Source organism: Lolium perenne, chromosome 4 (genome assembly GCF_019359855.2).
Source record: "Lolium perenne isolate Kyuss_39 chromosome 4, Kyuss_2.0, whole genome shotgun sequence".
Taxonomy (NCBI): Eukaryota; Viridiplantae; Streptophyta; class Magnoliopsida; order Poales; family Poaceae; genus Lolium; species Lolium perenne.
In genome coordinates this window covers 377,927,124-378,071,302 of record NC_067247.2, presented here as the reverse complement: position 1 = coordinate 378,071,302, position 144,179 = coordinate 377,927,124, and the positions used below count along the sequence as shown (strand labels likewise).

The window sequence follows — 144,179 nt, the reverse complement described above, 5'->3', positions numbered from 1 at the left end:
CTCCCGTTTGGATGCATATGCGTATCTGTCGGAGCCTATGGAGATGACGTTCGGAAGGTTTCACTTTGTTGAATTTGTTGATGACACCGGTACTGCGCCCTGGCACTAGTCAGCTAGCAACACCTTCAGAAGTCACGCATTTCTCCTACTGATCGATTAAACCTTGGTTTCTTACTGGGGGAAACTTGCTGTTGTGCTCATCACGCCTTCCTGTTGGGGTTCCGCAACGTGATTGCCAATTTCCACGGCAGCACCATCAAGGCCACCAAGACTTTGCTGGTTGACGACTACGATTTCGCCCTGGTAATGCCTAGGGGGTACTGCAATCTTCCACCAGAGGCTTTACATGACGAGCCCAAGGAATGTCGTCCCCAGCCGCCACAGCGATTGCTGCCGCGATCACCCCCTGGCACCTTCGGCACCGAACATTCCGCCACCGCGGCCCATGCCGGCGATAGCGTCGGCAGAGGAGGCCACCAAGACTTGTCTGGTTGATGGCTACGATTTCGCCCTGGAAACGCCCAGGGGGTACTGCAATCGTCCACCAGAGGCTTTACATGACGAGCCCAAGCATGGAGCTGAGTTCAAAGGGTTTAGGCACAAATTCGTGATCTTCTCAACCCATATGTACGCTCTCAATGGAACCGGGCATATACCTTAGCGAGTGTATCTTCTTTGTGTCGCACAATATTGTACAATGTCGGGTATTGCTCTCGTAGCGTGGCATTTCCAAGCCACTTATCTTCCGATAACCTAATCTCCAATCCATCCCTAATAAAGAAATACCCATATGGGAACACAAATTTCTTCATCGCCATAAGATCAGCCCACAAGTGTGAGTCTCTAGGTTTTCAAAAACTCTGAGACAACGCACATGAGCCAACATACTTTCTTCTAAGCTTCAGCAAGAAGCTTGAAATCCATTTACCAATGAGGGCCATGTTCTTGACCTCAAGGTCTTGAATCCCAAATCCTACTTGGCCTTTGGAGCGGAAAATCACACTCCACTTAGGCAATCGATATTTCCTCTTCTCGCTATCACCTTGCCAAAAGAATCTTGATCAAAAATAATCCAATCATTTTAAAAATCCTTTTGAAAGTTGGAAGAATGAAATCATATACAATACCATGTTACTTAGTACTAAAATAATGAGAATCAATCTTCCACCCAAGGATAATAGTTTTCATTTCCAGCTAGATAATATAATTTGCAGTCGTTCTTCCACCAGTTTCCATTCAACATTTGTAAGCCTCCGATAATGAATCGGAATACGCAAATACTTAGTAGGAAATTGACCTTGGCGAAGGCCGTGGCAGCGACGAGTAGAAAGCAGGTCTTCATATTGTTGATCAGCGTATATGATTTACTAGATAATAACAAAAAAATCTATCAAAATAAAAGAAATATTTTGTTTCTAAGTTCGCTGGCCGCGCCGTCGCCAAGCGTCCAAAGTCTTAAGTCGCGTATATTCACGCGAGCGCACGCGCTATGAAGGTATCACCCATATACTACTATTATCTAGAAGACAACAAAAACCTGACCTTATAAGCAGCACTTCGTCCCCATGGCTAAGCCGTGTGGGACTAAAGTTGCCTTTCACTTTGGGACTTTTCCACCCACCCACTACACCATCTGGGCTGCCATTAGGATTTTTGGGCCCTTTAGCACAACGCATGCATCAGGGTAGAGGCAGTAACTCCCGGGCTGCCAGAATGCATGCATGAGTTGATTACGTTTCTGACGTTGCTTCGTGATTTCCGCGTTTTTACTATTTTTAATTGAATTAGTGTAAAAGGCACTACTTTCATTACATTCCATGCCGAGGGAAAATAAATATGTGGGCATACCCAAATGCAGAAATAAAACATACGGAACATGCATTTTGATTAACCTCCCAAAGGGCAAAGAAAATTATAAGATACATTTACATGTGCGCTATGTGGCATGCCACCGAGGCCGATATGACTTGGGAGGGTTGTGTGTTCCGGTTCACGGTGCCTCGGAATGCAATTAAGGTCCCGAACTGCCTCCGATTAAGCTCCTACAATAATTGTCGTCTTAAAGTCCCCTCTTCTCCATGCAATTGGTCTAGACGATGGTGGGGTCATCCCGGAAATGCTTAGTCGTCCTCTCCGGTTTCTCTATGTCCTCTCCGGCTTCGCTTCATTGGAAAAGACATGTTGGTGGAGCGGCTTCGCCTCATCGGTGCTATGATGGTGCCCGAGAAGAGGGTTGATGTAGGTGTCTAAGTAGACTTGAACGTCGTCATGCAGCGTTGCTTGACGACGATGGTATATGAACTTGGCAATGAAGATCTTGTAATGTCGGAGGTGTGCATGGGCCCTTCGAGGCTTTATATGTTCATGGTCGTGGAACCCGACTAGATTAGTCAGTTGATGTAGACGTATGGCAACGTGCCCATCTAGCTGGCTTCCTCGTTGGGGAGAAGTCAATGGAGAGTATGCTGATATATATGTCGATGTAGTCACTCAGCCGGCGTGTCGACTTTGTAGGCGCTAAGATCCTAGCGATGAACGGGCCTTGGGGAGTCCATGACGGGGCAATCACTTGATGCTCAACCATTCATACCTAATCAATATTCATATACCTTGATCGGTAATGCCATATGTACGTGTGCATTTCTAGCTTGATCGGTAATGCCTTGATCCATTAATCAATATTCATATACCTTGATCGGTAATGTCATATGTACGTGTGCATTTCTAGCTAGATGAAATGCCATGCTTCTATTCATCTCGAGCTTGCATTGGGTGTGTGGATGCTCATCTAAGTCCCGGGCTCACAATTGCTGGCTGCCCCTGGCATCTTCGGCGGAGACAAGGAGGAGCATCGGGCGGGGTGTCTTGCTCACATCAGCATCAGCGCATAGGAGCCTTGGCATTATAGCATTAGTGTAGCCGGCATGGTCGATGGGGATTGGCTCGGTGAGAGCCAGGTCCCCCGGCCGTGAGTGTGTTGAAGCTGAAGGCAGTAAGACACCAGCGACCAACATCGTAGTTGTAGTCACCAATGGAGGTAGCGCCGAGTTGTATGAAGCGCCGTTGCTCATCACAACTCAGCTCGAGGCGCGCTCATCCTATCTGGCCAAAGTCCTATCCATCGGCTAGCTGGGTGCGGATCGACATGAGGAGATCGATGCGGACATGATTAATGCGAGCCTGGCGCAAGGGCACGGGAGGTGTTGCACTGAAAGTTCGGGACCAATCTATTCTTTAGAGCAAGTACAATAAGGTCTAGTCAGCTGGCTATAAGAATTAAAATAATATATTTGTGTCTAGTTGGAGGAGAGAGAAGAGGAGAGAGAATGTAAGTGGGCTCTTATGCAAGAGCTAGCTCTAGCACGTGCTCCTAGGCAAGGTGTGTGAATGAAAGGTGGGCCATCCATTGAAAAAGTAGCACATTCTTATAACCAACTATTGTACTTGTTGGCTATATGTTAACTATAGATGACATGGCATCTTGCTTATAGCCAATAACCGGCTATACTATTGGAATTGCTCTTAGCCGTTCCGTAAACATGAACCGAAAAGGCTCATATATATTAAACTAATGCATGGGACATGTATGCGTACGGGTGACGCATGTGAAGCCCGCATATGCATGCGGACCCGACGAAAGCTTAATTAATCAAGACGATTAGTAAGGAAGGCGTGAAATTGTTCACGGTCACATTAATCCCATCTCATTCAGAAACAATGTTAATCTTTGATAAATGAAATGTGTTCTTACGTGCATACGCAATGAAATGTCACATATTTTTGTTTTCTAAGTACAAAATCACGTCGAACATCCATAAAACGGAATGGGTCCATCTTTTTAGCTTTGTGGTTTGCACAACCTCTAAACAAGAAAGCTAGTCTATTTACATATGCGTGAACAAAATACAAAACCGTTGATCGATACATCGATCCTTCATTAATTATATTAGGATGGATTAAGTACATGCAATTACTAGTCGGTGGTCAACCTAGTTCTGATCCATTCCCTCAAGTGGCATGTTCCTGCAGCCTACACATACACCATTAGACTACCCACAATGGGAGTATCATAGCTACTCCCTCCGTCCTATAGTGTAAGTCATATTCTCAAAAATTATTTGTCCCATAACCCCACCTCTAAGGCATAATTTTATTTAATGAGGGAGAGAAAGGGGTTGCATGCACCAATGAGGGAGAGAAAGAGAATGCATGCACCAATGAGAGAGAGAAAGAGACTGCATGCACCAATGAGAGAGAGAAATGAGACTCAATCAGCTAGTACCTTGGGCCAAGATATTCAAAAATTGTGACTTATAAACTAGGACGGAGGGAGTAGTATCATGCATCACATGCATGCAAAAAGCTGATGTGTCACATTAATAAATGAAGAAAGAGATGGTAGTAGTATCATAGGTAGATATTGTATCATAGCACGTAGAACTAGAAAAATTAATGTCAAACCAATCTTGTACACACTTTTGCATTGAGATTCTACAAATCACTAAATATCATTAACTTATGATACTACTACATGATACTATGCATTGTGAAGATAGTATCACACACTAGTATCATATGCATACTACTATATGATACTCCCCATTGTGACTAGTCTTAGGTCACCCCGACTATCAGCATCGTGAAACCATGCACCACGAACCAATCAGCCATCTCATCACGTATCCAAATGCCATGCATGGTAACTTGTTGCTAATTAGTACTACTCTGAACAATCATATAAAATTATAATAGTAATATCCGAGAGATCACAAAAAGCCTTCTTATCAATTGGTCTTAGTCTCTTTGGTTTAGCCCTCCCGAACTAAATTTTTACCATGGCGTTGCAATTTTTGGAATTTTGTGGCCATATTAACTTAATGGACCTCTGTGTTGGGACATGCAAAGCAGTGGTAGCCACCTTCACCTGCAGCACAAATAACCGCACGATGCATTTCATCATCACTTTCCGCGCACCATCCCTACCTTCACTATACATCTTGTGTACATCTATGACTTGATCTCCGGATCATCACATACTATCTTTCCATCATGTGGTCTTCTTCGGGACTCAAATCAATGACATATCCACATCTATATTTACATCTCATCGCTATATCATGGTTCAATCTACAAGTTTCCGGCGCCTAGAGGTTGTACACGCGAATTACATCGTCGCCGTGGGTGTTTCATGCTATGATCACGTTTTTACGGTCTCCACATGAGATCTCCATTTTGAGGTGTCTCGTTGCTCTAGATGATGATTCATATCGCCTCCATGGACACTCACGGTATTTCTTACTAGCTTAATAGTATGTGGAGCCGCAAGTCTCTACATGCCGATCTATACCATTGACACGGCCATTAATGGTCCATCCATGCAATCGATAGTTTGTGGCGTCTCGCTGCTTTAGATGACATATATGTTGTTGCCACCTTTTTTGCATCACAACATTCAGGCATGCTAACAGTGGTGCCTCGCAACTCTACATGACATATTTGTTTTATAACACCTTTCGCCGTAACTCATGGCAACACATGACGGTCTACATTTCCGTTGCCACTCGCATCATGCTTGTAGCTATCGTGATGGCGGCGTGTCTCACGACTAATGAGGATCTCCAAAAAAATGTATCATTGTAGCCTGTACAATCAAGAAAATATTCAGTGTAGAAAATGACCACCAGCTTGCATTCGGAAACTGGATCAATAGAAGAAGGCCTAGTATCTTCATTACCAAATAAGGTGATTGTGTCCTCTCAAACAATCTATTTATTTCCAACAAGGATTCAAGTGCTCATTACATTATGTTGAAAGACCATTATCATGACATGTTGTAAAAGTTACTTTTCAATTCAGTTTATAGATAAACTAGTTGAATGTATGTGCATTGCTACAGAATAATTAACATTATATTTGATGAACACTTACGCCCAATGAGATATGCATGTATTTTCAATTGCATCGGGCTTTCCTTACGCTCACGTCTTCCTTCTACTTATTTGGTTTGTGTAACTATCTTGCAACCCGATGTCTTAGCTAGCCTTGCCCATCTTAGAAAACCAAGCATACTTACTCAGTTGCCCATTGATAACAATACCGTTGGTCAAGAATACATTTGACCAAATAAATATTGTAACTATGGCAAATAACTATAGAAACAGAAATATTTTATGCTATATACCAATATATGGCTCACCTGTTTTTCCGATGTATCTTATACAGACAAGATCTCTTTATGTTCTACAATGATAACCATAGCTTTTGGTATTGTACTATTGAGTATAAGAAATTAAGTATTGTGCTATTTATATTCATATGACATAGATAAATATATCTTTATTCTTTTATATTGTTTTTGAAAATGAAAAATATTTTTATTTCAACTTATATGTATCTCGAGAAAAGCACCCGACATCTTATCTATAGGAAGTGAAAACCGATTAGTTATCCCATATTATCTAATATTTACTCAGGAGGCTCTTAAGGTTGACTCTCTCCATCCTGTGATATAAGATGTTACCACAACAAATATACTTATCCTGACGTCGTATGTGTGTGTTGCTATGTAACAAAAGAAAGAATCATATGGGTCCAATGACATGATCTGTTCTGGAAGAAATATATACTCTCCCTCTCTATCTCTATCTCCCCCCTTCCCGCCCGCGCGCTCTCGCTACACCGGTACTCTTTGTCAATCCGGGATAACATGATGCATTTTGGCTTAAGGAATATGCCGTGATTCATATATCATTCTCCTCCAGCGAAGGAGGGTGGTCTAACATATATAGGACCTCTTCATCTTCGTTTCTGCTTCATACATAGCCTGCATGATTCACCTTCATGTAATTTTTTTTGGTTCACCTTGTTTACCCCACCTATTCAATTGTGAACAATGGCCCTACATTATTAAAATACAGTAAAGTTGCATTTGGGATAAGCCAGGCCATGAGATAACTCCACCTTCGTCTGCCCCATCTATCCTACAATCCCATGAATCTCCTTGGGTTATCGTTGCCTCAAAAATAAGAAAAGAGGGGATAATGATCATCAATCATTTGATGTCCCACTTTATATATAAAATATTAGAGAGATTGTGCGACAAATCCATCATGGATCAAACTAATCTATTTAGAGGAAATTCTGTTTACATGGCATTTCCTGCAATTTCTGTTAGCCCTTAGCTTCTTTGTTTCAAAATTTAGACGACAAAGAATAATTGATGAAAAAAATTAGACCCAACATGATAAATGGCGTCAGTCGCATGCTCACACCAGCATTTCAAAATTAAAAGTATCACATCATGTGATGCTATACCATAAACAACCAATCTACTTCTTGAGACACTTTGTTCATTTCCAATTATAGTCCTCAGACCTACTATATGCTGCTTGTTGTAGAAAGGAGATAGAGGTTTGGATTTGCATTCTCAATCTATGCATACTGTAATCCTAAAAAAAATAAAGTTATGAGGACTACTTGCGATAAACTACCAAGAACATTTAACAGGGGCCACACACTTGTTCAACACCAGCTTTGGAACTGTCAGATGAGTATAAAGCAGTGATGGAACATACACTTGATGGGGCACCATCTTGAGGATCTTGCTGACGGGCACAACCGCAGATTGCTGACAGGAACCCGGTGTGTGGATCTGGTTCGTAACATGGGATCCCGCAGGATGCCATAAACGCTTGAACCTTCACGTGAACATGCACGCATGCACACAACCAAGTCTCTCTTTTTTCGAACCATGCAAGAGCCTTGCATGTGATATATTAAGAGAAGGAACGGCCAAAAGAAGGCCAAAATACAACATCAGATTACACATAGAAGGACGACCAGGACGACCGCACTGCTACTACTGATTGAGAGTGTTGGATAAACAACAAAGAAAAGGGGGAAAACAACTCAGGAACAGCAATTACTCTGTAGTAAGGCTAAAACGACTACCGCTCGCCAGCGCCCATTGGTTTGCTTCCTGCCTGTCAACCTGAGATGATCTAAGAATTGCTCCATTGTCTTGATTTTGTTCTCAAAAACTCTTCCGTTTCTTTCTTTCCATATCTTGCCAGTTGCCTATTACCATGGGAGGTCTCCAACAAATCTGAGGTTTCGTTGGACCAGAACCTAATCTATCTATAATAGATTAATTGATTGAGACGTGGATAAATAAGCGAGCCTTTTAAGGAGATAGTTGGGGGGAGAGCGGGGTGCCATTTGTTGTAATTACATGAAGTGTGACACCAGGCATTCACAGGTTTCACCTTAATAATAAAGAAGATACAACGAGCGGACATTATGGCGCCCGCACCATATCCCTCCCGTCTGATGCGATTGGAGGTCCGTGATTTGATGCCTCGACGCCGCCCCTCGCGCGGGATCTCCAACGCAGTAGACGCTGCCTCGTCGCCATGTGGACGCCTCCCTTGTTGTCCCGTGGTGGCCTCCCCGGTGCATGGCCTCGCCTCCCCGCTCCGGTGAGGGAGCCGGCGGCTTGTCGTCCCGCCCCATCGAGCGCCGGCTCCGCCGCCCCCGCCATCGCCGATGAGCACTTCGCCCTCTCCAGGAAGAGCCCTAGGGTAGGCGACGACGTCAACCACCGGGGAGGGCCCAGACCCCTCCAAGATCCCGCTCGTGGACGACGCAGAACCGGGAACCCGGTTGATGGCCTCGGCATCCCAGCCCTTGGCGCTCTGGCAACCATGGTTGCTCCGTCCGCCGCCTGGCCCGAGGACAACGCCGGCAGATCACCACCAAAACAACAACCAGAAGAAATGTTAGTACACGTACCTGAGGAAGGAGAAGAAAGCTTCTCCGAAAACCGAGATGCCAGGGTTGGGAACCCGATCTCTGTCCAGAAGTCTTGGGCGAGTTCGTAGTCCGACCGTCTCCCCCTCCTACGAACCGTAGACCACTCCGGAACCGGCGGGGACTCATCGGAAGAAGTGTCCTCCACATCTTCGACTAAGACCTCAAACCGCGACCCATCTGATAGAGGAGGTGCTAGAGGTGCCGCATCGAGAGCCCCTGGCGGAAGCGTGAGAGGGCAGCGCCGGTCGGTGGGCGCGTCTGTCGCGCCCTTCCTTCTGCATCCCTCCTCAACGGTCATAAGGACTACAGTGTCTAGTTTAGTACTTAATCGCGTGTCTCACGACTAATGATGACCACCAGCTTGCATTCGAAAACTGGATCAATAGGAGAAGGCTTAATATCTTAATTACCAAATAAGGTGATTGTGTCCTGTCAAACACTATTTATTTCCAACAGGGATTCGCGTGCTCATTAGATTGTGTTGAAATACCATTACCTTAACATGTTGTAAAAGTTACTTTTCCAGTTCAGTTTTACTTTCGATACTAGTACTATTTATACCTAGCAGTCCCCGCCTCCATCGGGTATACAATGCATGGGCCCTACACGACCTCATCGCCATTGCCGTACTCCAGCCGATGTGCGTCTGCCTCCGCTCTCATGGGATGGGATCATGTTCGTCATCGTCGCCTTGCTTCTCGTCTTCGTCATGGCTTCGGCATGTGCGGCACGGTAGGCTTCTGGTGGAATGTTGCCGCATGAGAAGGTTGATGAGGAGAGAGGCGAGATCGTAGTTGAGGAGGTTAAATAATACATCCTCAGTCCAGACGAGAGCGACAGATAATTATCATCTTGGGAGAAACCCACAGGTACTTATCAGCTTGGGCGAAGTTGATATGAACTAATCGCCCAGGACGAAGCCCCAACCAGTCCTGATCGGCTTGAGCCAGGCCGAGGATGCATGTCACGAGAAAATCGCGACGCGGCCGACTCATAGGTAGCTAGCTTTGCATTCCAATCCATCTCATAGCTAGCTAGCTAGCTAGCTCCTCACACTTTCGATTGATTGATGCATGTTGGGCACGATTAGGGATCGATCTATCTAGCTGCTATTTTTTTGGCAAAAGAGACCACATGTGAATAGTCAAAAAACGAACGACGACGGCACCTCGGCGAGAACGATGGGGGCGGAAAGTTGACGGAGGTGTGGGCCCTCCCGCCTCGGCCTACGGTGGCAAGCTGTAGTGGCACATGCCACCATCGTTGGTGGCGGTAGGCCTGCATGCATGGCGTAGGTTCGTCGGCCTTCTCTCCATGCCGGCCACTAGGAGAATCTCAGCGCGCGACGAGCCCTCGCCGTCCACTCTGGTGAAGCTAGCTGGCCGCCAGGGCCTCCTTCAAGTTCCAGCCACGCGCGTCGGCGCCTAACGCTGACGCGGTGCGGTCGACACGCAGGCGCAGCTCCTCTGCGAGCACGCCCTGCATCCGGTCCCTGCACACGCCTCCGCCACCCGCGAGCCCGTCGTGGCCGTCGTTGTCCCTCGGTGAGCAGGACTCCTTGGAAACGGTGTTGTCGTCGTACACCCGCTCCGGCCAAATGGCGTCGTCGTCGTAGGCTCGTAGCTCGCCCGCTCCATGCATGCAGGCCTGCGGTCACCAGCACTATGCGGCATGTGCCACTCCAACCTGCCACCGTCAGCCTAGGCAGCAGGGCCCATACCTCCGTCAGTTTATGTGCCGCCGGCGTCCGTCCGTGGCAGCATGTGCCACGTGTCGACTGGACAACCCTGCGGCCACGATGAAGTGGTCCTTTTAGACAATATATATTTAGCAGGTGGTTATTTTTGACAACTCGTTAAGGCACGTAGTCTTTTTTGCCGAAAATTCGCTGCTCCTAGCGCCAGCCAGCTCCGCTTGGGAGTTCTTTTCCTAAATGCCATTTTTCAAACTTGAGATCACTTTTGGCCCTTCCAAAAAAAAAAAAATCTTTGGCCTTTCTTGGTCACACCATGCATGATGGCTAAATTGATATGGAGGTCATGCCAGTTAAGTTGGCTGGACCCGTTTTTAGCCTCAAAAGGGCTAGATCACGTTTTTAAGATTGGCTAATTTGTAAAAGTTTTGGACCCTCTCAGAATGTTTTCGGACCCTCTAAGTAAAAGAAAAAACAAGTAGGTCATGCCATTTGCTATGGTTAGATTCGAATAACTTAGTTATTTTTCGCACGAATATTTCGCAACCTTGCCAACCAAAGTGGCATGACCTCCATTTCAGTTTAGTCATTTGCACGACGTGACTAAAAAGGGCACTAAAAGTATTGAAGTTTTAAAAGAGATAAAAAATGATCTAAAGTTCTGAAAAGGGCTATTTAGGACAAAGAACTCCCTGCTTGGCCCTACTCCACCTCGTTTTCCCTCCACCGCTAGCGTAGCATGCTCCCTCCTTACTTTTTCCCGTATGCGTGTGACAACAACAGAAGCAGCTCAATACTGACACATGTCGTAATTGTCATCTCTTCCGGAAATATGGGAGGTTGTAGACATGGATAATGTGGGCCCGAGCGACGGAGGTTTAACGGCTTCCTGCTGGCACTGTGCGTTCCATCCATGGCAGGCTGAACCTTCTTGTATGTTGGCGTAGTGCACACGAGCTCAGACTGTAACGTTTCATCCGCGAGAGCTTTCGAATGCCTATGGAATTGCCTCGATCTTAAATGTCGTACTTGCATGCGAGGTACAACACGATGTTTGAGAATGACCAATCGTTCAACATGTTTGATCCTGGTTATCGTCTTATCGATAGTCCAAAATCTATACCGTCATTGACACTGTTTCTTCTGGTGGTTTCTAATATTGGCGGTGCAACCTTAAGATCATTTTCTAGACGTATATCTTTTTAGAAACAAAAAATATTATTTAATAAAATTTCCAATCATGGGAAGTTCTGGTAGCTAAATTGATGTGTGTTACGATAAATGTGAAGGAAAACCTAGAAACTGTGTGTGCTACAAAACAAAATTGGTTGCAAAACTATAGAAATGAAAAATGGGCCATAAAAGCCATGACGTAAAAAAACCCGTGCAGGATAACCGCCTAAATTTCAATACGGTGCTTTAGCATTGTGAAAACGGGCGGGGAAATTAAGAAATCTTCGGACAACTCAAAACACTAGCATTTCGTGTAGTATCAATCATTCGGTGACACATAAAATGATGGATCTCTAAACCCTAAACACTAAAAAATAAACCCTAGCCCTAATCCTAAACCCTAAGTGCTAAATCACTAAAAGTACAAGTCTATAAAACATAACCTTTTGAGATCCCCATCGGAATCGCTACGGCTCTCGAAAAACGCCATTGACCTATAAAAAAAATTAGGCGGGAAACCCTATAAAAGTACAGTTGTGTCGGAATTGGGCGGGAAACTGCTAGAACAAAAGTTTGCGTCGGAGAAGTGCCAACACGATAAACGATCGAAATAACCACCAAAATGAAAACAGCGTCCCGACAACGGGTGGGGAACTATGAATTCTTGGGACAAGCAAAATGACACGGGCTCCTTGCATTTCAGACTGAGCCGGGACAAAAGGACTGGACGGAAGCCCTAGTGGCTGTAGCCTCCTCCCCTTAGGCTTCCATCTGATGACCACTTCAGGTTTGTGCCCACTACTTTGAGCGATTCTGGCTATTTGTTGGGGAGAAGGTAGCAGACATAAGATTGCTTCTTTTCTCTAGTTATTTCCTCCTGCAGTATCTTTCCATTTTGATTCACATGCCATAAATGAGTGACTCTTCTCTTCACTTGCGGATCACGGTGACCATTATTACCTTGTCTCCGCCTCTTCTAGCTAGAAGAAAATGCTGCTATACACGCATCACGAGCTCGTATAGCTAGGCTGGCTAGCTGCAAGCCTTCCTAGTTTGTGTAGCCTAGGCGTTGTACCTCCTTGCTGAGTATGTCGCTGCTACTGCCGATGTCGGTGGATATTGTAGAGAACGCATCGCGGCCGGCCGGAAGACGAGGGTGGTGCCATGAGCTCCAATGGCAGCAGCCAGTAGGTCCACGTTGGCGGCCGGGATGACGAGGAGCTCCAGCTCCGTGAGCTGTCGGATGTCACGCGGCACCCAAGAACACCACGAGAAGGTAATCGTATGTCATGGAGAAAAGATTTTGTTTTGCATTGGGCTCTATCGTCGCATCCATGTGTTGGGTTATCGAGTCGTTGCACTCGAGGAGGGAGTGCCACCATGAATCCATCTTGCCACACAGGGAGCAAGAATGATCGATCGCCATGTTTCGCCGATGAGGAACATCACCAGTTGGAATTGAGTGTTCCTCGAAATAGGCTTTCGCCCCGCTATATTAATATAGCAACCAACCGATACAAGATGGAGATCACCGCTGGGGCAAACAGCACACCAAAGCCCAAAAGAAACAAAAGAACAAGAGAAAAGAAAACAAAGTCGACAAAGCCGGATCAACGAAAACGCTGATGTCCGCAACCGCTGCGCCCTCCGGAGAATTCCCACCATGAACTTAGCTCTCTGAAGCACCGCATACCAAAGCAACACCTTCAAGAAGGGATGCGACGATGACGTTGCTGCTGCCCGGATAAAGCCTAGGGTTTCCCCCGGTATGTGGAAGGGTTGTGGGGAGGAGGAACCCCGGCGCCCCTCAAGAAGGAATGGCGGCGCCCATGAGCGTCACCGCGTCGGTGTCAGCCATCCGACAAAGATTTCTCCCGTCCCCCCAGAGAACCACAACCCCGGACACTCCATCGTGCTCCGCCAACCTCGCCACCCACCAGCATGCGCCACCACGGCCTTGCAATCACCAGCGCCGTCTCACCGTGGCCGACAAAACGAGACCAGCAGGCAGGAAGAGAGCCAGCCAAGAACGATAGACAACGGAACATCCACCACGTAGGAGGGACCCACCTCCACCGTCGCCTGCGGTTACCGTCCGGACGCATCAACATGATCACACTAGGCCCAGCTGGCCCGACCGAGCCCGAGGCTCGTAAAGATCCTGTCGCCGCGCTGCAGTATACAGGTTGCCGTCACCGTCGTCGCCACCTCAAGCCGCCTCTTCCACCCACTGGAGATGGCGCAGACCGGCATGGGGCAGGCCCGCCCCTACCCAGATGGGGCCCAAGAGGCCCAGATCTGAGCATGGAGGGCACCGCCGCCAGGCTGCACCACCCCGTAGCCAAGCTGCTGCGTCGTTGCCGCCACCCACCCGGAGCCCCGCCGTCCTGGACCGCGCGCCGCCACCGGAGCCGTTGCCGACCGAAGAGCACCGCCGCCGGCAGGGACCGCCCCGCGCCATCCCTCCAAGCGCGCGGGTAGAAGCAGGACCGCCGCCGCCGGCACCGTGCGGGCTTTGCCCCGCGGCGCACGCCGGCGGCGGCGGGGGAGGAGGACAGGAGGGCCTGGGCGGGAGAGAGCTAGGGTTCGCCCCGTCGCTCGCGGGCCGGGGAGCGACAGGAGCGAAACGTTTTCACACAAGTACCAATTGAGTGTTTAGCTAGGCGCCGAGCGCCGTAAGAATTTGGAGGCCACGTGAATCTTCCAAAGTCCAGTCCTATTTGTCCCCTCCTCCTTTTGGTTAGAACTCAACGCCGTGCTCTCCAGCCACGTCTCGGTCCTTGTTCTAGTATTGACTATCATATGGTAAGCTGATCGATCTTTAACTCCCCTTGCCCAAAAGTCCGTCAAAAGGTTTATTCTTAATGGAATTGAATGGATCACCTCGATGCCCACTGAGATAAAGAACTAACCAGCAGATGAACCATCAATAAAACCTGCTATCGCTGGTGGAGGATTAGCTTTTTTTTCATGCAATAGGTCGCCTCATGAAATCACGGGGAGCCAATTTTCGTTCCAGGCATCCGTGGTCACCCATGTGTCAATCCTGCGAATTATCCCCTGCTGACAGGCAGGCCGTGTGCTTACCTAACCTAGTTGGTGTAGCCTAGGAGTTGTAGCTCCTTGCCCAGTCCGTCATCATCATCATCCTCGCCGCCGTCGGCATGGGTGGACATTGTAGAGGACGCGCCACCGCCGGAAGACATCGGGACCGGCCATGGGAGGGACGAGGCTCCATGAGCTGCCGGCCGTCACTTGGCACCGAGAACACAAACCGGCAGGTACCGTATGGGAACTTGGAGTTCCTGAAGCTAGCTGTTGTGAAATGGGAGAAAGAAATACACGTACCTACAAGCGTGCATACGTGCTCTGAGTTGTACACCTCCCACGTCTGCTTATGGAACGCCTTCACTGGTGGAAAAAAGGGCTTTGGTCGCGGTTGGCAACTGCCATTAGTCGCGGTGGCCCAACCGCGACCAAAGCAGCGCGACTAAAGGCCCCCCCCTTTAGTCGCGGTTCCTTACGAACCGCGACTAAAGGCCCGTCCACGTGGGCCGCAGGCGAGCGCCAGGGCGGAGGACCTTTAGTCGCGGTTCTTCTGGCCAACCGCGACTAAAGGCCTCCGCAGGGTTTAGGGTTTTAGCCCCCCTCCCCCTAAATCTGGTTTCTTTTTAATTTGTATTGTTTTATTTCTTTTGGGTTTTAATTTTGAAGGAGTTTCACATATTCTACGGTACTGTATACATACATGCATATGAATGTACAATTTCAAACAAATTTGAAATTAGAACCAAAAAGAATTCAAGAGGAATATACAATATATATTCAATATCGGATCACCATATACAATATATATTCAATATCGGATGACCATATACAATTTTGAACAAGTTAGTTACAAATTCTGGTGCATATAAAGTTCTACGTCATCGTAATAGTGTTCTCCTCTAGGATCGATGACTTCCCTCGCCAACCATCCAGCTAGTTCCTCTTGAAGTGGTGGAAGCGAGCTTGGACTAAGCGTCTTCCGGAGGTTATTCCTCGGGATGTTGTTCTCACACGTCTGGTCCCGCTCATTGCAGTATCTCCGGATCCTCTCACAAACATAGTATCCACATAGATTGGTCCCCGGTGGCTGAGTATCCCCGATCGTCCGCACTGCCATTTTAAAAGATAGCTCTTTTTGAATTCACCGACCTTGGTATCTACGAACCGTCTCCAAACCCTACGAGGCAAAGAAAATTAAATAAGCAAGAGAGTTATTAATTAGTTACTTGATATTAGGAAATGATGAACGAAATAGGCCGATCGATATAGAGCGCAAATGAATGAAAATAATTACTTTTGCAACATTTTTCTCATGTCGCCCCAAAGCGCCGGATCCATATTCAGAGAGTCGTGGACGAGAACCGAGGAGGTCTGAACTTTAATTACCATAAGAATCCGGTGGAACCTGCGGACACGATACATGCACGATCATGCATAACTCATCGATTAGCCACATACCATGCATGGAGTAAACAAAAGAGAATGTGCTCAAGACAGAAACACTCACCCAAAATGGTAAGGAAATAGAATATCACTTTTCTGTTGCTGTTTTCTAATAAACCGCCACAGTCATCCTCCACGTCGGCGGGGTGGTGTTCTAACACATGTGAATTAACGATGTGTGGGTCAATGAACCCAACATCATGGATGTTCCTTATTCGCATTTCCCGCTTCTTCATTCTCGCATAATAGCGTACACAACAAGATAGTTAGGACGGTGCAGGCAATGAACGAGATGGGGTAGAAATTAATAAATCACTTACGTAACGTAGCAACCGATGATAGATTTGTCGAGGTCGCGCAGATTGAACAGCTGGAACAATTCACTCGAGAGGAATTTGTACCCGAGAATGTTTGAAGTGATGCTCATATCTAACTTCCGCATAGATATAGTCTTTGGCGTTTTTATGTTTTATGTAACCCTTGTACCAATTTAGCAGACCTAGCATTTGTCGAGGTAGATCCCCTTCTGCGCAGCTCGACGAGAGGGCCATTCTTCACATATGTAAATACTACGTCCTTCATTGGCGCCTCATCAAGGCCTAGCAAAGGCACGAAGAGTGATACCTAACTCGGCCGCTTGTTCTCTCGGCACTCGTTACGGTCAATCCATGTCGCCGCAGCTGCTATGATATCGGGGCATCCGGATCGGCGGCTTGCACTATGAGCGGGGCGATCGATTGTTTACTTTGTTCCCGAGCTGGGCAACTTCTTTCCCCCTTTCTAATTTTGACTCGGCCTCGTCCTTCACGGCTTTCTTCTCCGCCAACTCTTTCCTGTTCTTGAACGCGAGTGCTTGCCTACGAAGTTCACGTAAATAGTCGTCAGCAGATTCTTCGCGGCTTGGGACGGTGTGTTCAAAAATGACTTAGCCCACCGCTTTTCCTTGTCGGAATATACGGCTTGGGCTCGCCCTCTATTTTCCTCTTGACGCCGCCTTCCATTTCTCTAAATCAGCAGCCGCGCCCGCCTCGACTGCCTCGGCCCTACTTGCGCAAGGCGGCGTGGGGAGAGGCTTCTGATACCTCCGGTACCTTTGTTTTCTTAGGTACGTAAGGGTCCGGGTTAATAACCCGGGACTGCCGCTTCTTCGCCGGAGGTGGATTGGGGCGGTACCGGTGTACGATCACCCGCCGGACGAGGACTGGGGGGCGGCGGCGTCGGCTGACGTGAATGAGGTGTATTAGGTGAAGCACCACCGCCACCGTCACCGCCACCGCCACCGTCACCGCCACCGCCACCGCCACCGTCACCGCCACCGCCACCACCACCACCGTACGGGGGTGGACTTGTTGGCGCCTCGCATGGAAACTTGATAAACTTCTTCTGCCATAGAATGAACTGGCGCTTGACATCTCCAAGTCTTTTCACCCCTTCAGGTGTAGCAATGTCAATGTCCAGGTTCTCAAACCCTTGGACTATCTCCTCCACCGTCACACGAGCATAGCCATCTTGAATGGGGTTGTTGTGGTGGAGTGCTCCAGTGGTAAAGCACTGCCGATGGCTACCTTCATGGACATGTTCCCGATAGGATAATACAGATGACATGCTTTCATCTCCTTTATATCGTCCACGGGGTAGCGAGGAGGCTCCGGTGCAGTAATTTCGACCACCGGAGGCTCCGGTGCAGTAATTTCTATCGTCGGTGCACCAGCCGGTGAGGCCTCCGTGGAAGCCACGCTGCTTCTTCTCTGCTGGCTTCCGAGATCCATTGGATGATCTTCAGCATGTCGCGCCCGAGCTGCATCTCTTTCGGCGACTAGTACACTCACGGTTTTCTTCATCACCTCCATTTCCCTTACCAACTTCGCCACAACCTCTGCATCCCGATCCATCTTTCTCTTACGGCTTCTGGAGACGTACGGGTCATCGTTCCGGGGGAACCCTATTTTCCACGGAATGGGCCCCATGCCTCGTATACGTCCTCCGTGTTCAGGATTCCCGAGGGCTTTTGTCAGGGCGTCGTTCTCTCTGTTGAACCTGATCCTCCCCTCTTGAGCCTCCCTCATTGCCTCAATAAGCTTTTGGGTGGGTGTAATTATTTTGCCCTGATAAACACACTCCCCTGTCTCCGGGTTCAGCGATCCCCCATGCCCGTACCACCAGCTTTTGGCCCTTGGGTCCCATCCCTCCGTACTGGACGGATTCCTCGCGCCTCGGCTCGTTCTCCATCTTCTCCCACTTAGGCTGCCAAAAGCGATACCCTCCTGGCCCCATTTTATGATTGTACTCCTTCTTGGCCGCATTTTCCTTATTTTTTCGATAGTTCAAGGAACTGCTCCGATTTCTTTTGCTTCACAAATTCTGGCCAATCATGTTGCAGTTTCTCATATTGTCCTATGAAATCCGGAGTCTTGCCCTGGTTGACAAAGTCATGGGCTAGATTTTGCTTGTATTTCCGGAATGCGTTGGCCATCCTAGAAAGAGCGAACTGTTTGACTAGCTTGCGCCTCTCCTTGTTTTCCGCAATCTTGTTACCCTCCTCATCGTATTTGCGGTATTCCGGAGGTAGAACGAAATGTTCCATAAGCTTGTTGAAGCAATCGATTTGGCCTCTCTTATCGACAAAAGTGAAACCAACACGTGCCTTCTTTGGCTCATTCCACTCCCGGCGGGTGATCGAGACGTTGTCTCTAACAACGGCTCCGCATTGGCCGACAAACTTGGTGGCGTTCTTGCTTGGGCTCCAGCTGACCTGCCGGTTTCTTCGTCGACAACATCGATGGTGCATGTTTCTCCTGCTTTCATCGTCTTGGTTGCGCCACGCTTTGACGACGTACTCGATTTTTTCGACGATCCGGCCGAGGGCTAAAATAAGAAAGAGAGTCGCGCGCGTTAGTACACACACATTTATTCAAATCGCTTAGTTGTATCACCGTACGCTCAATATGTATATATATATACCTCGGCGCGTGAGGTGGTTGCTACTTCCAATTGAAGATCGTCGTTTATCGACGTTCCTTCGGCACCATCTTGTCGACCATGCCCTTCATCTTCACCCTCAAGGTTCAGATAAGAAGAGATATCATCTTCTTCTTCTCCGGTCGGCACAAAACGAATATCGCCTTGTAGGATGCCGAACATATGGTCTTCAGCGTCCGGATCATAGTTGTCCGAATCGGGTCAGCTCTATCGTCCGCCATATGTCACTCTGAAAACATGTAGTCAAAACAAATTAATTGTGTATATGCCAGCATTATCACATCTCTTCTACATATAAAGAGAGAGGGCGACGAGGGAGGCGAGAGGGGGACGCGTATTAGCGGTGGCGGTGGCGGTGGCGAAAGGGCGGTGGCGGTGACAAAAATACCCGCGCGTATACGGAGGGGGCGACGAGGCCTCGCCGCCCCCTCCGTATACACGCGGGGTCGGTGGCGAAAGGGCGGTGGCGAACGGGGGGCGGTGGCGGTGGTGTTGTCAAAATTGTCGTTTCCATATGCGTTTCCGGGGTTTCCGATTTTTTTTTCGATTCCGTCAAGATAGGGGGGCGGTGGCGGTGGCGGTGGTGTTAGCTCACATCAAGTTTTACTTTTTTTTGAGACATAATTTTTAAGTCATATTTTAGTTTTTTAAAGTCAAATTTTAGTTTTTTTTTAACACAATCTTTTTTAAGTCACATTTTAGTTTTTTTACACAATCTTTTTTAAGTCACATTTTAATTTTTTTTACACAATCTTTTTAAGTCAATTATAGTTTACAATTTTTATTAACAAAAACAAAAAAACAAAAAAACAAGAGAGGCAGGCGCACGTGGCGCGCCCGCTCTCTCTCGCTCCCGCGCGCGCGCGGTACGGGTGTGGGCGGCGCGGTTAGGGTACGTGGCGGCGCCGTGAAGGGTAATGGCGCGCGGCGGCGGAGGTGTGCGGTGGCGCGCGCGTACGTGTGGTGTGTGGCGGCGTCGCCGGTGTGCGGCGGCGCAGTGAGCTAGGCAGCCCGCGGCGGCGGGAGACGGAGGTCGCGCGCGCGGCCGGCGCGGAGAGACGTCGACGACATACGGGGGCGGGGCGGCGTGGTCTTCGCGGGAGGCGGCGGCGTGCAGGGGCGTCGGCGTCGAGGAGGCGTCGGCGTCGTCGAGGCGCGGCAGAGCGTCACAGAACTGGCGGAGGAAGAAGAACTGGCGCGGCCGTTCGGGCCGCGCGATATTTATAGCGAGAGGGCTTTAGTCGCGGTTGGGGTCACCAACCGCGACTAAAGGGTGGCCTTTAGTCGCGGTTGGTGACCCCAACCGCGACTAAAGCCTTTTTTCGCCCTTTTGTGGTTCCGCGGAAAATGACCTTTAGTCGCGGTTGGTGACCCCAACCGCGACTAAAGGCCTTTTTCAAAATTCTTTTCATTTCAAAATCTTAAAAATACAAATAATATATCAAAAAATTCAGAAAAATAAAACTAATTCATTTCAAAATCTAAAAAATACAAATAATATATAAAAAAATTCAGAAAAATAAAACTAATTCATTTCAAAATCTTAAAAATACAAATAATATATCAAAAAATTCAGAAAAATAAAATTAATTCATTTCAAAATCTTAAAAATACAAATAATATATCAAAAAATTCAGAAAAATAAAACTAATTCATTTCAAAATCTTAAAAATACAAATAATATATCAAAAAATTCAGAAAAATAAAACTAATTCATTTCAAAATCTGAAAAATACAAATAATATATCAAAAAATTCAGAAAAATAAAACTAATTCATTTCTAAATCTTAAAAATACAAATAATATATCAAAAAATTCAGAAAAATAAAACTAATTCATTTCAAAATCTCAAAAATACAAATAATGTATCAAAAAAATCAGAAAAATAAAACTAATTCATTTCAAAATGTTTAAAATACATATAATATATCAAAAAATTCATAAAAAGAAAACTAATTCAATTCAAAATTTTAAAAATACAAATTATCAAAAATTCATAAAAATAAAACTAATTCAATTCAAAAGTTCGTTGGCCCCCTCTTCCCGCCTCTTTCCGCCGACCCCCTCTTCCCTCCTCGTCTTCCCGCCATTTCTTCCCTGTCTTCCCGCCTCTTTCTTCCCGCCAATTGTTTCCCGCCAATTTCTTTCGGCCTCTTTCTTCCCGCCAATTTTTTCCCGCCAATTTCTTCCCGCCACTTTCTCCCCGCCTCTTTCTTCCCGCCTCCTGTCTTCCCGCTCCCATTTTTCCCGCCATTTGTCACTACATATAGGTAGCCCGCTTGGCCGCATTATCACATCTCTACAATCTCTCATCACTCTCTCATGGCTTCCACCGCACCCACTCTAACCTACCGGCAGGTGGAGGAGCTTTGCGCCTCGAACTACCCTTGCCCTCGGGCTACCGCGTCCCTGCCGCCGGAGCCTAAGCGCCGGCGGCGTGCCGGTCCCTCCCGTCCCTCGTGTGCTGCGCGCCGGGCGGCCATCACGAACCACTACTACCTCGACCTCACGCCGGAGCAGCGGATGAATCCCCGCTGGCATCCCGATAACCAGCATACTTGGGACGCCTTCTTCATCAATCGGCGTGAGAGGGCGCTCGCCAGGTATGAGGAGGACGGTCTGCCACCTGGAAACTTACACGATGCCGGACTTCGGCTATGTTGGTAAGGCCTGAATCTGCAGAGCGTCATGGACTACATCATGGCCGGCGATATCCCCCGCTGCGCTACCCTCGATTCGAGCCACGAGCGCCGCCCGACGACAGCGACGACAATGACGACGATGCCGGCAACTTAGAAGGCGACGACTACCAGTACAACGGCGGCGGCTATGAAGACTACGAGTATGCATATTATACGCCTAGGCAGGAGTATGACTAAATCACTCCAAATTTCATGTATGCAGGAGTATGACTTAGTCACTCCAAATTTCTGTATGAAGGAGTATGACTTAGTCACTCCAAATTTCATGTATGCATGCAGAGTATGAATTAGTCACTACTAATTTCATTTATCTTCATTTCTATATCGAGTCAATTGAATCATTCTAAAATGTACACCAAACACATCAAGGTTAATATAATTCACATGATTCATTCAACAAAGTTTGGTACAATAAATTATTACACATCATTTCTTCCCTTGTGTCCCGCTTGCTTACGATTGTGCCGTATCCATGGAGCATCCTCATCATTTAACTTAATGCTTGGGTCGGTGTTCACTTTGAAGGGCGGAATTTCAGCAAACATATTATAATCTTCTGACATGTCTGTCTTGTCCTCCACTCCCACGATGTTTCTTTTCCCTGAAAGAACAATGTGGCGCTTTGAATCATCGCATGATGTACCGATCGTTTTCTTATCTTTCCGTTTCCTCGATTTGCTACTCATGTCCTTCACATAGAAAACCTGAGCGACATCTTTCGCTAGGACGAATGGTTCGTCATGATATCCAAGATTGTTGAATTCCACCATTGTCATTCCGTCTTGCTGGTCCTCCTTTACCCCACCTCCTGTTAGCTTGAACCATTTGCACTGAACAAAGGGACCCTAAAGGAGGGTCCATAGTCAAGTTCCCATATCTCCTCTATGTAACCATAATATGTGACCTTTTGCCCATTCTCGGTTGCTGCATCAAAGCGGACACCACTGCTTTGGTTGGTGCTCTTTTTATCTTGGGCGATCGTGTAAAATGTATTCCCATTTATCTCGTACCCTTGGAAAGTCGTTATAGTCGAAGATGGTGTCTTGGCCAACATGTACAACTGATCTACAACCTTATTGTCACTCATTAAATGTTTTCTCAACCAACTCGAAAGTCTCCATGTGGGCCTTCCTAATCCAGGATTCGGGCTTCCTGTGGTTGTCCGAGCGTAAAATATTCTTGTGTTTCTCAAAGTACGGAGCAACCAAGCTGGAATTGGTCGTAATCGTGTGGTGTGCTTCAGTCGTAGAATGGCCGTCCATACATATCATTGATTTCCTTCCGATCGTGCCTTTTCCACTTAGTCTCCCCTCGTGCCGCGATTGAGGAAGACCAATCGGCTTAAGGTCGGGAACAAAGTCAACACAAAACTCAATTACCTCCTCATTTCCATAGCCCTTGGCGATGCTTCCTTCGGCCTAGCACGGTTACGAACATATTTCTTTAATACTCCCATGAACCTCTCGAAGGGGAACATATTGTGTAGAAATACAGGACCGAGAAACGAAATCTCATCGACTAGGTGAACCCGGAGGAGCGTCATAATAATGAAGAAGGATGGCGGGAACACCAACTCGAAACCGACAAGACATTGGATCACATCGTTCAGAATCGTGGTAGAACTTCCGGATTGATTACCTTCGAGAGATTGCATTGAGGAATGCACATAGCTTCACAATGGGCAATCGAACATTTTCCCGGCAGAGCCCCCTCAAAGCAATCGGAAGCAATTGCGTCATAATCACGTGGCGGTCGTGGAGACTTCAGGTTTTGGAACTTTTTCTCCGCCATGTTTATTATTCCCTTTATATTGGACGAGAATCCCGACGGGACCTTCATACCGCTCGGGCATTCAAAAAAGATGACCTTCTCTTCTTTGGTCGTAGCGTAGGCGGCACGACCTTGAAACCGTTCCCATGCCGGTCATCGTGGTCTTTCAAACTTTGCTGGTCCTGCCGTGCTTCCTTTGTATCATTTGACTTCCCATACACGCCCAAGAAGCTTAGGATGTTCACGCAAATATTCTTCGTAACGTGCATCACGTCGATTGCAGAGCGGACTTCTAGGACTTTCCAATATTCTAGCTCCCCGAATATAGATTTCTTCTTCCACATGGCTACGTGCCCGTCACCTCCTTCGGAACTGATTGTCCGCCAGGACCCTTTCCAAAGATGACTTTCAAACCCTTGACCATATCAAATACCTCAGCACCAGTGTGTTCCGCAGTGCTTCGGCCGGTGATCCGCCTTGCCGTTGTAATGCTTGCCTTTCTTTCTTCTTGGATGACCTTTCGGAAGAAATCGACGATGCCCAAGGTACACGTTCTTCTTACAATTTGGCAAATGTACACTTTCGGTCTCATGTAAGCAAGTGCGTGCATGCATTGTATCCCTTATTTGACAGTCCCGAAAGGTTACTAAGAGCAGGCCAATCGTTGATGGTTACGAAAAGCAACGCTCGTAGGTCAAATTCCTCTTCTTTGTGCTCATCCCACACACGGACACCAGGTCTGCCCCACAGCTGTAAAAGTTCATCAACTAATGGCCTTAGGTACACATCGATGTCGTTGCCGGGTTGCTTCGGACCTTGGATGAGCACTGGCATCATAATGAACTTCCGCTTCATGCACAACCAAGGAGGAAGGTTGTAGATGCATAGAGTCACGGGCCGTGTACTATGGCTGGAGCTCTGCTCGCCAAAAGGATTCATGCCATCCGTACTTAGACCAAATCTTATGTTCCTTGCGTCACTGCAAAATCTTTGAACTCTCTCGTCGATCTTTCTCCATTGCGTTCCATCTGCGGGGTGTCTCAACTCCCCGTCCGACTTACGGTCCTCTTTGTGCCATCGCAACAACTTGGCATGCTCTTTGTTCCCGAACAGACGTTTCAACCGTGGTATTATAGGAGCATACCACATCACCTTGGCGGGAACCCTCTTCCCGGGTTTACGGCCCTCAACATCGTCACCAGGGTCATCGCCTCGATCTTATAACGCAATGCGTTGCATACTGGGCATTCATTCAAATTCTCGTATTCACCGCGGTAGAGGATGCAATCGTTGATGCATGCATGTATCTTCGTAACCTCTAAACCTAGAGGGCAGACAACCTTCTTTGCTTCGTACGTAGTGGCGGGCAACTCGTTATTCTTTGGAAACATATTCTTCAACATTTTCAGCAAGTTTTCAAATGCCGAGTCAGCTACACCTGCTCGTGCCTTCCATCTCGGCAAATCCAAAGTGCAGCCCAGCTTTTTCAGACCATCATCGCATCCGGGTACAGCGCCTTCCGTGATCCTCTAACATGCGATCCAAATTCTCCCTCTCTTTTTCAGTTTCGCAGGGTCTCCGTGCATCAGCAATGGTCCGACCAAGATCATCAACGGGATCATCACGTGCCTCTTCTTCACCTTCCCCTTCACCTTCCCCTTCACCTTCAAGATCCTCCATGAAAGTATCACCGAAATGAGCAAGATAGCTTTCATCGATGAAATCATCCCCTTCTTCATCTTCTTCCATTATAACCCCTCTTTCTCCATGCTTGGTCCAACAATTATAGCTTGGCATGAAACCGTGCCGAAGCAGGTGCATGTGAACATCTCTTGAGGAAGAGTAACCCTTCTGATTCTTACAGTTAACACATGGACAGATAACAAAACCCTCCTGCTTGTTCGCATTAGCCACTACGAGGAAATCTTTCAAACCCGCACTGAACTCGCCGGAGAGTCGGTTACCGTACATCCATTGTCGATTCATCTGCATTATTATAATATAAAATATATAATTAACCATCATGCATTTGTTAAACTAACTAGCTACAAACAATATAAATTAAACAATGAACTACACACACATGCATATTTTATCAATGACACATCAAAGGTTCAAGTTGCTAACCGCGATCGAGGAGGAAAAAATAAATGAGAAAGCTCAAGTGTGGCTCCAACACTTCATATCATGTTTGTTTCATGCTCTTGGGGCATTTCATCAAACACCTTATGTGCATAAGAGGAACCAAAAGCAAACCTAACACCCACTTGTGAAGTTTGTGAAGAGAATGGCTCCAAATGGCTAAGTGTTGGCTGCTGGATGGGTATATATAGGGGAGGGGCTTTAGTCCCGGTTGGCCTGGCCAACCGCGACTAAAGGCCCTCGGGCACCTTTAGTCGCGGTTGGCCTGGCCAACCGCGACTAAAGCCCCCCACGTGCACCGGCTGGCCACCGAGCGCCCTGGGCCCAGGCCTTTGGTCGCGGTTCGCCTCCCGAACCGCGACTAAAGGTCCCATTAGTCGCGGTTCCTATAGCTTCGCGACTTATGGGGCTCACCGGAAGCCTGTTTTTCTACCAGTGCTTGTACAGGTGAGTTTCAGGAACCCGTAACCCACATTCCACAACAGCTCGACAACAGCTTGTAGGTAGCTTACACGTTAGCTTGGACATAGCACTGCACTGAATCACTAAGAATCCCCAAATTTTGGAATGATCCAAGAGCTCATTACACTATTTTTCACTCCCTGGTGAGCGATCAGGTCACCAGCTTTTGGGGCAAGCAGAATTTTTCCCTACTGATGTAAACTGAGAGCCTATGGACACCAAAACGCACTGATTAAGTGATTAATAGGATTCTCAGAGAAATTTGGGATTACCTTTTCTTGTTTTTTGGACAATCAAATCACAAATCAAACAATAACCAATAAAAGTGCAACAGCACAACCCAACTCCATCACAAGTTTAACCAAACAGACGTTACAAGTTCACCATTACAACTTCTCGTCATGAGAATTACAAGAACGACTGGTGTGGAACATTCCAGATTTGGAGTTACAATAAACAGTTGACAACAAATGCAAATTCTGGTTTCGCAAAAAAGAGGAATTTAGCTTTGAATTCTTCCCTCCAGTCATGCATCAGACAGCAGCCCTTCTATGCCAGTAGCCTTGTATGCTCGCAGCCTACTACAACTTGCAACTGAGAAAGATCAAAAATCAGTACAGCAAAGGAATTTAACACAAGTACAGGTGAGTTCAAAGCAAGGAAGATATATGCTACTTCCTCTGTCCTAAAATACGACAAGTTTCAGTAGGCTAAAATAGCCTTTTGGACTGGAGGTAGTAGTTTCTAATAAGTATTCCAAGGATATGTATCCATCATAACAAGAACACATAATGAACTCCCAAGTACAAAACAGTTACAAGCAACACATTATGTCCGATAAGCAAAATAACATAACCAGCCATCCAAATCAATTAAGAGGTAGCCTGGTTGGTCAGCAATGATGTGTAAAGGTACAACCAGCAACGAGATGGAACTGCCATGCCGAGCAATCCAAAGCAAGGAAGACTGTTCAAGAATAAGGAATGCGCCATGAGTATTAGGAAAAGGAACAAACAAAGAAGATATCCGCGACTTCTTATGTATTCTATGATAATCTAAAGACAAGATCGATCAGGGTTAGCATGAAAGGGGTATCAAGAAACAGAACAATCATACACCTAAGCAACAACCCCATTCCAGTATTCAGAAACAGAGCTAGCAAATACAACTAGCGCCGGATCAACTAAGCCACCAACAGCGCATTCCAGTACCAGAAAAGCACCAAAAATTCCTAAAAGAGCAACGGCTCGATGGCAGGACCCAGGGCACTGACTCGACAGCTGAAACAACAAGCCACGGCACAATGAGAGGGGGGGCTGAGGAATCACCTGAGGAAATCTGCAACTTGAGGTACCAGGGTTGCAGTCCATCTGTCCCGCCACACCGTTGTCAACAGAACCAAGATAACAGCAAGAGCAGACGATTGCTGAGCTCAGATTCAGCATGATTTCCATGGTGAGGTGCTCAACAGCTTCTTCCAGATTCTCTGACAAGACCAAAAATACATGGAGATTATCAAAACAAAATAGGGCTTTGAGCATGCGAAATCAAGCGCAAATCATCAGCGCCTCGGACCCATGACGACGCCTGACTCACCCTGATTGTCCAAGGTAGGTCGCACCCAATAGTCAACCAGCTGCAGCCCATCCTTGCTCCCGCATCAGCGGCACAGACTGGGAGGCCAAGCTCCCTGCACATGGCATTTTGCGTCAATGCAGCAATATGCATGGGAAAGAAAAAGCTATCATAATGTAATTAAATACTTATATGCCCTGTAATTGCAACATATGCTGGTAGAACTTAAATACAAACATCTCACATCTCAGCTATTTTAAGATCAGAGCAACAGCATGTGAATATAGCAGTTGTAGAACCCACTTTATATAACAGTGTTATATATAGATCTCGTTAGTTCTTAAGAAACCAACCACATGTCATGGGGAACAATCCCATGCCATTTTATTGATCATACACTCATCGACAACTCACCAATAGCATAAACAAATACAGGACAGCAAGTAAAACCAGTAGCATATCAAGATTCATGTGAACTTGACCAAGAAGTTGATCAAACAATCAATTAGGAGATCAAGGAATTTATTCATGGACAAAGAGCTGCTCTATAGCTCATATATAAACCCAGAAAGCAATAACAACAACTACTACTACACATCCTGCACTTCACATACACTAGCAGATTTTAATTAACCATGTCCTTGTACAGGAAGATCATCAACTACCGCTAATTAAGCATACACCTAACTAAACATTGCTCCCATTTTTCCAGAAGAGATGAATGAAAGCAAAAACTTCAGATTAGCGAAACTAAAAGCAATGGCTGGGTCCAAACTAGCTGGAACCTTTCTCTGCAGCAACGATTACATGGCAGCCAAAAAAATCAAAAAATTATCTGACAGAGGATGCACCTTGCTACTAGAAGTGGTTGTTCTGCGAGTAAGTCGCCCTCCTGAACCCATCGCCGCCCATCCTCGCTAGCAATGCCGCCTTTTCACCGGAGACATACAGATTAGAAAACAAAAGAGGGCTTTGAGCATGGGAAATGAAGTGCAAACAATAAGCGCCACAGACCCACGAGGATGCCCAACTCACCCTGCTTGTCCCAGGTAGGTGTAGTGAACCAGCAGTGCTGCTCCCTTGGCCCAGCGCCAATGACACCTCATTCTTGCTCCTGCGTCAGCGGCACAGACTGGGAAGCCAAGCTCCCTGCACATGGCACTTTGCGTCAATGCAGCAATATGAACCGGAAAGGAAAGCAATCATAATGTAATTAAATACAAGCATCTCACGTCTCAGCTATTTTAAGACGAGAGCAACAGCATGTGAATATAGCAGTTGTAGAACCCACTTTATATAACAGTGTTACATGTATATCCCGTTAGTTGTTAAGAAACCAACCACATGTGATGGGGAACAATCCCCCCATGTCATTTTATTGATCATACACTCATCGAGAACTCACCAATAGCATAAACAAATACAGGACAGCAAGGAAAACCAGTAGCATGTAAAGATTCATGTGAACTTGACCAAGAAGTTGCGCAAAGATTCAATTAGAATACTAAGGAATTTATTCCAGCAATAGGTATGGATAAAGAGATGTCGTATAGCTCAGATATATAAAGACAGGAAGCAATAACAACAACTACACATCCTGCACTTCACATACACTAGCAGATTTTAATTAACCATGTCCTTGTAAAAGAAGATCACCAACTAGCGCTAATTAAGCATACACCTAACTAAACATTGCTCCGTTTTTCCAGAATAGATCAATGAAAGCCCAAGCTTCAGATTAGTGAAACTAAAAGCAATGGTCGGGTTCAAACAAGCTGAAACCTTTCTCTGCAGCTGGAAGCCAAAAAATCAAAATCTGAGAGTGCAGCAGGCTGCACCTTGCTACGAGAAGTCACCCTCGTGAACCCGCCACCACCCATCCTCGGCAGAAATGCCACCTTTCCACCCCACACATACAGAAAGGAATGCAGCATTTGATCATCAGAGAAGAATTACAAACAGAAATGAGCAGTCAAAAAGCGCAAGCTAGTTTCCCAGCCTTGGCGATGACCAACAATTGCATGTAGATTTGGGCAGCCGAAAACAGCAGAATTATTAACTATAATTAAAAGGCAGAGAGATGCACCTATCGGTTGCAGTGGTTGTAATTGTCCATTATGTATGAGTGGAGGAAGTCGTCCTGAATCTGCTTCCCACTATCCAGCTATGAGGCACGCTCCATGTTGAGGACAAGAAATTCTGTGATGACAAGCAAAGATAATGATTAGAAGAGAACATATAGTAGCCATGGAAGCAATAAGTCTGTAAGATAAGAGTGTTATTGTTTATTTAGTCCGGCCAAGAGAAAGAGATGGATGACGAACTTTACGGAGCTACACACAAGGGTGAAGTAAAGCATGTGTATGTGCATTGTACAGGGAGTGGCTTAATTAATGATGAGCTGAATTGGATCCATGCGCGAACCTCCCTCCGCCCCGTAAAATAAGTCTTAAAATTGGGATGTATAGATCCTGATTTGGACAAATCAAAGACATGTTTCATGGGAGAAGAGAACCTTGTGGAGAAATAAGATGTGCAGGATTGGACGAGGTAGAGTGGGAGGTGAAGGGGAGGCTTGTGCTCACCGGCATTCAACATATAGCAGCGCAAGCGCGTCGCGGGCGACGGCGAGGAACTGCGACTCGACGAGGAAGACCTTGGCCTCCGAGTGGCTGAGGAGCACGGACACCATGGCCGCGTCGAGCCGGGTGTTGAGCGTGCACAGGACGCCGCCGGTCATGGGCACGCTGAAGTGCAGCTCGTACATGGCCGGCGTGTTCGCGGCCAGGACCGCCACCACGTCCCGGCGGCCGACGCCGAGGCGCGCGAGCGCGGACGCGCCGGCGAGGCACCGCTCCCGCGTGTCGCGCCACGAGTACTCCCTGCCGCCGTAGACGACGGCCGTGCGCGCGCCGTACACGAGCGCGGCGCGCTCCAGGAAGCTCAGCGGCGTCAGCGGCACGTAGTTTGCTTCGCACCGCACCGATCCCTCCATGGCGACCGATGTCTGTGAGAAATGAGATCTCCGAGGACTGAGCGTGTGCTTGATCTGAGCTCAGTCTTACTATTCGTCAATCATCTACTGTACTAAAAAAAGGTATGCCGGCAATCCATTTCCTGCCCTGATTATTTGATTATTACGTTCATGCATGTGTTCATCTTTTTGGACTAGTGGTGGTATCTATTAGATTTAAACAAACGCACGCTATCAACCAAGTGGAATCTCTTTTCAATTGTATACTTGCAGCTGGCTCTAGCTGGCTTTGTGCCAAACTGCAAGGGCACTGATCGAGACTGAAACTTTGTGTTTTGTATTCTGAACACGGCCAAAATTTCCAAACATTAAAGGCTTTACATGTTTCTAGCCTGACGCATTACCTTAATGGTACCCCGAATACACACGGCCTTAAAACAAACAAAAGGCAAAATAGTAAAAGTCGTGCTACACTGCTCTATTTCTTGTAGCAGCAATACAACTACCATTAACATAACAATTGAAGTTCAAATTTTTCAAAAGGGACGCTTCCAAATGGAGACAGTGCACAAGCGTTGTCATCGTCCGATCATAGATCTTAGGTTTTACCCTAGAGATAATCCCCACTCTCAAAACAATGTCTTCAACAAGAAAATTATAAGGCACAACCAATTAAAATCATACCTTAGATTTTCACACTAAAATGTTAAACTAACAAGTTCTCATGGGTTGTCGCCCCCATTTGCATACTGCTGCTCGAGTCCTGAAACACCAAGCAAATTCCTCATTGCTGCAATGACTTGAATCGCCATTACTAGACCTAAGCTCTCGATTTTCATGACATTCTCCGCCTCTAAATTAACCATGAAACGAAACATGTTCCAAGATTGGAGCATATAGCAGAGCTTCACATCGCTCTCTCCTGAAACCCAACGGTCGGAAAAAAAACATAGGTGCGTCAACCAGATCCCATCTGATCCAGCAAACTCCAGGCATGATGTGCCCAATGGAGTTCGGGCCGGCGGAGCCTTCTGGAACTCAACAATTTGGTCAGATCAAAGAGGACAAGCCTCAAACAGATCTGTATCTAGGTGCAAGAGGAACCATAGGACCGCCGTCATTATTCTGGCGAGACAACGCCCCCATGCAGCCGCTTGTCGGCTGACCCCCTCCGGCGGAAGAGGAGGCAAGCCTACGCATGAACCACGTGCTCACAACGGCCCGCTAGTCTCCACACCTAGCAAGATAGCCATCACGATGCCACATCGAGGCCGACAGTGTGAACCACGCCGCCTCCCCATGCACCTACGAACGACCAGCGGCCACATGGGAGACGGATCTAGGCGGGAGCCTAGGCCTACGACCGTCGTGTCGCCCCAAGCCTGGACGTCCAAGGGAAGTCCCCGCCGCCACGAACAGGGCATCGCCCATCGCCGTGAGTAGGAACTTCATCTCGGGTGGACGCTAGGCCCAAGAAATGTTGTCGCATGCCCGGTATTGCCGCCCAGCCTCCGCGCGCAGATGATCACCAGCGTCGTCCCCAGCTGCCACAATGATCACTGCCGCGATCAACCCCCCCCCCCCCCCGTCGGCGCCTTCGGCGCCGAACATTCCGCCACCGCGGCCTAGGCCGGAAGTACTATCGGCAGAGGAGGCCACCAAGACTTTGCTGGTTGACGGCTATGATTTCGCCCTGGTAACGCCCAGGGGGTACTGCAATCGTCCACCAAAGGCTTTACATGACGAGCCCAAGCATGGAGCGAGTTCAAAGGGTTTAGGCACAAATTCGTGAGCTTCTCAACCCATATGTACACTATCAGTGGAACCGGGCATATACCTTAGCGAGAGTATCGCCTTTGTGTCGCACAATATTGTAGAATGTCGGGTATTGATCTCATAGTGTGGCATTTACAAGCCACTTATCCTCCCATAACCAAATCTCCAATCCATCCCTAATAAAGAAAATCCCATATGGGAATAAGAAATTCTTCATCATCACCGTAAGACCAGCCCACAAGTGTGAGTCTCTAGGTTTCCAAAATCCCTGAGACAACGCACATGAGCCAACATACTTTCTTCTAAGCTTCAGCAAGAAGCTTGAAATCCATTTACCAATGAGGGCCATGTTCTTGACCTCAAGGTCTTGAATCCCAAATCCTACTTGGCCTTTGGGGCAGAAAATCACACTCCACTTAGGCAATCGATATTTCCTCTTCTCGCTATCACTTTGCCAAAAGAATCTTTATCAAAAATAATCCAATCATTTTAAAAATCCTTTTGAAAGTTGGAAGAATGAAATCATATAGAGTACAATGTTACTTAGTACTAAAATAATTGAAAGGACGAGATGTCGCCTAGAGGGGGGGGTGAATAGACGTTTAAAAACTCTTACGGATTTGTCTTGTAAGAATGCGGAATTAAACTAACGTTTAGTTTACAAGAACAAACCCTAAATATTCTAAGCTCAACTAAGTGTAACAATAACAACTAGAGCCAAAAAATATAGGCACAAGATATATGTAGCACAAGTGATAGCAAGATATACGTACTTCAAACACGATGGCTATCACAAGGAAAGAGAGCTCGGGTATAGAAATAACCGAGGCACGCGGAGACAAGGATGTATTCCCGTGTTCCCTTCCTTTGCAAGAAGGTACGTATCTGACGTATCGATAATTTCTTATGTTCCATGCCACATTATTGATGAAATCTACATGTTTTATGCACACTTTATGTCATATTTATGCGTTTTCCGGAACTAACCTATTGACGAGATGCCGAAGGGCCAGTTGCTGTTTTCTGCTGTTTTTGGTTTTAGAAATCCTAGTAAGGAAATATTGTCGGAATTGGACGAAATCAACGCCCAGGGTCCTATTTTGCCCGGAAGCATCCAGAACACCCGAGAGTCGTCAGAGGGGGGCCACAGGCCCACCAGACCATAGGCCGGCGCGGCCTGGGGGTGGCCCGCGCCCCCCTATGGTGTCGTCGCCTCGTTGACCTTCTGACGCCGCCTCTTCGCCTATATAAAGGTCCTCGACCTAAAACCTCGATACGGAAAAGCCACGGTACGAGAAACCATCCAGAGCCGCCGCCATCGCGAAGCCAAGATCTGGGGGACAGGAGTCTCTGTTCCGGCACGCCGCCGGGACGGGGAAGTGCCCCCGGAAGGCTTCTTCATCGACACCACCGCCATCTTCATCAACGCTGCTGTCTCCCATGAGGAGGGAGTAGTTCTCCATCGAGGCTAAGGGCTGTACCGGTAGCTATGTGGTTCATCTCTCTCCTATGTACTTCAATACAATAATCTCATGAGCTGCCTTACATGATTGAGATTCATATGATGATGCTTGTAATCTAGATGTCGTTATGCTAGTCAAGTGAATTTTACCTATGTGATCTCCGGAGACTCCTTGTCCCACGTGTGTAAAGGTGACAGTGTGTGCACCGTGTGGGTCTCTTAGGCTATATTTCACAGAATACTTATTCACTGTTATGAATGGCATAGTGAAGTGCTTATTTATATCCCTTTATGATTGCAATGTGTTTTGTATCACAATTTATCTATGTGCTACTCTAGTGATGTTATTAAAGTAGTTTATTCCTCCTGCACGGTGTAATGGTGACAGTGTGTGCATCCGTGTTAGTACTTGGCGTAGGCTATGATTGTGATCTCTTGTAGATTATGAAGTTAACTATTGCTATGATGGTATTGATGTGATCTATTCCTCCTACATAGTGTGAAGGTGACAGTGTGCATGCTATGTTAGTACTTGGTTTAGTTGTGTTGATCTATCGTGCACTCTAAGGTTATTTAAACATGAACATTGAATATTGTGGAGCTTGTTAACTCCGGCATTGAGGGTTCGTGTAATCCTACGCAATTAGTGGTGTTCATCATCCAACAAAAGAGTGTAGAGTCTAGCATCTATCTATTTATTCTGTTATGTGATCAAAGTTGAGAGTGTCCACTAGTGAAAGTCTAATCCCTAGGCCTTGTTCCTAAATACTGCCATCGCTTGTTTACTGTTTTACTGCGTTACTACTGCTGCGTTACTACTGCTTGTTTACTGTCCTGGGCAAAGCACTTTTCTGGTGCCGTTGCTACTGCTCATATATATATTCGTACCACCTGTATTTCACTATCTCTTCGCCGAACTAGTGCACCTATTAGGTGTGTTGGGGACACAAGAGACTTCTTGCTTTGTGGTTGCAGGGTTGCATGAGAGGGATATCTTTCACCTCTTCCTCCCTGAGTTCGATAAACCTTGGGTGATCCACTTAAGGGAAACTTGCTGCTGTTCTACAAACCTCTGCTCTTGGAGGCCCAACACTGTCTACAGGAAAAGGAGGGGGCGTAGACATCAAGCTATTTTCTGGCGCCGTTGCCGGGGAACGAAGAAAAGCTACACAACAGAGATTTCCTCCCTCGTCAACCACGCGCCAGTCCTGGACAGCATCAAGTATTTTCTGGCGTCGTTGCCGGGGAGGAAAGGTAAAAGGCACTCATACTCCGGTTCCAGGTAACAGTACTTTTCTGGCGCCATTGTGTTTGTGCTCGAAGCTATTTCCTTTAGATCCTGCAATTGCATCTTTTTGTTTCTTGTTTACACTAGTTAGGCATAATGGAAAACAACAAAAATATGAGAGATCTTTATGAACTTTATCTTGAATTAGGACATGATGTGTTTGAAGAGAGAATTAAAAAACCCATGGAACTTTATATGCATGCTAATGAGAATGTTATTAATATGAACACTTTGAACACTATTGTTGCTAATGCTATGGAAAATTCTAAGCTTGGGGAAGCTGGCTTTGATGAGCATGATCTTTTTAGTCCCCCGGGCGTGGAGGAGAAAATTTACTTTGATGATACTTTGCCTCCTATTTATGATGATAATGATAGTAGTCTTTTGGTACCACCTGTTATGGAGGATAAATTTGATTATGATTACAATATACCTCCTATATTTGATGATGAGAATAATAATGATAGCTACTTTGTTGAATTTGCTCCCACTACAACTAATAAAATTGATTATGCTTATGTGGGTAGTAATAATTTTATGCATGAGACTCATGATAAGAATGTTTCATTTGATAGTTATATTGTTGAGTTTGCTCATGATGCTACTGAAAGTTATTATGAGAGAGGAAAATATGGTTGTAGAAATTTTCATGCTACTAAAATGCCTCTCTATGTGCTGAAATTTTTGAAGCTACACTTGTTTTATCTTCCTGATCTTGTCATTTTGCTCTTCATGAATTTATTTGTGTACAAGATTCCTTTTCATAGGAAGCATGTTAGACTTAAATGTGTTTTAGATTTGCCTCTTGATGCTCTCTTTTGCTTCAAATACTATTTCTTGCGAGTGCATCATCAAAACTGCTGAGCCCATCTTAATGGCTATAAAGAAAGAACTTCTTGGGAGATAACTGACATAGGCATCCCAAATGGGCCTGCCGAAGATAGTACCCGGGGTTTACTGAAGGCCCATTACCCGAAGAATAAGAAGATTCGGAAGCCCAAGATATTATTAAGGAAAGCTAGAGTTGTAATAGAAAGTCTTATTTGTAATCTTACGGGATGAGTTAGAAACCTTCCCGGACTTTGTAACTTGTACAGCACGAATCCCTCGGCTCCGCCTCCTATATAAGGGGGAGTCGAGGGACGCAGAGATGATCGAATCATTGTTTACAAACCCTAGTTTTCATAATCGTCGAGTACTTTTCGGCTGAAACCTTCGAGATCTACTTGCCCTCTACTTCCAACTAAACCCTAGCCTACAATCCATAGGCATTGACAAGTTGATACCTTGTCAATTGGCGCCGTCTGTGGGAACTAGAGGCGTAAGGATCTGATCTCGATGGCACGTTCAAGATCTTCGACATCATCAACCGCAAGCAACGCAATGGATCGAGGTAAACAGATCGCTGCTGATTCTGTCGATTTTGTTCCTCACCCACCCTCCCGTTTGGATGCATATGCGTATCTGTCGGAGCCTATGGAGATGACGTTCGGAAGGTTTCACTTTGTTGAATTTGTTGATGACACCGGTACTGCGCCCTGGCACTAGTCAGCTAGCAACACCTTCAGAAGTCACGCATTTCTCCTACTGATCGATTAAACCTTGGTTTCTTACTGGGGGAAACTTGCTGTTGTGCTCATCACGCCTTCCTGTTGGGGTTCCGCAACGTGATTGCCAATTTCCACGGCAGCACCATCAAGGCCACCAAGACTTTGCTGGTTGACGACTACGATTTCGCCCTGGTAATGCCTAGGGGGTACTGCAATCTTCCACCAGAGGCTTTACATGACGAGCCCAAGGAATGTCGTCCCCAGCCGCCACAGCGATTGCTGCCGCGATCACCCCCTGGCACCTTCGGCACCGAACATTCCGCCACCGCGGCCCATGCCGGCGATAGCGTCGGCAGAGGAGGCCACCAAGACTTGTCTGGTTGATGGCTACGATTTCGCCCTGGAAACGCCCAGGGGGTACTGCAATCGTCCACCAGAGGCTTTACATGACGAGCCCAAGCATGGAGCTGAGTTCAAAGGGTTTAGGCACAAATTCGTGATCTTCTCAACCCATATGTACGCTCTCAATGGAACCGGGCATATACCTTAGCGAGTGTATCTTCTTTGTGTCGCACAATATTGTACAATGTCGGGTATTGCTCTCGTAGCGTGGCATTTCCAAGCCACTTATCTTCCGATAACCTAATCTCCAATCCATCCCTAATAAAGAAATACCCATATGGGAACACAAATTTCTTCATCGCCATAAGATCAGCCCACAAGTGTGAGTCTCTAGGTTTTCAAAAACTCTGAGACAACGCACATGAGCCAACATACTTTCTTCTAAGCTTCAGCAAGAAGCTTGAAATCCATTTACCAATGAGGGCCATGTTCTTGACCTCAAGGTCTTGAATCCCAAATCCTACTTGGCCTTTGGAGCGGAAAATCACACTCCACTTAGGCAATCGATATTTCCTCTTCTCGCTATCACCTTGCCAAAAGAATCTTGATCAAAAATAATCCAATCATTTTAAAAATCCTTTTGAAAGTTGGAAGAATGAAATCATATACAATACCATGTTACTTAGTACTAAAATAATGAGAATCAATCTTCCACCCAAGGATAATAGTTTTCATTTCCAGCTAGATAATATAATTTGCAGTCGTTCTTCCACCAGTTTCCATTCAACATTTGTAAGCCTCCGATAATGAATCGGAATACGCAAATACTTAGTAGGAAATTGACCTTGGCGAAGGCCGTGGCAGCGACGAGTAGAAAGCAGGTCTTCATATTGTTGATCAGCGTATATGATTTACTAGATAATAACAAAAAAATCTATCAAAATAAAAGAAATATTTTGTTTCTAAGTTCGCTGGCCGCGCCGTCGCCAAGCGTCCAAAGTCTTAAGTCGCGTATATTCACGCGAGCGCACGCGCTATGAAGGTATCACCCATATACTACTATTATCTAGAAGACAACAAAAACCTGACCTTATAAGCAGCACTTCGTCCCCATGGCTAAGCCGTGTGGGACTAAAGTTGCCTTTCACTTTGGGACTTTTCCACCCACCCACTACACCATCTGGGCTGCCATTAGGATTTTTGGGCCCTTTAGCACAACGCATGCATCAGGGTAGAGGCAGTAACTCCCGGGCTGCCAGAATGCATGCATGAGTTGATTACGTTTCGACGTTGCTTCGTGATTTCCGTTTTTACTATTTTTAATTGAATTAGTGTAAAAGGCACTACTTTCATTACATTCCATGCCGAGGGAAAATAAATATGTGGGCATACCCAAATGCAGAAATAAAACATACGGAACATGCATTTTGATTAACCTCCCAAAGGGCAAAGAAAATTATAAGATACATTTACATGTGCGCTATGTGGCATGCCACCGAGGCCGATATGACTTGGGAGGGTTGTGTGTTCCGGTTCACGGTGCCTCGGAATGCAATTAAGGTCCCGAACTGCCTCCGATTAAGCTCCTACAATAATTGTCGTCTTAAAGTCCCCTCTTCTCCATGCAATTGGTCTAGACGATGGTGGGGTCATCCCGGAAATGCTTAGTCGTCCTCTCCGGTTTCTCTATGTCCTCTCCGGCTTCGCTTCATTGGAAAAGACATGTTGGTGGAGCGGCTTCGCCTCATCGGTGCTATGATGGTGCCCGAGAAGAGGGTTGATGTAGGTGTCTAAGTAGACTTGAACGTCGTCATGCAGCGTTGCTTGACGACGATGGTATATGAACTTGGCAATGAAGATCTTGTAATGTCGGAGGTGTGCATGGGCCCTTCGAGGCTTTATATGTTCATGGTCGTGGAACCCGACTAGATTAGTCAGTTGATGTAGACGTATGGCAACGTGCCCATCTAGCTGGCTTCCTCGTTGGGGAGAAGTCAATGGAGAGTATGCTGATATATATGTCGATGTAGTCACTCAGCCGGCGTGTCGACTTTGTAGGCGCTAAGATCCTAGCGATGAACGGGCCTTGGGGAGTCCATGACGGGGCAATCACTTGATGCTCAACCATTCATACCTAATCAATATTCATATACCTTGATCGGTAATGCCATATGTACGTGTGCATTTCTAGCTTGATCGGTAATGCCTTGATCCATTAATCAATATTCATATACCTTGATCGGTAATGTCATATGTACGTGTGCATTTCTAGCTAGATGAAATGCCATGCTTCTATTCATCTCGAGCTTGCATTGGGTGTGTGGATGCTCATCTAAGTCCCGGGCTCACAATTGCTGGCTGCCCCTGGCATCTTCGGCGGAGACAAGGAGGAGCATCGGGCGGGGTGTCTTGCTCACATCAGCATCAGCGCATAGGAGCCTTGGCATTATAGCATTAGTGTAGCCGGCATGGTCGATGGGGATTGGCTCGGTGAGAGCCAGGTCCCCCGGCCGTGAGTGTGTTGAAGCTGAAGGCAGTAAGACACCAGCGACCAACATCGTAGTTGTAGTCACCAATGGAGGTAGCGCCGAGTTGTATGAAGCGCCGTTGCTCATCACAACTCAGCTCGAGGCGCGCTCATCCTATCTGGCCAAAGTCCTATCCATCGGCTAGCTGGGTGCGGATCGACATGAGGAGATCGATGCGGACATGATTAATGCGAGCCTGGCGCAAGGGCACGGGAGGTGTTGCACTGAAAGTTCGGGACCAATCTATTCTTTAGAGCAAGTACAATAAGGTCTAGTCAGCTGGCTATAAGAATTAAAATAATATATTTGTGTCTAGTTGGAGGAGAGAGAAGAGGAGAGAGAATGTAAGTGGGCTCTTATGCAAGAGCTAGCTCTAGCACGTGCTCCTAGGCAAGGTGTGTGAATGAAAGGTGGGCCATCCATTGAAAAAGTAGCACATTCTTATAACCAACTATTGTACTTGTTGGCTATATGTTAACTATAGATGACATGGCATCTTGCTTATAGCCAATAACCGGCTATACTATTGGAATTGCTCTTAGCCGTTCCGTAAACATGAACCGAAAAGGCTCATATATATTAAACTAATGCATGGGACATGTATGCGTACGGGTGACGCATGTGAAGCCCGCATATGCATGCGGACCCGACGAAAGCTTAATTAATCAAGACGATTAGTAAGGAAGGCGTGAAATTGTTCACGGTCACATTAATCCCATCTCATTCAGAAACAATGTTAATCTTTGATAAATGAAATGTGTTCTTACGTGCATACGCAATGAAATGTCACATATTTTTGTTTTCTAAGTACAAAATCACGTCGAACATCCATAAAACGGAATGGGTCCATCTTTTTAGCTTTGTGGTTTGCACAACCTCTAAACAAGAAAGCTAGTCTATTTACATATGCGTGAACAAAATACAAAACCGTTGATCGATACATCGATCCTTCATTAATTATATTAGGATGGATTAAGTACATGCAATTACTAGTCGGTGGTCAACCTAGTTCTGATCCATTCCCTCAAGTGGCATGTTCCTGCAGCCTACACATACACCATTAGACTACCCACAATGGGAGTATCATAGCTACTCCCTCCGTCCTATAGTGTAAGTCATATTCTCAAAAATTATTTGTCCCATAACCCCACCTCTAAGGCATAATTTTATTTAATGAGGGAGAGAAAGGGGTTGCATGCACCAATGAGGGAGAGAAAGAGAATGCATGCACCAATGAGAGAGAGAAAGAGACTGCATGCACCAATGAGAGAGAGAAATGAGACTCAATCAGCTAGTACCTTGGGCCAAGATATTCAAAAATTGTGACTTATAAACTAGGACGGAGGGAGTAGTATCATGCATCACATGCATGCAAAAAGCTGATGTGTCACATTAATAAATGAAGAAAGAGATGGTAGTAGTATCATAGGTAGATATTGTATCATAGCACGTAGAACTAGAAAAATTAATGTCAAACCAATCTTGTACACACTTTTGCATTGAGATTCTACAAATCACTAAATATCATTAACTTATGATACTACTACATGATACTATGCATTGTGAAGATAGTATCACACACTAGTATCATATGCATACTACTATATGATACTCCCCATTGTGACTAGTCTTAGGTCACCCCGACTATCAGCATCGTGAAACCATGCACCACAAACCAATCAGCCATCTCATCACGTATCCAAATGCCATGCATGGTAACTTGTTGCTAATTAGACTACCCACAATGGGAGTATCATAGGTAGTATCATGCATTCCATGCATGCAAAATGCTGATGTGGCAGTGTAATTAAGGATGAGAGAGAGGGTACTAGTATCATAGGTAGATACTGTATCATAGCACATACTACTAGAAAAATTAATGTTAAGTAAATCTTGTACATATATTTGCATTGAGATTCTACAAAATAATTAATATATAGAGACTATGATACTAGTATATGATACCATGCATTGTGGAGATAGTAACATGTAGTAGTATCATATGCATGATACTTCTATATGATACTATGCATTGTGACTAGTCTTAGTACTACTCTGAACAATCATATAAAATTATAATAGTAATATCCGAGAGATCACAAAAAGCCTTCTTATCAATTGGTCTTAGTCTCTTTGGTTTAGCCCTCCCGAACTAAATTTTTACCATGGCGTTGCAATTTTTGGAATTTTGTGGCCATATTAACTTAATGGACCTCTGTGTTGGGACATGCAAAGCAGTGGTAGCCACCTTCACCTGCAGCACAAATAACCGCACGATGCATTTCATCATCACTTTCCGCGCACCATCCCTACCTTCACTATACATCTTGTGTACATCTATGACTTGATCTCCGGATCATCACATACTATCTTTCCATCATGTGGTCTTCTTCGGGACTCAAATCAATGACATATCCACATCTATATTTACATCTCATCGCTATATCATGGTTCAATCTACAAGTTTCCGGCGCCTAGAGGTTGTACACGCGAATTACATCGTCGCCGTGGGTGTTTCATGCTATGATCTACATGTTTGGTGGTGCCTAGCTCTGCACGTTTTTACGGTCTCCACATGAGATCTCCATTTTGAGGTGTCTCGTTGCTCTAGATGATGATTCATATCGCCTCCATGGACACTCACGGTATTTCTTACTAGCTTAATAGTATGTGGAGCCGCAAGTCTCTACATGCCGATCTATACCATTGACACGGCCATTAATGGTCCATCCATGCAATCGATAGTTTGTGGCGTCTCGCTGCTTTAGATGACATATATGTTGTTGCCACCTTTTTTGCATCACAACATTCAGGCATGCTAACAGTGGTGCCTCGCAACTCTACATGACATATTTGTTTTATAACACCTTTCGCCGTAACTCATGGCAACACATGACGGTCTACATTTCCGTTGCCACTCGCATCATGCTTGTAGCTATCGTGATGGCGGCGTGTCTCACGACTAATGAGGATCTCCAAAAAAATGTATCATTGTAGCCTGTACAATCAAGAAAATATTCAGTGTAGAAAATGACCACCAGCTTGCATTCGGAAACTGGATCAATAGAAGAAGGCCTAGTATCTTCATTACCAAATAAGGTGATTGTGTCCTCTCAAACAATCTATTTATTTCCAACAAGGATTCAAGTGCTCATTACATTATGTTGAAAGACCATTATCATGACATGTTGTAAAAGTTACTTTTCAATTCAGTTTATAGATAAACTAGTTGAATGTATGTGCATTGCTACAGAATAATTAACATTATATTTGATGAACACTTACGCCCAATGAGATATGCATGTATTTTCAATTGCATCGGGCTTTCCTTACGCTCACGTCTTCCTTCTACTTATTTGGTTTGTGTAACTATCTTGCAACCCGATGTCTTAGCTAGCCTTGCCCATCTTAGAAAACCAAGCATACTTACTCAGTTGCCCATTGATAACAATACCGTTGGTCAAGAATACATTTGACCAAATAAATATTGTAACTATGGCAAATAACTATAGAAACAGAAATATTTTATGCTATATACCAATATATGGCTCACCTGTTTTTCCGATGTATCTTATACAGACAAGATCTCTTTATGTTCTACAATGATAACCATAGCTTTTGGTATTGTACTATTGAGTATAAGAAATTAAGTATTGTGCTATTTATATTCATATGACATAGATAAATATATCTTTATTCTTTTATATTGTTTTTGAAAATGAAAAATATTTTTATTTCAACTTATATGTATCTCGAGAAAAGCACCCGACATCTTATCTATAGGAAGTGAAAACCGATTAGTTATCCCATATTATCTAATATTTACTCAGGAGGCTCTTAAGGTTGACTCTCTCCATCCTGTGATATAAGATGTTACCACAACAAATATACTTATCCTGACGTCGTATGTGTGTGTTGCTATGTAACAAAAGAAAGAATCATATGGGTCCAATGACATGATCTGTTCTGGAAGAAATATATACTCTCCCTCTCTATCTCTATCTCCCCCCTTCCCGCCCGCGCGCTCTCGCTACACCGGTACTCTTTGTCAATCCGGGATAACATGATGCATTTTGGCTTAAGGAATATGCCGTGATTCATATATCATTCTCCTCCAGCGAAGGAGGGTGGTCTAACATATATAGGACCTCTTCATCTTCGTTTCTGCTTCATACATAGCCTGCATGATTCACCTTCATGTAATTTTTTTTGGTTCACCTTGTTTACCCCACCTATTCAATTGTGAACAATGGCCCTACATTATTAAAATACAGTAAAGTTGCATTTGGGATAAGCCAGGCCATGAGATAACTCCACCTTCGTCTGCCCCATCTATCCTACAATCCCATGAATCTCCTTGGGTTATCGTTGCCTCAAAAATAAGAAAAGAGGGGATAATGATCATCAATCATTTGATGTCCCACTTTATATATAAAATATTAGAGAGATTGTGCGACAAATCCATCATGGATCAAACTAATCTATTTAGAGGAAATTCTGTTTACATGGCATTTCCTGCAATTTCTGTTAGCCCTTAGCTTCTTTGTTTCAAAATTTAGACGACAAAGAATAATTGATGAAAAAAATTAGACCCAACATGATAAATGGCGTCAGTCGCATGCTCACACCAGCATTTCAAAATTAAAAGTATCACATCATGTGATGCTATACCATAAACAACCAATCTACTTCTTGAGACACTTTGTTCATTTCCAATTATAGTCCTCAGACCTACTATATGCTGCTTGTTGTAGAAAGGATAGAGGTTTGGATTTGCATTCTCAATCTATGCATACTGTAATCCTAAAAAAAATAAAGTTATGAGGACTACTTGCGATAAACTACCAAGAACATTTAACAGGGGCCACACACTTGTTCAACACCAGCTTTGGAACTGTCAGATGAGTATAAAGCAGTGATGGAACATACACTTGATGGGGCACCATCTTGAGGATCTTGCTGACGGGCACAACCGCAGATTGCTGACAGGAACCCGGTGTGTGGATCTGGTTCGTAACATGGGATCCCGCAGGATGCCATAAACGCTTGAACCTTCACGTGAACATGCACGCATGCACACAACCAAGTCTCTCTTTTTTCGAACCATGCAAGAGCCTTGCATGTGATATATTAAGAGAAGGAACGGCCAAAAGAAGGCCAAAATACAACATCAGATTACACATAGAAGGACGACCAGGACGACCGCACTGCTACTACTGATTGAGAGTGTTGGATAAACAACAAAGAAAAGGGGGAAAACAACTCAGGAACAGCAATTACTCTGTAGTAAGGCTAAAACGACTACCGCTCGCCAGCGCCCATTGGTTTGCTTCCTGCCTGTCAACCTGAGATGATCTAAGAATTGCTCCATTGTCTTGATTTTGTTCTCAAAAACTCTTCCGTTTCTTTCTTTCCATATCTTGCCAGTTGCCTATTACCATGGGAGGTCTCCAACAAATCTGAGGTTTCGTTGGACCAGAACCTAATCTATCTATAATAGATTAATTGATTGAGACGTGGATAAATAAGCGAGCCTTTTAAGGAGATAGTTGGGGGGAGAGCGGGGTGCCATTTGTTGTAATTACATGAAGTGTGACACCAGGCATTCACAGGTTTCACCTTAATAATAAAGAAGATACAACGAGCGGACGTTATGGCGCCCGCACCATATCCCTCCCGTCTGATGCGATTGGAGGTCCGTGATTTGATGCCTCGACGCCGCCCCTCGCGCGGGATCTCCAACGCAGTAGACGCTGCCTCGTCGCCATGTGGACGCCTCCCTTGTTGTCCCGTGGTGGCCTCCCCGGTGCATGGCCTCGCCTCCCCGCTCCGGTGAGGGAGCCGGCGGCTTGTCGTCCCGCCCCATCGAGCGCCGGCTCCGCCGCCCCCGCCATCGCCGATGAGCACTTCGCCCTCTCCAGAAGAGCCCTAGGGTAGGCGACGACGTCAACCACCGGGAGGGCCCAGACCCTCCAAGATCCCGCTCGTGGACGACGCAGAACCGGGAACCCGGTTGATGGCCTCGGCATCCCAGCCCTTGGCGCTCGGCAACCATGGTTGCTCCGTCCGCCGCCTGGCCCGAGGACAACGCCGGCAGATCACCACCAAAACAACAACCAGAAGAAATGTTAGTACACGTACCTGAGGAAGGAGAAGAAAGCTTCTCCGAAAACCGAGATGCCAGGGTTGGGAACCCGATCTCCGTCCGTGTCTTGGGCGAGTTCGTAGTCCGACCGTCTCCCCCTCCTACGAACCGTAGACCACTCCGGAACCGGCGGGGACTCATCGGAAGAAGTGTCCTCCACATCTTCGACTAAGACCTCAAACCGCGACCCATCTGATAGAGGAGGTGCTAGAGGTGCCGCATCGAGAGCCCCCTGGCGGAAGCGTGAGAGGGCAGCGCCGGTCGGTGGGCGCGTCTGTCGCGCCCTTCCTTCTGCATCCCTCCTCAACGGTCATAAGGACTACAGTGTCTAGTTTAGTACTTAATCGCGTGTCTCACGACTAATGATGACCACCAGCTTGCATTCGAAAACTGGATCAATAGGAGAAGGCTTAATATCTTAATTACCAAATAAGGTGATTGTGTCCTGTCAAACACTATTTATTTCCAACAGGGATTCGCGTGCTCATTAGATTGTGTTGAAATACCATTACCTTAACATGTTGTAAAAGTTACTTTTCCAGTTCAGTTTTACTTTCGATACTAGTACTATTTATACCTAGCAGTCCCCGCCTCCATCGGGTATACAATGCATGGGCCCTACACGACCTCATCGCCATTGCCGTACTCCAGCCGATGTGCGTCTGCCTCCGCTCTCATGGGATGGGATCATGTTCGTCATCGTCGCCTTGCTTCTCGTCTTCGTCATGGCTTCGGCATGTGCGGCACGGTAGGCTTCTGGTGGAATGTTGCCGCATGAGAAGGTTGATGAGGAGAGAGGCGAGATCGTAGTTGAGGAGGTTAAATAATACATCCTCAGTCCAGACGAGAGCGACAGATAATTATCATCTTGGGAGAAACCCACAGGTACTTATCAGCTTGGGCGAAGTTGATATGAACTAATCGCCCAGGACGAAGCCCCAACCAGTCCTGATCGGCTTGAGCCAGGCCGAGGATGCATGTCACGAGAAAATCGCGACGCGGCCGACTCATAGGTAGCTAGCTTTGCATTCCAATCCATCTCATAGCTAGCTAGCTAGCTAGCTCCTCACACTTTCGATTGATTGATGCATGTTGGGCACGATTAGGGATCGATCTATCTAGCTGCTATTTTTTTGGCAAAAGAGACCACATGTGAATAGTCAAAAAACGAACGACGACGGCACCTCGGCGAGAACGATGGGGGCGGAAAGTTGACGGAGGTGTGGGCCCTCCCGCCTCGGCCTACGGTGGCAAGCTGTAGTGGCACATGCCACCATCGTTGGTGGCGGTAGGCCTGCATGCATGGCGTAGGTTCGTCGGCCTTCTCTCCATGCCGGCCACTAGGAGAATCTCAGCGCGCGACGAGCCCTCGCCGTCCACTCTGGTGAAGCTAGCTGGCCGCCAGGGCCTCCTTCAAGTTCCAGCCACGCGCGTCGGCGCCTAACGCTGACGCGGTGCGGTCGACACGCAGGCGCAGCTCCTCTGCGAGCACGCCCTGCATCCGGTCCCTGCACACGCCTCCGCCACCCGCGAGCCCGTCGTGGCCGTCGTTGTCCCTCGGTGAGCAGGACTCCTTGGAAACGGTGTTGTCGTCGTACACCCGCTCCGGCCAAATGGCGTCGTCGTCGTAGGCTCGTAGCTCGCCCGCTCCATGCATGCAGGCCTGCGGTCACCAGCACTATGCGGCATGTGCCACTCCAACCTGCCACCGTCAGCCTAGGCAGCAGGGCCCATACCTCCGTCAGTTTATGTGCCGCCGGCGTCCGTCCGTGGCAGCATGTGCCACGTGTCGACTGGACAACCCTGCGGCCACGATGAAGTGGTCCTTTTAGACAATATATATTTAGCAGGTGGTTATTTTTGACAACTCGTTAAGGCACGTAGTCTTTTTTGCCGAAAATTCGCTGCTCCTAGCGCCAGCCAGCTCCGCTTGGGAGTTCTTTTCCTAAATGCCATTTTTCAAACTTGAGATCACTTTTGGCCCTTCCAAAAAAAAAAAAATCTTTGGCCTTTCTTGGTCACACCATGCATGATGGCTAAATTGATATGGAGGTCATGCCAGTTAAGTTGGCTGGACCCGTTTTTAGCCTCAAAAGGGCTAGATCACGTTTTTAAGATTGGCTAATTTGTAAAAGTTTTGGACCCTCTCAGAATGTTTTCGGACCCTCTAAGTAAAAGAAAAAACAAGTAGGTCATGCCATTTGCTATGGTTAGATTCGAATAACTTAGTTATTTTTCGCACGAATATTTCGCAACCTTGCCAACCAAAGTGGCATGACCTCCATTTCAGTTTAGTCATTTGCACGACGTGACTAAAAAGGGCACTAAAAGTATTGAAGTTTTAAAAGAGATAAAAAATGATCTAAAGTTCTGAAAAGGGCTATTTAGGACAAAGAACTCCCTGCTTGGCCCTACTCCACCTCGTTTTCCCTCCACCGCTAGCGTAGCATGCTCCCTCCTTACTTTTTCCCGTATGCGTGTGACAACAACAGAAGCAGCTCAATACTGACACATGTCGTAATTGTCATCTCTTCCGGAAATATGGGAGGTTGTAGACATGGATAATGTGGGCCCGAGCGACGGAGGTTTAACGGCTTCCTGCTGGCACTGTGCGTTCCATCCATGGCAGGCTGAACCTTCTTGTATGTTGGCGTAGTGCACACGAGCTCAGACTGTAACGTTTCATCCGCGAGAGCTTTCGAATGCCTATGGAATTGCCTCGATCTTAAATGTCGTACTTGCATGCGAGGTACAACACGATGTTTGAGAATGACCAATCGTTCAACATGTTTGATCCTGGTTATCGTCTTATCGATAGTCCAAAATCTATACCGTCATTGACACTGTTTCTTCTGGTGGTTTCTAATATTGGCGGTGCAACCTTAAGATCATTTTCTAGACGTATATCTTTTTAGAAACAAAAAATATTATTTAATAAAATTTCCAATCATGGGAAGTTCTGGTAGCTAAATTGATGTGTGTTACGATAAATGTGAAGGAAAACCTAGAAACTGTGTGTGCTACAAAACAAAATTGGTTGCAAAACTATAGAAATGAAAAATGGGCCATAAAAGCCATGACGTAAAAAAACCCGTGCAGGATAACCGCCTAAATTTCAATACGGTGCTTTAGCATTGTGAAAACGGGCGGGGAAATTAAGAAATCTTCGGACAACTCAAAACACTAGCATTTCGTGTAGTATCAATCATTCGGTGACACATAAAATGATGGATCTCTAAACCCTAAACACTAAAAAATAAACCCTAGCCCTAATCCTAAACCCTAAGTGCTAAATCACTAAAAGTACAAGTCTATAAAACATAACCTTTTGAGATCCCCATCGGAATCGCTACGGCTCTCGAAAAACGCCATTGACCTATAAAAAAAATTAGGCGGGAAACCCTATAAAAGTACAAACTTGTGTCGGAATTGGGCGGGAAACTGCTAGAACAAAAGTTTGCGTCGGAGAAGTGCCAACACGATAAACGATCGAAATAACCACCAAAATGAAAACAGCGTCCCGACAACGGGTGGGGAACTATGAATTCTTGGGACAAGCAAAATGACACGGGCTCCTTGCATTTCAGACTGAGCCGGGACAAAAGGACTGGACGGAAGCCCTAGTGGCTGTAGCCTCCTCCCCTTAGGCTTCCATCTGATGACCACTTCAGGTTTGTGCCCACTACTTTGAGCGATTCTGGCTATTTGTTGGGGAGAAGGTAGCAGACATAAGATTGCTTCTTTTCTCTAGTTATTTCCTCCTGCAGTATCTTTCCATTTTGATTCACATGCCATAAATGAGTGACTCTTCTCTTCACTTGCGGATCACGGTGACCATTATTACCTTGTCTCCGCCTCTTCTAGCTAGAAGAAAATGCTGCTATACACGCATCACGAGCTCGTATAGCTAGGCTGGCTAGCTGCAAGCCTTCCTAGTTTGTGTAGCCTAGGCGTTGTACCTCCTTGCTGAGTATGTCGCTGCTACTGCCGATGTCGGTGGATATTGTAGAGAACGCATCGCGGCCGGCCGGAAGACGAGGGTGGTGCCATGAGCTCCAATGGCAGCAGCCAGTAGGTCCACGTTGGCGGCCGGGATGACGAGGAGCTCCAGCTCCGTGAGCTATCGGATGTCACGCGGCACCCAAGAACACCACGAGAAGGTAATCGTATGTCATGGAGAAAAGATTTTGTTTTGCATTGGGCTCTATCGTCGCATCCATGTGTTGGGTTATCGAGTCGTTGCACTCGAGGAGGGAGTGCCACCATGAATCCATCTTGCCACACAGGGAGCAAGAATGATCGATCGCCATGTTTCGCCGATGAGGAACATCACCAGTTGGAATTGAGTGTTCCTCGAAATAGGCTTTCGCCCCGCTATATTAATATAGCAACCAACCGATACAAGATGGAGATCACCGCTGGGGCAAACAGCACACCAAAGCCCAAAAGAAACAAAAGAACAAGAGAAAAGAAAACAAAGTCGACAAAGCCGGATCAACGAAAACGCTGATGTCCGCAACCGCTGCGCCCTCCGGAGAATTCCCACCATGAACTTAGCTCTCTGAAGCACCGCATACCAAAGCAACACCTTCAAGAAGGGATGCGACGATGACGTTGCTGCTGCCCGGATAAAGCCTAGGGTTTCCCCCGGTATGTGGAAGGGTTGTGGGGAGGAGGAACCCCGGCGCCCCTCAAGAAGGAATGGCGGCGCCCATGAGCGTCACCGCGTCGGTGTCAGCCATCCGACAAAGATTTCTCCCGTCCCCCGTAGAACCACAACCCCGGACACTCCATCGTGCTCCGCCAACCTCGCCACCCACCGGATGCGCCACCACGGCCTTGCAATCACCAGCGCCGTCTCACCGTGGCCGACAAAACGAGACCAGCAGGCAGGAAGAGAGCCAGCCAAGAACGATAGACAACGGAACATCCACCACGTAGGAGGGACCCACCTCCACCGTCGCCTGCGGTTACCGTCCGGACGCATCAACATGATCACACTAGGCCCAGCTGGCCCGACCGAGCCCGAGGCTCGTAAAGATCCTGTCGCCGCGCTGCAGTATACAGGTTGCCGTCACCGTCGTCGCCACCTCAAGCCGCCTCTTCCACCCACAGGAGATGGCGCAGACCGGCATGGGGCAGGCCCGCCCCTACCCAGATGGGGCCCAAGAGGCCCAGATCTGAGCATGGAGGGCACCGCCGCCAGGCTGCACCACCCCGTAGCCAAGCTGCTGCGTCGTTGCCGCCACCCACCCGGAGCCCCGCCGTCTGGACCGCGCGCCGCCACCGGAGCCGTTGCCGACCGAAGAGCACCGCCGCCGGCAGGACCGCCCGCGCCATCCCTCCAAGCGCGCGGGTAGAAGCAGGACCGCCGCCGCCGGCACCGTGCGGGCTTTGCCCTCATGCGCACGCCGGCGGCGGCGGGGGAGGAGGACAGGAGGGCCTGGGCGGGAGAGAGCTAGGGTTCGCCCCGTCGCTCGCGGGGAGCGACAGGAGCGAAACGTTTTCACACAAGTACCAATTGAGTGTTTAGCTAGGCGCCGAGCGCCGTAAGAATTTGGAGGCCACGTGAATCTTCCAAAGTCCAGTCCTATTTGTCCCCTCCTCCTTTTGGTTAGAACTCAACGCCGTGCTCTCCAGCCACGTCTCGGTCCTTGTTCTAGTATTGACTATCATATGGTAAGCTGATCGATCTTTAACTCCCCTTGCCCAAAAGTCCGTCAAAAGGTTTATTCTTAATGGAATTGAATGGATCACCTCGATGCCCACTGAGATAAAGAACTAACCAGCAGATGAACCATCAATAAAACCTGCTATCGCTGGTGGAGGATTAGCTTTTTTTTCATGCAATAGGTCGCCTCATGAAATCACGGGGAGCCAATTTTCGTTCCAGGCATCCGTGGTCACCCATGTGTCAATCCTGCGAATTATCCCCTGCTGACAGGCAGGCCGTGTGCTTACCTAACCTAGTTGGTGTAGCCTAGGAGTTGTAGCTCCTTGCCCAGTCCGTCATCATCATCATCCTCGCCGCCGTCGGCATGGGTGGACATTGTAGAGGACGCGCCACCGCCGGAAGACATCGGGACCGGCCATGGGAGGGACGAGGCTCCATGAGCTGCCGGCCGTCACTTGGCACCGAGAACACAAACCGGCAGGTACCGTATGGGAACTTGGAGTTCCTGAAGCTAGCTGTTGTGAAATGGGAGAAAGAAATACACGTACCTACAAGCGTGCATACGTGCTCTGAGTTGTACACCTCCCACGTCTGCTTATGGAACGCCTTGTACAGGTGAGTTTCAGGAACCCGTAACCCACATTCCACAACAGCTCGACAACAGCTTGTAGGTAGCTTACACGTTAGCTTGGACATAGCACTGCACTGAATCACTAAGAATCCCCAAATTTTGGAATGATCCAAGAGCTCATTACACTATTTTTCACTCCCTGGTGAGCGATCAGGTCACCAGCTTTTGGGGCAAGCAGAATTTTTCCCTACTGATGTAAACTGAGAGCCTATGGACACCAAAACGCACTGATTAAGTGATTAATAGGATTCTCAGAGAAATTTGGGATTACCTTTTCTTGTTTTTTGGACAATCAAATCACAAATCAAACAATAACCAATAAAAGTGCAACAGCACAACCCAACTCCATCACAAGTTTAACCAAACAGACGTTACAAGTTCACCATTACAACTTCTCGTCATGAGAATTACAAGAACGACTGGTGTGGAACATTCCAGATTTGGAGTTACAATAAACAGTTGACAACAAATGCAAATTCTGGTTTCGCAAAAAAGAGGAATTTAGCTTTGAATTCTTCCCTCCAGTCATGCATCAGACAGCAGCCCTTCTATGCCAGTAGCCTTGTATGCTCGCAGCCTACTACAACTTGCAACTGAGAAAGATCAAAAATCAGTACAGCAAAGGAATTTAACACAAGTACAGGTGAGTTCAAAGCAAGGAAGATATATGCTACTTCCTCTGTCCTAAAATACGACAAGTTTCAGTAGGCTAAAATAGCCTTTTGGACTGGAGGTAGTAGTTTCTAATAAGTATTCCAAGGATATGTATCCATCATAACAAGAACACATAATGAACTCCCAAGTACAAAACAGTTACAAGCAACACATTATGTCCGATAAGCAAAATAACATAACCAGCCATCCAAATCAATTAAGAGGTAGCCTGGTTGGTCAGCAATGATGTGTAAAGGTACAACCAGCAACGAGATGGAACTGCCATGCCGAGCAATCCAAAGCAAGGAAGACTGTTCAAGAATAAGGAATGCGCCATGAGTATTAGGAAAAGGAACAAACAAAGAAGATATCCGCGACTTCTTATGTATTCTATGATAATCTAAAGACAAGATCGATCAGGGTTAGCATGAAAGGGGTATCAAGAAACAGAACAATCATACACCTAAGCAACAACCCCATTCCAGTATTCAGAAACAGAGCTAGCAAATACAACTAGCGCCGGATCAACTAAGCCACCAACAGCGCATTCCAGTACCAGAAAAGCACCAAAAATTCCTAAAAGAGCAACGGCTCGATGGCAGGACCCAGGGCACTGACTCGACAGCTGAAACAACAAGCCACGGCACAATGAGAGGGGGGGCTGAGGAATCACCTGAGGAAATCTGCAACTTGAGGTACCAGGGTTGCAGTCCATCTGTCCCGCCACACCGTTGTCAACAGAACCAAGATAACAGCAAGAGCAGACGATTGCTGAGCTCAGATTCAGCATGATTTCCATGGTGAGGTGCTCAACAGCTTCTTCCAGATTCTCTGACAAGACCAAAAATACATGGAGATTATCAAAACAAAATAGGGCTTTGAGCATGCGAAATCAAGCGCAAATCATCAGCGCCTCGGACCCATGACGACGCCTGACTCACCCTGATTGTCCAAGGTAGGTCGCACCCAATAGTCAACCAGCTGCAGCCCATCCTTGCTCCCGCATCAGCGGCACAGACTGGGAGGCCAAGCTCCCTGCACATGGCATTTTGCGTCAATGCAGCAATATGCATGGGAAAGAAAAAGCTATCATAATGTAATTAAATACTTATATGCCCTGTAATTGCAACATATGCTGGTAGAACTTAAATACAAACATCTCACATCTCAGCTATTTTAAGATCAGAGCAACAGCATGTGAATATAGCAGTTGTAGAACCCACTTTATATAACAGTGTTATATATAGATCTCGTTAGTTCTTAAGAAACCAACCACATGTCATGGGGAACAATCCCATGCCATTTTATTGATCATACACTCATCGACAACTCACCAATAGCATAAACAAATACAGGACAGCAAGTAAAACCAGTAGCATATCAAGATTCATGTGAACTTGACCAAGAAGTTGATCAAACAATCAATTAGGAGATCAAGGAATTTATTCATGGACAAAGAGCTGCTCTATAGCTCATATATAAACCCAGAAAGCAATAACAACAACTACTACTACACATCCTGCACTTCACATACACTAGCAGATTTTAATTAACCATGTCCTTGTACAGGAAGATCATCAACTACCGCTAATTAAGCATACACCTAACTAAACATTGCTCCCATTTTTCCAGAAGAGATGAATGAAAGCAAAAACTTCAGATTAAGCGAAACTAAAAGCAATGGCTGGGTCCAAACTAGCTGGAACCTTTCTCTGCAGCAACGATTACATGGCAGCCAAAAAAATCAAAAAATTATCTGACAGAGGATGCACCTTGCTACTAGAAGTGGTTGTTCTGCGAGTAAGTCGCCCTCCTGAACCCATCGCCGCCCATCCTCGCTAGCAATGCCGCCTTTTCACCGGAGACATACAGATTAGAAAACAAAAGAGGGCTTTGAGCATGGGAAATGAAGTGCAAACAATAAGCGCCACAGACCCACGAGGATGCCCAACTCACCCTGCTTGTCCCAGGTAGGTGTAGTGAACCAGCAGTGCTGCTCCCTTGGCCCAGCGCCAATGACACCTCATTCTTGCTCCTGCGTCAGCGGCACAGACTGGGAAGCCAAGCTCCCTGCACATGGCACTTTGCGTCAATGCAGCAATATGAACCGGAAAGGAAAGCAATCATAATGTAATTAAATACAAGCATCTCACGTCTCAGCTATTTTAAGACGAGAGCAACAGCATGTGAATATAGCAGTTGTAGAACCCACTTTATATAACAGTGTTACATGTATATCCCGTTAGTTGTTAAGAAACCAACCACATGTGATGGGGAACAATCCCCCCATGTCATTTTATTGATCATACACTCATCGAGAACTCACCAATAGCATAAACAAATACAGGACAGCAAGGAAAACCAGTAGCATGTAAAGATTCATGTGAACTTGACCAAGAAGTTGCGCAAAGATTCAATTAGAATACTAAGGAATTTATTCCAGCAATAGGTATGGATAAAGAGATGTCGTATAGCTCAGATATATAAAGACAGGAAGCAATAACAACAACTACACATCCTGCACTTCACATACACTAGCAGATTTTAATTAACCATGTCCTTGTAAAAGAAGATCACCAACTAGCGCTAATTAAGCATACACCTAACTAAACATTGCTCCGTTTTTCCAGAATAGATCAATGAAAGCCCAAGCTTCAGATTAGTGAAACTAAAAGCAATGGTCGGGTTCAAACAAGCTGAAACCTTTCTCTGCAGCTGGAAGCCAAAAAATCAAAATCTGAGAGTGCAGCAGGCTGCACCTTGCTACGAGAAGTCACCCTCGTGAACCCGCCACCACCCATCCTCGGCAGAAATGCCACCTTTCCACCCCACACATACAGAAAGGAATGCAGCATTTGATCATCAGAGAAGAATTACAAACAGAAATGAGCAGTCAAAAAGCGCAAGCTAGTTTCCCAGCCTTGGCGATGACCAACAATTGCATGTAGATTTGGGCAGCCGAAAACAGCAGAATTATTAACTATAATTAAAAGGCAGAGAGATGCACCTATCGGTTGCAGTGGTTGTAATTGTCCATTATGTATGAGTGGAGGAAGTCGTCCTGAATCTGCTTCCCACTATCCAGCTATGAGGCACGCTCCATGTTGAGGACAAGAAATTCTGTGATGACAAGCAAAGATAATGATTAGAAGAGAACATATAGTAGCCATGGAAGCAATAAGTCTGTAAGATAAAGAGTGTTATTGTTTATTTAGTCCGGCCAAGAGAAAGAGATGGATGACGAACTTTACGGAGCTACACACAAGGGTGAAGTAAAGCATGTGTATGTGCATTGTACAGGGAGTGGCTTAATTAATGATGAGCTGAATTGGATCCATGCGCGAACCTCCCTCCGCCCTGTAAAATAAGTCTTAAAATTGGGATGTATAGATCCTGATTTGGACAAATCAAAGACATGTTTCATGGGAGAAGAGAACCTTGTGGAGAAATAAGATGTGCAGGATTGGACGAGGTAGAGTGGGAGGTGAAGGGGAGGCTTGTGCTCACCGGCATTCATCCCCGGCCGCAGTCGGAGCAGAGCAGCAGGTGTGCCTCCTGGTCCTCGTCCTTGTGAGTTGGTAGGAGGCGCGCATGTTGTGGTGGATGAGCAGGAGAGGCGCTCGGATGCGGCAGCTGTGTGAGGTGCAGATCGGAGTGGAAGAGGGCTGGTTTTGGTGGGGAGCAGGAGGTGGGAGATGCGGCCGGTGAAGAGGGCTGCGGTTGGACGACGTTGGCAGCAGCAGCAGGCCACCATGAGGAGGAGGGGGTCCTGGAGGCCGGCGGACGCGGGCGTGGGCTTGAAGGAGGTCGTCCCATTGAGCGGCGGCGCTGGCGAGATCCAGCTCCGCGCGTAGTTGTTGTAGGGCATGGCGGATGCGGTGGTGGCGTAGGGGAGTTGGGGTCGGAGTGGAGGGGAGGGGAGGGGATTTGTGTCCGGCGAGCGGCGATACAGGGGTGCAGCAGCTAGCGGCGGGCGGACGGAGAAGAAGGGGGTCGAGAATGGGGAATGGCGGCGGTAGGGTTTGGGAGGGTCAAGTCCAAAATTACAGTAGATTGGATTTGGATTTGGATTTGAGCGGGGTGGGTGGTTTTTTTTGTTCTTTTTGGAGTTTGGATTGGAAAAGGAGCCGGAGGGAGGCGGATGGCGCGACATTTGGATTTGACCGATGGACTCTGGAGCGAGCACGTGGATGCATTCCAGGCGCGCACCGCACGGGATTTCATTTCATTTCCCCGTCGATCGATGACGCCCTTGGGCCGCGATGTGGTCCCCGACGTGTAGTTGAGGGATATCGGGTCGCACTCGTCGGCGGGCCACCTGATCTCGAAGCCGCGCGGCGCGCTCCTCAGAAGGGCCTCGTACTCCGGCGCGCCCTCGCTGCTATTATCGCCGTCAGTGTCAATCGTGATGAGGAGTGGCATGCTGGCCTTGTCGTCGGCGAGCAGCGCAAGCGCGTCGCGGGCGACGGCGAGGAACTGCGACTCGACGAGGAAGACCTTGGCCTCCGAGTGGCTGAGGAGCACGGACACCATGGCCGCGTCGAGCCGGGTGTTGAGCGTGCACAGGACGCCGCCGGTCATGGGCACGCTGAAGTGCAGCTCGTACATGGCCGGCGTGTTCGCGGCCAGGACCGCCACCACGTCCCGGCGGCCGACGCCGAGGCGCGCGAGCGCGGACGCGCCGGCGAGGCACCGCTCCCGCGTGTCGCGCCACGAGTACTCCCTGCCGCCGTAGACGACGGCCGTGCGCGCGCCGTACACGAGCGCGGCGCGCTCCAGGAAGCTCAGCGGCGTCAGCGGCACGTAGTTTGCTTCGCACCGCACCGATCCATCCATGGCGACCGATGTCTGTGAGGAAATGAGATCTGCCGTGGACTGAGCCTGTGCTTCATCTGAGCTCAGTATTATTCGTCAATCATCTAGTACTAAAAAAAGGTATGCCGGCAATCCATTTCCTGCCCTGATTATTTGATTATTACGTTCATGCATGTGTTCATCTTTTTGGACTAGTGGTGGTGTCTATTATATTTAAACAAACGCACGCTATCCTATCAACCAAGTGGAATCTCTTTTCAATTGTATACTTGCAGCTGGCTCTAGCTGGCTTTGTGGCAAGCTGCAAGGGCACTGATCGAGACTGAAACTTAGCGTTTTCTATTCTGAACACGGCCAAAATTTCCAAACATTAGAGGCTTTACATGTTTCTAGCCTGACGCATTAGTGCATTACCTTAATGGTACTCTGGATACACATAGCCTTAAAACAAACAAAAGGCTAAATAGTAAAAGGTCTGCAAGACTGCTCTATTTCCTGTAGCAGCAATACAACCACCATTAAGATAACACCTAAAGTTTAAATTTTTCAAAAGCGGACGCTTTCAAACGGAAACAGTGCAGAAGCGTTGTCATCGTCCGATCATAGATCTTAGATTTTACCATAGAGACTCCACTCTCGTCTTCAACAAGAAAATTACAAGGCACAACCAATTAAATCAGACCTTACATTTTCACACTAAAAGGTCAGACTAACAACTTATCATGCGTTGTCGTCCCCACTTGCATACTGCTGCTACGATTCCTAAAACACCAAGTAAATTCCTCATTGTTGCAATGACTTGAATCGCCATTATTAGACTTAAGCTCTTTGTTTCCATGACATTCTCCATCTCTAAATTAACCATGAAACGGAACATGTTCCAAGATTGGAGCATATAGCAGAGCTTCACGTCGCTCTCTCCTGAAACCAAACGGTCGGAAAAAAAACATGGGTGTGTCGACCAAATCCCATCCGATCCAGCAAACTCTAGGCATGATGTGTCAAATGGAGTTTGCCGGCGGAGCCTTACAGTCTGGCCAAGCATCAAACAGATCTTCATCTAGGTGCAAGAGGAACCATAGAACCGTCATCATTATTCTGGCGAGACAACACCCCCATGCCGCCGCTTGTCGGCTGACCCCCTCTGGCGGAAGAGGAGGCAAGCCTACGCATGAACCACGTGCTCGCAACGGACCGCTACTCTCCACACCTAGCAAGATGCCCATCGCAATGCCACAGTGAGGCCGGCAGTGTGAACCACCACGCCTCCCCATGCACCTCCGGACAACCGGCGGCCACACGGGAGACGGATCTAGGCGGGAGCCTAGACCTACAACCGTCGCGTCACCCCAAGCCCGAACGTCCAAGGGAAGCCCCCGCAGCCACGAACAGGCATCGCCCATCGCCGTGAGTAGGAACTCCATCTCGGGTGGACGCTAGGCCCAAGGAATGTCGTCGCATGCCCGGTAACGCCGCCTCAGCCTCCGCGCGCAGATGATCACCAGCGCCGTCCCCAGCTACCACGATCACCCCCCCCCCCCCCTCCCCTCGCGCTGGCACCTTCGGCACTGAACATTCCGCCACTGCGGCCCAGGCCGGCGATAGCGTCGGCAGAGGAGGCCACCAAGGCTTTGTTGGTTGATGGCTACGAGTTCTCCCTGGTAACGCCTAGGGGGTAATATGACGAGCCCAAGCATGGAGCGAGTTCAAAGGGTTTAGGCACAAATTCGTGAACTTCTCAACCCATATGTACACTATCAGTGTCGGGTATTGATCTCGTAGCGTGGCATTTCCAACCACTTATCCTCCCATAACCTAATCTCCAATCCATTCCTAATAAAGAAAGACACATATGGGAATAAGAATTTCTTCATCGCCATAAGACCAGCCCACAAGTGTGAGTCTCCAGGTTTCCAAAAAACCTGAAACAACGCACATGAGCCCACATACTTTCTTCTAAGCTTCAGCAAGAAGCTTGAAAGCCATTTACCAATGAGGGCCATGTTCTTGACCTCAAGGTCTTGAATCCCAAATCTTACTTGGTCTTTGGGGCAGCAAATCACACTCCACTTAGCCAATCGATATTTCCTCTTCTCGCTATCACCTTGCCAAAAGAATCTTGATCGAAAATAATCCAATCGTTTTAAAAATCCTTTTGAAAATTGGAAGAATGAAATCATATACAGTACCATGTTACTTAGTACTAAAATAATGAGAATCAATCTTCCACCCAAGGATAATAGTTTCCCTTTCCAGCTAGATAATCTAATTTGCAATCGTTCTTCCACCAGTTTCCATTCAGCGTTTGTAAGTCTCCGTAATGAATTGGAATACGCAAATACTTAGTAGGAAATTGACCTTGGCGCAGCCAAATAATTCAGCATACATGGCGGCATCTTCCTTGAGCTTCGCCAAAACAAAACAACTCATTCTTATGAAAATTAATCTTTAGACATGATAATTACTCGAACGCTGATTGAATTAACTTCAGTTTTCTTGCTTCTTGATTCCATGTTCCATAAGAAGAATTGTATTGTCAGCGTATTTATAAATACTAATTCTCGATCAACCAGATAAGGAATCACATCTTCAATTTGACCATCAGACTTTGCACGTTGAGTCATGACGGTGAGCATATAAGCCACTATATTAAATAGCATTAGTGGTAATGGGTCACCTTGTCAAAGCCTTTTCTTGGTCTGGAAGTATTTGCCATTGTTACGATTGACTTCAATTGAAACACTTCCGCCCGAAATGAAGCTATGTATTAAAGCGCGTCACTCATCAGAAAACCTTTAATTTTGAGAGTCCGCTAAAAGAAAGACCACTTAACTTATCGTAGGTTTTCTCGAAATAAAGTTTCAAGATTATCTCATTCAACCTTTTCTAGTGTAGTTCGTAAGTGTTTCATGCAAGATAACCACCCCATATAGGATGTTCCGTCCTTGCATAAAAGCATTCCGAGAAGGACCAATCACATGGTCGGCAAATAGTTTAGCCTTATCGTGGCAACCTTGATGAAATTTTCAGTTAGGTCGATATTGATGGATCATTTCTGCATCATTAACCTTAGCTAGTAAAATTATTTCACCAAAGTTTAGGCGGAACAATTCTGATTTGTCCGCTGTGAAGGGAGTCGAACAAATCTAGAAGATGTGGCTTGATACCATCCTAGAAATTGTGATAGAATTCAGATGGGAGGCCATTAGGACCTGAAGATTTATTGTGTTTCAAAAACCGCTTTTCTTACTTCTCCCTCGGTATAAGGTGTCGTAAGATATTTTCCTCATCTGAAACCTAGGGAATATTATCGGTTCGAGACACATCCAAAGAGAAGTTGCCTTCGTTGGGTTGCGCCGAACAAAGCTCGATAATAATTAGTAATATACGACTTTATATGCTTATGGCCTTCAATTGTACCTTCATCAAGAAGTAGAGAACGAATAATTTTCTCCATGTGCTTGCCATTGACAGTACTATAGAAGTATCTTGTATTTGAATCTCCTTCATAAATGAATTGGGATTTAGAACATTGAAGGATGAGATGAAATGTGTTCAGCTTATACTCCCCTTTATGAATATAAAAAGTTTTGGTAGTTTAACATATTTAGGAACGGAGGTTCTAATATTTGATAGCCATTGGCTAAAATGTGTCAAATTTCAATGAGCTTAACAAAATGGAAACGATTATAAATTTTACGATTCCAGGGGATGCGGTGTCTACTAGAGATGCTCTTATCAAACTAGGTTATAATTTCTAAACTAAAAAAACAAAAATATCAACTTGAAGTGAGATGGGTAACTTACATACTACATATTGGATAACTTGCACGTTACTTCTGGGCAACTTCAATCTCGTTCCAAGAAACATGTCGAAACATATTATCGTATGATCTAGTTTCAAAGATCTCGTCGCTGCCTGGTTAAAAAATCCTTATACTTCAGCTTTTTATAAGACGGGTAAACAACTAAACATGCAAATGGCCGTACATATACCCCGTTAACAAGTTTAGTTTCTAATACGCACGTGTGCTGACATGGTGTGTGAGTTACTATGTACGTTCGTCCAAACAGAAGATGAATATTACATGAACAATTAAATACCATCCTATTTCATTAATTTGTGAAAACTTGCCTTCCAATTTACAGTAAATCTGCTTAGAATATTGTTCAGATAAAAATAAAATACAACGAACCAATTGGCAAATACTCCAGTTCATATGCTGGAAAAATATTGCGCCATGGATACAGCACAGTGAAAATGCAAACCGAAAATAGCACTTCGTATGATCCTAAGTATGGCAGGTTCATCGAAAACCAAAAGTAAAGATGACACACTGCTCCAACTGTACACCATGTTATGCAGAAGCCTGATCAGGCTGAGGAGCAGTAGAGCTGCTGCCGCTCTTGCGGGACATGCCCAAATGACCTGTCACAGTCCTCCCCATGAACTTCCCAGCTTTACCAAGGCCACTGCCCACGGCCCCAATACCAGAACCAACAAGCCCTGCGCCAGCACCGAGCCCTGAGCCCACGAGCCCAACACCCCCAGCAACGCCAGTGCCCACAAACCCAACACCTGAACCAACTAGTGATGCGGCGCCACCAAGTGCATCCATTGTGCTGCCAATTACTCCAGCCTCCTTGAGCCGCTTCCTCTCCTCTATTGCTCTCTTTTCCGACTCCAGGGCTTCCAGTTGCTCTTCCTTGGTAAATGGATGGTACGTGACCTGATGACTCAAAATATTAGATCAGTTTTTTTGCCCAGAAACCTCACTGTGTTAGTCTTCTGCAGTCAAACCAAATTCATTTACAAACATGTGTCCATGAAATAGGGACAAAAGAAGTCGGTGCTTATTTATGCATTACACATGCAATTAATTACCCATTAATTTTACATATATAACAATGACAGGTAAGATGCAGAAACAGTTTTTGCAGACAAGGGAAGATATTTCACGCCGCCCATGGGCAACAATACACCAGAATATGCCCACTGGCAACCGCACCGGGCAGATCCTAGGACAGTTATTGGGCTACCACCAAGCCATACTACATACAAGCAACTACCGATCCAAAAGCACATGTTGGTTTTATGGTAAAAGGTAATCGTAATTATGGCTGAAATACATCGGGCATCCAGCTTTGCTTATTATGACTCACAATGGAGATAACCATGCTAACACCAATCTCCAATTGTGTACGCATTAACATCTACTATAGAATTCTTTAGCTTGAAGGCAATATTGTTAAAGCAAAAATAGAATACCCACTCTAACCTTAAGATGTAATGATCCTCTATCCCCGTAGTCTTTAATTTTAAGTGAATCCAGTGACTGCATAAGCTTCAGAGTGATTTCAGAGGGAGTCTCAGGCTGAATATTGTTCACTGCTAGTTTAGCCACACCTAGCCTCTTGTCTTGCTGAAGGTTGTCTTCATCATAAACCTGCCGAAGTCAGATCATATATGTCACCCAGTACAAAAATGCTAGAAATCAGCAAATCAAATTGCAATAGTAACAGTTACCCATCTGTCCCATAATGTAAGATGTTAGTACAATCAATATAGGGGAGTATATTGCGGAAATCCAAATCAGCTCCCGGGTGCATATGAACCTATTGTTTAAGGACGGATGGAGTAAGATATGGACAACTTATGTCTAGCCGGGATGCATGAACATTTCAACGAAGTGATGCCTAAGGCACCAAGCAACGCTCCGAATCATGCCAAAGAGTGCCAATGTCTTTATTGGGTTAACAATACAAATTGCCCAAACAAAGGATGAGCGGTTGGATATGTTGTGTACTAGGGTAAGAAGTGGCTCTCAACCCTAGGGTAAGATAGGAGAGCTGATCCTCTAATTCTTGCTTGCTTTATTACTCATAGGGGTTCCTCTTTATAGAGGATTAACAATCCAATCTAAGTAACAAATCATAGATCTTATCACTAATTGGCTTAAGGCCCAAGCTAAAAGACATCTTTCTAATTTAAAGGTAAATTACCTAACATGGAGAGTGGAGATCTCGTACATACATGGCAGGGATAATACACATTAGTAGTCTAAGATAGTGCCATAGTGGCATCATGCGGTCAACTCTAAATCAGTGCATGCATACATATTTAATCCAAGAAAGAACCCCAGTTTGCACTCTCTGTGCAGATATTTTGTCCATTTCAGAATATCTAAATTTGAAGATAGACTTGTCTAGATATTGTTTGTTTGTTTAGTTCAACAGAAATGACAATACAACTGTTAAGCTTCATCTATTTCAATGTCAGAGATGGCACGTGCTAAGTTTTGGTTGCTGTCTAGGCTTTCTCAGGTTGACTTATAAAATCAAGACATCTGGGCATAAATTTGAAACTCAGAGGACTGATATACGAAGAATAAGTATAGCACCACCACAGTGTACAATCCTTATCACGATTACACCTTCCTCGAAAATTGTGATAAAAGCCTTAATGTTTCTTAAAGTGTCTACAAAAAAGCAATAGCAAATCTGCACTCCTCACTTAGATAAAGTCTTAAAACACTTATAATTAGTCAATTTATTAAATTAAATGTATCAGTTCGTAAACCATTAACCTGTTTGATAATCAAGAAAGACAGGTAATCTAGTTGCTTACATAACGCTCTATTAGACCAACGATGTAAACTCGTCATGGGTGAGGACCTGGTCCATTAGACTGGAACTCTCAGTCTCATTACAAGCCCCTTAACTATATAACTTTTAAGTATTTTTACACCAGAGTAGTGGTAGTAGAATCTTAAGTTCAGGACTTCTAGTACCGATACAATGTTTCATAAACTAGCCAGCTAAACCAAAACCTTAACTTACTGCAGGAAAGATGGACAATTTAGTCATACATCAAAGTCATCAAAACAAATATTGTCCCCTCAACTTCTCATTGATGTAAGTATATTTAGGCTGAGCAAGATAGGTTGGGCCATCCGGCCATGCATGAACATTTCAACCTACGCATCGGTGAGCCTGACTTGAACAGAACAACCACCAATCCACTATAGGTTGCTGGAGCCCCAATTTAACAGAATTGTTGCCAATGCTCACATCGATATATTTGGTTTACAGTCTACTGCAGATAGTTTTTCAGTGAGCATAGCAAAGCTTTCCTTTTTTGGAGCCTACACAAGCTGGCATTGGTTTAGTTGTTCTAGATATATTCACTTCATGTAAATAAATAACTTTTAGTTGATAGCTGGCATTTTACCTCAGTTTAGTCCATCTTCAAAAACAGAAGGAGTAAAACAACATAGAATTACCTCGAGAATGACAGATTGGGTTTCCTTGTCTTCAACAATCAGCTCAAATGTTTCATTCCATTCAGGATTTAGATTGTTACCAATGACTTTCGTTTTCACCTTGAACATCGGACGCACATACAGGGTCACATAGGGATCAGATTTACCAATCATCTCCTTGTTCTTCAGAGACGTTGCTTTTACTACAGTCAAAGAAAGTCTTCCCTCAGGTTTAAGCTCCAGCTCACTGCATAGAAAGTAAACACAGCCAAAGAGTTAAAGTCAGTAGATGCCACTGGGATCTTGCACATTATACAAGGAAGCTCCAAAAGGAATATGAAGAAAGGAATTAAACCAAGAAATTCCTTATAAGCTAGTTAACAGAATTAAACCAAGAAATTATGTTTTTGTGACGCTTTGTGTATGAGTAGAACGTTTTACCATGATGTGAAATATAAGATTGATTGCCCAAAGATTCTCTAGAGATGAAGTGCAGGACTTGGTGTCTACTAGAGAGGGTTGGACTGGAACAAAAGATGAAATGATGCTGCAAAATAGAATTTTGAAAAGCTCCATGGCAATGTCGCTCAATCTAACTTTCTGGATGGTAGCATGCTAACATATTGATTGCGCCACACACACTTGATTGTCCGATTAAAAAAATTAGACCACTTTCTTCCTATTAGTAAATTCATACAACTTGTTTGAACTGTTACATCTCCTTTTTAATGTAGTCCTTTTACTTCTGCTAATAACTGGAAGAACATATCAAATGTTTCGAAGTTCACATCCCAGGCTATGGTCTCATCTTTGTCTGTCTATCTCCTCTCTATTCTGTCTTTATCCAACCTTGGTTCATAACAGAACTATGGTTCATAAAGCACATGCCACTGCAAAATTCCCTGACATAAGCTTGCCAACGCCCACTGCAAAGAAGTTAGTTCTAGACAACTTTCTAGTTGCAATTTAATGTGCGCAAGTTTTCCAGTGGCATAACATAGACAAGTAGGAAAGCGGGGATCCGTCGACCATTGCAGCAGTAAAATGAAGAAAACTCACCTTGTATCAACATTGACACCAAGTGGAACAACAATCCTGTGTGGCCACTGGAGCATGTCATTGACAATTGAATTGACAGTATCCTAATTGAAGGGACAAGGATCATGTCAGTTCTAAACAGTTTGTTAGCAGAATTCAATGTTCAAAAATTCTCAAGTCATTACATCAATCATATCAGAAAGTCCTGGAATAGCAGTCAGGCTTCCTCCAACAGCCTTCAACGTGTACTGTATTTTTGGCTCTGGCTGAAGCACAAAGAAACCCCAGTCAAAGATTATACAGGAAATTCACATATTTGAAAATGCAAGAGGTTCCAAGCATCAGAAATGACATTTATAGAATATTTCCTAATTCTTCTTGTGATATGTTGTCAGCAGAAATATTACATCTAAAAACTGTTCAACTATAATATCTAGTTGCTTCGCTGCATGAACTTGCACTGTCTTGTGGAAATGCCACCAGTATCAAGTATCAACACATAAGATAGGTGGTATCGAAGTACCATAAAAAAAGACTGGCAGTGTCAAAACTGCCACCATCATTATGTGAGGCCACAAAATAACGTCATTTTATAAGTAGAAGTAGCTATTCTATGTTGGTTTAATTTTAAGGCCTTCCCAGGTTTGACTGACCTGATATTCTATGTTACAAATCCATTCTGAGGTCAGCTCTGGTCTAGTGTTGTATGCGGAAGAAACTAAAAGTCAATAAATGTAAGGAACGAAACAAAAAAAAAACTCTAAGTTTTAATTGTATGTCATCTTAATTACAAACCAGTCCACAGCTACCTTGTACTCTTTTTCTTCCTATCTTTTAGCCAAAAACACATGATTCTCTTGTGCAAACTAAGAACATTGTAAATAGAAAATTGCAGCTCTTGTAAAAAAAAAATGGTTAGTAGATACTTGCCTCTGCGAGGAGAGCAACAAGCACAGCAGAGATGCAGGGAATCTCTTCTGATAGTTGAAATACAACACGGACAACTGTAAAGACCTGGAGATCCTTGAGCTGAAAGACGGTTCACAGAAAATATAATTTATTGAGGGCTTAATTTTGCAAAGTTAACCGCAGTAAAAACAGACAAACAGTAAAAACCTGAATAGGCAGTGATGCAACCCGAGCATCAACAGCAAGGATTATGCTTGGATCACCACCCCAGCGGAAATCTATATCCATTATGATCTGGCCTGGCTGAAGATTTTGGATACGGATGCCTTCAAAAAAGATGACATGATGTCTTTCAGTCACACGTATCTAGTAACAGCAGCAACATGATTAAAATTTAGCTTAGCCTGGCATTAGTAAACGTGGAACATGAACTCATATCATGAAGGGGAAAAAGTTCATTAACATCACAAAGAGCCAAAATGAGAGTAATAATATTGGCACAGGCACAACTAACAAATCACATCCCAGATATGCACCATTATATAAAAACAGCATTGTTGTTTGCTCACCATAAGTAAAGAGGGACGAAACAACATTATCAATTCTGGCCTAACGCCAATAGGTCTGTCACATGGCTACGAAAATAGGCACACATCGTCGCCAAAAAAAGGCATACACACGGAGAAAGCATGCAATAGATAATAGAGAGCCCAAAAAAATATAAAATGGAACCTTCAATCTTTGGCGACACATTTCCAAGAGAGAATTTGTTGAACTTCAGAGATTTTATTCCTGGAGGTCGGTAATCATCTAGCAGTGGTTCAACAGATTCCTTAACAACTGCAGTTGCAGCCTAAAATCAAACGAGAAGTATAGTTAGTAGTACAAAGATGGAATACAGATATTAGTGTACAATATACAATGCAAAAAAGCTTCAGCGCATGGTAGTATGAGATTGTACTAAAACAAAGAAAGCTGTCAGTTTTCTTTATTAACAATCTAATCTAATGATATTTAACACTGACCACAAGCAAACGACTTAGGGCACATTTCATCACCAGGTGGAAACTGTAAGTAAAAAGTTCAATAGATTTATAATTTCTTTTGACACGGTATCTATACAAATTTGACCATTGGTCTGACCAGCATTTAAGTAGAATATCAACATTTAACAGGCTACGTTCATAAGCATTAATCAGCAACTCTAGGATGCAACAACTGAACAAAAATCAAGGGTACTCCAAATGCCAAAACCATTTTGTTATGATCAGTATAAAGTAACTAAAAAGTCCAAGCTGTTCTATTTAGAACACAAATCTCAAGCTTTTAGTGATGGAAAGTTCACAACAAAATCCACAAAACCTAAAAGAGCATGGAATGTACCCCATGAAATGCCAGGATAGGAATACCGAGAACATTAAAGAAGCAGTCTGCAATTCAACAGGTTGATGAAACAGCACACACACCAAGGGATGGAAATTGCTAAAAAAGAATATCATATTCGTCTTCACTAGCAAGCATGATTTTCCAATTGGTGGAACACTTTACCTTTTATGTTACTCTAGATTTGCTAAAACAGGGAAAGAAAATCTTACTTGGGAAACAAAAGGCCAAAGTTTGCTGAGATGCTTGTTGAGCCATTTCACCTGTTAAGACAAAAAAGAACATTGTAGGCACAATATCAATTCTAGGTCATGTTGAGAAAATGAAATAAGCATGAACAGCTTCTCATGAACCCTGTGTGTGTGTGTGTGTGTGTGTGTGTGTGTGTGGAGTCAGTCCCAGGTGGTGGGAGAGGTGTGAGAAAGGGCATGCAAGGGAAAGGAGAAGAGGCCAGTAGTGGAGTGGGAGGAAGAGGGCGCCTCGGGTGGGGGAACTGGGCAAGGGATTGAAGATGAATTGAGGGGAAGAGATCCGATGGTGCGGAAGTAGTCGAATTCAACAGCTATCGGGTGTTCAAAAGCTTCCCTGTATCAGACATTTGATGCCTAGGTAGGAGCTTCTTTAAGTAACCGAGTGTTGTTGTGTCACATACAATTCACCCAACCTATCTAAGCTCTCTCTCTGTATCATTGTCTAGTATTTCTATTCCTCAAACAAGAAAACGGTACCAGACCTAAGTCCACCAACACTTGAAGATGCTAAAATGTAAAAAAAAAAGTGGCAACTACCAACTTTTGAAGATGAATTGAGGGGAGGAGATCCAATGGTGCGGAAGTAGTCGAATTCAACAGCTATAGGGTGTTCAAAAGCTTCCCTGTATCAGCTGAGTGTTGTTGTGTCACCTACAATTCACCCAACCTATCGTATGCTCTCTGTACCATTGTCTAGCATTTATATTCCTCAAACAAGAAAATTGTACCAGACCTAAGTCCACCAACACTTGAAGATGCTAACATGTAAAAAAAAAAAGTGGCAACTACCAACTTTTCAAGACAGACTTGCAAGTACTACAGTTGACGAATCCAGTGGTCAAGAAGTAGGTGATTCTAGTTTCTCTTCAAGTTCATATGATGTACATAATAAGACTAAAATCATAGCGCTGCCGCTGGCTGACCTGCTCATACTGCGGGAAGGAAATCCACTCGGGGAAATTGTCGCCGCAAAGCTTCTTGAGGTCGTCCCTGCCGAGAGAGCCGAGGGCCTTGATATCCGCAGCCTGTAATAAGATGTTTTTTTGTTTACACAAACAAAATAAAAAACCGCAACAGCGAAACAAGCTTTGCAGTTGGTAGCACGGTCGGCAGTCCAAATGGAGTAGTAGTAGCAAGAGAATAGTAGAAGATAGCGGACCTTGGCAACGCGCTTCCTGCTCCGCTGCTGCATGACGCGGCTCCAGCCGGCCATGATGGCGACGCCGACGACCACCCCCATGAACATCCCCGAGATCAGCCCCATCGTAGCGGCCTCCGGCTACCTTGGATTCGCGCGTACCCTAGGTCCGCCCCCCTTCCTGCTGCTTCATGGAGCAGCAACAGGCAGCCGTAGGGAGAGATCTGGTCTGGCAAGGGGAAGGAGGCCGGCGAGGAGAGGTACGTTTGGCGTGCGCTCGCGGTTGCGGCTGGAGAGTGGGGATTCGATCGGGAGAGGAGGAGGAGGGGGTGCTAATTGCGTTGCGTGCGTTAGTGGAAGCTAATTAATGGCTGGCTGGCTGGCTGTTGGTTGGCTGGAGCAGTGATAGAAAGGAGTCAACTTGCTAATAGTAGAGGAAATACGATTGGTTTGATCGATCGATTACACGGGACAAAACGGCAACTATGCTATTGCAATGGCACCGTGGTCCGTGGGTGGGACGGCCGACAGCCGGCCCACGGGTGACGAATCCAAGGGTCCATGCCAAGCTGGCATTTCTCAAATAATGGTGCTGCAAAGAAACTCCCATATTGCAGTCAGTCTTTTAACTTGTTCCCCATGTCCACTTACAGTCCTGATTAATTACGGTTGGCTACCCTATTGTGCCGACGAGGCGAGCCTAAGACAGTGCGTCGCGTAGCCCCACCACCATCGCACCTCCTATCATGCATCCCGCAGCAAAAATTGCTATCGACCTCCTGTGAACCAATCCAGCTGCCCAGTTCAGTCCACACCGCCTCTCTTTTCTCCCGTGTTCCTGGGTGAACGGTGACAACGACGGCGAAGGAGCATGACGGATGTTGGGAGAAGCTGATCCACATTGGCGAACGACGTTGTCGATGCTGCCTAAGAAGTTGATCGTGGCGGTGCAGCAAGGCGATCATTTAGGTCGCTGGAGATGGCGTTTTTCGATGACCGGAAGGAGACCTAGTTCACGAGCACGGTGAGTTCGATTATGCACCTATTTAGTCGCAATTTCGATTGGTTTGTTCGAGCAGTAAGTGTTGTGCATATAATAGAGTTGGTTCTGTTGCTTTATCCTTGATGGTTTATGGTTTTATGAATGACGAAAGGGTTGAACTTTTGCAACTTTTTTTTCTTTTTCTGGGTTCAATTTGAAGGAAGTGATTGTCTTACTCACGAGGTGATTCATGGTGGTTTTTTCGTTGGGTCTACATGCAATAGAGCGTACGTAGATGACAGTGGCACAAGGGTTTGTTATGATGATTGTGACTGCGATTCTTCATTTGCATTATGGCTAGGAGATGGAACTGAGAGTTTGGGATATGAAGCAGTTGCGATGATATATGTTTATTGGTTGTTGCCAGGAATGCAGATAAATGAAGAGGCCTTCGGTTAACAATGACAACGATGCATTGAGCATGATTTCAAAGGTACAAGAGGGGCATTAGTATATGATGATGTACCTTGATCATGAGCTAGCCAATGTCTAGGATGAAAATCCAGTAGTACATTTACATGTTGTACTTAGTCTTACTAAGAAATGTGCTACTGTCGCCAAAGCCATTGTTCAGGTTAATGATGTGCAATGGATAGAAATAAGTGTTGCAGAGATAGTGCAAGGAGGAGATCAAGCAAACAAGTTGTAGTGGAAGAAGATGGGGACAGTGGCAGTGCCAATTATGAAGACTATGTTCCAGATATAGTTGACTGTGACGACGATTATAGAAGTTGGATATGATGACTTGTACCAACAATATGAAGATCTTGACATTGTCAACATAGCTCCTTCGACCATAATGTCTGACAAATAGAAAGTAAACTACGTGGCCCTTTTTATGCATATAGTTTTGTGTGTCCCGCGTGCTCTTACTTGTATGCACATGGTATCCTGTAATTTAGGTTGTCACTTGTCGAGTAGTCAATGACACATTGTAGCCTTTTATTTAGGTTGTCACTTGTCGAATAGTCGACAACCGGTGCTTAGTACTGCTATCTTATCATATCTCATATGTCATATGTTACATATTGTGCAAAATTTATCATATTGGGCTTTGTCCAACATATGTCATAGTATGATGGAAATCCCAGCTTTATTATACATATTGTGCTATAACTTCTCAAGGTTGTGCTATCAATGTTCTAATATGTCAAAGCATTGCACATAAAAGAGTTATATGTTCAAGCATTGCACATTTTATTCCATCATAATTCAAACATCATCAAACAACCAAATGCCCTTACAAATTCATCACTAGTTGAACACACACACTAAGAGGAGACACACTACCAGCCCTAACACAGTTATTACAACTTTCAGCACCAACTAATATTGTTCAAATGCCTCTAAAAATCATTGATTTCATTCCTTGTTTACCTTTCTCCTCCTCTAGCATGAGTCACTGCATATGGCATGTGCATTGAACTGCTACCTACACTTTAATCTTGCACCAGATGGAGCGTTATATTTTGCAATTCCATGTACTCCTCATATTCATCTTCTCATTTCCACATTTCACACCCACCAATAAATGCCTGAAATTCCTGTGGAAAAATTTCAACACAAAACTTTTTCGCATTTCTTTTTTTACGGGGGTGACGTTAGTGGTATAAATATAATTCATTTATTGTGATTAAGACCCAAATAAAAATTGGTTTCAGAGAGCTTCTCAAGTCGCTAAGCCTCAAAAGTCAAAAGACCCAAAAAAAAAAGATCAAGTAGAAACACAAATAGCCACTTTTGCAACAAAAGAATGAATTTGTCCAGAAAATAGGAGCCAAAAAAACATGCAGGTGTGACCCACCTAGTAACATCAAAATATTAAGCCAAATGGTGTGCATGCAGAGGATGATAAGTTTCTAACTCTAGTAGAAAATTTAGCCCAATCGGAGCAATCAAAATATCTAAGAATGTTTCTCGTGTAGGAATCTGCAGCTCCCCAATCAATCTTATCATCCAAAATAGGTAAAACACGATACTTTATTCTTGTAACTACGGAAATTAAATCTTAAAGCTATATTCTAACAAATACACAAGCTAAGAAAAAAAATGTATGGTTCCCTCAAATACGCAAAAGAGCGGTAAAACTAGAACATGGGTTTGGAATAGTAAACCTGAAATTACTTGAATGAAGAGGGGGAGGGGGCTCCCCAAGCTTGTGGTTTTGTTAGTTCTTGTCCTCTGCTCCTTTTTTCATCTCCATGATACTTTTTTGTTTTAGTATGGAAAAAATCCTTATGGTATATAATTTGCAATGGTTCCATTAGCATGAACAACACATGTTCAAGGTTGACCCAACTTCTCCATTGTGCATCCTTCTTAGTTATTAAAACTTCTAAACTAATTACTATTATAAAAAGTAGCTAAACATATTTTACAAGTTTTAAGAATCCAAAGGTCTGCTCAAACCGAATAGTATGTGAAGGCATAAGGAGCACACCACACACCATACAACAAGTAACTTCGAAGTGTAACTATTTTTATTTACATTGGTATTTTGTATATGAATAAGTAACATCAACTTCGTGGTAACCAATACATATAATGATCATAAGCTTGCATTTAAAATAAGTTCAAAATATAAAGAGGGTTCTTATTTCTTCCCATCTTGGTACGTTGCAAACGTATCTATAATTTTTGATGCTCCATGCTTGTTTTACACCAATTTCTATATGTTTTGTTTACACTTCGTGGCATTTTTATGCATTTTCTGGAACTAACCTATTAACAAAATGCCACTGTGTCAGTTCCTGTTTTCTGTTGTTTTTGTATTTCAGAAAAGTTGTTCTGAAAATATTATCGGAATTGGACGAAAACAAAAGCTGAAGTTCCCATTTTGTTGTCGTGAAGACGGAGTCCAAAGGGGAGACGGAGAAGAGCCAAGAGGTGTCCACATTTCCCTAGAAGCATTAACTAGCAAATCTTTTTGCACTTCAGTGAGCCAAGCAATTTGAGTTTTAACCATATGGAAATTATTAACAAGCATCTTAACATCATTAGAGGTTCTTTCCACAATATCATGCAAATTATTGATAGCTCTACAATTTTCCATTAGGTGATTTTACACTCTCTTATTAAAATTATCTTGCTTAACAATATAATTATCAAATTCATCTAAGCATTGATCAGGAGGTTTAGAGTAGGGGATATCTCTACTATCAAAACGTTGGAGAGATTGTACCTCAATAGTGGAAGAATGAGGGATTGGCTTACATAATTCTTCTATAGGTGGTAGATTCTTCACATCTTCAGATTTAATGCCCTTCTCCTTAAGAGATTTCTTGGCTTACCTCATCACTTCATCATTTAATTCAATCATTCCCCTTTTCTTCGGTGTTGGTGTTGGCTCCGGTGTAGTCCAATCATCATAATTTTTGCTTATTTTGGCAAATAATTCCGCGGCTTCGGCAGGAGTTCTTTTCCTGAAAACACTACCAGCACAACTATCCAGGTATGTCCTAGATTCAACAGTTAGTCCATTATAGAATATATCAAGGAGTTCATTTTTAGCTAATGGATGTTTAGGTAGTGCTCTAAATAAAGAACAAAATCTTGTCCGAGATTCACACAATTTCTCTCCTTCTACCCACAAAGTCAAACATTTTCTGCAAAGCAACATGTTGAGCACTAGCAGGGAAATATTTATGAAAGAAGGCATTAACCAAACCAGTAGGACTATCAATAGATCTAGGAGACAAATTATCATACCAAATTTTAGCTGCTCCTTTCAGAGAGAAAGGGAAAATTTTAGTGACAAAGTAAGTGTGTATCTTAATATCATCGGAGAATAAATTGCTCAAAGTAGAGAGTTCATTCATATGTTTCATAGCACTCATTTTCAGTACCACGTGAAGGTTCTTTCTCAACAATAGATATGTAAGATAAATCCAGAGATAAATCATAATCCTTATCTCTAATGTTTATGGGAGATGTGGCAAACTTAGCAGCAGGAGACAAATTATATCTAACAACTCGTCTTGCAAGAAGACTTTTACTAGCATTTGCATGTCTAGTAGCATGACATTCTTCAATGAAGTCATCATCAAGTTCAATATAAGTTTCACCAAGATCATAACTAGGATCCCCTCTAGCTTCAGGTGAACTCTAACAGGTGTAATAGTATTTTCAACATTTTCAATTTGTTTAGATCTAGCAACTGTAGTATCTAGGAAAGGAACTAACGAACCACTCTTATCAAGCACAGTAGAAGCATCATCAAAATCATCAGGAGCATTATCAGATTCAGCAGAAGTAGCAGCATGTGGTGGAGTAAGAAGCTTACTCATAACAGATGGTGAATCAAGAGCAACAGAGGTGTTCAGAGTTGTACCTCTTCTTGTAGTGGATGGCAATATAGGGAACTTCGATTCAGGAGCTTTCCCCATAATAAATAAATTACAGCGAACAATATCACCATCAAGTGGGCTTGTAAATAAAGCAATGCTCCCCGGCAACGATGCCAAAAAATAGTCTTTATGACCCACAAGTATAGGGGATCGCAACAGTTTTCGAGTTAAGTAAAACCAAGTTTATTGATTCGACACAAGTGGAGCCAAAGAATATTTATAAGCTTTAATAGTTAAGTTGTCAATTCAGCTGCACCTAGAAATAGGCTTGCTCCCAACAGTTTATCAGTAGTAACAGTTTTATAGTAGTGGTATTAGTGAAGTATAGCAGTAATGAAATGAAAACAACAGTAGTGATGATTGCAGTAGACATCAGGATAAAAAAATAGTGTAGGCACAGGGATGGATGAACGGGTGTTGCATGAATGAGATAGTTTATATAATAGCCAGACGTGGACATTGCAAGTAATAATGATAAAAGCATCCTACTATAATATAACCATAGGCGTGTGTTCCTATTTAGTCGTGCGTGCTCGCAATGAGAAACTTGCACGACATCTTTTGTCCTACCGGCCTCAAGGAAAACTATTGTTAATTAAGGTACTCCTTTTAATAGAGTACCGGAGCAAAGGATTAACACTCCGTGAACACACGTGATCCTCACATCATAGCCATCCCTTCTGGTTATCCCAATTTCTGTCACTTTGGGGCCTCGGGTTCCGGACAACTATATGTGTATACAACTTGCAGGTATGATAAAAAACAATAATTATCATCATGAATCAATAACATGTTCAGATCTGAGATCATGCCAGTCGGGCCCAAAGTGACAAGCATTAAGCATAACAAGTTACAACAATGTCAAAAATACTAACAGCGGATACTAGGCACTATGCCCATAACAATCTTATAGCTATTACATCAACAATCTCATCCAATTCCTACCATCCCCTACAACCTACAGCGGGGAATTACTCACACATGGATGGGGAATCATGGATGGTTGATGGAGAGGCGTCAGTGATGGCGATGGCGATGATCTCCTCCAATTCCTCGTCCCGGCAGGGTGCCAGAACGGAGTTTTTAGTCCCGGATTGGGGTTTCTGGTGGCGTGATACGTCTCAAATGTATCTATAATTTCTTATGTTCCATGCTAGTTTAATGACAATACTCACATGTTTTATATACACTTTATATCATTTTGATGCATTTTCCGGCACTAACCTATTAACAAGATGCCGAAGCGCCAGTTCCTGTTTTCTGCTGTTTTTAGTTTCAGAAATCCTACACAGGAAATATTCTCGGAATTGGACGAAACAAAAGCCCACGGTCTTATTTTACACGGATCCTTCCAGAAGTCCGAAGAGGAGATGAAGAGGGGCGACGAGGCGGCCACACCCTAGGGGGGCGCGGCCCCACCCCTGGCCGCGCCGCCCTATGGGGTGGGCCCCTCGAGCGTCCCCCGACTCTGCCCCTTCGCCTATATATTCTCTCCGTCGCGAAAACCCTAGTACCGAGAGCCACGATACGAGAAAAGTTCCAGAGACGCCGCCGCCAATCCCATCTCGGGGGATTCAGGAGATCGCCTCCGGCACCCTGCCGGAGAGGGGAATCATCACCGGGAGGCTCTACATCACCATGCCCGTCTCCGGACTGATGCGTGAGTAGTTCATCATTGGACTATGGGTCCATAGCAGTAGCTAGATGGTTGTCTTCTCCTCTTGTGCTATCATGTTTAGATCTTGTGAGCTGCCTATCATGATCAAGATCATCTTATTGTAATGCTACATGTTGTGTTTGTTGGGATCCGATGAATATGGAATACTATGTCAAGTTGATTATTGATCTATCATATATGTGTTGTTTATGATCTTGCATGCTCTCCGTTGCTAGTAGAGGCTCTGGCCAAGTTGATACTTGTGACTCCAAGAGGGAGTATTTATGCTCGATAGTGGGTTCATGCCTCCATTGAATCTGGGATAGTGACAGAAAGTTCTAAGGTTATGGATGTGCTGTTGCCACTAGGGATAAAACATCAATGTTTTGTCTAAGGATATTTGTATTGTTTACATTACGCATAGTACTTAATGCAATTGTCTGTTGTTTGCAACTTAATACTCGAAGGGGTGCGGATGCTAACCCGAAGGTGGACTTTTTAGGCATAGATGCATGTTGGATAGCGGTCTATGTTCCTTGTCGTAATGCCCTAAGTAAATCTCATATTAGTCATCATGATATGTATGTCCATTGTTATGCCCTCTCTATTTGTCAATTGGCCAACTGTAATTTGTTCACCCAACATGCTATTTATCTTATTGGAGAGACACCACTAGTGAATTGTGGACCCCGGTCCATTCTTTTACATCTGAAATACAATCTACTACAATCATTGTTCTCTGCTGTTCTTTGCAAACAAACATCATTCTCCACACCATACGTTTAATCCTTTGTTTACAGCAAGCCGATGAGATTGACAACCTCACCGTTAAGTTGTGCAGGTTCCACGTTGGCGCCGGAATCTCTGGTGTTGCGCCGCACTACACTCCTCCACCAACAACCTTCACGTGGCTGATACGTCTCCAACGTATCGATAATTTCTTATGTTCCATGCTACTTTATTGATGATACCTACATGTTTTATACATACTTTATGTCATATTTATGCATTTTCCGGCACTAACCTATTAACAAGATGCCGAAGAGCCAGTTGCTGTTTTCTGCTGTTTTTGGTTTCAGATATCCTAGTAAGGAAATATTCTCGGAATTGGACGAAATCAACGCCCAGGATCTTATTTTTCCACGAAGCTTCCAGAACACCGGGGGAGATACGAAGTGGGGCGACGAGGCGACGCCACACTAGGGCGGCGCGGCCCAGGCCCTGGCCGCGCCGGCCTACTGTGTGGGCCCCTCGCGTCGCCCCTAAACCTACCTCTTTGCCTATAAGAAGCCTTCGTCGATAATAGTTCCAGTACCGAGAGCCACGATACGGAAAACCTTCCAGAGACGTCGCCGCCGCCAATCCCATCTCGGGGGATTCAGGAGATCGCCTCTGGCACCCTGCCGGAGAGGGGAGTCATCTCCCGGAGGACTCTTCACCGCCATGGTCGCCTCCGGAGTGATGTGTGAGTAGTTCACCCCTGGACTATGGGTCCATAGCAGTAGCTAGATGGTCGTCTTCTCCTAATTGTGCTATCATTGTTGGATCTTGTGAGCTGCCTAACATGATCAAGATCATCTATCTGTAATGCTATATGTTGCGTTTGTTGGGATCCGATGAATAGTGAATGCTATGTTATGTTGATTATCAATATATCATCTATGTGTTGTTTATGATCTTGCATGCTCTCCGTTGCTAGTAGAGGCTCTGGCCAAGTTTTTGCTTGTAACTCCAAGAGGGAGTATTTATGCTCGATAGTGGGTTCATGGCCTCCATTAAATCTGGGACAGTGACAGAAAGTTCTAAGATTGTGGATGTGCTGTTGCCACTAGGGATAAAACATCAATGCTATGTCTAAGGATATATTTATTGATTACATTACGCACCATACTTAATGCAATTGTCTGTTGTTTGCAACTTAATACTGGAGGGGGTTCGGATGATAACCTGAAGGTGGACTTTTTAGGCATAGATGCATGCTGGATAGCGGTCTATGTACTTTGTCGTAATGCCCAATTAAATCTCACACTACTCATCATAACATGTATGTGCATGGTCATGCCCTCTTTATTTGTCAATTGCCCAACTGTAATTTGTTCACCCAACATGCTTATTCTTATGGGAGAGACACCTCTAGTGAACTGTGGACCCCGGTCCATTCTTTTACATCGAATACAATCTACTGCAATACTCGTTCTACTGTTCTCTGCAAACATCATCATCCACACTATACATCTAATCCTTTGTTACAGCAAACCGGTGAGATTGACAACCTCACTGTTACGTTGGGACAAAGTACTTTGGTTGTGTTGTGCAGGCTCCACGTTGGCGCTGGAATCACTGGTGTTGCGCCGCACTACACTCCGCCGCCATCAACCTTCTACGTGCTTCTTGGCTCCTACTGGTTCGATAAACCTTGGTTTCTTACTGAGGGAAAACTTGCCGTTGTACGCATCACACCTTCCTCTTGGGGTTCCCAACGGGCACGTAAGCTGCGCGCCAGCATCAAGATTTTTCTGGCGCCGTTGCCGGGGAGATCAAGACACGCTGCAAGGGGAGTCTCCACTTCCAATCTCTTTACTTTGTTTTTGTCTTGCTTTATTTTATTTACTACTTTGTTTGTTGCATTATATCAAAACACAAAAAAAATTAGTTGCCAGCTTTACTTTATTTACTGTCTTGTTTGCAATCTCCATATTAAAAACACAAAAAATTAGTTACTTGCATTTACTTTATCTAGTTTGTTTTATTTACTATTGCTGAAATGGGTACTCCTGAAAATAGTAAGTTGTGTGACTTCACAACCACAAATAATAATGATTTCTTATGCACACCTATTGCTCCACCTGCTACTACAGCAGAATTCTTTGAAATTAAACCTGCTTTACTGAATCTTGTTATGAGAGAGCAATTTTCTGGTGTTAGTTCTGATGATGCTGCTGCCCATCTCAATAATTTTGTTGAACTATGTGAAATGCAAAAGTATAAGGATGTAGATGGTGACATTATAAAATTAAAATTGTTTCCTTTCTCATTAAGAGGAAGAGCTAAAAATTGGTTGCTATCTCTGCCTAAGAATAGTATTGATTCATGGACTAAATGCAAGGATGCTTTTATTGGTAGATATTATCCTCTTGCTAAAATTATATCTTTGAGAAGTAGCATAATGAATTTTAAACAATTGCATAATGAGCATGTTGCCCAAGCATGGGAAAGAATGAAATCTTTGGTTAAAAATTGCCCAACCCATGGACTGACTACTTGGATGATCATCCAAACCTTTTATGCAGGACTGAATTATTCTTCGCGGAACTTATTGGATTCAGCTGCTGGAGGTACCTTTATGTCCATCACTCTAGGCGACGCAACAAAGCTTCTTGATAATATGATGATTAATTACTCTGAATGGCACACAGAAAGAGCTCCACAAGGTAAGAAGGTAAATTCTGTCGAAGAAACCTCTTCCTTGAGTGATAAGATTGATGCTATTATGTCTATGCTTGTGAATGGTAGGACAAATGTTGATCCTAATAATGTTCCTTTAGCTTCATTGGTTGCCTAAGAAGAACATGTTGATGTGAACTTCATTAAAAATAATAATTTCAACAACAATGCTTATCAGAACAATTCTAGTAACAACTATAGGCCATATCCTTATAATAATGGTAACGGTTATGGTAATTCTTATGGGAATTCTTACAACAATAATAGGAATACACCCCCTGTACTTGAAGCCATGCTTAAAGAATTTATTAGTACACAAACTACTTTTAACAAATCTGTTGAAGAAAAGCTTGGGAAAATTGATATACTTGCTTCTAAAGTCGATAGTCTTGCTGCTGATGTTGATCTTTTGAAATCGAAAGTTATGCCTAATGAAAATAAAGATATTAAGTCATTTGCTACAGCAAACGCCATCCAAGTTAGAATTAATGAGAATATAAGATTGATGGCCGAATTGCGTGCTAGGTGGGAGAAAGAAGAAAATGCTAAAGATAACAATGTAGCTAAAGTTTGGACTATTACCACCACTAGTAATGCTAATGCTTCACATGTTGCTGCACCTCCTACTATTAATGGTAAAATAATTGGTGTTGGCAATGTTGCCACTTCTAATGCAAAGCGTGAAAAACTGCTGAAATCGCTAAAATCATTTAAATCAGTGATAAAACTGCTGAAATTTTTTCTAATGTTGGGGATAATGATCCCATTGCTTTAGATAATAATGGTTTAGATTTTGATGATTGCCATATCTCTGAAGTTATAAAGTTCTTACAAAAACTTGCTAAAAGTCCTAATGCTAGTGCTATAAATTTGGCCTTTACGAAACATATTACTGCTCTCATGAAAGCTAGAGAAGAGAAATTAAATCGTGAAGCTTCTATTCCTAGGAAGTTAGAGGATGGTTGGGAGCCCATCATTAAGATGAAGGTCAATGACTTTGATTGTAATGCTTTATGTGATCTTGGTGCAAGTATTTCCGTTATGCCTAAGAAAATCTATAATATGCTTGACTTGCCACCATTGAAAGATTGTTATTTGGATGTTAATCTTGCTGATAATTCTACAAAGAAACCTTTGGGAAGGGTTGATAATGTTCGCATTACGGTTAACAATAACCTTGTCTCCGTTGATTTTGTTGTCTTGGATATTGAATGCAATGCATCTTGTCCCATTATATTGGGAAGACCTTTTCTTCGAACTGTTGGTGCTATTATTAATATGAAGAAAGGTAATATTAAATATCAATTTCCTCTCAAGAAAGGTATGGAACACTTCCCTAGAAAGAGAATGAAGTTACCTTTTGATTCTATCATTAGAACAAATTATGATGTCGATGCTTCATCTCTTGATAATACTTGATACACACTTTCTGCGCCTAGCTGAAAGGCGTTAAAGAAAAGCGCTTATGGGAGACAACCCATGATTTTACTACAGCACTTTTGTTTTATATTTGAGTCTTGGAAGTTTTTAATACTGTAGCAACCTCTCCTTATCTTAATTTTGTTGCATTGTTGTGCCAAGTAAAGTCTTTGATACTAAGGTTCATACTAGATTTGGATTACTGCGCAGAAACAGATTTCTTGCTGTCACGAATCTGGGCTGAATTCTCTGTAGGTAATTCAGAAAATTCTGCCAATTTACTTGAGTGATCCTCAGATATGTACGCAACTTTCATTCAATTTGAGCATTTTCATTTGAGTAAGTCTGGTGCCACTTAGAAATTCGTCTTTACGGACTGTTCTGTTTTGACAGATTCTGCCTTTTATTTCACATTGCCTGTTTTGCTATGCTTGATGGATTTCTTTGTTCCATTAACTTTCAGTAGCTTTGTGCAATGTCCAGAAGTGTTAAGAATGATTATGTCACCTCTGAACATGTGAATTTTGATTATGCACTAACCCTCTAATAAGTTGTTTTGAGTTTGTTGTGGAGGAAGTTTTCAAGGATCAAGAGAGGGGGATGATACAATATGATCAAGGAGAGTGAAAGCTCTAAGCTTGGGGATGCCCCGGTGGTTCATCCCTGCATATTTCAAGAAGACTCAAGCATCTAAGCTTGGGGATGCCCAAGGCATCCCCTTCTTCATCGACAACATTATCAGGTTCCTCTAGTGAAACTATAATTTTATTCCATCACATCTTATGTGCTTTACTTGGAGCGTCTGTTTGTTTTTGTTTTTGTTTTGTTTGAATAAAGTTGGATCCTAGCATTCATTGTGTGGGAGAGAGACACGCTCCGCTGCATATGGACAAATATGTCCTTAGGCTTTACTCATAATGTTCATGGGGAAGGTTGAACCTCTTCGTTAATTGTTATATGGTTGGAAACGGGAAATGCCACATGTGGTAATTGGTAGAATGTCTTGAATAATTTGATACTTGGCAATTTTTGTGCTCATAAGGATCATGTTTAAGCTCTTGCATCATATACTTTGCACCTATTAGTGAATAAATACATAGAGCTTGTTGAAATTTGGTTTACATGATTGGTCTCTCTAAAGTCTAGATATTTTCTAGTAAGGGTTTGAGCAACAAGGATGACAGTGTAGAGTCTTATAATGCTTGCAATATTTTTTTATGTGAGTTTTGCTGTACCGGTTCATACTTGTGTTTGCTTCAAATAACCTTGCTAGCCTAAGCCTTGTATTGAGAGGGATTACTTCTCGTGCATCCAAATCCTTGAGCCAATAACTATGCCATTTGTGTCCACCATACCTACCTACTACATGGTATTTCTCCGCCATTCCAAAGTAAATTGCTTGAGTGCTACCTTTAAATTTCTATTCTTTGTATTTGCAATATATAGCTCATGGGACAAATAGCCTAAAAACTATTGTGGTATTGAATATGTACTTATGTATTTTATTTCTTATTAAGTTGCTTGTTGTGCGATAACCATGTTCCTGGGGACGCCATCAACTACCTTTGTTGAATATCATGTGAGTTGCTATGCATGTTCGCCTTGTCTGAAGTAAGGGCGATTTACCATGAGTTGAATGGTTTGAGCATGCATATTGTTAGAGAAGAACATTGGGCCGCTAACTAAAGCCATGATCCATGGTGGAAGTTTCAGTTTTGGACAACAATCCTCAATCTCTTATGAGAATATTAATTGTTGTTGAATGCTTAAGCATTAAAGAGGAGTCCATTATCTGTTGTCTATGTTGTCCCGGTATGGATGTCTAAGTTGAGAATAATCAAAAGCGAGAAATCCAATGCGAGCTTTCTCCTTAGACCTTTGTACAGGCGGCATAGAGGTACCCCTTTGTGATACTTGGTTAAAACATATGTATTGCGGTGATAATCCAGGTAATCCGAGCTAATTAGGACAAGGTTAAAATTTTCAGCTCCTTACTTTTCAAACGGATTTGAACTTCAAGTTTCACGGAGACAAGATGATTTTGTACTAATTGAAACCATTGCTCTTTGAATCATCAATGTGAGGTTTACTAAAAGTTTGCATTAGGACTTAATCATATCTTGATTCTTTAACAATACGGTACCAGTCCGTAAAGTTACTTGTCAGACTTAACAGTATTTCTATCTCAATTACAAGACTAGCGCATGGTAGAAAACGGATGCCAATTCTACAAACTTTAATTCAAAATACTATTCAGACTATGTTCATGATAATTAGTTCATGTTTTAATCTAATTACTAATGAACTCCCACTTAATACAACATCCCTCATGGTTGTTAAGTGGCACACGATCCATATCCACTACACCAAAACCGATCATCACGTGAGATGATGTAGCTTCAATGGTGAACATCAACATGTTGATCATATCATCCATATGACTCGTGTTCAACCTTTCGGTTTCCTGTGTCCCGAGGCCATGTATGTACATGCTAGGCTCGCCAAGCAAACCCAAGTATTCCGCGTGTGCAAACATGGCTTACACCCGTTGTATGTGAACGTAGAATCTATCACATCCGATCATCACGAGATGCTTCAAAACGACGAACTGTAGCAACTGTGCATACGAGGGGAGAACACTTTATTATCTTGATATTAATGTGAGGGATCATCTTATAATGCTACCGTCGCGATCTAAGCAAGATAAGATGCATAAAGGATTAACATCACATGCAATTCATAATATGTGATATGATATGGCCTTTCTTCTTGTGCTTTTGATCTCCATCTCCAAAGCACACGAGCATGATCTCCATCATCACCAGCATTGCACCAAGGTCCATGGCACCGCTTCATGGTTGTCCATCACTTATAGCTACTATAACAACTACTTGAAATAAAGCTATTACATGAAGAATAGACACGCAGGTCTTAACAAATTTAAAGACAACCATTAGGCTCTGCCGGTTGCCATAATACAATAATGAACATCTCATACATCAAATATAATCATCATCACATCATGGCCATATCACATCACCAAACCCTGCAAAAACAAGTTAGACGCCTCTAATTTGGTTTGCATATTTTACGTGGTTTAGGGTTTTCGAGTAAGATCCAATCTACCTACGAACATGAACCACAACGGTGATACTAGTGTTGACAATAGAAAGTGCAAATTGGAATCTTCACTATGGTGGGAGAGACAGACACCCGCAAAGCCACTTATGCAATACAAGTTGCATGTCAAGCGTGGAGCAAGTCTCATGAGACGCGGTCATGTAAAGTTAGCCCGGGCCGCTTCATCCCACCATCCCGCAAGATGCAAAGTACACAAACTAAAGCAACAAAAGCATCAACGCCCACAAAAACATTGTGTTCTACTCGTGCAACAGATCTATGCATAGACATGGCTCTGATACCACTGATGGAGTTCGTAGCATAGAAAACAAAAAATTTCCTACCGCAAGACGAATAAATCCAAGATCTAATCTATGGAACACCCAAGATCTAATCTACAAGATCGGAGCAACGAGATTGATACGATACTAACCCTTGAAGATTTCCAAAGCCTACGAGATCAGATCTCGTTGTTGATGTAGACGATCATCCCAGTCTTTGCAATCCGGCAAGACTTCCGTACTCGGTCGTGCGTACGGTGTCGATGAAGCCCATCCTCTCACCGTTCCAGCAGGCAGCGGAGGTGTGGTAGATCCCCTCGGAATCCCAGCAGCACGACGGCGTGGTGGTGGAGGTGGAGGAGAAATTCCTGCAGGGCTTCGCCAAGCCTGCGCAGGAAGAAGGAGGAGGGAGAGAGGGGCGGCTAGGGCTTGGGGAAATGATGTGCTGCGCCCCAGCCCTCCCCTCCCTCTTATATAGGCGTGGGGGGGCTGCCTTGGCCCCTCCTCCAAGCCTTTGGGTCGGCCAAAACAAGGGGGGGAACTTCCCCCCCCCCCAAGTTAAGTCCCTATTTTCAAGGGATTTGATCTTATCCACTTGGTACAGCCACATGGGCCTTGGGGGGGCTGGTGTGCATGGCCCATGTGGGCCTATGCGACCCCTCCGGTCCATGTTGGTCGTCCGGGATAGGTGGGCCCCACTATGGTACCCTCCGAACCTTCTAGAACCTCCGGTACAATACCGAAAAATCCCGAACTTTTCCTAACCCTGAAAATGACTTCCCATATATGAATCTTATTCTCCGGACCATTCCGGACCTCCTCGTGATGTCCCTGGATCTCATCCGAGACTCCGAACAAACTTCGGTCTCCATCTCATATTCCGAATCTACTTATGCGACATCGAACCTTAAAGCGCGTCACCCTACGGTTCGCGAACTATGCAGACATGGTCGAGACTCCTCTCCGAGCAATAACCAATAGCGGGATCTGGAGATCCATAATGGCTCCCACATATTCAACGATGACTTAGTGATCGATTGAACCATTTACATACGATGTCGATTCCCTTTGTCTCGCGATATTTTACTTGTGCGAGGTTCGATCATCGGTATCTCCATACCTTGTTCAACCTCGTTACCGACAAGTACTCTTTACTCGTACCGTGGTATGTCATCTCTTATGATCCAATCATATGCTTGCAAGCTAATCAGACGACATTCCACCGAGAGGGCCCAGAGTATATCTATCCGTCATCAGGATGGACAAATCCCACTATTGATCCATATGCCTCAACTCACACTTTCCAAATACTTAATCCCATCTTTATAACCACCCATTTACGCAATGGCATTTGATGTAATCAAAGTACCCTTCCGGTGTAAGTGATTTACATGATCTCATGGTCGAAGGACTTAGGCAACTATGTATCGAAAGCTTATAGCAAATGAAACTTAATGACTTGATCTTATGCTACGCTCATTTGGGTGTGTGTCCATTATATCATTCACCTAATGACATAACCTTGTTATTAATAACATCCAATGTTCATGATCACGAAACCATGATCATCCATTAATCAACAAGCTAGTTATACAAGAGGCTTACTAGGGACTCCTTGTTGTTTACATAACACACATGTACCAATGTTTCGGTTGATACAATTATAGCATGGGATGTAAACATTTATCATGAACACTAAGATATAACAATAACTAATTTATTATTGCCTCTTGGGCATATCTCCAACAGTCTCCCACTCCTGATGGGGTTCGTAGCATAGAAAACAAAAAATTTCCTACCGCAAGACGAATAAATCCAAGATCTAATCTATGGAACACCCAAGATCTAATCTACAAGATCGGAGCAACGAGATTGATACGATACTAACCCTTGAAGATTTCCAAAGCCTACGAGATCAGATCTCGTTGTTGATGTAGATGATCGTCCCCAGTGCTGCAATCCGGCAGCACTTCCGTACTCGGTCGTGCGTACGGTGTCGATGAAGCCCATCCTCTCCCCGTTCCAGCGGGCAGCGGAGGTGTGGTAGATCCCCTCGGAATCCCAGCAGCACGACGGCGTGGTGGTGGAGGTGGAGGAGAAATTCCTGCAGGGCTTCGCCAAGCCTGCGCAGGAAGAAGGAGGAGGGAGAGAGGGGCGGCTAGGGCTTGGGGAAATGATGTGCTGCGCCCCAGCCCTCCCCTCCCTCTTATATAGGCGTGGGGGGGCTGCCTTGGCTCCTCCTCCAAGCCTTTGGGTCGGCCAAAACAAGGGGGGGGGGGAACTTCCCCCCCAAGTTAAGTCCCTATTTTCAAGGGATATGATCTTATCCACTTGGTACAGCCACATGGGCCTTGGGGGGGCTGGTGTGCATGGCCCATGTGGGCCTATGCGACCCCTCCGGTCCATGTTGGTCGTCCGGGATAGGTGGGCCCCACTATGGTACCCTCCGGAACCTTCTAGAACCTCCGGTACAATACCGAAAAATCCTGAACTTTTCCGGTAACCCTGAAAATGACTTCCCATATATGAATCTTATTCTCCGGACCATTCCGGACCTCCTCGTGATGTCCTGGATCTCATCCGAGACTCCGAACAAACTTCGGTCTCCATCTCATATTCCGAATCTACTTATGCGACATCGAACCTTAAGCGCGTCACCCTACGGTTCGCGAACTATGCAGACATGGTCGAGACTCCTCTCCGAGCAATAACCAATAGCGGGATCTGGAGATCCATAATGGCTCCCACATATTCAACGATGACTTAGTGATCGATTGAACCATTTACATACGATGTCGATTCCCTTTGTCTCGCGATATTTTACTTGTCCGAGGTTCGATCATCGGTATCTCCATACCTTGTTCAACCTCGTTACCGACAAGTACTCTTTACTCGTACCGTGGTATGTCATCTCTTATGATCCAATCATATGCTTGCAAGCTAATCAGACGACATTCCACCGAGAGGGCCCAGAGTATATCTATCCGTCATCAGGATGGACAAATCCCACTATTGATCCATATGCCTCAACTCACACTTTCCAAATACTTAATCCCATCTTTATAACCACCCATTTACGCAATGGCGTTTGATGTAATCAAAGTACCCTTCCGGTGTAAGTGATTTACATGATCTCATGGTCGAAGGACTTAGGCAACTATGTATCAAAAGCTTATAGCAAATGAAACTTAATGACTTGATCTTATGCTACGCTCATTTGGGTGTGTGTCCATTATATCATTCACCTAATGACATAACCTTGTTATTAATAACATCCAATGTTCATGATCACGAAACCATGATCATCCATTAATCAACAAGCTAGTTATACAAGAGGCTTACTAGGGACTCCTTGTTGTTTACATAACACACATGTACCAATGTTTCGGTTGATACAATTATAGCATGGGATGTAAACATTTATCATGAACACTAAGATATAACAATAACTAATTTATTATTGCCTCTTGGGCATATCTCCAACAGTCTCCCACTTGCACTAGAGTCAATAATCTAGTTTACATTTGAAAAGATATAACACCTTGGCCTCCTGGTGCTTATCATGTTTTGCTTACGGGAGAGGTTTTAGTCAACGAATCTGACATGCTCAGAACCGTATGTATTTTGCAATTCATTTGCGTCTCAACGCATCACTCATTTTCCAAATGAGTCGGCATTAATCGTATATGTTCAGTCTTCTGGTGGAACCTTAATTCCGCGGTCTGAAATAAGTCACTAATATTGTCACACACAATATAGCTTCAAAGTTATGACACTATCGGAACTACACCAAGTTCTCAAAGAACTCCTCGACTTAACACTCTTAGTCATTGTCAAAACAATGACATATTCTGCCTTCATTTGTAGAATCCGTCACACTATTTAGAACTCTTCTAAATCTAGCAAAGACTTCTTCTAGCTCATTGCGCTACCTTTTAATCAACACTTATCCTAATTGAGATTGAAAAATATTTTTATATGTGACCAAACTAATATCGGTGCAACACCTTACAGCGATTTGTTTGTCATTACCCCATACAAAAACTATATATATATATATCCTTGGTTCTTCTAAAGTACTCAGGGATATTATTACTGTTGTCCAATGATCATCACATGAATCATTCTGGTATATGCTCCCTTTTAGAGCACATGACATCTGACTTTGTACATATTATTCGTGATCTAAAGTCACTCATGTGTTTTTACTCATTGAGTGTCAGATACACTCAGGTGTTGTTAAACATTCACATGACAAGAACATTTTTCTTAATATTTCTATATTAAACTACTTCAATATCCATTCTATGTACTTTGACTTAAACTTATTATGTGTTTCAATCTATCTTCATAGATCTTGACACTAAATATATTTCACTCCATATCCTTTCATTGAAGTTAATTCTCAATGAAACCTTTTTAATCAATTATATAATTACATTATTTATAATCAACGATATGTCATCTACATAAAGTATTATAAATATGTCTTAACGCTCCCACTTAATTTCTTGCAAATGCAAGCATCTTCATCGTTTCTGATGAAATCAAAAACTCTTTGACTATTTCATCCGGTGAAGATTCCAACTCCGTGATACTCACTTCATCCAATTGAAGTTTGTATACCTATCTAGTATTCCACGGACCAGCAAAACTCTTGGTTGTATCTGGTATACATCCTTCATACATACTTCTGGTAAGGAATGTATTTCTGCCATCCTACTATCATATCTCATAAAAGAAATATGTAGCGATTACTTAGAATAATCCACATAGACTATAAGCATTGCCACGGAAGATCTAATCTTATCGTAGTCAACTCTTTGAACTTTGTCGTAAACAATTTTTCGATAAGTCAAGCTTCTTTAAGGATATTCCATCCAAGTCCATCTATGTTATAGATCCATTTACTTTCAAAAGTATTCACCTATCTTGGATTTCATGGCGCATAGCCATTTTAACGGAGTCAGGGCCCATCATAACTTCTTTGTATGTAGTTGGTTTATTATTGTTCAAAATCAATCCTTTGTCCACAAATCATTTATTTGATCATAAAGTAAACCATACCTACAAGGTTCAATAAGTACTTTGATCTCCATGACTATAACACTTTGTAGACATGGGAGCCATGATCTTCGTAGCTACTTCCTAACCATTTTCGATGCTTTGTGCTACTCGATCATCATGCTCAGGTTCATGAACCTTATCAAGTTCCATTGTCCTCCCACTCAAATAGTTCGCTAGAAACAATTTCTTTGAAATAAGTAAGAAACATCGACAAACACTTTTATCTTTGTCTCCATAGTGGAAAGAATTCCCAATCAATTCTCTGGGATAACCAACAAAGACATTCATCCGATTTTGGTTGTAAACTTATTTACTTATGCTATGCATACCAAAATTTAAGAAAGGACTATTAGGGTTTATACCCATGCCATAACTCGTATGGTGTCATTTCAACGGATTATGATGATGCTCTATTTAGTGTAAAAGCGGTAGTCTCTAAAGCATAATCCATAAAAATATAATGGCATCAATATTTTATCTCATCTTTGATCCAACAAGGTTTGGAGACGTATCTCGGATACTTCATTATCACTATGATACTCCAAGAAACGTGAGTTGTAGAACAACTTCATAACTCTCTTATATGTTCGCTAAAACTCGTAATTCAAATATTTCCACTATGATCCAATCATAGATATTTGACTTTTCTATTACGATGATTTCCACTTCATGCTGAAATTTATTTGAATCCATTCAAATGTTTCAAACCTCTTCCTTATCGAATATATCCACATATATATACTCAATTCATTGTTGGAAGTTTTCATGAAGTAGAAGAATCTCCCGCACACAACTATGCCCAAGAACCACATATATCATCATGTATGTTTCCACTAAGTTAGTTGTCCGTTCAACTCTTGGCCTATGAACGGTATTTAAGTCATTTCCTTTTAGAAGAGATTTGCAAGCGCCAAATGATTCAAAAATCATATGACTCCAAAATTCCATTCAAATGGAGTTCCTTCATGCGTTCCTTTCTAACATGACCTAAATGGCGGTTCCACTAATGAGTGGAATTCAAATCATTTGCCTTATGGCATTTTAGCATCAGTGTTATGTATGTGTGTTTCACCATTAAGATTTATAATAACTTATCCATCGTACATGGAGCAATGTCATAATTTGAACAACTCATTGTTTTCATTTGACTAGAGCAAAATAACAATTTATTAAGTTCTTTATTATAAACTCTAAGGGCTAGGTAGAATGCCAACGACAGACATAATAACACTTTATTATGTTCCGTACGTGCATTATTACCATATTCCTTATCACTCACTTAGGCCATCGTATTCTTGTATTGCGTTGTATTGTATGACATCTCATACCAACCAATCTGGTACAAATACCCAAGAATTTTATTATGTGACCAAACAAGGAATACATCCATAACATGTATATCATCTATATACACGAGCTAGACTTTCTAGTCTTTTTCTTTCTTTCGCCAAAATATCTTTGTGGTTTCTCTTTTAGCTTTCCCTATTCTCAGAAAACACTTCACCTTCAATAACTTCTAGGTCCATTGGTCAAATACCAATAACCTTGAGGTTCTTACCTTGAAGTTGATCATCATATGACAAGTGTTCCAGACTTCACTATTAGCAACTTTGTAATATGATGAACAATTTCACTCATCATTTTATCCATCATATCATGACGACTTTCCGAGACCATGTATGTACATGCTAGGCTCGTAAAGTTTAACCTCAGTATTCGCATGTGCAAATCTGGCTTGCACCCGTTGTATGCACACGTAGAATCTATCACACCCGATCATCACGTGATGCTTCAAACGACGAGTCTTAGCAACGGTGCATACCGAGGACGATCACTTCATGGATATGCGAATATCGTTAGTGCCCAACTTAGTTGGAGGATTGGGACGCCTGGCGTCTTCAACCTTCGTACATTCCCATAAAACTTATGAGTTTATGTAGTCTCACTAGATTATATTCTATCATCTTGCAATAAGGTCTTAGATATCACATATATCTCATACCTCGCTTATTTCAAAAACAAAATTTTCAGCTCCTTACTTTTCAAACGGATTTGAACTTCAAGTTTCACGGAGACAAGATGATTTTGTACTAATTGAAACCATTTCTCTTTGAATCATCAATGTGAGGTTTACTAAAAGTTTGCATTAGGACTTAATCATATCTTGATTCTTTAACAATACGGTACCGATCAGTAAAGTTACTTGTCGACTTAACAATATTTCTATCTCAATTACAAGACTAGCGCATGGTAGAAAACGGATGCCAATTCTACAAACTTTAATTCAAAATACTATTCAGACTATGTTCATGATAATTAGTTCATGTTTTAATCTAATTACTAATGAACTCCCACTTAATACAACATCCCTCATGGTTGTTAAGTGGCACACGATCCATATCCACTACACCAAAACCGATCATCACGTGAGATGATGTAGCTTCAATGGTGAACATCAACATGTTGATCATATCATCCATATGACTCGTGTTCAACCTTTCGGTTTCTGTGTCCCGAGGCCATGTCCGTACATGCTAGGCTCGCCAAGCAAACCCAAGTATTCCGCGTGTGCAAACATGGCTTACACCCGTTGTATGTGAACGTAGAATCTATCACATCCGATCATCACGAGATGCTTCATAACGACGAACAGTAGCAACGGTGCATACGAGGGGAGAACACTTTATTATCTTGATATTAATGTGAGGGATCATCTTATAATGCTACCGTCGCGATCTAAGCAAGATAAGATGCATAAAGGATTAACATCACATGCAATTCATAATATGTGATATGATATGGCCTTTCTTCTTGTGCTTTTGATCTCCATCTCCAAAGCACACGAGCATGATCTCCATCATCACCAGCATTGCACCAAGGTCCATGGCACCGCTTCATGGTTGTCCATCACTTATAGCTACTATAACAACTACTTGAAATAAAGCTATTACATGAAGAATAGACACGCAGGTCTTAACAAATTTAAAGACAACCATTAGGCTCCTGCCGGTTGCCATAATACAATAATGAACATCTCATACATCAAATATAATCATCATCACATCATGGCCATATCACATCACCAAACCCTGCAAAAACAAGTTAGACGCCTCTAATTTGGTTTGCATATTTTACGTGGTTTAGGGTTTTCGAGTAAGATCCAATCTACCTACGAACATGAACCACAACGGTGATACTAGTGTTGACAATAGAAAGTGCAAATTGGAATCTTCACTATGGTGGGAGAGACAGACACCCGCAAAGCCACTTATGCAATACAAGTTGCATGTCAAGCGTGGAGCAAGTCTCATGAGACGCGGTCATGTAAAGTTAGCCCGGGCCGCTTCATCCCACCATCCCGCAAGATGCAAAGTACACAAACTAAAGCAACAAAAGCATCAACGCCCACAAAAACATTGTGTTCTACTCGTGCAACAGATCTATGCATAGACATGGCTCTGATACCACTGATGGAGTTCGTAGCATAGAAAACAAAAAATTTCCTACCGCAAGACGAATAAATCCAAGATCTAATCTATGGAACACCCAAGATCTAATCTACAAGATCGGAGCAACGAGATTGATACGATACTAACCCTTGAAGATTTCCAAAGCCTACGAGATCAGATCTCGTTGTTGATGTAGACGATCGTCCCCAGTGCTGCAATCCGGCAACACTTCCGTACTCGGTCGTGCATACGGTGTCGATGAAGCCCATCCTCTCACCATTCCAGCAGGCAGCGGAGGTGTGGTAGATCCCCTCGGAATCCCAGCAGCACGACGGCGTGGTGGTGGAGGTGGAGGAGAAATTCCTGCAGGGCTTCGCCAAGCCTGCGCAGGAAGAAGGAGGAGGGAGAGAGGGGCGGCTAGGGCTTGGGGAAATGATGTGCTGCGCCCCAGCCCTCCCCTCCCTCTTATATAGGCGTGGGGGGGCTGCCTTGGCCCCTCCTCCAAGCCTTTGGGTCGGCCAAAACAAGGGGGGAACTTCCCCCCCAAGTTAAGTCCCTATTTTCAAGGGATTTGATCTTATCCACTTGGTACAGCCACATGGGCCTTGGGGGGGCTGGTGTGCATGGCCCATGTGGGCCTATGCGACCCCTCCGGTCCATGTTGGTCGTCCGGGATAGGTGGGCCCCACTATGGTACCCTCCGGAACCTTCTAGAACCTCCGGTACAATACCGAAAAATCCTGAACTTTTCCGGTAACCCTGAAAATGACTTCCCATATATGAATCTTATTCTCCGGACCATTCCGGACCTCCTCGTGATGTCCCGGATCTCATCCGAGACTCCGAACAAACTTCGGTCTCCATCTCATATTCCGAATCTACTTATGCGACATCGAACCTTAAGCGCGTCACCCTACGGTTCGCGAACTATGCAGACATGGTCGAGACTCCTCTCCGAGCAATAACCAATAGCGGGATCTGGAGATCCATAATGGCTCCCACATATTCAACGATGACTTAGTGATCGATTGAACCATTTACATACGATGTCGATTCCCTTCGTCTCGCGATATTTTACTTGTGCGAGGTTCGATCATCGGTATCTCCATACCTTGTTCAACCTCGTTACCGACAAGTACTCTTTACTCGTACCGTGGTATGTCATCTCTTATGATCCAATCATATGCTTGCAAGCTAATCAGACGACATTCCACCGAGAGGGCCCAGAGTATATCTATCCGTCATCAGGATGGACAAATCCCACTATTGATCCATATGCCTCAACTCACACTTTCCAAATACTTAATCCCATCTTTATAACCACCCATTTACGCAATGGCGTTTGATGTAATCAAAGTACCCTTCCGGTGTAAGTGATTTACATGATCTCATGGTCGAAGGACTTAGGCAACTATGTATCGAAAGCTTATAGCAAATGAAACTTAATGACTTGATCTTATGCTACGCTCATTTGGGTGTGTGTCCATTATATCATTCACCTAATGACATAACCTTGTTATTAATAACATCCAATGTTCATGATCACGAAACCATGATCATCCATTAATCAACAAGCTAGTTATACAAGAGGCTTACTAGGGACTCCTTGTTGTTTACATAACACACATGTACCAATGTTTCGGTTGATACAATTATAGCATGGGATGTAAACATTTATCATGAACACTAAGATATAACAATAACTAATTTATTATTGCCTCTTGGGCATATCTCCAACAGCGGGCACTATTGGTATACTATGCATGAGGCTTGCAACTTGTAGGATATAATTTACATAACACATATGCTTTATTACTGCCGTTGACAAAATTGTTTCTTGTTTTCAAAATAAAAGCTCTAGCACAAATATAGCAATCGATGCTTCCCTCTTTGAAGGGCCATTCTTTTACTTTTATGTTGAGTCAAGTTTACCTATTTCCTCCCATCTCAAGAAGCAAACACTTGTGTTAGCTGTGCATTGATTCTTACATATTTGCATATTTGCATTCATCATATTACTTTGCATTGACAACTATCCATGAGATATATATGTTACAAGTTGAAAGCAACCGCTGAAACTTAATCTTCCTTTGTGTTGCTTCAATGCCTTTACTATGAATTTATTGCTTTATGAGTTAACTCTTATGCAAGACTTATTGATGCTTGTCTTGAAAGTACTATTCATGAAAAGTCTTTGCTATATGATTCAGTTGTTTACTCATTGTATTTACCATTGCTTTGGATCGCTGCATTCATTACATGTGCTTACAATAGTATTGATCAAGATTATGATGGCATGTCACTTCAGAAATTATCTTTGTTATCGTTTACCTACTCGGGACGAGTAGGAACTAAGCTTGGGGATGCTGATACGTCTCCAACGTATCGATAATTTCTTATGTTCCATGCTACTTTATTGATGATACTTACATGTTTTATACATACTTTATGTCATATTTATGCATTTTCCGGCACTAACCTATTAACAAGATGTCGAAGAACCAGTTGCTGTTTTCTGCTGTTTTTGGTTTCAGAAATCCTAGTAAGGAAATATTCTCGGAATTGGACGAAATCAACGCCCAGGATCTTATTTTTCCACGAAGCTTCCAGAACACCGGGGGAGATACGAAGTGGGGCGACGCCACACTAGGGCGGCGCGGCCCAGGCCCTGGCCGCGCCAGCCTACTGTGTGGGCCCCTCGAGTCGCCCGTAAACCTACCTCTTCGCCTATAAGAAGCCTTCGTCGATAATAGTTCCAGTACCAAGAGCCACGATACGGAAAACCTTCCAGAGACGCCGCCGCCGCCAATCCCATCTCGGGGGATTCAGGAGATCACCTCCGGCACCCTGCCGGAGAGGGGAATCATCTCCCGGAGGACTCTTCACCGCCATGCTCGCCTCCGGAGTGATGTGTGAGTAGTTCACCCCTGGACTATGGGTCCATAGCAGTAGCTAGATGGTCGTCTTCTCCTAATTGTGCTATCATTGTTGGATCTTGTGAGCTGCCTAACATGATCAAGATCATCTATCTGTAATGCTATATGTTGCGTTTGTTGGGATCCGATGAATAGTGAATGCTATGTTATGTTGACTATCAATCTATCATCTATGTGTTGTTTATGATCTTGCATGCTCTCCGTTGCTAGTAGAGGCTCTGGCCAAGTTTTTGCTTGTAACTCCAAGAGGGAGTATTTATGCTCGATAGTGGGTTCATGCCTCCATTAAATGCAGGACGGTGACGAGAAAGTTCTAAGGTTGTGGATGTGCTGTTGCCACTAGGGATAAAACATCAATACTATGTCTAAGGATATATTTATTGATTACATTACGCACCATACTTAATGCAATTGTCTGTTGTTTGCAACTTAATACTGGAGGGGGTTCGGATGATAACCTGAAGGTGGACTTTTTAGGCATAGATGCATGCTAGATAGCGGTCTATGTACTTTGTCGTAATGCCCAATTAAATCTCACACTACTCATCATAACATGTATGTGCATGGTCATGCCCTCTTTATTTGTCAATTGCCCAACTGTAATTTGTTCACCCAACATGCTTATTCTTATGGGAGAGACACCTCTAGTGAACTGTGGACCCCGGTCCATTCTTTTACATCGAATACAATCTAGTGCAATACTCGTTCTACTGTTCTCTGCAAACATCATCATCCACACTATACATCTAATCCTTTGTTACAGCAAGCCGGTGAGATTGACAACCTCACTGTTACGTTGGGACAAAGTACTTTGGTTGTGTTGTGCAGGTTCCACGTTGGCGCCGGAATCCCTGGTGTTGCGCCGCACTACACTCCGCCGCCATCAACCTTCAACGTGCTTCTTGGCTCCTACTGGTTCGATAAACCTTGGTTTCTTACTGAGGGAAAACATGCCGCTGTACGCATCACACCTTCCTCTTGGGGTTCCCAACGGGCACGTAAGCTGCGCGCCAGCATCAGTGGCCTTCATCTCCTACTGGTTCGATAACCTTGGTTTCTTTCTGAGGGAAAACTTGATGTTGTGCACATCACACCTTCCTCTTGGGGTTCCCAACGGACGTGTGCATCACGCGCCATCAAGACTGTTTTCTGGCGCCGTTGCCGGGGAGATCAAGACACGCTGCAAGGGGAGTCTCTCACATCTAATCTCTTTACTTTGTTTATTGTCTTGCTTTACTTTATTTTATTTTCTGTTTTGTTTGCTTTCTTTATATCAAAAACACAAAAAAATTAGTTACTTGTTTTACTTTATTTAATTCAATTTGCTTTATTTATTTTTATTACTGTTAAAATGAATACTCCTGAGAACACTAAGTTGTGTGATTTCACTAGCACAAATAATAATGATTTCATATGCACACCTATTGCTCCACCTGCTACTACAGCAGAATTTTTTGAAATTAAACCTGCTTTACTAAATCTTGTTATGAGAGAGCAATTTTCTGGTGTTAGTTCTGATGATGCTGCTGCCCATCTTAATAATTTTGTTGAACTTTGTGAAATGCAAAAGTATAAGGATGTAGATGGGGACATTATAAAACTGAATTTGTTTCCTTTCTCCTTAAGAGGAAGAGCTAAAGATTGGTTGCTATCTTTGCCTAAGAATAGTATTGATTCATGGACTAAATGTAAAGATGCTTTCATTGGTAGATATTATCCTCCTGCTAAAATTATATCTTTGAGAAGTAGCATTATGAATTTTAAGCAATTGGATAATGAACATGTTGCCCAAGCATGGGAAAGAATGAAATCTTTGGTAAAGAATTGCCCTACCCATGGACTGACTACTTGGATGATCATCCGAACCTTTTATGCAGGATTGAATTTTTCTTCAAGGAACCTATTGGATTCAGCTGCTGGAGGTACTTTTATGTCCATCACTTTGGGTGCCGCAACAAAGCTACTTGATGATATGATGATCAACTTGATACGTCTCCAACGTATCTATAATTTCTGATGTTCCATGCTAGTTTTATGACAATACCTACATGTTTTGCTCACACTTTATAATGATTTTATGCATTTTCCGGAACTAACCTATTAACAAGATGCCGAAGTGCCAGTTCCTGTTTTCTGCTGTTTTTGGTTCCAGAAAGGCTGTTCGGGCAATATTCTCGGAATTCGACGAAACGAAGACCAAACATCATAATTCACCGAGACGGACCAGGACACCGAAGGGGAGTCAGAGGGGAGGCCTGGGGCCCCCAGACCATAGGCCGGCGCGGTTTGGAAGGGGGGCGCGCCGCCTGTAATATCCCAGGTATTGGGGTTACAAAAATAGAGGAAACAGATGTGTGCATTGCATTCATGCATAGAAAATCTGGGGAATTTTCGCGCTTTAAAGTAAAACAGTCACAGTAACTGAAGTTTCACTTGACCTTGGTGGAATTGAAGTAGCTCATCAAGTCAAGCGCTATAAACCTCAATGTGACTTTGTTAAAACCTTGTTTTGGGTAGAGATGATTTGATCTAAGGGGTTAGATCAAATGGAACTAATAATCAACACAACAACACTTTACTCAATGATCAATTACTTGATCTCATAAAAGACCATATTATGGTAATCCTTGCCATAACATATGAACATTTATTCGATTGTAAATCAAGTAACAATAATTGGAGTAACTATTCCTAACTTATCTTTTCCATGTCTTAAACTAATCCTTGATCCTACCATGAACCTCATAGTATTCATTCTACTTTAATCTTGGAAACAAGACAAGGAGATCCAACTAAGGAATATAATTCTTCTCTATTCCAAATTATTATGCATCAAACCTAGAGATGTGAGAATTCTATTATACTTATTAGAGAAGCAATAACAAACCTTGAGCTAAACCTTGGATATACATCCAAGTATCCAAACCATCATCTTTGAGAGAAACCCTAGGATCTTATTCAAGATATTCCCTAGAGAGAGAAACCATTTATGTTAAACATAGATATTGGTGACCACATCATTACATTTGGAGAATAACCTTAGGTTAGCATTGAAGTCCTTCCCAAATGAGAGAGCCCATTCATATCAATTCTAGCTTCACCTATTAAGAATAAAGGACAACCATTGAACTAAAGTATTAGGAGTTAAACCATTTCATTTGGGAGTGGTGAGCTAGCCAATACCAAATGGAGTAAGATCATATCCATGAATTGATGAAGTAAAGTAGCAACTAATTCAACTAAGCATCTAGGTGGAGACTTAACCCTTTACTATCTAATGAGATCTTGTGAACATACCATAGAACCTAGAATAATCCATTCCTATATAAGAGAGCTCAAGTTATGGTGTTCCACTCAAGTTAATGAGGCAACACTTGGACTTGGGGGAGAGAACTATCTATATAACCAGATGATTAAATCATCATTAATTAAGTAGAACCCTAACATAATATCTCCGGCATTCTCCTGGGATATAGACTAATGAGGAAACCATAGTAGTCCCATTCAAGAAGGTAAATTAGAAGTACTATACTTTAGTTGATCAAGACAATGCTTGATCATGGAAATGAATAACCTATTTAATGAGAGATACCTTAGGAAGCCAAACCTTGATCATTATAAATTGAGTGATGATCATAAACCCTAAGAACTTGAGGTAGAGGTATTAAGAACAATTTGATCATGCCTAAACCATGATCATGCTCTTGTGATATGTGAGGATAAGTTAAATCCTAATAGGATAAGTAGATATCATCCACCACATGAAATCATAGGGAGGTAACTAGTAAGCAACCATAGGCTTATATTCCAACCAAACTACCCACATTCATATTAAACTTGTGAACCACTTGGTGATCATAAGTAGAATCCTACCCCATCTATTTTTCATTCATTCATCTATTAAAGAACCTAATAAAACCTTAGAGTTAAACTCTATACTTTATATGGCGAGAAACCATATATCCATATGACCAAAGTTAACTATAAAAAGAAAACCAAGGTAGTTACTTAAATGATAAATTGAGGTTAATAATAGAAGCCAATTGGTAGAAGATAAAACTAATTCTCAATATCTTAATAACTAGAGGAGAACATAAAATGTTAAGTAAGCAACCACCTTATCATGGTTAGGGGAGATTAAACCCTAGCACATGCAATATGGTGTCATCTCAATTCTACAACCCAGAATTATATCTCCAACCTAGTTGTGAATCACTTGGGTGATTACAATTATAAAACCAAACCATAATGAGAGTAGTATCTACTCTAAGTATTTCAAGGTGTTATCAAAATAATAGTACCAGTATTAAACTTGAAATTAGAATTAAGATAAACCTCACAAGACCTTACTAAATAAGTGTTCACATAAATTCATGTGTAAGTGATCAAATTCTCAGATAAGAGATTAAGTACTTAGAAAGACTTATGCACATGAGATCATGTCATTAAGCCCCTTGTTTAATAGAACTCCATAAACAAACAATACTTGGTAACTTGTTTCTTGCAAAGCAATACCAAATAAAACAAGTTATATCACTAAGTAAGAAAACTACCAATTGGAAAACAGTTTGAATATTCCCAAAGATAATATTCAAATTCATGTCCATAGGGGTATTGAAATTCAAATACCAATAATAATAATTAAACCAATGTTATGGTGCCATATTAAATTTGCAAATACACCACTCAAGACCTTGCAGTATCTTGGGCTAATCCTTGTATTGTTCAAATAAGAAATACCTACAAATAGAAAAGCATTCGAAATTGAATTAAAAACAGAATTCAAAAACAGAAAATAAGAAGAAAAAAAAACATAGAAAAAATAGAGAAGAGCCTTACCTGGCCATGAAGCCACGCAACAGCCCAGCAGCAACCCATGGCCCAACGCCACTTCGCAGCCCAAACCACAGCCCATCACAACCCAAAATAACCCTTCGTTCCAAAATATCTGTGAGGCTTCGTCCTCATCCTCTTTCTCCCGCATGGTCGACACGGCAAAGCCGTGCTCGGCTTCGATGCGACGCTGGCGGCCTCTCCTTCCTCGGCAACGTGTCGAGGAGTGTTTTGCCGCCGTATAAAAGCCCAGCGACGAACAGCAGCTTGCGGTGACCCAGCATACCACTGCATGTTGTAGTATACAAGTCGTTGATATGATCTTTGTGAAGGGACTTCTTCACAAATTGCCATATCCCTCAGAGTGGTACAACAGAAACATTGCAGGTCATAACACTCTGTACTTTATTACAAACATGGTCTTAACAAGTTGGTATTCTCACAGGTCCTATGAGAACACCCTAAGATACTACTTAAGTATGATTACAACTCATAAAAAATATAAAGAGAGCTCAACAACTTATTTAGGTAAGTTCTACGTTGCTCGGCTCTATGATGCTAGGGTATGTCACTACTCCTCCACCTTCGTGTCATCAAGTCCGTAGACTATCCCATAGTCTACTCCTTCCACTCCGCCGGTAAGATCAGGTTCCTCGTAGACCAGCTCGTAACTTCCTTCTGGTGCTCCATCGTTGATGGCCTCCACTTCAGGATCACAGTCTAGCAAGGGTGTCGAAAGAAAGTGAGTACAGAGGTACTCAGCAAGTTCTAAAAAAGTAAAAAGGTGTTTGATGCACTAGCTATGACCATTGATCAGGAAATCGCAGGTCAATGCATGTTTTGAAATCATTTCTTCAAAAGGTTGCTTTTATTATGAAAACTATGCCCGTCAGTCTTCACAGGTTGACTAGAACTTCGTGGAGTTCCTTTCCTGCCGCGTTCGCAGTTCCCTTCCCGGAACAAGGAGTGACAGCCACAATTTGATACACTCTGCAGAGGTGCGTTACTTTTCCAACAAGAGATCTCACCCTTTTTGCCATCCGCAGGGACTTGCCCCCATTGACACTTCCTTTGGTGTGAGGCCAGGTATAAAGATCCAAGCCCACACCGCCTTCTCCGCGACTGCAAACCCACCCTTTTGTCCTCCCGCACACCCCCAGTAGACTTCTCCCGATAATACGGCTTTACTCACGGTGTACTTTGGACAATCCTTCATAGATCGTAGAGCCATCATCACTAATGGATGGGGATTTAAAAGGCTATCCCAACCTACGGCAGTGCCTCCAACACCCCGCCGGCTCTACCAATCCGTTGGCGTGCAGAAGGGAAAAGATACGGCTGGCTTCCCCAGAGCCATTATAGATCTCATGGTCAACGCGGTTTGTACGGCGCTAGAATCACTGGACGGCATTGGTAATTAATCCTAGGGTGATATAACCCATGCAATGGAACCTCCACCATATCAACACATACCATGGTTCCATTGCCAACCACATAGTCATATTCATAGTTGGAAAGTAACATTTTATTTGCGATGCAGGAATGATAAGTATATAGCTTTGCATTAAAGTAGTAGAAAATAATCAAGTTGACATGAGCAAGGGTGAACTTGCCTGTGGACTGCGAGATAGTGCAGTTCAATGCAGTTGATGGAACCTGGACCTCAGGTTCTGTAAGAAGCATCATTGTCCGGTAAGGACAATGTTATAAAATCCAAATAATGCAATCATGGATGTATTATTTTATGTTAATCCCTTTACCCCGCTGAGTTATAGCAATTTAGGTTTGAATTACGATTTATGTCTTTGACAGTAACTTGCAATAGATTTAAAGGTATAAATCATTTTAATTCTCATGAAGTACAATAATTCAAAGTAAAACTATTTGACTTGGTGATTCCCTTAATCATTCCAAAAATAATTTGAAATCATAGAGTTACCTCTATAGTTTTTGGAATAAAAGGAATATAGTATTTTTCTTGGAAAATACCCTTTTCAATAGAAATGACTTGGAATAGTAAAATTTCATTTTGAAATGTTTGAAAATAAATATTTGAACTTATTTGAGATTTTTCCTTGAATTTTAAATACAAGGAAATAATAGTTTAAAATTCCAAGTTATTATTTAAATTCTTAAAATTCATAATTTTGAATTTGTTTCATAAGTTCTATTTCATATTTTATTCTTGTTAACATTTATTTTCATTCATTAATCCAATTTTTAATGGATTTTTAGAGTTGTATTTTATTTACTAAAAATTGGTGAAATTCTGGCCTATTTCTAAATTGTTAAAAGACCAAAATGCCCCTGGCCCCTATTGGGCCAGCCCATTTAACTAAGGCCCAGGGACAGCCCTTTAAGGCTTGTCCCTTATGGGTCGGTGGAGCCGAACGGCCCACCTCACTCACTCACTCGGCCCTCTCTCACTCGCTCGTCTCTAACCCTAATCTTCTCGCGACGCCTGTGGCGATGGCGTCGCCGCCATGGCCGCCGCCGCGCTCCGGCCAGCTCCGTGCTCCCCTGCCATAGCCACCTACCAAATCGGGACCGCCGCGTGCAGATCTACCGATCTGTCCGCGTGGTTTCCCCCTTCTCTTCCTCTCCTGGCGAATCGCCTCCTCTCTGGATCTTGTGGAGAATCGCCTCTGGCGATTTGACGATCTCCGGCAAGCTCTCGTCCTCGCCGACGACGTGTGCGCCCCCGAGACTGACCTGGCGCAGGTGCTGCTCGCAGTACTTGTGCCGTCGCCTCTGGTGCTTTGCTGCGGTGGTGTGTTCATGTTCGCCGGCGTAACGTCGGCGCCTACCCTGGATTTGCAGCTGCTACGGCCGCGCGAGCACTGCCTCGCCATGCCCTAGCTTCTGCTTCCAGGCGCGTGTAAGTTCTTCACCTCCTCCTTCTCTTCTCCATGTCTGTGCGCCTCCCTTGCTACTGTACTTCTTCCTCCTCATGCTCTGTTGCTCTCTGGTGATCCTGTGATCACACAGAGCTCTGCCATGATTGCTTAATCTTCCAGTGCTTCTATCTGCTGCAAGCTCATGGACAAATCACCAGTTTAGTGCGGCGGTGTTGCTTTGCTTGCTATACATGCTCTGTTTGCTTATCTGTTGCTCCTAGCCTGCTCTACTCTTGCTATGCTTTGCTGTGCTTGCTTAGAGCTTGCTTGTGCTTACTGGCATGTTATACTTGCTTGTCTAGGTGTACTGTGGTGCATCAGTAACACTTGTGTGTGCCAGTGGTGTTTGTGAAATGCCTTTATGCTTTCTGTGCAAGCTAATGATCCATTGGATCATCCATTGCTTGTTGGCTATCTTATCTGTGTGGCTTGACTTGATTCAATTGATCCATTTGATCAATTAAATATCAGTGATGGCTTACTGATTAATTCTGTGGCTAAGTGATTCATTTTCCTTGTTGATGCTGATGCTCAAGCATCACTATGCTGCTGCTTACTTGTGATGTTGCTCATTCAAGCTAATTGGACTAGATCCAGTAGCTATTGTGCAGTGATTAAACTATGTTGCCTTATATTATGCTACTGTCAGTACTAAGCATGGATCTGTGATAAATTCATGCTTGTATTAATTAAGTTATGATGAACTGCTTATGCAGTAATGATTTAAATGACTTGCTTGCAAATGATTTGGCTATTCATGATTGTTTAGCAAGCAAATGAATCTGAATCCATTCCTGGATAATGATGTGCTATAGTTGGCTTTCTTTTATTTGGTGCTAAGTGTGATGTGACCTCAGTAGCCTTGCTACTGATTGGTTGCTCACCTATTAATTGGATCTTGTGGCTACTCAACCTTTGCTTGCATATTTGGGGATCATACTAGATATGAATGCCAATATGCTTGCCTGATGAAAATCTAGGGTTTACTGATGGTTACAAGCTTAGGATTTACTGTGTAGTCTTTATTAGCTTCTAATCCTTGCAATACATCTACTGGTGCTATCTGTGCATATTATCTAGCTAGTGTGTGCATCTGTGCATGGTTGCTAGCTTCTGTGTACAAGATCTGTATCTAGATGCTTTCCATTTTTAGTGGCTTTTAGACTGGCAGTAATCCTTGGTGAAAACCAAGTGATGATCTACCCACTTGAGCATCTGCTCAATCCCATGATTATATCATGCATATTGTATGGATCAGATCCATTGGATCTGTCCAGGAACTTGGTATACCTTGTTCCAGCTCCTAGATTGAAATATTTGGTTGTTGCAGACTTGGGGTTTTGTGCACAGCCCTTCACCTCCAGATTCTGGTTGAGCTTCTCAGGTCAGCATGATTCCTGGGGCTAAGTGGTTGTGTGTTGGTTTCTGTTCTTGAGTATGAACAGGATGAACTTGAGTTGGCTCTAGCTTCACCCTTACCTGGTGAATTATCTATCTGGTCGACTGTCATGGTTCTAGGGTTTGTGTGCTATTTATATGGTTCCTACTTCTACTCTGGCCATGACACACAAGCCTGGGTTACTTTGTGACTCACCCCTTGCATTGCCTTGCTATTGCTTGGTTAGCAACAGCCTTCATATGCTGAAACTTGAGCCCACTGTGGCTGCTCAGTTCTGGTCTGCCTATGCCTATCTTGTGCTGTCCAGGAATTTGGACAAGCACAAGTGTGCAGTGACAGTTTCACTGTCCAAACTGAATTTTCCTGTGATTCTTGCTAACTGTCCAAACTGAACTTTGCTAACACTTATATTCTGGTCTAGTACTTGTTCTTTGTTTTGCAGGTTTGAATTATGGCCAGAAGATCATCCTCAAGCCACTTAGTATAGGTGTTAGTTTAGAACAACTTGTAATTTTCGCTTTTTATTTCTGATCATTATGTCTCAATTCTTGTATCAAGAATATTGTAAAGACTTTGTAATATGTGTTTATATCAATAAAGCTCAAGTTTTGTTTATGAGCTTTTGTATTATGTAATGTTTATATTCTTGATGAAATATTGTATTTGATATTCACTTTGAAATTCAAAGTGATTTAAATTTATAACTTGTGTTTGAATTATGAATTCATTGTTTATATTGTGTAATGTTTGTTGTTAAATGTGTTGACACTTATCAAATGCAATCATTCCCCAAAGTAATAAGATACAAAAGAGATCATGTCGAAATTTCCCTAACTCACATTGCCTAACCCTAAGTGCAAAATGAGAGAGAACCTCGATCCCTCTTAGGTTTAGTTGCAATAAGGCGCGAAAATTTCCCCCGTTTTGCGATGAAATGCACATCCCATTTCTAAATCTACCCTTCGTTGTTCCTATGTTCGGGTTATTACAGCCTCTCCCCCTTAATGTAAACTTCGTCCCGAAGTTAAGATTGGTACCTGAACATCTCGGGGTAAGACTTCCTTAATTCTTCTTCCGTCTCCCAAGTTGCTTCTCGCTCAGGATGATGTTGCCATTGAACTTTGCAGTATTTGATTGCTCTATTTCTTAACTTCTTCCATTGTACTTCTAAAATCTTTTCCGGTCTTTCCACATAAGTTAGGTCAGATTGCAATTCTATTTCTTCATATGTGATAGGATCATCCGGTGCTTTCAAACACTTTCTGAGTTGTGATACATGAAACACATTGTGAACTTGACTTAGTTGTGCTGGTAACTCCAACTCAAAAGCTGTTCCTCGATTCTGATTGAGTATCTTGAATGGTCCTATATATCGAGGACTTAACTTTCCTTTCACTTTGAACCTCTTAAGTCCTTTCATTGGGCTAACCTTTAAATAAAACATGTCTCCCACTTTCGGTTCCCAATCTCTTCTTTTCAGGTCGGCGTAACTCTTCTGACTACTCTGAGCTATTTTGAGTCTATCCCGGATCACCTCGATGACTTCTTGTCTTTCCTTGATGTAGTCCGGTGTAAACTCCTTGTTTTCTCCGGTTTCAAACCAACAAATTGGTGATCGACACTTCCTTCCGTACAATGCTTCGTACGGTGCCATCTGGATGCTACTCTGATAACTATTGTTATATGAGAATTCCGCTAAAGGTAAATGGTCCTCCCATGAACCTCCAAAGTTTAGAGCACAAGCTCTAAGCATGTCCTCAAGTATCTGATTGGTTCTTTCGGTTTGTCCTCCGGTTTGTGGATGATATGCTGTACTGAAATCCAACTTGGATCCCAAAGCTTCTTGGAATTGTTTCCAAAACGCTGATGTGAAAATTGAACCTCTATCTGAGACTATCTTCTTGGGTACTCCATGCTTACTCACAATCTCCTTCACATATATATCCACAAGCTTTTCTGCAGTATCCTTTGTATTTACGGCTATGAAATGAGCACTCTTGGTAAGCCTGTCCACTATTACCCATACCATATTCTTCTTCTTACTAGTCATTGGTAGACCAGTAACAAAATCCATTCCGATTTCATCCCATTTCCACTCCGGTATTTCTAGTGGTTTGAGTAATCCCGCAGGACTCTGATGTTCTGCCTTCACTCGTTGACATGTATGACATTCCGAGACATATTGTGCTATTTCTCTTTTCATGTTGTTCCACCAGAACATCTCCTTCAAATCCATATACATCTTAGTACTTCCCGGATGTATTGAATAAGGGGTTTCATGTGCTTCCTTTAATATGATTGACTTTACTTCTAGATCATCCGGTACACATATCCTTTTCTGGAAGTATAATGAATCAAAATCCCCTAAATGGAATTCCGATGGTTTTCCTTCTCCAATCCTCTTGATTTCTTCTTGAATGAACAAATCATCCGCTTGTTTTCGGATAATCTCATACTTCAAGTCTGAGTACATCTCATCCATAATCCTCATAGTTGCTATACTTTCCTTAACATCACCTTGAATAAATAAAATCTGAGCATCCTCTAACTCTTTCCGAAGTTCCTTTGGAATTTCCCATTCCGTAGGTTGATTCTCCGTACTCTTCCTGCTTAAAGCATCTGCTACTACATTAGCCTTGCCTGGTGTATAGTTGATTGTAAGGTCATAATCCTTAATCAACTCTAACCATCTCTTCTGTCTCATGTTTAATTCCTTCTGAGTGAAGAAATATTTCAAACTTTTATGATCGGTGTATAACTCACACTTGGATCCATATAAAAATTGTCTCCAACTCTTCAAAGCATATACAACTGCCGCTAACTCTAGATCACGTCTTTGGGTAGTTGTGTTCATGTGGTTTCAACTCGCCTTGATCCATAAGCTATTACCTTCCGATCTTGCATAAGAACACATCCAAGTCCATTCTTGGAAGCATCACAATACACCGTGTAATCCTTTCCGTGTTCAGAACTGCTAACACGGTCTTTGTGGTTAACTTATCTTTGAGTGTTTGGAAGCTGGCTTCACACTCATCTGTCCACTCAAATGGAGTATTTTTCTTGAGTAACTTGGTCATTGGTCCTGCAATCTTCGAAAATCCCTCTATGAATCTCCGATAATAGCCTGCCATACCAAGAAATCCTCGTATCTCCTTAGCATTTTTAGGTGATTTCCATTCCAATACGGACTGAACCTTGCTTGGATTCACCGCTATGCCTTCTTTGGTTATGACATGTCCAAGAAATTCAACACTATCTAACCAAAATTTGCACTTGCTGAACTTTGCATATAGCTGATGTTCTCTCAAAATTTGCAGAACTATCTTCAAATGCTTGGCATGTTCTTCTTTGTCTTTGGAATAGATTAGAATATCATCTATGAACACTATCACAAACTTGTCCAAGTACTTCATGAATATCTTGTTCATCAAATTCATGAAAATTGCTGGTGCATTTGTTAGTCCAAATGGTACAACCAAATATTCATGGTGTCCATACCTTGATACGAACGCTGTTTTTGGTACATCCTCCTTCTTGATCTTGATTTGATGGTATCCTGACCTTAAATCTATCTTCGAGAAGACTCCAGCTCCTTGAACTTGATCAAAAAGATCTTGGATTCTAGGTAAAGGATACTTGTTCTTGATAGTTACATTGTTCAGATTTCGGTAATCTCGACACATTCTCTTTCCTCCATCTCTTTTATCCACAAAAATAACTGGTGTACCCCATGGTGACACACTTTCTTGAATGAATCCCTTCTGCTCTAACTCATCAATCTGAGCTTTTAGTTCCACTAATTCCTTTGGCCCCATCTTATATGGTGGTTGAGCTATTGGTGCTGTGCCTGGAATCAGATCGATTGTGAATTTTATCTCTCTATCGGGTGGCATCCCCGGTAGTTCCTTAGGAAATACATCCTGAAACTCATTCACTACAGGAATATCTTCAATTCTCACCTCCTTCAGACTATTGAGTTCCAATCCGATCTCCAACTCACTGTACTTATCTCCTTGGAACACTATTCGACCTCCGATGGAGTTGCGAAGTGATACTGTTTTGTCTCCGCAGTTAATCACCGCTCCATTCTCTGTCAACCAATCCATCCCTAGGATGACAGATATGTCCTTCATGGGTATGATGAATAGGTCCGCGAAATACACACAGTCACATATGGTTAGGACTTGTGCTTCTTTCACGTGGGTTACTAAGATCGTCCCCCCCGCGGATAGAACTGTTATAGGGGTTTCTAACTTAGAACATCTAAGCCCGAATTTTTCCACAAACTCCAATGCAAGAAATGATGTGGTTGCTCCAGTATCAAATAATACTTTGCTAGGATGAGTAAGGATGCTTAGCGTACCTAAGACTGTTTGATCCGACTCTTCCGCTTGTTCCAAAGATGTGCAATTCAGCTTTCCATAAGGCTTTCCCCTCTTGTTGTTGTTGTTGTTGTTGTTGTAGTTGCGGTTGTTGTTGTTGTTGTTGTTGTTGTTGTTGTTGTTTCCACCTCGTCCTCCTGAGCTCTGTCCGCTCCAAGATGACTTGTTTGGGCACTCCGGCTTGATGTGTCCATCCTTCCCACAACCATAACAGATGATTCTGGGTTTCTGACAATCCTTCTGCAAATGACCCTTTAGGCCACAATTGTTGCAGATGATTTGGCTGATTGGATTCTGACTCTGACCTCCCCGGTTGTATTGGCTACCAGTAGTAGGTCGGTATCGGGGTTTGAAACTCCGATCAGGTATTGGTTTACTAATTGGGTACTTCCTTGGCTCAATATGAGCCCTCTTCCTCCTGTCCTCCTGGACTTGCCGGTAATCATCCTCGAAAGTGATTGCCGAGTCAATCAGTTCCTGGAATTCGGCAGTCCGTGCCAACCTCAATTGCATCTTCATGTATGGATTCATGCCTTTCATGAACCGCTTCTTCCTCTTCTCCTCCGTATCAACATCCTCAGGTGCATACCTGGATAGCCTGTTGAAATCCCGAACATACTGCATGATGGGTGCAGTATTCTGTCGTAGTTCTTCAAACTCCCTCTTCTTCAGCTCCACCACGCTGTCCGGAACATGGGCATCCCGGAACTTCTTCTTGAACTCCTCCCAGGTGAACACCTTATTTGGAGGGTGTACTGCTACAAGGTTCTCCCACCATGACGCTGCTGGTCCTGACAACAGATAAGTAGTGTATCTAATCTTCTCCTCATCGTTGCAACCAACGGTCTCCAGCTCCCGTTCCGTATCCATAAGCCAATCTTCAGCGTCCATTGGTTCTGGAGCTGATGTAAACGGTAGTGGTCTTGCATTTTGGAAGTCTGATAGAGTTACTCCCTTGCCTTCATTACCCCTATCATTGATGACGTGGGTAAAGAAATCTTGCATGTTCTTGCTTTGGCTTTCCTGGTAACGCCTCCTATCTTCCTCGATTGTTCTCATATATTGTTGGAAGTCTGGGTGCATCATTGGGTGTGGTGGTGGTGGTGCATTCTCTGCTCTAGCTGCTGCATCTGCCTCCTCTTTTTCTCTTGCCTCCCGCTCTCTGCGAGCCTCTTCGGTTTCTACTAACGCCATTTCCCCCTAGTCCTGTAACAAAGAGCGATTACTCATAATTACATCATGCAAATGCTTTCTGAGCTCAACTCAATGCCCAGAACTAGTCACACAATGAAATCAAGAAGCAAATACAAAACAAACATTTATTATGCATATACTTTGTATAATACATAACACACACACAAACTTATATTACATGTGGTATATATAAACCACTTATTTGGCTCAAAGCCCAAGCCAACGGGAATTTAAAATACGTTCTATTACAATACCACCTAGATTACTTTATTCTTCCTTGGATCTCTACTCCTCGTCATCATAACTCGCCTCCGCGTACATCCCTGGGGTCCATCCGGTACAGCGGTTTGTCTTCCGAACACCGTCCAGAATGAAGGTCCTTCCAATAGGTATGTAGTCTGAATCGGACGAAGTGCCGAGACAGAGATCTGTCATGCCAAAATAGCTGGATAAAGACTCATATGTATCCCCAGTGGGATACAGCTCACCTTCTTCTGCCATCCATGGAGGATTCCTACTCACTTGACCTCTCATCTTCTTCTTCTTCTTCTTCTTTTTCTTGGTTCCCGAACTCTCACCTACAACGTACTGGGATGTTTTGGATAATCCCATCTCCAAATCTAAAGAAATGGAGTTGGTGTCTTTCTCTTCCTGCCCAAAGCTTTGGTTAACATTCTGGTTAACCGCGCCTCCTTCATCCTCTGATTCACAAGGGATGGGTTCTCCTTCATCTCCAAATGGTTCCCCGAAATGCCAACCAGTCGAATTCTCGATTGGTGACTCCGAGCAGTCTAGATTCCTGGAATCATCTCCCCCATATCCAGACTCATATGATGCTGACACATGTGGATAGTGTGGGACAAAGTTGGGTGTGAGTGGATCTTTATGGGACAACTGGTCACTCAAATCTACATAGCTGTCTAGGCTAAAGAAAGGTGTAGTATGTTGTGGTTGTGCCCTTAGATCACGCATTCGAGTTTGGACTTTATCAGGGTCCGTGAACTCAGCTAGCATGTGGTCAATCTCACCCCTCATCTTCATGTGTAAAAGGTACATCGTGGTCAATAAAGACTTACAGCTATCCATGTCTTTGTCTTTGCGGCTTCAGGACTTCGTGTGCTAACACCAGATGATTGCAGTGGGATCCTCATCTTCCTCGGCATGAGGTATATGAGAAAACTCTGAACATAGCGATTCTGCGACTTGTGCTGCCTTATCTCAAGGATTGCCTTGAACAGGCCCATGTGGTAGGCTGTGGTGATGGTTTTGGCTTCTCCGTATGGCATTACACGACTCATCAGCAGTTTTGTCGGTAGTTGGACCGATACTCTGCACTTGGCTAGGATTTCCCCATCATAGTAGGTATACTTGATAACAGGTATCGGTGGGTCACAATGAAGTTCCTTCAGCATCCCACACAGGAGAGCTGTGATTGGTCCATCATAATCACCGAGCCATCCCTCAACCTTCCTCAAAGTCCTCTTAGGAAAAGTGTTCACCATTATGGCTGTATACAAAAGCAGAATATTAGTAGTGATAATGCATCATAATAGCTATAATAAAGAATTATCGCACTAAAATATATGGTTTTGCTATTCTCATGTGAATAATCACCATATTTCTAGAGAATCCTTTACTATTTCTACTAGACTCCTACAGGTTTCTTCCCTATACTAGGTTTTTCCAACCTAAGGTCGCAACATTTGCTCTGATGCCAGCTGCGGTGACCCAGCATACCACTGCATGTTGTAGTATACAAGTCGTTGATATGATCTTTGTGAAGGGACTTCTTCACAAATTGCCATATCCCTCAGAGTGGTACAACAGAAACATTGCAGGTCATAACACTCCATACTTTATTACAAACATGGTCTTAACAAGTTGGTATTCTCACAGGTCCTATGAGAACACCCTAAGATACTACTTAAGTATGATTACAACTCATAACAAATATAAAGAGAGCTCAACAACTTATTTAGGTAAGTTCTACGTTGCTCGGCTCTATGATGCTAGGGTATGTCACTACTCCTCCACCTCCGTGTCATCAGGTCCGTAGACTATTCCATAGTCTACTCCTTCCACTCCGCCGGTAAGATCAGGTTCCTCGTAGACCAGCTCGTAACTTCCTTCTGGTGCTCCATCGTTGATGGCCTCCACTTCAGGATCACAGTCTAGCAAGGGTGTCGAAAGAAAGTGAGTACAGAGGTACTCAGCAAGTTCTAAAAGAGTAAAAAGGTGTTTGATGCACTAGCTACGACCATTGATCAGGAAATCGCAGGTCAATGCATGTTTTGAAATCATTTCTTCAAAAGGTTGCTTTTATTATGAAAACTATGCCCGTCAGTCTTCACAGGTTGACTAGAACTTCGTGGAGTTCCTTTCTGCCGCGTTCGCAGCTTCCTTCCGGAACAAGGAGTGACAGCCACAATTTGATACACTCTGCAGAGGTGCGTTACTTTTCCCACAAGAGATCTCACCCTTTTTGCCATCCGCAGGGACTTGCCCCCGTTCACACTTCCTTTGGTGTGAGGCCAGGTATAAAGATCCAAGCCCACACCGCCTTCTCCGCGACTGCAAACCTACCCTTTTGTCCACTCGCACACCCCCAGTAGACTTCTCCCGATAATACGGCTTTACTCACGGTGTACTTTGGACAATCCTTCATAGATCGTAGAGCCATCATCACTAATGGATGGGGATTTAAAAGGCTATCCCAACCTACGGCAGTGCCTCCAACACCCCGCCGGCTCTACCAATCCGTTGGCATGCAGAAGGGAAAAGATACGGCTGGCTTCCCCAGAGCCATTATAGATCTCATGGTCAACGCGGTTTGTACGGCGCTAGAATCACTGGACGGCATTGGTAATTAATCCTAGGGTGATATAACCCATGCAATGGAACCTCCACCATATCAACACATACCATGGTTCCATTGCCAACCACATAGTCATATTCATAGTTGGAAAGTAACATTTTATTTGCGATGCAGGAATGATAAGTATATAGCTTTGCATTAAAGTAGTAGAAAATAATCAAGTTGACATGAGCAAGGGTGAACTTGCCTGTGGACTGCGAGATAGTGCAGTTCAATGCAGTTGATGGAACCTGGACCTCGGGTTCTGTAAGAAGCATCATTGTCCGGTAAGGACAATGTTATAAAATCCAAATAATGCAATCATGGATGTATTATTTTATGTTAATCCCTTTACCCCTTTGAGTTATAGCAATTTAGGTTTGAATTACGATTTATGTCTTTGATAGTAACTTGCAATAGATTTAAAGGTATAAATCATTTTAATTCTCATGAAGTACAATAATTCAAAGTAAAACTATTTGACTTGGTGATTCCCTTAATCATTCCAAAAATAATTTGAAATCATAGAGTTACCTCTATAGTTTTTGGAATAAAAGGAATATAGTATTTTTCTTGGAAAATACCCTTTTCAATAGAAATGACTTGGAATAGTAAAATTTCATTTTGAAATGTTTGAAAATAAATATTTGAACTTATTTGAGATTTTTCCTTGAATTTTAAATACAAGGAAATAATAGTTTAAAATTCCAAGTTATTATTTAAATTCTTAAAATTCATAATTTTGAATTTGTTTCATAAGTTCTATTTCATATTTTATTCTTGTTAAGATTTATTTTCATTCATTAATCCAATTTTTAATGGATTTTTAGAGTTGTATTTTATTTACTAAAAATTGGTGAAATTCTGGCCTATTTCTAAATTGTTAAAAGACCAAAATGCCCCTGGCCCCTATTGGGCCAGCCCATTTAACTAAGGCCCAGGGACAGCCCTTTAAGGCTTGTCCCTTATGGGTCGGTGGAGCCGAACGGCCCACCTCACTCACTCACTCGGCCCTCTCTCACTCGCTCGTCTCTAACCCTAATCTTCTCGCGACGCCTGTGGCGATGGCGTCGATGCCATGGCCGCCGCCGCGCTCCGGCCAGCTCCGTGCTCCCCTGCCATAGCCACCTACCAAATCGGGACCGCCGCGTGCAGATCTACCGATCTGTCCGCGTGGTTTCCCCTTCTCTTCCTCTCCTGGCGAATCGCCTCCTCTCTGGATCTTGTGGAGAATCGCCTCTGGCGATTCGAAGATCTCCGGCGAGCTCTCGTCCTCGCCGACGACGTGTGCGCCCCCGAGACTGACCTGGCGCAGGTGCTGCTCGCAGTACTTGTGCCATCGCCTCTGGTGCTCTGCTGCGGTGGTGTGTTCGTGTTCGCCGGCGTAACGTTGGCGCCTACCCTGGATTTGCAGCTGCTACGGCCGCGCGAGCACTGCCTCGCCATGCCCTAGCTTCTGCTTCCAGGCGCGTGTAAGTTCTTCACCTCCTCCTTCTCTTCTCCATGTCTGTGCGCCTCCCTTGCTACTGTACTTCTTCCTCCTCATGCTCTGTTGCTCTCTGGTGATCATGTGATCACACAGAGCTCTACCATGATCGCTTAATCTTCCAGTGCTTCTATCTGCTGCAAGCTCATGGCCAAATCACCAGTTTCTGGTACTGGCCAGTGTTGTTTTGCTTGCTATACATGCTCTGTTTGCTTATCTGTTGCTCCTAGCCTGCTCTACTCTTGCTATGCTTTGTTGTGCTTGCTTAGAGCTTGCTTGTGCTTACTGGCATGTTATACTTGCTTGTCTAGGTGTACTGTGGTGCATCAGTAACACTTGTGTGTGCCAGTGGTGTTTGTGAAATGCCTCTGTGCTTTCTGTGCAAGCTAATGATCCATTGGATCATCCATTGCTTGTTGGCTATCTTATCTGTGTGGCTTGACTTGATTCAATTGATCCATTTGATCAATTAAATGTCAGTGATGGCTTACTGATTAATTCTGTGGCTAAGTGATTCATTTTCCTTGTTGATGCTGATGCTCAAGCATCACTATGCTGCTGCTTACTTGTGCTGTTGCTCATTCAAGCTAATTGGACTAGATCTAGTAGCTATTGTGCAGTGATTAAACTGTGTTGCCTTATATTATGCTACTGTCAGTACTAAGCATGGATCTGTGATAAATTCATGCTTGTATTAATTAAGTTATGATGAACTGCTTATGCAGTAATGATTTAAATGACTTGCTTGCAATTGATTTGGCTATTCATGATTGTTTAGCAAGCAAATGAATCTGAATCCATTCCTGGATAATGATGTGCTATAGTTGGCTTTCTTTTATTTGGTGCTAAGTGTGATGTGACCTCAGTAGCCTTGCTACTGATTGGTTGCTCACCTATTAATTGGATCTTGTGGCTACTCAACCTTTGCTTGCATATTTGGGGATCATACTAGATATGAATGCCAATATGCTTGCCTGATGAAAATCTAGGGTTTACTGATGGTTACATGCTTAGGATTTACTGTGTAGTCTTTATTAGCTGCTAATCCTTGCAATACATCTACTGGTGCTATCTGTGCATATTATCTGGCTAGTGTGTGCATCTGTGCATGGTTGCTAGCTTCTGTGTACAAGATCTGTATCTAGATGCTTTCCATTTTTAGTGGCTTTTAGACTGGCAGTAATCCTTGGTGAAAACCAAGTGATGATCTACCCACTTGAGCATCTGCTCAATCCCATGATTATATCATGCATATTGTATGGATCAGATCCATTGGATCTGTCCAGGAACTTGGTATACCTTGTTCCAGCTCCTAGATTGAAATATTTGGTTGTTGCAGACTTGGGGTTTTGTGCACAGCCCTTCACCTCCAGATTCTGGTTGAGCTTCTCAGTCGACATGATTCACAGGGCTAAGTGGTTGTGTGTTGGTTTCTGTTCTTGAGTATGAACTGGATGAACTTGAGTTGGCTCTAGCTTCACCCTTACCTGGTGAATTATCTATCTGGTCGACTGTCATGGTTCTAGGGTTTGTGTGCTATTTATATGGTTCCTACTTCTACTCTAGCCATGACACACAAGCCTGGGTTACTTTATGACTCACCCCTTGCATTGCCTTGCTGTTGCTTGGTTAGCAACAACCTTCATATGCTGAAACTTGAGCCCACTGTGGCTGCTCAGTTCTGGTCTGCCTATGCTTATCTTGTGCTGTCCAGGAATTTGGACAAGCACAAGTGTGCAGTGATAGTTTCACTGTCCAAACTGAATTTTCCTGTGATTCTTGCTAACTGTCCAAACTGAACTTTGCTAACACTTATATTCTGGTCTAGTACTTGTTCTTTGTTTTGCAGGTTTGAATTATGGCCAGAAGATCATCCTCAAGCCACTTAGTATAGGTGTTAGTTTAGAACAACTTGTAATTTTCCCTTTTTATTTCTGATCATTATGTCTCAATTCTTGTATCAAGAATATTGTAAAGACTTTGTAATATGTGTTTATATCAATAAAGCTCAAGTTTTGTTTATGAGCTTTTGTATTATGTAATGTTTATATTCTTGATGAAATATTGTATTTGATATTCACTTTGAAATTCAAAGTGATTTAAATTTATAACTTGTGTTTGAATTATGAATTCATTGTTTATATTGTGTAATGTTTGTTGTTAAATGTGTTGACACTTATCAAATGCAATCATTCCCCAAAGTAATAAGATACAAAAGAGATCATGTCGAAATTTCCCTAACTCACATTGCCTAACCCTAAGTGCAAAATGAGAGAGAACCTCGATCCCTCTTAGGTTTAGTTGCAATAAGGCGCGAAAATTTCCCCCGTTTTACGATGAAATGCACATCCCATTTCTAAATCTACCCTTCGTTGTTCCTATGTTCTGGGTTATTACACAGCTTCGGATTCTTTCTCCTCTGCCCCAATTCTTCTCAGACGGAAACCCTAGCTCGCCCCGGCCACCTCCATCGTCGTCGTTCGGAGCCTCCCCAAGCATCGCCGTGACCACCATGGGGACCGCCGTCCTCGACTTGCTCCACCAGCCCGAGGAATCGAACCGAATCAACCCGGAGCATCTCCGTCGAGCTCGTCTTCTTCGACGACGGGAGACGACGATTGCGACGAATCCGACCTCCCCTTGCTTCGCCGTCAAGCCCGTTGTGATCCCGGTGAGCCGCTGGTGCTCCAGCACCCCTCAGATCCCTTTAAATCCCTTTACATCGCCGTCGCACCGATCAACCGTGAGCTCCGCCGTCGGGCATCACCGCCGCCGCCGCTCCGGTGACCATTAGCTAGTGGCGCTACCACCAGTAGTTTCCCTGTGGCGTGTAGTTTCGTTTGGTACCAGTTGCTCGTTCGCGTGTGGCCGGAATCATCGCCGCCGGCGACGTCTGCCCGCCGGCCACCGTGCTCATGGCCACGTCCTTGATTTTGACTTGGTCAAAACCGACGTGGACCACAGGCCCACCTGTCTGTGTCTGTGGGTAGCACAGACACGTGTGTGTTTAGTAATTTGAGTTTAAACTTAATTCCAGAAAATAGCTGCAACTTCAAATAAATCTAGAAAAATCATATTAACTCAGAAAAATAAATATAAGATATCAAAATTCTTACAAAAGTGAACTCGATTCAATAAAAATATAAAATGAAATTTTTATTTTTAATAAAAATTCAATTATTTTATACTTGTTATTTAAGCCTTTAATTTTAATTCTAAATTCAATTAAAATTCAATAATTAGGAAAACCTCATAAAATAAATAAAAACCAGTAAGTAAATAAGGAAAACATTAAAAATTAATTTTCCTTTACTATAACTTATTAAATCCTTATTAGGAGGATTTAAAACCCTAAATAACAATTACCTTAATTATTAATTCATTAAAAATAATAACATGCCAAATCCAACATTATTTTTATTTCAAAGTTATTAATAACTTCAATTTTCTTAATGAAGTTATTAATCCAAGAATTATAGGGTAATTAGGAAACCCTAGTTCCATTATAAATAAAGTGATAACCTCATCATTTTATGTGTAATCCCAAAACCCTAATTCAATTAGGAACTCTAGCTCCAATATTCAATATGAAACTTAAATTGCTTCTAACCTAAACCCTAGGTAGAACTTGTGATCATGGTACCTTCTTTCAAAGCATAGAACTATAGTAGCAACTAAATACTTGTCCTGGCCACATAAAATGTAGAAGACCTACCACTAACACATGGGTATCCCATGTGTTCATCTTCATCAGACTAAATAATCAAGTAGGGTCAACCAAGTGTAAACCCTAGGTCCTATTACCAAAGCCATCACCCTTATTCATTCCTATTTAGCATCACACCAATATGATGAACCTTAGGAGCAACCAAGCCAAGTCTTGAGCATTACATAACCATAGTCCACTAAACCCTATTAGTGTTGGATACTTATCCACCATCCTATTTAGGAGCCAATTATCCCTTACTTAATAGAACCAACAGTAAAACCTAAACCACCTCAACCCTAATTAATATACTTCTTATCATTTAAGAAGTATGTTCTTCAAAAGTTATTCTTTTGAAGTAAATAAAGAATCATCATCAACCCTGATTATAAGGACCTATAAACCCTAGCTAGCTACCACCAACAAGATAAACCAATCTTGATAGCAACCTTGTATGAATAATTGCTTAGAATGCCAGGCTTAACTCAACCTTACAAACTCTTGGTGTTGATGAATCCAACTAGGTTGTGATCCATCTAATACTTACTCCAGCAACTACATGAAACCATAGTCAACCATAGAACCCCCAGCCTAATTATCATACTTGTCCTTTATTAAAGAATATGTTCTTCAAAAGTTATTCTTTTGAATTATATAATAAGTAATCATCAACCATGCATTATAGGACTTAAAATTGACAACTGCTCTTTACTTATTATACAGCTACTATTCCTGGTTGTGTATGATTGTTACTATCCATTTTGCCACCTGCTTATAATTCTAAAACAACACAACCCTGAATAAGAACCTTGTTTGTGAATCACTCTAAAAGTGCAACACACCCTAAACCAATCATTACAACCCACTGATCCTAAATCATCGGGGTTAGGTCACGCTTAGAGCGATTGCATCTCATACTTATGCATTAATGCATCCTTGCCAATCTCTTAAACATCGTCCTTACCGGACGATGATGCTATTTCAGAATTTGGAGTTATTGCGTATCAAAGACCTTGCTTGCATAATCCTTGCAGTCAAGAAAGGCAAGTTCATCACTTGCTCATGTCATTTGAGTATTTTTACCAAATTACTTGCAAAGTACTATGTTTATCACTATTGCATAAAAAGCAAAACCACTATTTTCATAACTATGAATATGACTATGTGGTGGGCAATGGAACCATGGATTGTGTTGATATGGTGGAGGTTCCATTGCAAGGGTTTATATCCATCTAGGATTAAACAACAAATGTCGTCCAGTGATTCTTGTGCCGTAATACCCGTGTTAACCATAAGATCTGGAGTGGGACGGAATAGTCAATCGTATTTCCACCTCTTGTACATCAACAGATGCGCTTACCGTAGCGGTTGTATCTTGCGGAGCAATTGGTGGGTGGGGAGCCCCTTCTAATTCCCCACGGTATAGCTGTTGCTTACCGTAGCGGTTGCTGCTTGCGGAACCATTGGTGGGTGGGGATTGATACGTCTCCAACGTATCGATAATTTCTTATGTTCCATGCCACTTTATTGATGATACCTACATGTTTTATACATACTTTATGTCATATTTATGCATTTTCCGGCACTAACCTATTAACAAGATGCCGAAGAGCCGATTCTTTGTTTCTGCTGTTTTTGGTTTCAGAAATCCTAGTAAGGAAATATTCTCGGAATTGGACGAAATCAACGCCCAGGATCTTATTTTTCCACGAAGCTTCCAGAAGTCCGGGGAGGAAACAAAGTGGGGCGACGAGGCGCCCACACGCTAGGGCGGCGCGGCCCAGGCCCTGGCCGCGCCGGCCTATTGTGTGGGTCCCTCATGGCGCCCCCTGACCTACCCTTCCGCCTACTTAAGCCTTCATCGAGAATAACTCCAGTACCGAGAGCCACGATACGGAAAACCTTCCAGAGACGCCGCCGCCGCCAATCCCATCTCGGTGGATTCAGAAGATCGCCTCCGGCACCCTGCCGGAGAGGGGAATCATCTCCCGGAGGATTCTTCAACGCCATGGTCGCCTCCGGAGTGATGAGTGAGTAGTTCACCCCTGGACTATGGGTCCATAGCAGTAGCTAGATGGTCGTCTTCTCCTAATTGTGCTATCATTGTCGGATCTTGTGAGCTGCCTAACATGATCAAGATCATCTATCTGTAATGCTACATGTTGTGTTTGTTGGGATCCGATGAATAAGTGAATGCTATGTTATGTTGATTATCAATATCATCTATGTGTTGTTTATGATCTTGCATGCTCTCCGTTGCTAGTAGAGGCTCTGGCCAAGTTGATACTTGTAACTCCAAGAGGGAGTATTTATGCTCGATAGTGGGTTCATGTCTCCATTAAATCTGGGGGAGTGACAGCAACCCCTAAGGTTGTGGATGTGCTGTTGCCACTAGGGATAAAACATCAATGCTATGTCTAAGGATATATTCGTTGATTACATTACGCACCATACTTAATGCAATTGTCTGTTGTTTGCAACTTAATACTGGAAGGGGTTCGGATGATAACCTGAAGGTGGACTTTTTAGGCATAGATGCATGCTGGATAGCGGTCTATGTACTTTGTCGTAATGCCCAATTAAATCTCACACTACTCATCATAACATGTATGTGCATGGTCATGCCCTCTTTATTTGTCAATTGCCCAACTGTAATTTGTTCACCCAACATGCTTATTCTTATGGGAGAGACGCCTCTAGTGAACTGTGGACCCCGGTCCATTCTTTTACATCGAATACAATCTACTGCAATACTCGTTCTACTGTTTTCTGCAAACAATCATCATCCACACTATACATCTAATCCTTTGTTACAGCAAGCCGGTGAGATTGACAACCTCACTGTTACGTTGGGGCAAAGTATCTTGGTTGTGTTGTGCAGGTTCCACGTTGGCGCCGGAATCCCTGGTGTTGCGCCACACTACACTCCGCCGCCATCAACCTTCAACGTGCTTCTTGGCTCCTACTGGTTCAATAAACCTTGCTTTCTTACTGAGGGAAAACTTGCCGCTGTACGCATCACACCTTCCTCTTGGGGTTCCCAACGGACGCGTGATGTACGCGTATCAAGCTCTTTTTCTGGCGCCGTTGCCGGGGAGATCAAGACACGCTGCAAGGGGAGTCTCCACTTCCAATCTCTTTACTTTGTTTTTGTCTTGCTTTATTTTATTTACTACTTTGTTTGCTGCATTATATCAAAATACAAAAAAACTAGTTGCTAGTTTTACTTTACTTGCTATCTTGTTCTCCATATTAAAAACACAAAAAAATTAGTTACTTGCATTTAACTTACTTATTTCATCATGTTTCCTCCTAATTTTACTTTAAAAGATATACCGGTAGGACAAGGGTCTATAATTGGAAGAGATAATATAGAAGAATTTTTCACCCATGTTAGTATGCATGAAGATCTTGAAGATATACCCCTGGCAAAAACTGTCCCTACCTATGAAGATGCCTCTGTCTGTTTGGTACGCATGATGCAAACTAGATTTATTAGTCTCAACCCCATGATACAACACATGTTTCTTACACTTACTGATATGGAGAGGGGAGAAAAGAGAGATTTTGTTTAAAAGTCCTTGTGCGAGAATTTGAGGATATAGCCAAAGAAGCTAGAAAAGTTTTTATTAAGCATAAGAGGCTTGGTATGTTCACCGATTTTAAAAGAACACTTGAAAAGATGGATATGGATAGAATTAAGTACACTAATAATGTTAATGATGGTGGGGAGATTAAAGCACCAATACCTTGTAAGCTCCTAGGAATGCATGAAGCTCTAGATGATAATTATGCTTGGCTTGTTCCTGAAAATTTGTTTGATGAGAGTAGCAAGCCCAAGACTAATGAAAAGGGAGCCTCTGAACCTTATGTATACAAAATACAATGCATGATTGAGAAAACTCCAAACCCCACTGTAGATGCATCATCTTTTGATAACACTTGATACACACTTTCTGCGCCTAGCTGAAAGGCGTTAAAGAAAAGCGCTTATGGGAGACAACCCATGATTTTACTACAGAACTTTTGTTTTATATTTGAGTCTTGGAAGTTGTTACTACTGTAGAAACCTCTCCTTATCTTAGTTTTGTTGCATTGTTGTGCCAAGTAAAGTCTTTGATAGTAAGGTTCATACTAGAATTGGATTACTGCGTAGAAACAGATTTCTTGCTGTCACAAATCTGGGCCTAATTCTCTTTAGGTAACTCAGAAAATTATGACAATTTACGTGAGTGATCCTAAGATATGTACGCAACTTTCATTCAATTTGAGAATTTTCATTTGAGCAAGTCTGGTGCCTCTTATAAATTCGTCTTTACGGACTGTTCTGTTTTGACAGATTCTGCCTTTTATTTCGCATTGCCTGTTTTGCTATGCTTGATGGATTTTTTTCTATTCCATTAACTTTCAGTAGCTTTGTGTAATGTCCAGAAGTGTTAATAATGATTATGTCACCTCTTAACATGTGAATTTTGATTGTGCACTAACCCTCTAATGAGTTGTTTTGAGTTTGGTGTGGAGGAAGTTTTCAAGGATCAAGAGAGGGAGATGATACAATATGATCAAGGAGAGTGAAAGCTCTAAGCTTGGGGATGCCCCGGTGGTTCACCCCAGCATATTTCAAGAAGAATCAAGCGTCTAAGCTTGGGGATGCCCAAGGCATCCCCTTCTTCATCGACAACATTACCAGGTTCCTCTAGTGAAACTATATTTTTATTCCGTCACATCTTATGTACTTTGCTTGGAGCGTCTGTTTGTTTTTGTTTTGTTTTGTTTGAATAAAATGGATCCTAGCATTCATTGTGTGGGAGAGAGACACGCTCCGCTGTTGCATATGGACAAATATGTCCTTAGGCCTTACTCATAGTGTTCATGGCGAAGGTTGAATCTTCTTCGTTAAATTGTTATATGGTTGGAAACGGGAAATGCTACATGTGGTAATTGGTAGAACGTCTTGAATAATTTGATACTTGGCAATTGTTGTGCTCATGTTTAAGCTCTTGCATCATATACTTTGCACCTATTAAAATACATAGAGCTTGCTAAAATTTGGTTTGCATGATTGGTCTCTCTAGAGTCTAGATATTTTCTAGTAAGGGTCGAACAACAAGGAAGACGGTGTAGAGTCTTATAATGCTTACAATATGTCTTTTATGTGAGTTTTGCTGTACCGCTTCATACTTGTGTTTGTTTCAAATAGCCTTGCTAGCCTACCTACTACATGGTATTTCTCCGCCATTCCAAAGTAAATTTCTTGAGTGCTATCTTTAAACAATTCAAAAATTTATCACCTCTGATTTGTGTCAATGTTTTATAGCTCATGAGGAAGTATGTGGTGTTTATCTTTCAATCTTGTTGGTCAACTTTCACCAATGGACTAGTGGCTTCATCCGCTTATCCAATAATTTTGCAAAAAGAGCTGGCAATGGGATTCCCAGTCCCAAATTAATTAACCTTCATAATGTTACAAAAATAGACACTCCTCCATGGTATGTGATTGTTGGACGGCACCCGAGGATTCGGTTAGCCATGGCTTGAGAAAGCAAAGGTGGGGAGGAGTGTCATCTAAATAAAACTAAAATAAAAAGGCACTCCTTCATGGTATGAGATTGTTGGCAGGCACCCGAGGATTCGGTTAGCCATGGTTTGTGAAAGCAAGGTTGGAAGGAGTGCCACCCAAAAATAAAAATGTCTAATGGGAGCCGTTCTTTGAAGGTTTGTCTGGCAAGGGGGTTAGAGTGCCCACTACCATTCGTTGACAACAACAAACACCTCTCAAAACTTTACTTTTATACTCTCTTTATGTTTTCAAAACCAAAGCTCTAGCACAAATATAGCAATCAATGCTTCCCTCTGCGAAGGGCCTTTCTTCTACTTTTATGTTGAGTCAGTTCACCTATTTCTCTCCATCTCAAGAAGCAAACACTTGTGTGAACTGTGCATTGATTCCTACATACTTGCATATTGCACTTATTATATTACTTTATGTTGACAATATCCATGAGATATACATGTTACAAGTTGAAAGCAACCGCTGAAACTTAATCTTCCTTTGTGTTGCTTCAATATCTCTACTATGAAATTATTGCTTTATGAGTTAACTCTTATGCAAGAATTATTGATGCTTGTCTTGAAAGTACTATTCATGAAAAGTCTTTGCTATATGATTCATCTGTTTACTCATTACATTTACCATTGTCTTGGATCGCTGCATTCATTACATGTGCTTACAATAGTATGATCAAGATTATGATGGCATGTCACTTCAGAAATTATCTTTGTTATCGTTTACCTACTCGGGACGAGCAGGAACTAAGCTTGGGGATGCTGATACGTCTCCAACGTATCGATAATTTCTTATGTTCCATGCCACTTTATTGATGATACCTGCATGTTTTATACACACTTTATGTCATATTTATGCATTTTCCTGCACTAACCTATTAACAAGATGCCGAAGAGCCAATTGTTGTTTTCTGCTGTTTTTGGTTTCAGAAATCCTAGTAAGGAAATATTCTCGGAATTGGACGAAATCAACGCCCAGGATCTTATTTTTCCACGAAGCTTCCAGAAGTCCGGGGAGGAAACGAAGTGGGGCGACGAGGCGCCCACACGCTAGGGCGGCGCGGCCCAGGCTCTGGCCGCTCCGGCCTGTTGTGTGGGTCCCTCGTGGCGCCCCCTGACCTACCCTTCCGCCTACTTAAGCCTTTGTCGAGAATAACTCAAGTACCGAGAGTCACGATACGGAAAACCTTCCAGAGACGCCGCTGCCGCCAATCCCATCTCGGGGGATTCAGGAGATCGCCTCCGGCACCCTGCCGGAGAGGGGAATCATCTCCCGGAGGATTCTTCACCGCCATGGTCGCCTCCGGAGTGATGAGTGAGTAGTTCACCCCTGGACTATGGGTCCATAGCAGTAGCTAGATGGTCGTCTTCTCCTAATTGTGCTATCATTGTCGGATCTTGTGAGCTGCCTAACATGATCAAGATCATCTATCTGTAATGCTACATGTTGTGTTTGTTGGGATCCGATGAATAAGTGAATGCTATGTTATGTTGATTATCAATATCATCTATGTGTTGTTTATGATCTTGCATGCTCTCCGTTGCTAGTAGAGGCTCTGGCCAAGTTGATACTTGTAACTCCAAGAGGGAGTATTTATGCTCGATAGTGGGTTCATGTCTCCATTAAATGCTGGGAGTGACAGCAACCCCTAAGGTTGTGGATGTGCTGTTGCCACTAGGGATAAAACATCAATGCTATGTCTAAGGATATATTCGTTGATTACATTACGCACCATACTTAATGCAATTGTCTGTTGTTTGCAACTTAATACTGGAAGGGGTTCGGATGATAACCTGAAGGTGGACTTTTTAGGCATAGATGCATGCTGGATAGCGGTCTATGTACTTTGTCGTAATGCCCAATTAAATCTCACACTCATCATAACATGTATGTGCATGGTCATGCCCTCTTTATTTGTCAATTGCCCAACTGTAATTTATTCACCCAACATGCTTATTCTTATGGGAGAGACACCTCTAGTGAACTGTGGACCCCGGTCCATTCTTTTACATCGAATACAATCTACTGCAATACTCGTTCTACTGTTTTCTGCAAACAATCATCATCCACACTATACATCTAATCCTTTGTTACAGCAAGCCGGTGAGATTGACAACCTCAATGTTACGTTGGGGCAAAGTATCTTGGTTGTGTTGTGCAGGTTCCACGTTGGCGCCGGAATCCCTGGTGTTGCGCCGCACTACACTCCGCCGCCATCAACCTTCAACGTGCTTCTTGGCTCCTACTGGTTCGATAAACCTTGGTTTCTTACTGAGGGAAAACTTGCCGCTGTACGCATCACACCTTCCTCTTGGGGTTCCCAACGGACGCGTGCTGTACGCATATCAGGGATCCCCTTCTAATCCCCACGGTAATGTGGTCTATGATGGGTGATACGTCTCCAACGTATCTATAATTTCTGATGTTCCATGCTTGTTTTATGACAATACCTACATGTTTTGCTTGCACTTTATATCATATTATGGCATTTATTGGACTAACCTATTAACAAGATGCCACAGTGCCAGTTTCTGTTTATTATGTCTGTTTATTGCAGAAAAGGCCCAAAAACCAAAGTGCTCAGAAAAATCCAGAAAAATTACAGAAATTCTATTTCGCTGGAAGACTCACGGAGCCAGAAGGGCAAGCCAGGGGGAGGCCCAGGGCCTCCTCACCATAGGCCGGCGCGGCCTGGAGGGTGGTCACCCCACCCTATGGTGTCGTCGCCTCGGGACTCTTCCGACTCCGACTCTTCGCCTATTTAAGCCGTCGTGACCTAAAACTTCGAGACGGCTTGACGAAACTCCAGAAAGACTCCAGGGGCGCCGCCACATCGCGAAACTCCAATTCGGGGGACAGAAGTCTCTGTTCCGGCACCTGTAGGGACGAGGGAATTGCCCGGAGCCATCTCCACCGCCGTCTCCACCGCCATCTTCACCGCCATCGCTGCCTCCATGATGAGGAGGGAGTAATTCACCCCCGGGGCTGAGGGCTCCGCTGTAGCTATGTGGTTCATCTCTCTCTCTTTGTGATCAAGTTGAATATTATCTATGTGCTACTCTAGTGATGTTATTAAAGTAGTTTACTCCTCCTCCATGATGTAATGTTGGCAGTGTGTGCATCATGAAGTACTTGGTTTATGCTATGATTGTGATCTCTTGTAGATTATGAAGTTAACTATTACTATGATGGTATTGATGCGATCTATTCCTCCTTTCATAGTGTGAAGGTTACGGTGTGCATGCTATGTTAGTAATTGGTTTGGTTGTGTTGATCTATCTTGCACTCTAAGGTTATTTAAATATGAACATTGAATATTGTGGAGCTTGTTAACTCCGGCATTAAGGGTTCGTGTAATCCTACACAATGATGTTAATCATCCAACAAGAGGGTGTAGAGTAGTCCTATTATGTGATCATTGTTGAGAGTGTCCACTAGTGAAAGCAGGATCCCTGGGCCTTGCTTCCAAGCATCGAATCTCCGTTTGTCTACTGTTTTGTTGAATGTTTGCTCGCTGCCATATTTCATTCAGATTGCTATTACCACTCACACTCATCCATATTACTTGTATCTCACTATCTCTTCGCCGAACTAGTGCACCTATAGTATTAGGTGTGTTGGGGACACAAGAGACTTCTTGTTTTGTGGTTGCAGGGTTGCTTGAGAGGGATATCTTTGACCTCTTCCTCCCTGAGATCGATAAACCTTGGGTGATCCACTTAAGGGAAACTTGCTGCTGTTCTACAAACCTCTGCTCTTGGAGGCCCAACACTGTCTACAAGAATAGAAGCTCCCGTAGACATCAAGCACTTTTCTGGCACCGTTGCCGGGGAGGAAAGGTAAAAGGCACTCATACTCCGGTTCCAGGTAACAGTACTCTTCTGGCGCCATTGTGTTTGTGCTCAAAGCTATTTCCTTTAGATCCTGCAATTGCAACTTTTTGTTTCTTGTTTACACTAGTTAGGCATAATGGAATACAACTATGAGCTTTTTGATTTATTTCCTAAGTTTGGACATGAATTGTGTGATGCGAAAATTAAAGAACCTATGGAGCCTCAATTGCATGCTAGTAGCAATGTTATTAGTATGAATGCAATCACTGCTAATGCTATGAATAAGTCTAAGCTTGGGGAAGCTAGTTTCTGTGATCTTTTTGGCTTCCCATCTTTAGGGGAGAAAATTTGTTCTAATAATGCTTTATCTCCCATATGCGATAACTCTAATAATGCTTGTGATATTTTAAATCCACCAACTGCAAGTACTGCTTTCAAGATACCCATGAAAATTATTGAACGTGTTATTGATAACCGCTATAAAGGGGATGGAACTGTTCATCCTGGAGATCATTTACAGTTTTTGCATGAATTATGCGGGTTATTCAAGTGTGCAGGTATCTCTATGGATGAAGTGAAGAAGAAGCTATTCTCTTTCTCGTTGACTGGTAAAGCGGCGCATTGGTATAAATTGTTGGAGAATAGTCATTCTCTTGGTTGGGAGGAAATTGCATCTCTCTTTTATTCTAAATTTTACCCTCCTCATGAAGTGCATATTGATAGGAATTATATTTATAACTTTTATCCTCGTGATGGAGAGAGTATTTCTCAAGCGTGGGGGAGATTGAAATCACTAATGCTCAAATGTCCCATTCATGAGCTCCCCCGTAATGTTATTGTTAACAATTTTTATGCGAGGCTTTCAGGACAACACAAGGACTATCTGGATGCCTGTTCGGAGGGATCTTTCGCAAGCAAGGAGGTTGAAGCTAGGTGGGATCTTCTTGATCGGATTGAGGAGAACACTGAAGGACGGGAGAACAACGAAGGTAAAGAGTCAGGTATAAATTATGATTATGAATGCATTGAAGCCTTTATGGATACCGATAAATTTCGAAATATGAGTGCTACTTATGGTCTTGACTCTCAAGTTGCTGCAAATCTTTATAAATCCTTTGCTTCTCATTTTGAATTGCCTAAAAAGAATTTTGATAAGTATCATGAACCTTTTAAAGAGGCTTGCATGAAGAATGAAATTGTTGTTAATTATTGCAATAAGCATGCTCAAACTCCTAAGAATGCTATTTCCTATAAGCATGTTAATTTTTGTGGAATACATAGACCTTGTGGAATTAATCAATCAAAGATGAATATTGTATCCATCATGCTAATGAAAAAACTAGAAAGTGGCTTAGGGCTCTAGATGATCTTGGTAAAAAAGTTTGTGCCCTTTATCCTTTTATTTGTGAAGTTTGCCATGAAGTGGGTCATTTTAATTTTCATTGCTCCTCCAATGATAATTTGAACCCAATGAGTGCTGCAAATTTGTATTGTGATGATGAAATTACTCCTAATCAGCATGATGAACTTACTTTATTTTTGGGGTGTGAAGAACTGTCGAGAAAAATCTCTTTGTTACATATGAGTGATCTTGATATTGATGATGTCCTGCATGGGTGTTTTTCTTATTGCATTGATAATATCCATACAAATACTTACATACAAAATATTTTAGAAGATGACACCTTGCCAAAATATGATAGGACCGCTGTGTGTTTTCAACTAATTAATGAAAAGGAGGGATCCTCCCAAGTTTCTTCTATTGTTTCTGAAAGAAAATCAGGTTATGCGGACAAGCCACCCTTCAAACCTCTTCCTCCTAAAGAAGGGAACGAGGAGAAGAAAGGGAAGACGAAGGGAACGAAGAAGAAGAAGAAGAAGAAGAAGAAGAAGAAGGAGAATAAAAAGAAAGAGGTAACGGCGTATCCCCGCGTGAATGAGATAACGCTAGGTAACCGTAAGTATGTTGCTCCTAATGATTATTATGATAATGAATCTGAATACGATGATCTTCCTATGCTCTCTACATACATTAGTGATCATGATTTGAATGAGCATACTACTTTTGATATTGCAAATCTCTGGGAAACTAATTCTGAAAATGATGATGATAATAATTGCCATAGTGTCAGTGCTATCCATGCTTCCTCCCATAATGATATAGAAAGCTCTAAGCTTGGGGAAGAGGTGTTTGAAAATCCTTTTGCTACTGATCATTATGTGTTTGATACATCTCCTTCTAATAACAATGATGGTATGGTCAAAGACAAACCGACTTTGAAAGATAACTATTCTATTTCTTATGATGACACTGTGCCTCCGATCTTTGATGATTATTATAAAGGATGCTATGATATAGGTTATAACTATCCTTATGAAACTTGTCATAGTCATGATTGGATTACCAAAAACAATTCTTTTAATATGCAACTTGTTTACCATGTTCAAATTCTTGATAATAATCTTGCTCCAATTACTATTAATGAGAAGAACTCTTCTTATGCCAAAATTAATGATACTTCTATGCATATGAACCATGATAAGAATGTTTTAAGTGATGGGTATATTGTGGATTTCATCAATGATGCTACTGAAAGTTATTATGAGAGAGGGAAGTATGGTTATATGCATCTTAATAATATTAAGTTTCCCCTCTTTATGTTGAGAATCTTGAAGTTACTCGTGTTTTATCCTCTTATGCTTGTCACTTTGTTCTTCATGAATTCATTTGTGTACAAGATTCCTCTTCATAGGAAGCATGTTAGACTTAAATGTGTTTTGAATTTGCCTCTTGAAGCTCTCTTTTGCTTCAAATACTATTTCTTGCGAGTGGATCATTAAAACTGCTGAGCCCATCTTAATGGCTATAAAGAAAGAACTTCTTGGGAGATAACCCATGTGTAATTTTGCTACAGTACTTTGTTTTATATTTGTGTCTTGGAAGTTGTTTACTACTGTAGCAACCTCTCCTTATCTTAGTTTTGTGTTTTGTTGTGCCAAGTAAAGTCGTTGATAGTAAGGTTCATACTAGATTTGGATTACTGCGCAGAAACAGATTTCTTTGCCGTCACGAATCTGGGCAAAATTCTCTGTAGGTAACTCAGAAAATTATGCAAATTTACGTGAGTGATCCTCAGATATGTACGCAACTTTCATTCAATTTGAGCATTTTCATTTGAGCAAGTCTGGTGCCTCAATAAAATTCGTCTTTACGGACTGTTCTGTTTTGACAGATTCTGCCTTTTATTTCGCATTGCCTCTTTTGCTATGTGGGATGGATTTCTTTGTTCCATTGACTTCCAGTAGCTTTGGGCAATGTCCAGAAGTGTTAAGAATGATTGTGTCACCTCTGAACATGTGAATTTTTGATTATGCACTAACCCTCTAATGAGTTGTTTTGAGTTTGGTGTGAAGGAAGTTTTCAAGGGTCAAGAGAGGAGGATGATACAATGTGATCAAGAAGAGTGAAAAGTCTAAGCTTGGGGATGCCCCGGTGGTTCATCCCTGCATATTTCAAGAAGACTCAAGCATCTAAGCTTGGGGATGCCCAAGGCATCCCCTTCTTCATCGACAAATTATCAGGTTCCTTCTCTTGAAACTATATTTTTATTCGGTCACATCTTATGTACTTTACTTGGAGCATCTGTATGTTTCTTGTTTTTGTTCTTGTTTGAATAAATGCTTGTGTGGGAGAGAGACACGCTCCGCTGGTTCGTATAAACACATGTGTTCTTAGCTTTTAATGTTCATGGCGAAGGTTGAAACTGCTTCGTTAATTGTTATATGGTTGGAAACAGAAAATGCTACATGTAGTAATTGGTATGATGTCTTGAATAACTTGATACTTGGCAATTGTTGTGCTCTTGTTTAAGCTCTTGCATCATATACTTTGCACCTATTAGTGAAGAAATACATAGAGCTTGTTAAAATTTGGTTTGCATGAGTGGTTTCTCTAGAGTCTAGATATTTTCTAGTGAGGTGTTTGAACAACAAGGAAGACGATGTATAGTCTTATAATGCTTGTAATATGTCTTTTATGTAAGTTTTGATGTACTAGTTTATGCTTGTGTTTGCTTCAAACAACCTTGCTAGCCTAAGCCTTGTATCGAGAGGGAATACTTCTCATGCATCCAAAATACTTGAGCCAACCACTATGCCATTTGTGTCCACCATACCTACCTACTACATGGTATTTCTCCGCCATTCCAAAGTAAATTGCTTGAAGTGCTACCTTTAAATTTCTATCCTCTACCTTTGCAATATATAGCTCATGGGACAAATAGCTTAAAAACTATTGTGGTATTGAATATGTACTTATGCACTTTATCTCTTATTAAGTTGCTTGTTGTGCGATAACCATGTTCCTGGGGACGCCATCAACTACTCTTTGTTGAATATCATGTGAGTTGCTATGCATGTTCGTCTTGTCTGAAGTAAGGGCGATCTACCACCTTATGGTTAGAGCGTGCATATTGTTAGAGAAGAACATTGGGCCGCTAACTAAAGCCATGATCCATGGTGGAAGTTTCAGTTTTGGACATATATCCTCAATCTCATATGAGAAAATTAATTGTTGCTACATGCTTATGCATAAAAGAGGAGTCCATTATCTGTTGTCTATGTTATCCCGGTATGGATGTCTAAGTTGAGAATAATTAATAGCGAGAAATCCAATGCGAGCTTTCTCCTTAGACCTTTGTACAGGCGGCATAGAGGTACCCCTTTGTGACACCTGGTTAAAACATGTGCATTGCGATAATTCCGGTAGTCCAAGCTAATTAGGACAAGGTGCGGGCACTATTAGTATACTATGCATGAGGCTTGCAACTTGTAAGATATAATTTACATGATACATATGCTTTATTACTACCGTTGACAAAATTGTTTCTTGTTTTCAAAATAAAAGCTCTAGCACAAATATAGCAATCAATGCTTCCCTCTGCGAAGGGCCTTTCTTCTACTTTTATGTTGAGTCAGTTTACCCATTTCTCTCTATCTTAGAAGCAAACACTTGTATTAACTGTGCATTGATTCTTACATACTTGCTTATTGCACTTGTTATATCGCTTTGCATTGACAACTATCCATAAGATATACATGTTACAAGTTGAAAGCAACCGCTGAAACTTAATCTTCCATTGTGTTGCTTCAATGTCTTTACTAAGAATTTATTGCTTTATGAGTAACTCTTATGCAAGACTCATTGATGCTTGTCTTGAAAGTACTATTCATGAAAAGTCTTTGCTATATGATTAATTGTTTACTCATTGCATTAACATTGCTTCGAATCGCTGCATTCATCTCATATGATTTACAATAGTATGATCAAGATTATGTTGGTAGCATGTCACTTCAGAAATTATCTTTTTATCGTTTACCTACTCGAGGACGAGTAGGAACTAAGCTTGGGGATGTTGATACGTCTCCAACGTATCTATAATTTCTGATGTTCCATGCTTGTTTTATGACAATACCTACATGTTTTGCTTGCACTTTATATCATATTATGGCATTTATTGGACTAACCTATTAACAAGATGCCACAGTGCCAGTTTCTGTTTATTATGTCTGTTTATTGCAGAAAAGGCCCAAAAACCAAAGTGCTCGGAAAAATCCAGAAAAATTACAGAAATTCTATTTCGCTGGAAGACTCACGGAGCCAGAAGGGCAAGCCAGGGGGAGGCCCAGGGCCTCCTCACCATAGGCCGGCGCGGCCTAGAGGGTGGTCACCCCACCCTATGGTGTCGTCGCCTCGGGACTCTTCCGACTCCGACTCTTCGCCTATTTAAGCCGTCGTGACCTAAAACTTCGAGACGGCTTGACGAAACTCCAGAAAGACTCCAGGGGCGCCGCCACATCGCGAAACTCCAATTCGGGGGACAGAAGTCTCTGTTCCGGCACCCTGCCGGGACGGGGAATTGCCCCCGGAGCCATCTCCACCGCCGTCTCCACCGCCATCTTCACCGCCATCGCTGCCTCCATGATGAGGAGGGAGTAATTGACCCCCGGGGCTGAGGGCTCCGCTGTAGCTATGTGGTTCATCTCTCTCTCTTTGTGATCAAGTTGAATATTATCTATGTGCTACTCTAGTGATGTTATTAAAGTAGTTTACTCCTCCTCCATGATGTAATGTTGGCAGTGTGTGCATCATGAAGTACTTGGTTTATGCTATGATTGTGATCTCTTGTAGATTATGAAGTTAACTATTACTATGATGGTATTGATGCGATCTATTCCTCCTTTCATAGTGTGAAGGTTACGGTGCGCATGCTATGTTAGTACTTGGTTTGGTTGTGTTGATCTATCTTGCACTCTAAGGTTATTTAAATATGAACATTGAATATTGTGGAGCTTGTTAACTCCGGTATTGAGGGTTCGTGTAATCCTACACAATGATGTTCATCATCCAACAAGAGGGTGTAGAGTAGTCCTATTATGTGATCATTGTTGAGAGTGTCCACTAGTGAAAGCAGGATCCCTGGGCCTTGCTTCCAAGCATCGAATCTCCGTTTGTCTACTGTTTTGTTGAATGTTTGCTCGCTGCCATATTTCATTCAGATTGCTATTACCACTCACACTCATCCATATTACTTGTATCTCACTATCTCTTCGCCGAACTAGTGCACCTATTGTATTAGGTGTGTTGGGGACACAAGAGACTTCTTGCTTTGTGGTTGCAGGGTTGCTTGAGAGGGATATCTTTGACCTCTTCCTCCCTGAGATCGATAAACCTTGGGTGATCCACTTAAGGGAAACTTGCTGCTGTTCTACAAACCTCTGCTCTTGGAGGCCCAACACTGTCTACAAGAATAGAAGCTCCCGTAGACATCAATGGGTTGCAGCTACCGGCGAAGGAGTTTGGTTAACGAGTCCCAGACTGTCGTCGTGGTCGGGGTCCGTCCTTAAGTGGTGTAAGTGGACCGACGAGGACCCAGGGTCGGGGTTTGCAACAAAGGGTGGGTGTGTGAGGTAGCGGAGGAATATGATTGGCTATGACCTTATACCGGGCCTCACACCAAAGGAAGTGTGGACGGGTCGCCCCCGGTTGGCACCAAGGTTAAGGTCTCTTATGGGTAAAGCAACACACCTCTGCAGAGTGTAACGAATCGTGACCTGTCACTCCCTGTTCCGGGATATGGAACTGCGAACGCTGCCGGAAAGGAGCTCCATGAAGTTCTAGTAAACCGGTGAAGGCTGACGGACATAGTTCTTCCGAATAAAAGCAACCTTTTGAAGAAATGGTTATGAAAACCTGCATTGGTATTAGACTTTCTGGTCTAATTCCATAGCTAGTGCATTAAACACCTCTTTCCTATAATGAACTTGCTGAGTACGCTCGTACTCATCCCACTCTTAAATCCCCTGCTTAGATATGGAGGCATCGAAGGAGGATCTACAGTGCAACTCGAAGACCGAGGAGTCAACAACTACTTCAAGGGTCAGGAGCCTGTCAGAAGAGTCAAACACCACATCCAACAAGGATAAAACCTAGCTTAGCAATAGAAAGGAACTTGTTTCCTAAACCTAGCTCCTATTTAGCTAGAATCTATTCTTAGCCTCTATAGCTAGTTAAATACTCTACAATTAGAGTTCGTGATAAGACTAGACTACGAGTCGTTCTTCTGGAGTTTATTTGCAGTTTTACCTCATTGTAAAGTAGGAGGCTGTGATGATCTTATGTAACAGTCAATATTGTAATTCTATAGACATGCCTTGGACCCGCATATGTTTCTGTTGTACCACTCTGAGCGATATAATACTAGTGGAACGATGTTTCATTGGTGTTATATCAGACTTGCATACTACACCATGCAGTGGTATGCCGGGTCACCACACCGCCCTATGGGGTGGGACCCCCAGGCGCCCTCCTGCGCCGCCTCTTCGCCTATATAAGCCCTTTCGACCTAAAAACGCGATACGAATTGACGGAACTCCAGAAAGACTCCAGGGGCGCCGCCGCCATCGCGAAACTCCAATTCGGGGGACAGAATCTCTGTTCCGGCACGCCGCCGGGACGGGGAAGTTCCCCCGGAAGCCATCTCCATCGATGCCATCGCCTCCATCATGCTCCGTGAGTAGTTCCCCCATGGACTACGGGTTCTAGCTGTAGCTAGTTGGTACTCTCTCTCCCATGTACTTCAATACAATGATCTCATGAGCTGCCTTACATGATTGAGATTCATCTGATGTAATCGGTGTTGTGTTTGTTGGGATCCGATGGATTGTTACATTATGATTAGTCTATCTATAAAGTATTTGAAGTTATTGTTGCTGCAATTTTGTTGTGTTTAATGCTTGTCACTAGTGCGTGAGTGGCATGATCTTAGATTTAAGCTCTATACTTATTGCTTAGATTGTATCTACAAGTTGTTTACACATATTGCTGTCCGGAACCCGAGGCCCCAAAGTGACAGAAATTGGGACAACCGGAGGGGAAGGCTGTGATATGAGGATCACATGTTTTCACCAAGTGTTAATGCTTTGCTCCGGTGCTCTATTAAAAGGAGTATCTTAATTGCCAGTAGATTCCCTTGAGGCCCGGCTGCCACCGGCTGGTAGGACAAAAGATGTTATGCAAGTTTCTCATTGCGAGCACGTATAACTATATATGGAAAACATGCCTACATGATTAATAATCTTGATGTTCTATCTTAATGCTATTTCAATCCTATCAATTGCCCAACTGTAATTTGTTCACCCAACACTTGTCACTTGTTATTGGAGAGTTACCACTAGTGAAGATAGCTGGGAACCCCGGTCCATCTTTCATCATCATATACTCGTTCTATATGTCATTGGAAGTAGTATCAACTACTTTCTGGTGTCATTGCTTCGTATTCTTTCTGCTGCGTATTCTTGTTACTATTGCTCTCATATTACTGCTGCTTTCACATCACCCCTGTTACTAGTGCTTTTCCAGGTGCAGCTGAATTGACAACTCAGTTGTTAAGGCTTATAAGTATTCTTTACCTCCCCTTGTGCCAAATCAATAAATTTGGGTTTTACTTCCCTCGAAGACTGTTGCGATCCCCTACACTTGTGGGTTGTCACAACTACTCTGAATGGTACACTGAAAGGACTCCACAAGGTAAGAAGGTAAATTATGTTGAAGAAACCTCCTCCTTGAGTGATAAGATTGATGTTATTATGTCTATGCTTGTTAATGGTAGATCTAATGTTGATCCTAATAATGTTCCTTTAGCTTCATTGGTTGCTCAAGAAGAGCATGTTGATGTGAACTTCATTAAAAACAATAATTTCAACAACAATGCTTATAGGAATAATTTTGGTAACAACTATAGGCCATATCCTTCTAATAATAGTAATGGTTATGGTAATTCTTATGGTAATTCTTACAAAAATAGTAGGAGTGTACCCTCTGGTCTTGAAGTCATGCTTAAAGAATTTATTAGCACACAAACTGCTTTTAACAAATCTGTTGAGGAAAAGCTTGGTGAAATTGATGTTCTTGCTTCTAAGGTTGATAGTCTTGCTGCTGATGTTGATCTTTTAAAACTGAAAGTTATGGCTAATGAAACTAAAGATATTAAGTCATTTGCTACAGCAAACGCTATCCAAGTTCGAATTAATGACAATATTAGAATGATGACTGAATTGCATGCTAGGTGAGAAAGAGAAGAAAAACTTGCTAAAGAGAATAATGTAGCTAAAGTTTGGACTATCACCACCACTAGTAATGTTAATGCTTCACATGTTGCTAAATCTCCTACTATCAATGGTAAAATAATTGGTGTTGGCAATGTTTCTACTCCTAATACAAAGTGTGCAAAATTGCCTGAAACTGCTGAAACTGTTTGTGATAAAAGTGCTGATTTTTTTTAGAATATTGGGGACAATGATCCCATTGCTTTAGATCATAATGATTTTGATTTTGATAATTGTCATATCTCTGAAGTTATTAAGTTCTTGCAAAATCTTGCTAGAAGTCCTAATGCTAGTGCTACAAACTTGACCTTTACAAAACATATTACAAATGCTCTCATAAAAACTAGAGAAGAGGAATTAAAACTTAAAGCTTCTATTCCTAGGAAGTTGGAAGATGGTTGGGAGCCCATCATTAAAATGAAGTTCAATGATTTTGATTGTAATGCTTTATGTGATCTTGGTGCAAGTATTTTTGTTATGCCTAAGAAACTATATCATATGCTTGACTTGCCACCATTGAAATATTGTTATTTGGATGTTAATCTTGCTGATAATTCTATAAAGAAACCTTTGGGGAGGATTGATAATGTTCACATTACGGTTAACAATAACCTTGTCCCTGTTGATTTTGTTGTCTTGGATATTGAATGCAATGTATCTTGTCCTATTATTTTGGGAAGACCCTTTCTTCGAATTGTTGGTGCTATTATAGATATGAAGGAAGGGAATATTAAGTATCAATTCCCTCTTAAGAAAGGTATGGAACACTTCCCTAGAAAGGGAATGAAGTTACCTTTTGATTCTATTATTAGAACAAATTATGATGTTGATGCTTCTTCTCTAGATGTTCCTTGATTTACACTTTCTGCGCCTAGCTGAAAGGCGTTAAAGAAAAGCGCTTATGGGAGACAACCCATTATTTTATTTCTGCAATTTTTGTTTTATATTTGTGTTGGAGATATGCCCAAGAGGCAATAATAAATGGTTATTATATATCTTTGTTTATGATAATGTTTACATACCATGCTATAATTGTATTAACCGAAACATTGATACATGTGTGTTATGTGAACAACAAGGAGTCCCTAGTAAGCCTCTTGTATAACTAGCTTGTTGATTAATAGATGATCATGGTTTCGTGATCATGAACATTGGATGTTATTAATAACAAGGTTATGTCATTATATGAATGATGTAATGGACACACCCAATTAAGCGTAGCATAAGATCACGTCATTAAGTTATTTGCTATAAGCTTTCAATACATAGTTACCTAGTCCTTATGACCATGAGATCATGTAAATCACTTATATCAGAAAGGTAATTTGATTACATCAAACGCCACTGCGTAAATGGGTGGTTATAAAGGTGGGATTAAGTATCCGGAAAGTATGAGTTGAGGCATATGGATCAACAGTGGGATTTGTCCATCCCGATGACGGATAGATATACTCTGGGCCCTCTCGGTGGAATGTCGTCTAATGTCTTGCAAGCATATGAATAAGTTCATAAGAGACCACATACCACAGTACGAGTAAAGAGTACTTGTCAGGAGACGAGGTTGAACAAGGTATAGAGTGATACCGATGATCAAACCTCGGACAAGTAAAATATCGCGTGACAAAGGGAATTGGTATCGTATGTGAATGGTTCATTCGATCACTAAAGTCATCGTTGAATATGTGGGAGCCATTATGGATCTCCAGATCCCGCTATTGGTTATTGGTCGGAGAGAAGTCTCAACCATGTCTACATAGTTCGCGAACCGTAGGGTGACACACTTAAGGTTTGATGTCGTTTAAGTAGATATGGAATATGGAATGGAGTTCGAATTTTTGTTCGGAGTCTCGGATGGGATCCAGGACATCACGAGGAGTTCCGGAATGGTCCGGAGAATAAGATTCATATATAGGAAGTCATTTTCTAGGTTTGAAAATGATCCGATATTTTCTCTAGAAGGTTCTAGAAGAGTCCGGAAGAAATAAGGATGCCCACCTTGGCTGGCCAACCTAAGGGAGGAGGAGTCCCAAGTGGACTCCCCACCATGGTGGCCGGCCACCCCACCAAGGAAAGGGGGGAGTCCCACTCCCCCTAGGTTTGGTCATATGGAAGGTTTATGTTGGGGTCTTATTCGGAGACTTTGACCTAATCCTTGGGGCTTCCACCTATATAAAGAGGAGATGGGAGGGGCTGGCCGGCCACACCAAGCCATGAGTTGGCCGCACCCCTCAAGGCTGCCCTAGCCGGCGCCCCCTCTCCCAAACCCTAGCACCCCTCCTCCACCACATCTCCCGCATACGCTTAGCGAAGCTCCGCCGGAGATCTCCATCGACACCGCCACCACGCCGTCGTGCTGCCGGGATTCCGAGTAGGATCTACTACTTCCGCTGCCCGCTGGAACGGGGAGAAGGACGTCGTCATCAACACCGAACGTGTGACCGAGTACGGAGGTGCTGCCCGATCGTGGCACCGTGATCAAGATCTTCTACACGCTTTTGCAAGCGGCAAGTGATCGTCTACCGCAGCAATAAGAGCCTACTCTTATAGGCTTTGGAAATATTCAAGGGTTAGTCTCGTTCATCCCCTCGTTACTCCCATCTTCTAGATTGCATCTTGGCTTGGATTGCGTTCTCGCGGTAGGAAATTTTTTGTTTTCTATGCAACGAATCCCTACAGTGGTATCAGAGCCGTGTCTATGGATAGATGGTTGCACGAGTAGAACACAATGGTTTTGTGGGCGTTGATGCTCTTGTTGTTTTTAGTTTGAGTACTTTGCATCTTTGTGGCATAGTGGGATGAAGCGGCTCGGACTAACTTTACATGACCGCGTTCATGAGACTTGTTCCTCGTTCGACATGCAACTTGTATTGCATAAGAGGCTTTGCGGGTGCCTGTCTCTCCTACTATAGTGAAGATTCAATTTACTCTTCTATTGACAACATTAGTATCACCGTTGTGGTTCATGTTCGTAGGTAGATTAGATCTTACTCGAAAACCCTAAACCACGTAAAATATGCAAACCAAATTAGAGACGTCTAACTTGTTTTTGCAGGGTTTGGTGATGTGATATGGCCATAATATGATGATGAATATGTATGAGATGATCATTATTGTATTGTGGCAACCGGCAGGAGCCTTATGGTTGTCTTTAAATTTTCATGTTGAGTAGTATTTCAAAGTAGTTGTAATAGTTGCTACATGAGGTGAACAACCATGAAGACGGCGCCATGAACCTTGACGCTACGCCGACAATGATGGAGATCATGCCCGTTGATGATGGAGATCATGTCCGTGCTTTGGAGATGAAGATCAAAGGCGAAAAGACAAAAGGGCCATATCATATCACATATGAATTGCATGTGATGTTAATCCTTTATGCATCTTATTTTGCTTAGAACGCGACGGTAGCATTATAAGATGATCACTCACATTAATATCAAGATAATAAAGTGTTCTCCCCTCGTATGCACCGTTGCATGTTCGTCGTTTTGAAGCATCTCGTGATGATCGGGTGTGATAAACTCAACATACAACGGGTGTAAGCCATGTTGCACACGCGGAATACTTGGGTTTGCTTGACGAGCCTAGCATGTACAAACATGGCCTCGGGACAACGGAAACCGAAAGGTTGAACACGAGTCATATGGATGATATGATCAACATGTTGATGTTCACCATTGAAGCTACATCATCTCACGTGATGATCGGTTTTGGTGTAGTGAATTTGGATCGTGTACCACTTAACAACTATGAGGGATGTTGTATTAAGTGGGAGTTCATTAGTAATTAGATTAAAACATGAACTAATTATCATAAACATAGTCTGAGTAGTATTTTGAATTAATTTTGTAGTATTGGCATCCGTTTACTACTATGCGCTAGTCTTGTAGTTGAGATAGAAATACTGTTAAAATCTGACAAGAAACTTTACGGACTGGTACCGTATTGTTAAAGAATCAAGAAGTGATTAAGCCCTATAGCAAATTTTTAGTAAACCTCACATTGTTGATTCAAAGAGCTATGGTTTCAATTAGTACCTAAAGTTATCTTGTCTCCGTAAAACTTGAATTTCAAATCTGTTTGAAAAGTAAGGAGCTGAAAATTTAGTTTTCAGAAATAATCAAGGTATGAGATATATGTGATATCTAAGACCTTATTGCAAGATGATAGAATATAAATTTGGTGAGACTACATAAACTCATAAGTTTTATGGGAATGTATGAAGGTTGAAGACGCCAGGCGTCACAATCCTCCAACTATTGGGGCACTAACGATATTCGCATATCCATGAAGTTATCATCCTTAGTATGCACCGTTGCTAAAGACTCGTCGTATCGAAGCATCACGTGATGATCGGGTGTGATAGATTCTACGTGTGCATACAACGGGTGCAAACCAGATTTGCACATGCGAATACTAAGGTTAAACTTTATGAGCCTAGCATGTACAGACATGGTCTCAGAAAGTTGTCATGAATTGATGGATAAATTTATCAGTGAAATTGTTCATCATATTACAAAGTTACTAATAGTGAAATCTAGAACACTTGTCATATGATGATCAACTTCAAAATAAGAACCTCAAGGTTATTGGTATTAGACCAACAAACCTAGAAGTTATTGATGTTGAAGTGTTTTTCTGAATAATGAGGAAAGCTAAAATAGAAACTGCAAAAGATATTTTGGCAGAAAGAAAGAAAAGACTAGAAAGTCTAGCTCAGGTGTATATAAATGATATACATGTTATGGTTGTATTCCTAGTTAGGTCACACTATGAAATTCTTGGGTATTAGTACTATATTGGTTGGTATGAAGTGTCATACAAAACAACGCAATACAAGAATACAATGGCCTAAGTGACTGACAAGGAATATGATAGGAATGCACGTCTGGAACAAAAATAAAGTGTTATTATGTTCATCGTTGGCATTCTATCTAGCCCTTAGAATTTATAATAAAGAACTTAATAATGGTTATTTTGCTCTGGTCAAATGAAAACAATGAGTTGTTCAAATTATGACATTACTCCATGTACAATGGATAAGTTATTATAAATCTTAATGGTGAAACACACATACATAACACTAACGCTAAAATGCCATAAGGCAAATGATTTGAATTCCACTTATTTATGGAACCGCCATTTAGGTCATATTAGAAAGGAACGCATGAAGGAACTCCATGCAAATGGATTTTTGGAGTCATTTTGGCGCTTGCAAATCTTTTCTAAAGAGAATGACTAAAATACCGTTCATAGGCCAAGAGTTGAACGGGCAACAAACTTAGTGGAAAAATACATGATGATGTATGTGGTTCACTAGGCATAGTTCTGTGCGGGAGATTCTTCTACTTCATGAAAACTTCAAACAATGAATTGAGTATATATATGTGGATATATTCGATAAGGAAAAAGTTTGAAACATTTGAATAGATTCAAATAAATTTCAGCATGAAGTGGAAATCATCGTAATAGAAAAGTCAAATATCTATGATTGGATCATGGTGGAAATATTTGAATTACGAGTTTTAGCGAACATCTAAGAGAATCATGAAGTTGTTCTACAACTCACATTTCTTGAAGTATCATAATGATGATGAAGTATCCAAGAGATGTATCCACACCTAGTGGGGTCAATGATGATATATAATATTAATGCCATTATAATTTTTGTGGATTATGCTTTAGAGACTACCGCTTTTACACTGAATAGAGCATCATCATGATCCGTAGGAATGACACCATACAAGTTATGGCATGGGTATGAACCCTAATAGTCCTTTCTTAAATTTTGGTATGCATAGCATAAGTAAATAAGTTTACAACCAAAATCGGATGAATGTCTTTGTTGGTTATCCCAGAGAATTGATTGGGAATTCTTCCCAATATGGAGACAAAGACAAAAGTGTTTGTCAATGTTTCTTATTTCCAAGAAATTGTTTCTAGCGAAATTTTTGAGTGGGAGGACAATAGAACTTGATAAAGTT

At 43.1% G+C, this 144,179-nt stretch overlaps 3 protein-coding genes and 1 long non-coding RNA gene across 13 annotated transcripts; all 4 read right to left on the bottom strand.

Moving 5' to 3' along the window:
* Positions 1-26,543: 26,543 nt before the first annotated feature.
* LOC139829805 (probable acyl-activating enzyme 21) lies at positions 26,544-30,912 on the bottom strand. Of its 5 annotated transcripts, none has more exons than XR_007848937.2 (8): positions 30,123-30,252; positions 29,885-29,997; positions 29,581-29,696; positions 28,834-28,947; positions 28,650-28,728; positions 27,820-27,913; positions 27,552-27,709; positions 26,544-26,817 (listed from the first exon to the last, which is right to left on the bottom strand). XR_007848937.2 is itself a non-coding variant. In XM_071819509.1 (8 exons), exons 1-2 carry the CDS (start codon positions 30,791-30,793, stop codon positions 29,955-29,957), a joined length of 453 nt encoding a protein of 150 aa, XP_071675610.1. In that variant the 5' UTR covers positions 30,794-30,912; the 3' UTR covers positions 26,544-26,817; positions 27,552-27,709; positions 27,820-27,913; positions 28,650-28,728; positions 28,834-28,947; positions 29,581-29,696; positions 29,885-29,954. The 5 variants fall into 5 exon arrangements, 2 of the variants coding, with proteins under 2 accessions (XP_071675610.1, XP_071675611.1); XR_007848948.2 differs by having other exon boundaries at positions 30,128-30,245; XM_071819509.1 differs by lacking the exon at positions 30,123-30,252 and adding an exon at positions 30,384-30,912.
* Positions 30,913-52,480: 21,568 nt separating this feature from the next.
* On the bottom strand, positions 52,481-56,941 carry LOC127297172 (uncharacterized). Of its 6 annotated transcripts, none has more exons than XR_007848944.2 (9): positions 56,330-56,941; positions 56,074-56,179; positions 55,830-55,942; positions 55,526-55,641; positions 54,779-54,892; positions 54,595-54,673; positions 53,764-53,857; positions 53,496-53,653; positions 52,481-52,761 (listed from the first exon to the last, which is right to left on the bottom strand). It is a non-coding gene; the product is annotated as an uncharacterized lncRNA (long non-coding RNA). The 6 variants fall into 6 exon arrangements; XR_007848945.2 differs by having other exon boundaries at positions 56,086-56,179; XR_007848935.2 differs by having other exon boundaries at positions 56,069-56,179; positions 56,260-56,940.
* A 101-nt stretch (positions 56,942-57,042) lies between these two features.
* On the bottom strand, positions 57,043-57,658 carry LOC139830332 (probable acyl-activating enzyme 21). Its single transcript, XM_071818339.1, has 2 exons — positions 57,141-57,658; positions 57,043-57,073 (listed from the first exon to the last, which is right to left on the bottom strand). The coding sequence occupies exons 1-2, from the start codon at positions 57,656-57,658 to the stop codon at positions 57,043-57,045; spliced, it is 549 nt and encodes a 182-aa protein (XP_071674440.1).
* Positions 57,659-61,726: 4,068 nt separating this feature from the next.
* Positions 61,727-70,015, bottom strand: LOC127297170 (calcium-dependent lipid-binding protein). The gene is made up of 11 exons (XM_051327467.2): positions 69,640-70,015; positions 69,404-69,505; positions 68,442-68,492; positions 67,579-67,699; positions 67,054-67,172; positions 66,864-66,966; positions 66,123-66,199; positions 65,959-66,041; positions 64,921-65,146; positions 62,917-63,084; positions 61,727-62,367 (listed from the first exon to the last, which is right to left on the bottom strand). The coding sequence occupies exons 1-11, from the start codon at positions 69,742-69,744 to the stop codon at positions 61,996-61,998; spliced, it is 1,527 nt and encodes a 508-aa protein (XP_051183427.1). The 5' UTR covers positions 69,745-70,015; the 3' UTR covers positions 61,727-61,995.
* Positions 70,016-144,179: the final 74,164 nt, after the last annotated feature.

What these genes read in the sequence shown, in the direction of transcription:
- LOC139829805 (XM_071819509.1), bottom strand. Translation starts at nt 30,793, where the DNA reads ATGGAGGGATCGGTGCGGTGCGAAGCAAACTACGTGCCGCTGACGCCG. An exon ending in CTGCTATATGTTGAATGCCG is followed by an intron (nt 29,998 to 30,383) that starts GTGAGCACAAGC and finishes TTGTCATCACAG; the next exon opens with AATTTCTTGTCCTCAACATG.
- LOC139830332 (XM_071818339.1), bottom strand. Translation starts at nt 57,658, where the DNA reads ATGGATGGATCGGTGCGGTGCGAAGCAAACTACGTGCCGCTGACGCCG. An exon ending in CCGCGCGGCTTCGAGATCAG is followed by an intron (nt 57,074 to 57,140) that starts GTGGCCCGCCGA and finishes TCGCGGCCCAAG; the next exon opens with GGCGTCATCGATCGACGGGG.
- LOC127297170 (XM_051327467.2), bottom strand. Translation starts at nt 69,744, where the DNA reads ATGGGGCTGATCTCGGGGATGTTCATGGGGGTGGTCGTCGGCGTCGCC. An exon ending in GCAGGAAGCGCGTTGCCAAG is followed by an intron (nt 69,506 to 69,639) that starts GTCCGCTATCTT and finishes ATCTTATTACAG; the next exon opens with GCTGCGGATATCAAGGCCCT. An exon ending in GAGGATCATTACATCTTAAG is followed by an intron (nt 62,368 to 62,916) that starts GTTAGAGTGGGT and finishes TTGAGTCATCAG; the next exon opens with GTCACGTACCATCCATTTAC.